This window comes from Schistocerca americana, chromosome 1 (assembly GCF_021461395.2).
Source record: "Schistocerca americana isolate TAMUIC-IGC-003095 chromosome 1, iqSchAmer2.1, whole genome shotgun sequence".
Classification (NCBI taxonomy): Eukaryota; Metazoa; Arthropoda; class Insecta; order Orthoptera; family Acrididae; genus Schistocerca; species Schistocerca americana.
The window spans coordinates 1,120,426,119-1,120,570,297 of NC_060119.1; the positions used below are offsets into that span (position 1 = coordinate 1,120,426,119).

The window sequence follows — 144,179 nt, forward strand, 5'->3', positions numbered from 1 at the left end:
GGAGCAATTGACAGGAATGGGGGAAATAAATACAGTAGAAGAAGAATGGGTAGCTTTGAGGGATGAAGTAGTGAAGGCAGCAGAGGATCAAGTAGGTAAAAAGACTAGGGCTAGTAGAAATCCTTGCGTAACAGAAGAAATATTGAATTTAATTGATGAAAGGAGAAAATATAAAAATGTAGTAAGTGAAACAGGCAAAAAGGAATACAAACGTCTCAAAAATGAGATCGACAGGAAGTGCAAAATGGCTAAGCAGGGATGGCTAGAGGACAAATGTAAGGATGTAGAGGCCTATCTCACTAGGGGTAAGATAGATACCGCCTACAGGAAAATTAAAGAGGCCTTTGGAGATAAGATAACGACTTGTATGAATATCAAGAGCTCAGATGGAAACCCAGTTCTAAGCAAAGAAGGGAAAGCAGAAAGGTGGAAGGAGTATATAGAGGGTCTATACAAGGGCGATGTACTTGAGGACAATATTATGGAAATGGAAGAGGATGTAGATGAAGATGAAATGGGAGATATGATACTGCGTGAAGAGTTTGACAGAGAACTGAAAGACCTGAGTCGAAACAAGGCCCCCGGAGTAGACAATATTCCATTGGAACTACTGACGGCCGTGGGAGAGCCAGTCCTGACAAAACTCTACCATCTGGTGAGCAAGATGTATGAAACAGGCGAAATACCCTCAGACTTCAAGAAGAATATAATAATTCCAATCCCAAAGAAAGCAGGTGTTGACAGATGTGAAAATTACCGAACTATCAGCTTAATAAGTCACAGCTGCAAAATACTAACACGAATTCTTTACAGACGAATGGAAAAACTAGTAGAAGCCAACCTCGGGGAAGATCAGTTTGGATTCCGTAGAAACACTGGAACACGTGAGGCAATACTGACCTTACGACTTATCTTAGAAGAAAGATTAAGGAAAGGCAAACCTACGTTTCTAGCATTTGTAGACTTAGAGAAAGCTTTTGACAATGTTGACTGGAATACTCTCTTTCAAATTCTAAAGGTGGCAGGGGTAAAATACAGGGAGCGAAAGGCTATTTACAATTTGTACAGAAACCAGATGGCAGTTATAAGGGTCGAGGGACATGAAAGGGAAGCAGTGGTTGGGAAGTGTTGTTCAATCTGTATATTGAGCAAGCAGTAAAGGAAACAAAAGAAAAATTCGGAGTAGGTATTAAAATTCATGGAGAAGAAATAAAAACTTTGAGGTTCGCCGATGACATTGTAATTCTGTCAGAGACAGCAAAGGACTTGGAAGAGCAGTTGAATGGAATGGACAGTGTCTTGAAAGGAGGATATAAGATGAACATCAACAAAAGCAAAACAAGGATAATGGAATGTAGTCTAATTAAGTCGGGTGATGCTGAGGGAATTAGATTAGGAAATGAGGCACTTAAAGTAGTAAAGGAGTTTTGCTATTTGGGGAGCAAAATAACTGATGATGGTCGAAGTAGAGAGGATATAAAATGTAGGCTGGCAATGGCAAGGAAAGCGTTTCTGAAGAAGAGAAATTTGTTAACATCGAGTATAGATTTAAGTGTCAGGAAGTCATTTCTGAAAGTATTCGTATGGAGTGTAGCCATGTATGGAAGTGAAACATGGACGATAAATAGTTTGGACAAGAAGGGAATAGAAGCTTTCGAAATGTGGTGCTACAGAAGAATGCTGAAGATTAGATGGGTAGATCACATAACTAATGAGGAAGTATTGAATAGGATTGGGAAGAAGAGAAGTTTGTGGCACAACTTGACCAGAAGAAGGGATCGGTTGGTAGGACATGTTCTGAGGCATGAAGGGATCACCAATTTAGTATTGGAGGGCAGCGTGGAGGGTAAAAATCGTAGAGGGAGACCAAGAGATGAATACACTAAGCAGATTCAGAAGGATGTAGGTTGCAGTAGGTACTGGGAGATGAAAAAGCTTGCACAGGATAGAGTAGCATGGAGAGCTGCATCAAACCAGTCTCAGGACTGAAGACCACAACAACAACAACATAGTTTATCTACATCGTATGTCTATTACTGGCAGAACTAATATGTTTTAAGCAGAAACAGAGGAATTACAAAAAAGTTAATAGGGCACAAATCGAGGTATTACCAAATAGCACTAAATCCCATGGGGAGGAATTAAAACAATTAGACACTATCCTACAAAATTACATTCTTCAAATAGTTAATTTTCCAATATAGACGAAACATTAGTTAGATTACCTAAAGATTTGCGAATTGAAATAGGAAAACAATGCGATTTAGTGATGAAGGAGGAGGTTGTAGAACAGTGATAGGCGCTAAAACAAAACCTCGTCTTACTTATGTAAACAGTCAAATCTTAGAGACGGAAAATCGAGTAGAAGCATTAGAACAAACTAGGGAACTTGTTGAAATAACTAGTGGCCCGAAAAGTGTGACTAATTTGGAGAAGCGTTTGCAGGCATTAGTATAACAAAAGATGCAAGACAACGTATATTCAGCTAGCGCTGGACGTAATTATGTGGACGATGCTGTTGAACATCACAATGAATTTCAGATGTTATGGGAAGCGATTGAAAATACGCAGCAGGAAATAAGATCACAGTATCTGGCTCTGGGTTATCAAATGATCTCATAGAACAAATGAAGACAGGAAATGTGAAGAATTGGTCAAAACAGTTTTCGAAATTTGAACCATACGGTGAGGAACATCCCACATGTTTCTTAAGAGCATTATCTCGATCTCCACGCAAGATGTGCGAAGGTTCTAAGAAAAGAAAATTTACACTGAGTCATTTAGTAGCCGATGCAGCGGAATGGAGAACCGCTCGTTCTGAAGAATTGGGATGACTTCCAGGAGAAATTTAAAAGACAGTGTTGGTCGCCGAGACACAAGAAAAATTAACTCTGGAATTAGTAGATTCCAAGGACAATGGCAGTACATTGGAGCAGCTATAGTGGCGTTTGATTAGATATAAATATTTAAACAACTCATTAGAGGAATGAATTTATTGTAGGTCCTGGTATGATATTACCTTACTTTGTACAAAAAGAAATGTAATAGAGAGGATGGACTAATATAGATGATCCGTTAACTTTTACAGAATGCCTAGATACACAAAATAAAGAGAAAGAGATTTCACTCAAGGAGAGAATCAACATAAAGAAAACAGCGAATATAGTCGCAATCCGCCGAAGTTTCAAAAGAAAGGGGCAAGTACTTTTGTTGTACAGATAAAAGAGACAGCAATAGAGGCAACAAGTCAGAAATAATCAAATAAATAGTAACTTATGGTTCACTGGTTTTTGTACCCGGGTCGACAAATGCTGTTGATACCAGGGAAAGATATAATTTTTCCTAAACTAAGTAATTATCCTACTACAGAAACGAAAAATTGACAACATCCTGGAACATGCGCCAGAATTCACGACGTAACATCACAATCATCGGCCCATATACAGAAAAGTAATTAATTTCACGTCGACTATTTCTACAAGAGAATGGTCATTAGAAGCAGATAAGATGACGAAGGAAGGACAAGCAAAACATACAGCAATAAGAAATGTGCGGGGGAAATGTATTGACATTTACATAGACTCAGGAAGCGAGTTTTACCCCTTGGCATCCCAGGAATTTCTGCAAACAATTAGAAATAAGAATACTTGTTCCATATTACCCGTGACTGGAGTCCATATAGTAGGAATAACTGGAAATAAACTGGAGTTAACTAGAGAAGAAACAAGGTTACGGATACATATAAATAACTTTAAGTTCATGTAAACTCTATTACTAGTCCCAAACATGAATTTACAAAAATTATTAGGCATTGGTTAGTTATTGGCATATAACGTAAAATTAGACTTCGGTTAGTGTACTGTTCTAGAACAGTGGAGGTTTTAAATATGTAGTGCCATTTAAGATAAATCGTTTAGTAAGTAGCTCTAACACACTACCAGATAAAATGCATGTAATTGCTACTGTTCAGGTAGTGAGTAAATAGGAATCAACAATAGATTTTCGCGAATTAGGTGAACAAATAAGGAATAAAGGCTTCGAATATAATCTGCTAACTGAAGAACAGTCACGATTTGTATGAAATATTGCTGAACTGCAGTAGTGTGTTTTCCATTAAACCAGGAGTGATCGGTGAGTACGTCTGTGAATTTAAAATAAAATATAGTGAACCATTATTTTGCTAGCCGTGTCCTACTCCAATAGGTTTAAGGCCTGCAGTAAACCAAGACATAAACAAAATGGTAGAAAATAACCTAATATAAAGAAATTTAAGCGTGTACAACGATTCCTTACTAGGGTTGAAAAAGCTACAGGAGGTGTGTGCTTAGTGTTAGACGCATGAACACTTAATATACATATAGAAACAGAGAGAGATAGACCTATTTATAAAGAATGTTGTCAAATTACTAACTACGTTTGAGCCAGGGAAGTATTTTAGCTAAATGGATCTGACTGCCTGTTATTGGAAGGTAAACTTACATGAAAATTTCCGAAAGTATTCATGCGAGCACTAGATGAAGCTTTAGGTGAAGAGTGATTACAAGAGTTAATTATCTATATAGACAATATCTTACTGATGTCCATGTCACGGGAAGAACATTGTATTTTGTTAACTAAAACTTTACACAAGTGTTATGGAAAAAGTCTTACATTATGTTATCAAAATCTCATTTTGGAAGAGCGGAACTCAAGTTTCAGGACGTTTAGTAGGAATCCCGGGAATAATACCAAACCCAGAAAAATAAGGACGATTAAAGTCTGTCCGGAAACGAAATATGCAAAACATCATTCATATTCACGTGATTCGACGATACTAGTCTTACCGTTCCTATTAACGACAGATGGTGTTGACATGTCAGTGGCACGTTAGGTGGATACGCCGTATTCGGCGAATATTTACTATTTGCACGATATACGAGAGAGAATTGTCAGCCACCTTTTTCACCCTCATTGACCTTCAAAGACCTTAGTGCTACACATCATTGGATACGTCTCGCTAGCCGCTATCAGAAAATAAGTACCAAACTATATCATCCCATTTAAGAAAAAAATAAAAATAAAAAGTTGACGTTCATGTCTCTGACGAGACCGCACCTAGCAACAAAAAACCAACGTCATATTATGTCCCCCGTTGTCCCATGCAACATTTGACCAAGAAACTTTTCAGCTTCTATCATACTTTCGGAGTTCAAAATGGTTCAAAATGGTTCAAATGGCTCTGAGCACTATGGGACTTATCTGAGGTCATCAGTCCCCTAGAACTTAGAACTACTTAAACCTAACTAACCTAAGGACATCTCACACATCCATGCCCGAGGCAGGATTCGAACCTGCGACCGTAGTGGTCGCACGGTTCCTCACTGAAGCGCCTAGAACCGCTCGGCCACACCGGCCGGCGTTTCGGAGTTATTCTAGGTGGCAATAGTTAGTGGCCCTCCCTGTACATGACTGCTTGACAGTTCAAACAGTGAACAGTTTTTAAAAATACGGTTCTAAAACTATTAAAATGAAACTGAATGAAATGTCCAATGGTCCGCTATAGCTGTATATGGTCATGCCACTTATAAACTTGCTCTTCTGGTGCAAATACAAATGCTGTGTCATAGGTTACAGACTGCGGCAAAGTATCTTATAGGGTGACTGGATGAAGTTTTCAGACCTCCTCAGTTGATAAAAAGGCCATCATCAATTATGGTTCAAATGGCTCTGAGCACTATGCGACTTAACTTCTGAGGTCATCAGTCGCCTAGAACTTAGAACTAATTAAACCTAACTAACCTAAGGACATCACACACATCCATGCCCGAGGCAGGATTCGAACCTGCGACCGTAGCGGTCACGCGGTTCCAGACTGAAGCGCCTTTAACCGCACGGCCACACCGGCCGGCCATCATCAATTATGAATATCATGCCTGTGTTAAGTGCGAACTTAACACTTTCCAATTAAAATATGTACTTGTCGCCCTATAGCAAGCAGCATTTTGACTTCAGAACCAAGTACTTACCTGGATGACGGTGGTTACGTGATTTTCGTAAATACACTCCTGGAAATTGAAATAAGAACACCGTGAATTCATTGTCCCAGGAAGGGGAAACTTTATTGACACATTCCTGGGGTCAGATACATCACATGATCACACTGACAGAACCACAGGCACATAGACACAGGCAACAGAGCATGCACAATGTCGGCACTAGTACAGTGTATATCCACCTTTCACAGCAATGCAGGCTGCTATTCTCCCATGGAGACGATCGTAGAGATGCTGGATGTAGTCCTGTGGAACGTCTTGCCATGCCGTTTCCACCTGGCGCCTCAGTTGGACCAGCGTTCGTGCTGGACGTGCAGACCGCGTGAGACGACGCTTCATCCAGTCCCAAACATGCTCAATGGGGGACAGATCCGGAGATCTTGCTGGCCAGGGTAGTTGACTTACACCTTCTAGAGCACGTTGGGTGGCACGGGATACATGCGGACGTGCATTGTCCTGTTGGAACAGCAAGTTCCCTTGCCGGTCTAGGAATGGTAGAACGATGGGTTCTATGACGGTTTGGATGTACCGTGCACTATCCAGTGTCCCCTCGACGATCACCAGTGGTGTACGGCCAGTGTAGGAGATCGCTCCCCACACCATGATGCCGGGTGTTGGCCCTGTGTGCCTCGGTCGTATGCAGTCCTGATTGTGTCGCTCACCTGCACGGCGCCAAACACGCATACGACCATCATTGGCACCAAGGCAGAAGCGACTCTCATCGCTGAAGACGACACGTCTCCATTCGTCCCTCCATTCACGCCTGTCGCGACACCACTGGAGGCGGGCTGCACGATGTTGGGGCGTGAGCGGAAGACGGCCTAACGGTGTGCGGGACCGTAGCCCAGCTTCATGGAGACGGTTGCGAATGGTCCTCGCCGATACCCCAGGAGCAACAGTGTCCCTAATTTGCTGGGAAGTGGCGGTGCGGTCCCCTACGGCACTGTGTAGGATCCTACGGTCTTGGCGTGCATCCGTGCGTCGCTGCGGTCCGGTCCCAGGTCGACGGGCACGTGCACCTTCCGCCGACCACTGGCGACAACATCGATGTACTGTGGAGACCTCACGCCCCACGTGTTGAGCAATTGGGCGGTACGTCCACCCGGCCTCCCGCATGCCCACTATACGCCCTCGCTCAAAGTCCGTCAACTGCACATACGGTTCACGTCCACGCTGTCGCGGCATGCTACCAGTGTTAAAGACTGCGATGGAGTTCCGTATGCCACGGCAAACTGGCTGACACTGACGGCGGCGGTGCACAAATGCTGCGCAGCTAGCGCCATTCGACGGCCAACACCGCGGTTCCTGGTGTGTCCGCTGTGCCGTGCGTGTGATCATTGCTTGTACAGCCCTCTCGCAGTGTCCGGAGCAAGTATGGTGGGTCTGACACACCGGTGTCAATGTGTTCTTTTTTCCATTTCCAGGAGTGTAGTTGGCGTAGATTTGAGCTCTCTTACAGTCTCACAGTACAATTAGTGACACTGTATACCAGGTCCACATCATCAAGAAACTACTAGAAGGCGACAGTAAAAAAATAATCCACGATAAATTGATCACGAAAAACATCAGGGTGAAAGATCGTTGGTGAAGTTGTTGACCCAGTTACAACCCATAACTTGAGACGTAACACTTCAGTATTATTGTTCATTGCAAATAGATCTTCGTTCGTATAGACTGTAATAACTGTCATCACCAGAGCAAATGCCGCGCGGAGTAGCCGCGCGATTTGAGGCGCCATGTCACGGATTGCGCGGCTCCTCCAGCCGGAGGTTCGAGTCCTCCCTCGGGCATGGGTGTGAGTGTTGTTCGTAGCATAAGTTAGTTTAAGTAGTGTGTAACACCAGGGACCGATGACCTCAGCAGTTTGGTCCCTTAGGAATTCACACACATTTTTGAACCAGAGCAAATATTACATAAATGTTAAAACAGCAGGTTCTTAGCGTAACTGAAAAAAGCCGATTCTCTGTTTCTTTCAGTTTAACTCATTTTATGTTGAGTTTACAATATGTATTTACGCACCATGTAAACATGCACAAAACAGAGGAGTTTAATGATAGTTAATTTTTAATACAGTCCAAGAAATTGGATTTCTGGGCTCATGCACATGATGCTCCTTGATGACACGATCTATGGACTACAATGAATGAATGAACGAATGAATTCATGTGTGAACGAATGCAAAAACAAGTTATGCGCATTATGAACACGCCATTATAATGCTGTTTCCGATGTAGAGTCAAAAATATTCAAGTCCCTAGGGTTATACTCAAATGTTTTGATTTAATATTAATGTGGAGCCTTTGCAGAGTAATATTGTATGTAACAAAGACATAGCTTAGAAAGACGTTTCTGTTGTATTAATTTTTTATATCACAGAAAAACTTACACAGCTCTAATAGGCAGTAAACTTATCACAGCTTCTGGAGAGACGCTTCTCAAAACTGAAGCCGAAACTAGCCTTATTAACACAATAAACTTGTCTCAGACTTACAAGCCATAATTATGGACTCCTCTGATCTCTTGGTCTCCATGAAATCGTATCCTTATTCATCAAGATTCTTCAGATAATTTTCATGAATGTCTGACAATACTTCAAGTTAAGTTAGATTAAGTTATAGTTTCACAGTCGCTTCTCTTGTATCGTAACAGTCAACCTTCTTTTGTATGAGTAGTAGTTCATATATACATATATATTATGATTTAAATACTACATTTTAGTTAGAATATATACATTTGGTAGGCCTATCGAATAAAATGGAATTTGTTTCTTCCAAGCGACGTTAGTATGTTATTGAAGCTGCAGAAAAGGCATATGCTTTGCAGAGTTTTGATTTCCTGTGCATTCTTTACGTACAAAGTTTTATGGAGAAGAAACTTGTGTTTCAGTCACGTGTGACGAAGTGTTCTGTATCTCTCACTATATTCCATGTGACTACTGGCGTCACATAAGCTGGCTCACGCAGCAACATTTTCTGTAGTTTCTGGAAAAGGAAAAAAAAAGCGTTTGTTAGTTTCAGTTAACAATATGGTGCACGATTTGAAAAGTGCTTATCATGTATTTCCTGACAACGTCATTTAAATGCAGAGGTCTCAGCACTCAGAAATGCTCCACCGAAGCATTTGCTCCAACACTGAAGTGTCGAAAAATGGAGACCAGCCGTTTTTAGATTTCTTGGTCCGCAGAAAAGGTGACGGTTTCGTGGGTCGCAGTGTGTTGAACCAACTCACACTGACCTACACTGAGTGAAAAAGGCAGATTTCTGACATAGCCAGAAACGTGATCCGTGTAATTGTATTTTTCTATTTTCTCTATTCTATGTATTTATGGAATACGTAGTTCAGCAAATGCCTGGTTTAGTTTTTATTTAAGAAACAAAATGCAGAATGTTACGCTGGGCTGCGAGAATAATACGGAGAGATGGCACATTATCCGCATGGGGATAAATTACACAACTGGCCATTTAAATTGCTGCACCACGAAGATGACGTGCTAAAGACGTGAAATTTAACCGACAGGAAGAAGATTCTGTGATATGCAAATGATTAGCTTTTCAGAGCATTCACACAAGGTTGGCGCCGGTGGCGACACCTGCAACGTGCTGACATGAGGAAAGTTTCCAACCGATTTCTCTTACACAAACAGCAGTTGACCGGCGTTGCCTGGTGAAACGTTGTTCTGATGCCTCGTGTAGGAGGAGAAATGCATACCATCACGTTTCCGACTTTGATAAAGGTCAGATTGTAGCCCATCGCTATTGCGGTTTATCGATTGCGGTCGAGATCCAATGACTGTTAGCAGAATATGGAATCTGTGGGTTCAGAAGGGTAATACGGAACGCCGTGCGGGATCCCAACGGCCTCGTATCACTAGCAGTCGAGATGCCATGCATCTTATCCGCATGGCTGTAACGGATCGTGCAGCCATGTCTCGATCCCTGAGTCAACAGATGGGGACGTTTGCTAGACAACAACCATCTGCACGAACGGTTCGGCGACGTTTGCAGCAGCATGGACTATCAGCTCGGAGACCACGGCTGCGGTTACCCTTGACGCTGCATCACAGACGGGAGAGCCTACGATGGTGTACTCAACGACGAACCTGGGTGCACGAATGGCAAAACGTCATTTTTTCGGATGAACCTAGGTTCTGGGCTGGCTCAAATGGCTCTGAGCACTATGGGACTTAACATCTGAGGTCATCAGTCCCCGAGAACTTAGAACTACTTAAACCTAACTAACCTAAGGACATCACACAACACCCAGTCATCACGAGGCAGAGAAAATCCCTGACCCCGCCGGGAATCGAACCCGGGAACCCGGGCGTGGGAAGCGAGAACGCTACCGCACGACCACGAGCTGCGGACTAGGTTCTGGGGACATCGCGGTGAACGCACATTGGAAACGTGCATTCGTCATCGCCATACTGGCGTATCACCCGGCCTGATGGTATGGGGTGCCATTGTATCGGTCACCTCTTGTTCGCATTGACGGCACTTTCAACAGTGGTTGTTGCATTTCAGATGTGTTACGACCCGTGGCTGTACCCTTCATTCGATGCCTGCAAAATCCTACATTTCAGCAGGATAATGCACGACTGCATGTTGCAGATCCTGTACGGGCCTTTCTGAATACAGAAAATGTTCGGCTGCTGCCCTGTCCAGCACATTCTCCAGATCTCTCACCAACTGAAAACGTCTGGTCAATGGTGCCCGAGCAGCTGGCTCGTCACAATACGACAGTCACTATACTTGATGAACTGTGGTATCGTGTTGAAGCTGCATGGGCTGCTGTAATCCGTACACGCCATCCAAGGTCTGTTTGACTCAATGCCCAGGCGTATCAAGGCCGTTATTACGGCCAGAGGTCTTTGTTCTGGGTACTGATTTCTCAGGATCTATGTACGCAAATTGCGTGAAAATGTAATCGCATGTCATTTCTAGTATAATATATTTGTCCAATGAATACACGTTTATCATCTGCATTTCTTCTTGGTGCAGCTATTTTAATGTATATCTACAATATACGAGCTGCCATTACCCATCACAACGCAGTGGTGTATTACAGACTCTCGTTCACAGGGCTAGAGTTATCTCAGATCCACAGAGCTTATCAGCAGAGTGTATCCACCTTCGCTGTGTATTTGTACAGTACGGGGACTGTGATAAACAGATTCGAAATGCATTTCAATCTGCACTTACTAAACGTCAAGAACTGCCAGAAGAAACGGAGAGCTCGTCGAGGATGGTTTTTCTAAGGGATGCTGGCGGTGTGTTTTAAGACCTGCAGGCTGTTCAAGAAACATCAAATAGAATATGTCTTCAGCCCGACAGCGCGGGTGCAAACGATGCTGGGCTCTGTTAAAGATAACCTAAGTCGAAGGAGACCAGGGATATATAATGACAGTGTGGGAAATTATACATTGGTCAGACATGCTGCACTGGGTCAGCCAGGAAAGTCCGCTGTTGCTGAACACTGTCCTGACATGGGATATAGCTTGAAATACGGAGAGACAAGGATTCTTTCGTCCACCTCCACGAACTGGGACTCTGTCATTAAAGAAGCTGAAACTTCCTGGCAGATTAAAACTGCGTGCCAGATCGAGAATCGAACTAGACACTTTTGCATTTTGCGGCCAAGTGCTCTATCATCTGAGCTACCCAAGCACGACTCACGATCCGTCCTTACAGCCTCAATTCCGCCAGTATCTTGTCCCCTACCTTCCAGACTTCACAGGAGCTCTCCTGCAGACCTTGCAGCTCTAGCACTCCTGGAAGAAAGAATATTGGGGAAACATGGCTTAGCCACAGTCTAGGGGGTGCTTTCACAATGAAATTTTCACTCTGCAGCGGGGTGTGCGCTCACATGAAACCTTCTGACAGATCAAAACTGTGTGCTGGACCGAGACTCGAATTCGGGAAGCCGTCAAAATACGTATGACTAACAAAGACAGGGGATTTCAACTTAGAAAGACACGATAACCAACACCGGTACTCAGGTATCTTCGGCCGTAGAATAACGAATCCAGCGAGTCGCCACAGACGGGGAATCGGGGTCCAGACACCTTAAAGTTGAAGATAATACACTGCCTGAGAGCGTGCTGGGCCGCGATTCGCGACCGAGCTTTTTCCGCGTCGCGCAGGCGAGGACCATGGCCCGTTTCTCCGGTAGGGGGCACTGGATGTCGTCGTACTTTGTGATTCGTCTATGATGACGTTATATCCCCACCCCCTGGCGCCTGTGGTCTTCCAGCGAGCCAGCGCATATATTGGCGAGCCACTGCAGCACCTGAAGATGACGAGCAGTTGTCACGTTGAAATGTGTGCAGCTATCATAACATTGTCCACAGTGCTAGCATTCTCGCTTCCCGAGCACGGGGTCCCAGGTTTGATTCCCGGCAGGGTCAGGGATTTTCCCTGCCTCGAGATGACTGGGGGTTGTTGTGTTGTCTTCATCATCATCATTCATCCCCACTACGGTCGGAAGTAGATTGATTTCGTATGTTCTGGCTCACTAGCTCAATTTTATAAAAAATAAAAAATTGTTCGTTAACACTCACCATCTTTTATCTTTCACAAAACTGACTTAGTTATCCAGAACATACAAAATTAATCTACTATCCCTTTTACCTAATAATAATATAATATAATATAATATAATAATATAAAAATAACTGTAATAAAAAATCAATTCTTTTATATACATTTCCCATAGGTGAATGTAATGTAATTAAATAAATTAGGTAATTAACTATTATTTTTAAAAAACAATTATTAGAAAAGCGTTTTTTAGATCATTTTCTTAGCTCCAAAAATTGTCCTATTTTTGACTTCTGGGAAAAACATGTTTTTTAAAATTATTTTCGAAACAAATTTTAAAAAAAGCATTTTATAGATCATTTTCTTACCCCAAAAAATGTCTTATTTTTGACTTTTGTGAAAAATGTGCTTTTTTAAAATTATTCTAAAGAATAAGTATATAAAATGGAATAAGATTATTATGAGTTGTTGTTTGTAAATATTTTTTAAGGAAGTTTTACCACATTTACAAGTAACATAAATATAAAAAGTAACATAAACATAAAAAACCTATGTTAATGTAGGTTAATATCAAGAACATTAACATATGTGTTTAGATTTACATCTGTTAACATATGTGTTTTATATTTATATATGTTAACATGTTAAAATACTCTTTTTATATTTATTTTATGTCTATGTTAACATAAGTTTTAATGTTTATTTTTATGTTAATGTTATCATTTACCTTACTCCCAAAATTAGTTTAAAGTTTGTTTAACTTTTGTTTAACATTTGGTTGTTTTACAGTCATTTCGAATTTAATTGATCTTTGTTCCAAGTTTAATTAACTTATCTTACTTTAAAGTTTAATTAATTTATCTTTGTTTAAAGTATAATTAATTTATTCAGAAAGTAAATTTTGGTAATATTTTGGTCTTGCAAAACACGACCTCAAAAATTAGTTTAGAGTTTGTTTAACATTTATTTATTTTACCTGCCATTTCAAATTTAATTGCTCTTTGTTCTAAGTTTAATTAATTTATCTTTGTTTTAGGACTACCTAATTTATTGAAAAATAAATAAAATTTTGGTAGCACTAAAACAGCGCTACATAAAAGTATTGTAAAATATATAAAAATTTAAAGCCTTCTTCTGTAAATTCGTCCACCATTGTGTTCTTTTACAACTTCTTTATATGGAAAGTCGTCTTTATAATATTCATCGTTATCTTCTTCTTCGCTTTCTTTGCTAGAATCCAAATCGTTTTCTTCCAAATAACATTTGTTAATTGGTTTAAGAATCTTGTTTATATATTTGTTTCCATTTCGTTTATTTAAATCTTTTAATTCTACAATAGCATCTCTATGTTTGTCATAAACTGTAATTTTTACACAACCATTTTTAAGTAAAACTAAATCTAAACATTCTATTTGGTATTCTTCATCTAACAAACTATTTAATTTTTCTCTTGTATCTTGGTAATGCATTTTATTCTTAAAACTAGGTCTATAATTTTAGCATTTCTGTCTTCTTCCATTTACTATTATAGATTTTAAATAAGTTGGTGGCAGACTGATTTTAAAATTAAAGAGTATAAACTAGTTTCATTATTAAATACAGTGTTTGTTTTTCGTGGTGTGAACCGTCGGTGATTGACCGACGTTTAATTCATCTGTATCTACATTCTTTCTAATTTTATTTGTTTACATAGCTAAGGAAACAGATGTATTTGTTTACATAACTAAGGAAACATGTATTTGTTTACATAACTAGGGAAACATGTATTTGTTTACAAATATAGTTTTTTTTCATTATAAGTTGGACCCTTATGCCATAAGGGTCTAGATAAATATAGATTAAACATCAAACACAAGTCTTTCTTTATGCTTGTTTGGTGGTGTTTTAATTTTATGTAGTTTAAATTTAATCTTGTAATTTAGTTCTATATTTTTATTTTTTATTTCTTCTTCCAACCAATAACAATCTGATATATTTTCTGTTTAATTTATTGTTGTTGTATACAATTATCTTTGTGTTTTATATAACTAAGGAAACAGATATATTTGTTTATATAACTATGTAAATTAATTATTCCTAAAGATGTATTTGTTTATATAACTAAGTAAACAGGTGCATTTGTTTACATAAATAAGGAAACAGATGCATTTGTTTATATAACTACGTAAATTAATTATTTATTTACATAACTAAGGAAACAGATGTATTCGTTTACATAGTTAAGGAAACAGATGAATTTATTTACAAGTATAGTGTCTTTTTACCTTTTTAATACATTTAAATTGGATTGGTTTAAATTTTCTAATAATTTTTTATCATCTTCATCAATATGTTTAAAAGCTTTGTGTGTTTGATTGTATGGAAATGATCTAAAAAATGCTGTTTTAAAAATTTGTTTGGTAAATAATTTTAAAAAACATGTTTTTCCCAGAAGTCAAAAATAGGACAATTTTTGGAGCTAAGAAAATGATCTAGAAAACGCTTTTTAAAAATTGTTTTTTGAAAGTAATAGTAAAGTTCCTAATTTATTTAATTACATTATATTCACCTATGGGAAATGTATGTAAAATAAATGATTTTTACTATAGTTTTTATTATATTATATTATTATTAGGTAAAAGGGTTAGTAGATTGATTTTGTATGTTCTGGATAACTAGGTCAATTTTGTGAAAAATAATAAATTGTGAGTGTTAACAAACAAATTTTTATTTTCTATAAAATTGAGCTAGTGAGCCAGAACATACAAAATCAATCTACTTTCGGAGGAAGCTAATGGCAAACGACCTCCGCTAGAACCTTGTCTAGTCGGCAGTGCGGGTCTCCAGCATCGTTCCCTACGCTCCTCGGCGTATGGGACTTCATCATCACCATCATCATAGCATTATCTGACGCGACGCCCGTGAACCACCCAGGCAGAAATAATTCTGCCTCCTGATGTAAATAAAATGACAGATCGTAATACAAAGTAGGAACAGTCGTGGGTCAATGATCGAAACGTGTGGGAGTCAAATAGTAATTTCTCCCCATTTGGGCGGTGTGCCATCACTCTCTACTACTCTAGCCGCCTACGGTAACTTCCTGAATTCGGTTTCTTAAGTAAGAACGAAACTAGGCATTTGCGCACTACGTATTCCACAAAACCTCTCCAATAGAATAGAGAAAATAGAAGAATACGATTACAGGGATCACATTCCTGGATATTTCGGAGATTTGGTATTTTTACACAATTGCGAGAACATACCGAAAGATTCATTTTTCAATAAGACCGAACATTGTCCTGCTAGCATCTGCATGTAAGACCGTTCTTTAACAATTATGTGTCTTAACTATATATTGTCCGTAACGGACGTTCGGATTCTGGGGGGGGGGGGGGGGGGGGAGTGCATGTGAATCACTTCGTTTATGTTTCCAAGTGTCTAATGTCATACAACTTAGACTGCATTAGTGACTGAAGTAACTCCAAACACGCTTGGAAAAAGTATAAGAAGAGTGTGTTTGACTTACCATCAAGATTTTTATCTTGAGTCCAATGGAGAGGGAACTGAGTATTTGCGAAAGATAAATGAAAACTTTAATGCTAGTCGCAGTTGTAAAAAGAGACCTAAGATTGTACGTGCGTACATGCAGAAGATGGACATTTGTGAAATGGGATGGTTCGTTTCGAAATAACATTGCAGTCTCATCCGTAAGTTAAAAATTTCCAACAGTTTCTATCTCCATTCACGTACAGTGTGTGAAATTTTAGATGGCGGACCTCTCCCTAGTCCTGAATCAGTAGAAGTCGGTAAACGTCGAGAGGCTTCGGTAGGCACGCAGTTTCGACTGCTGCCAACATTACGTAGCTGACTGTGTTGAACAAGGTAGCCGTTGTCTGCTCCGTTATTGTTTTGCGCTGTACTGTTCTGCGTGTTTTTATTGTGCAGTTGTGGTAAACATTATCAAAATGAGTGAAGAGGCAGTTGCTGGCCCAACTCGTGAGTCGCCAACAACCCCTATCGGTAGGCCTACTGTTAGAAGGAAACCAGTATTACGTAGCGATACTCGCAAAATTATATTGCGTGTGATTGAATGCTGCGCGGCACTTTTCACGCATCTCGATGTTTACCACGTCATATCTCCTGAATTATATGTCGTAAAGAGACATAAATTTGCCGGCGCATTTACTGATATATGTGGATACTGTATGTGAAATATGCTGCGATTAGAGTTAATAGTAACGAAATAATACATTAAAACGTCATGCCTACTGCTGCAGATTTACGGTATGTACTGGGAAAATGTAGTAAGCGATAACCTTTTTTCCTTTCATTATTTTGTGGGGGGCGTCAGCGAGAAAAATTTTCGTAAAGGTTTGAAATTGTATGTAACGTTTGTTGCTAGTCGCTAAGTGCTCTCATTCTCAAATAGTGGATGCATAAATCTGGGTATTTTCCCGCGGTGGCATCTCATTGTTTATGACGTCATATCTCCTCAAGAATGTGTCTTATTTCTTTTTTTTCGGCTAGGAACCTTCTTGGGCGTATGGAGAACAACTCACCAAAGTTTCATTGCAATCGTATGAATGGTTTGTGAGTGCATAGTAGATAAACATACATACATTCATTTATATATATATAGTATATAGATTTTAATGCACATGATTATTTCAGTTTCGTTTACGAACAACATTTGAAGCGAGTTTTACTTCCAAGCCTTTCGTCTGCTTTCGTGTGAGCATGACGCGCAATTTGTAGTGCCAGCACTACAACTGGTAGGCGTGCCTTGTCCCCCCCCCCCCCCCCCCCCCCCAACGGCTCCTCTCCCATCGTCAGCCAAGGCTTGCTTCCTCCTCTCCCCACACTCCCCTCACAACTCTGTCGTCTTACAGTTAACACACTGTAGAATGTATAGTCTTGGGAAGTGTGATGGATCTTTTTGAAACACACTGTATTACTGAGTAGCTGTGGCTCTGTCTGGCTAAGTGGAAAAGAAAGAAAAGACGAAGCACAAGTTTCTAATGTGCATGGGAATTGGCTATACGTCCTAATCTCCTCTCCTCTCTCCTATCTCTGTCCATCTCCTCCTCCTCCCCTCCAGCTGTCCATCTCCCTCTTTCTGTTCATCCTCTCCTCCCCCATCTTTTCGCAGGAATACGATTTTGAACAAGTGAACACTTATACTTTTATTTATACGCATGTACGATGTCTGTAATGCAGGGTTTACACGGGCACGTATAGCTAACGCACGTTGACTTACGCAAGTAAAGATGCTCAAGTGACCACCCAAAATCGCATGTCGTGGCAACTGGGCACGCAGAAATTAAAGTTGAAGCTTGCACATGTTAGCTTTCCCCATTCACTTTTTCATAGTCTCCGCGAGATAGCTTTTCTTGCCGAATGGCATACATTCTATTTATTTATTTTGTTTCCGAGGTCTGAAATACAATGGAAATGACAAAAAAGTGTCCGTTATAATGTAATGTGCAATGGCACCCTAAAAACAACAACCGTGTTTGTGGAACATTAATACGGTGCTTATGAAGGCAGAAATATGGAGGAAGAAGCGTTAAGAGACACTGTAAACGGAATGAGGGAAAATTACCACATATCGATGAAAGTGGAGTAAAAGTAAAAATCCGAAATTTTCGAAATGCATACGTGAGAGAGAACAACATAGTTAAGAATTCAGAGAGGAGTGGTTCCTCAGCGAGGGCAGTTCATAAGCCAACAACGCCGTGGTCTTTTATTGCTAGTCGTTTTTGATGAGCATCGTAGCAGCAAAATACTGTGTGGTAGTCCGCCCCCGGTAGCTGAATGGTCAGCGTGACGGATTGTCAATCCTCTGGGCCCGGGTTCGATTCCCTGCTGGGTGGGGGAGTTTTCTCGGCCCAGGGACTGGGTGTTGTGCTGTCCTCATCATCATCCTATCATCCTCATCGACTGCAGGTCACCGAAGTGGCGTCAAATTGAAAGACCGGCACCTGGCGAACGGTCTGCCCGACGGAGGACCCTTGCCATACGATTAAATAAGAACTGTTTGGTAAGCATTCCGCATGAGAGAATTTTTTCACTGTATAGAAGTGATTACGAGTCTCAATAAATGTTTAAAACTAAAACCTTCGTCCTCATTTTCCAGCTCCCGGTTTAGCGTTCTAGACGCTCTCCACTCATTGCTCTTCGCAATCCACTTACGAACCATACAACTGCCTCTTCTCATTTCCCTATCCAAGAGTTCTGTAACTTTCTGAAGTGCAATTAAAGCCACGACTCGAATGTTTCAGCGTAGTAATCCAGTTGACGTTATGTTTAAAAGCCAAACTGGAGGTGATTGGACTGAAAATTTTCAAGCGCGTGTGAACTTCCACTGGCGCAAGTTAAACGTACTTGGCACAGGTAAACATGCCCGCTAAAACCCGCTATACAGATAAATGTTACTAAACATCATGATTCGGCAGCTAATGATAGATATTGTCTCTGTATGAGAATTCATTTACAAATCTGAGAAAGCTTCAAGTAGGATTACTAGTAATAGTACCAACGTATTCAACGAACTCACCTGTTTTCGTTCCTCTCGAATAGTTAGGGTCGTTCCAAGGTTGAACTTCGCCGTCAGCGAAAATAACGAAAACCAGATTGCCCACAAAGAACATTCCGGCTGCTGTGAGGAACACAATTCTCCACTCTTCAATGGTCTGTTTGAATGAATTAAGAAAAGCCCAAAGTTAATGGAAGAAAAGTTCTCACAAGTTGATGATAAAGATTTATAGTCAGTAGCTTACATATTATACTTTAACTAACCAGCTCAGAAGTCACAGCCAAAATTAATGAAACTGGCTTCTCAGAAAATTTATGCAGAAATGCAGCTGTAGTAGTTATGCAAATAGTGAGTTATAGAGAGTTCTGGCACACTTTGGAAATCAAATTGATACATTATTTGATTAAATTGAACAATTAGTTACCCCTCTCCTTAAGCTATTGGTTCAAACGGCTCTGAGCACTATGGGACTTAACATCTATGGTCATCAGTCCCCTAGAACTTATAACTAATTAAACCTAACTAACCTAAGGACATCACACAACACCCAGTCATCACGAGGCAGAGAAAATCCCTGACCCCGCCGGGAATCGAACCCAGGAACCCGGGCGCGGCCTTAAGCTATTGTTCTGCAAATTGATTTGTGACTCCATAGAGAAACCTATTGATTATGACTTCCTAGGAATAATCCATCCTTCTGAAAAACCCACCATCTCTCCCCCTCACCCTCCTCCTCCAAGTCTTCTGGGAAAGGAGACATTTTTCCTCACCCCTATCCAGTTCAGTTGTGAGACACTTTTTCTCCTCCTGGGGATATTCCCCACCCCTCCTCTCTCCTCCCACACTTTCCCTCTCCTCACTCCCATCCGAACTTTGGCAGGAAAAAAGACAAAGTCTATGCTGAGAGAAAGAATCTCACAACACTATATTCCAGTCAGTGTCAATACTATATTGTTGAATTCAGTTTGCATATTCTTTATTTAATCAGTTTGTGGAAGGCATGGCTCCCCCTCTTGGGCAGAGCTTAAATCTGCACCCCCCCCCCCCCCCCCCCCCCCCTTGCCCCCACTTCTAATCATCTAATAATTATAAGCACCGAGGAATGGAATGAAGTGTTGTATATTAACCGCCATTTTCGATACTAAATACCACTGACTGTCGACCAGAAGTTGGCGTCCTTTGACATCCAGTGCCCAGTAAACTACTTTTGCTGTCTCTCATGTGGCTACTTACTATTGTAACACCTGAACCTCAAATCTGTAGGCCAAGGTGACGTGCCTACCCACCCGAGGGACCTAAATTTGTTCTCGTGGCCTCTGAACAATACATTAGTTGGCGGAATTCCTTTGATCAAGAAATTCAATATGCACTACCTGTCTCTGTCGCTCTCGAGTGGTTACTTCCTGCTTGTGTGAAGGCATGCATGAACCAAAGTGCCTAAACAAGCAAACAGAGGTTTTCGTCTGTCCTCAGAATACTGTGTTCATATTGGCTATATCTGGGAAGGACAGGAGAGGTGACACAATAGTGAGACTAAAAATGGTGGGAAATAGTCAATTTGCACTACCCTAAAAAATTAATTATTTAACTGTTTACAAGAGACAAATAGATTGTTTAAAACACTCACCACCTTACGATGATTCTTTTTCATAATAAAACATATCATCAATATTTGAGAATCACACACAAACATTTTACAAATCAAGTAATTAAATTTCTGCGTCAAGTAGAACATAGAGCTAAATATGTCTTGTATACACCAAAATTTGAGTACACAAGAACCCTCCCCCACCACAATCATATCCAGCGAAAACAACCTTCCGATTGCACCAACTCTCAGTTGCGAAGTGCACGCCATTTGCCGACTGCTAGAGAGCCATGGACGCGCCGACTGGGAGACGCTTCCACATGCGTCAACCACACCAGCAGTTGAATCTACGTCTCCAGCCGTACCAGACGCTCACAGGCCAGAGAGGCTGTGAATGTGGCCACCAAGGCGTCAACCGATCAATTTCCATGGGGGCAATAATCATCCAGCGCAAACACTCTCCAGTTGAATCTTCTCATGCAACACAAATGTCCGCTTCTGTCGCCACTCAACAAGCATACTGGTTACTTCGGTATTCAGCCGCCTGTACTTGTCCCTGCAGCTGGGGGCAAGTGCCAACAAGTCGGAGCATTTTTTCTAACGAACTGATCATCACAGGCTCAGCTGCGGCATCTGGTCAGCCATGCCTCGGTGACTGTCCCTGGCACTGGCTGCAGCGTACTATAAGGCAAGCAGGTGTGGCGTTGATCTACAGTTCTAATTGCAATTCAGGCTCAACAAGACACATCACAGTTTAAAAAATTCACTTTACGCAATCCAAAATAGGGATGTTGTTGTCCATACACCTAGAATTTGTTGTTTTCGAAGAAAGAAGAAATGCACACATTTCCACATCGCTAAGGCGTCGTTACATATTGTGAAGATATCATACAACAGTATGGCGTTGGCTGTGTTTCCTCGAAGAATTCTCTAATCAGTTAAAAAATTATGTTCTTATCAACATAATATCTGTTACACCCTGCTATTCAACTCAGTTTTAGCTCACAGGAGCCGACCGGGGCGGCCGAGCGGTTCTAGGCGCTACAGTTTGGAACGGCGCGACCGCTACGGTAGCAGGTTCGAATCCTGCCTCGGGCATGGATGTGTGTGATGTCCTTAGGTTGGTTAGGTTTAAGTAGTTCTAAGTTCAAGGAGACTGATGACCTCAGAAGTTAAGTCCCATAGTGCTCCGAACCATTTGAACCATTTTTTTGAGCTCACAGGATGCCTCCCCACTTTCGAACTTCAGATGGTTAAAATGGCTCTGAGCACTATGGGACTTAACATCTGAGATCATCAGTCCCCTAGAACTTAGAACTACTTAAACCTAACTAACCTAAGGATATCACACTCATCCATGCCCGAGGCGGGATTCGAACCAGCGACCGTAGCAGTCGCCCGGTTCCGGACTGAAGCGCCAAGAACGGCTCGGCCATCGCGGCCGGTCCACTCTCGTACTCTCTTCAGGTAGACAGATTTCTTTTTACCTACGAAGCAGCAGCACAAACGAGCTGTAAATATTAGGTTTTTATTATGTCTCACTTTACAAATTCGGTAATGTAGCTGGTTTTATTACGCTAATCACATCTCCCTGTGTAGGTGGGAGATTGAAATTTCGTTAAAAGATCTCACCGCAATGGGAAAACGCCGGATTACCGCATCAGCTTGCGAATCTTACCCGTAATAATCTCGCCCTCATTTTCACAAGCCCAACACCACGTCATTTATATGAAATTGATAGGATGATTAACTAAATTGAACATAACAGTCCCATTGCATGGTTTTTTTTCTTTCCTGCAGCAAGATTACACTCGCCAGGTAGCTCTATTGGAAATCCCTGGAGAGAAGGTGAAGTTATTTTCGTGGAACACTGCTGAAAAAATTTAGAGAACTGATATCTAAAGTTGACTGCAGAAAGGTTCTACTGCAGCCAACATACATTTCGTGAAAGGACCACGAAGATAAGATAAGAGAAATCAGCACTCATATGGAGCCATATAGACAGTCTTTTTCCCTTACTCTGTTTACGAATGGAATAGGCAAGGGTACCCTTTGCAACACAGTGTATAATGGCTTGAAAAGTAAGCATTTGATGTAAATTTAATTTAGTCTACCTATTAAGATTTCGCTCCGTCCTTTTATAGGCACATATATAAGAATGTTGTCTCTTGTCTACCAATGAAACAAGATCGAACTTCTGCTGCTGACAGTCCGTTAGTAAAAATCTTCATATCAGCCCCTAATTCTCTCAGTCTGCCTAAAGCGTTACCATTCTTAGCAACGCAGCTGCTATAATGTCAGCTCATTCTTTTTTTTTAAAAAAAAAAAGTCACTGAATAAGCATGGACAACCATTTGCTGCATGAAGTATTACTATCGTGTATTCTCCACGTGCGATTATTACGCTTGCTACAACGAAATTTTCTACTGACAGACCTCACCTCACATCATGTAAAAACTGTAGTCTTACACTTTTAAACGAATACTGCGACGATGCAAATAGACGATATACTACTAAAACAATGAAATCTCCAGCTAAATAAGTGTAAACTCATTCTCCGGGTGCGATTCTTAAGGTTACTACAACGAAATATTGTACCGACAGACCTCACCTCACATCGTTTAAGTGACATAGTCCTACACTATTAAAATGAACACTGAGACGGCAACAGTGCTAATTTCGGATATACTACTAAACTCAATGACGTCTAGAGCTAAATAAGTGTAAACTCACACTCATGATATCAACTTACGCATGCTACAATGATTACTGAACTGACAACATTGAATCTCGTATTGAATATACTACAGAATAAGCACTTGACACCATCCACAGTTCAAATGGCTCTGAGCACTTTGGGACTTAACATCTCTGGTCATCAGTCCCCTAGAACTTAGAACTACTTAAACCTAACTAACCTAAGGACAGGATACGACACCCAGTCATCACGAGGCAGAGAAAATCCCTGACCCCGCCGGGAATCGAACCCGGGCGTGGGAAGCGAGAACGCTACCGCACGACCACGAGCTGCGGACTGTCATCCACAGTTCTTGAACATACATTCAGCTAGCAAGTTGCACACACAGGTGAGTAGAACACTTCACCAATAATATAATTCTGGTTGGGCCAAACAACAACATGATCATCAGAATTGAGTGAACATTTCCGAACGGATAGATGTGTTATTCTTGTCAGCGGGACAAGCGTGTATCAGAAGCAGTGAACGTTATCCTCTTATAAGCAAGCAAATATTTAAAAAGATTAAAAACACAGTAGCAATGACTATGTTACACTATCAGCACATCTCCTCCTTCGTTTTGCACGAAGATGAAACACCGTAATGACATCTCACAACTGTCGGACAAAAACCCTTCCACCGGAACACTGCGTATGTCTTCCCTTGATGTGTGCATAGAGACTAAGGAGTTTAGAGCTGGTCTTACTCCCCCTCCTCCTCTTCCCTCCTGCCCTCGTAGGTACGGATACTGGTTTTCCAGCTCTGTTCTGTCCTGTCTCTGACGGTACACAAACAGATCCATCAGATGCTGCTGCTCTGCTTTGGTTGGTGTCAGATATCCTGTTTCATCTCTGTAGGAATCAAACATTTTTCTAGGAAGTGTCGACTCTTGGAACAATAGCGAATTTCTTGACTATTCGTCACGGAACGGCCAACATCAAGCTACGGCCCTTGGCTAGATCTCGCAAGGTGAAGAGGTAGCAGTCGCAAGGAGGGTGCCATGACTGGGCAGGCTCAGTGACCGGCGGCCGTTGAGGCCACTGCAGGGTGTCGCAATTTAATACGCTGGCGCCGACCACTCTGGTGTCGCCGTCCGCTTCCAGCACCCTCTTGTAGGCTGAGCACTCAGATTAGCGTCTGTGGAAGTCATGTAAATAAACTGTGATGCATGTCGGTATTACACTACTGACCATTAAAATTGCTACACCAAGAAGAAATGCAGATGATGAACGGGTATTCATTGGACAAATATATTATACTAGAACTGACATCTGATTATATTTTCACGCAATTTGGGTGCATAGATCCTGAGAAATCAGTACCCAGAACAACCACCTCTGGCCGTAATAACGGCCTTGATACGCCTGGGCATTGAGAGAAACAAAGCTTGGATGGCGTCTACAGGTACAGCTGCCCATGCAGCTTCTACACGATACCATAGTTCATCAAGAGTAGTGACTGGCGTATTGTGACGAGCCAGTTACTCGGCCACCATTGACCAGACGTTATCAATTGGTGAGACATCTGGAGAATGTGCTGGCCAGGGCAACAGTCGAACATTTTCTGTATCCAGAAAGCGCCGTACAGGACCTGCAACATGCGGTCGTGCATTATCCTGCTGAAATGTAGGGTTTCGCAGGGATCGAATGAAGGGTAGAGCCACAGGTCGTAACGCATCTGAAATGTAACGTCCACTGTTCAAAGTGCCGTCAATGCGAACAAGAGGTGACCGAGATGTGTGACCAATGGCACCCCATACCATCACGCCGGGTGATAACCCAGTATGGCGATGACGAATACAGGCTTCCAATGTGTGTTCACCGCGATGTCGCCAAACACGGATGCGACCATCATGATGCTGTAACCAGAACCTGGATTCATCCGAAAAATTGCTCCCAGGTTCGTCGTTAAGTACACCATCGCTGGCGCTCCTGTCTGTGATGCAGCCATGGTCTCTGAGCTGATAGTCCATGCTGCTGGAAACGTCGTCGAACCGTTAGTGCACATGGTTGTTGTCTTGAAAACGTCCCCATCTGTTGACTCCGGGATCGAGACGTGGCTGCACGATCCGTTACAGCCATGCGGATAAGATGCCTGTCATGTCGACTACTAGTGATGCGAGGCCGTTCGGATCCAGCACGGCGTTCCGTATTACCCTCCTGAACCTACCGATTCCATATTCTGCTAACAGTCATTGGATCTCGACCAACGCGAGCAGCAGTGTCGCGATACGATAAACCGCAATCGAGATAGGCTACATTCCGACCTTTATCAAAGTTGGAAACGTGATGGTACGCATTTCTCCTCCGTACACGAGGCATCACAACAACGTTTCACCAGGCAACGCCGGTCGCTGTTTGTGTATGAGAAATCGGTTGGAAACTTTCCTCATGTCAGCACGCTCAAGGTGTCGCTACCGACGCCAACCTTGCGTGAATGCTCTGAAAAACTAATCATTTGCATATCACAGAATTTTTTTCCTGTCGCTTAAATTTCGCGTCTGTAGCACGTCATCTTCGTGGTGTAGCAATTTTGATGGCCAGTAGTGTAGATACATTTCAAACACATTATTATCAATACAGAACAATGCCTTTTACGCTGCCTGTCCACGTTGCAGGAAAAAACAAACCTTTTTAGACCGGAAAGCAAGCTACAGCTTGCATCCCTCCCTCTTCGTTATTTCACAACATCCAAATGAGTAAAACTACGAAATTGGTCTGTGATATTGTTGACAATGACAGAAGAGCGAACTGCCGGGGCTAGAGATCTATGACATCATTTTTGTTGTATTTTTGCTCAATATATTCTATCAATTTCGCAAATTCATCAGGTTCCTCCGTAATTTTAACGCACTTTACCCAATTACACACGTTAAAAACCACTGCTCTCGACGATTTCTCACGTCAACAAAACGTTCCATTGTTTCGATCTAGTGATGCTATCAGCCAGTAACATTGCAGTACGGTTCCCAGTTTCTGTATAATTGCTAAACCTTCACCTCTAATACGCTACATGTGCTGTATAGTGGAGATATCGCGAACCATGTTACGCCGCCTACATCACGTGGGAAAGAGCCGGCACCAGAGAGGCGAAACAGTTCATGAATTCAGTAAGATTGTATTACGATTGACCACCTCTCTCTTTCTATGTGGATGGGAGTCACAAAGTATTCTCACATTCATAGAATAACATTGGAGATTGAAACATCTCACCAATAATGGCTCTGAGCACTATGGGACTTAACTTCTGAGGTCATCAGTCCGCTATAACTTAGAACTACTTAAACCTAACTAACCTAAGGACATCACACACATCCATGCACGAGGCAGGATTCGAACCTGCGACAGTAGCGGTCGTGCGGTTCCACACTGTAGCGCCTAGAACTGCTCGGCCACTCCAGCTGGCTCTCACCAATACCTTTGATGATTAGCATCCCAACAAAATAATTATATCCACAGCAGCACACAGCTGTCTCTTTCAAATCGAGCTGCCCCTTCATTGAACGTAACGGCTAAGATGTCCGAGCAAAACTGTAGGTGGCCTCTATGTACGCATCTTGTAACTCTTCCTCCGTCCTTAACCAACCCTCCCTGGAACATTGTCTCTGATTGAATTTCTAATGAGAAGTAGGAAGACACTATAGTCGCAACATTCAACGTCTCGTGAAGGAACAGAACGAGCTGAGTGCCACGTAATCAGTACACGTTGATATTTTACTTTCGGAAAGAGTATAACATGTGATGCTTACTTGTATAACTGACCGACGCTAGTATATAGACCGTCAAGAAGACGAAGAAACGTATGGTGTATGCATGATGCAGTTCCAAATCGAAGGAGTTTGAAACACGTTAGATACATCACTTCAAATCTGGAGTACTGTTCTACTATTTGGAGCCGATATCAACAAGGTATTTTTATCAGTTAGAAATTCAATCGGAGATAATCGTCCAGGAAGGGCTGGTTAAGGGCACAGAAAGAGTTACAAGATGCATAGAGAGAGAGGCCACCTACAGTTTTGCTTAGATTTCTAAGCCGATACGTTCAATGAAGGGGCAGCTCGATCCAAACGAGACGACAGAGTGCTGCTGTGGATATAATTCGTTTCTTGAGACGATAATCACGAAACTTGTTAAATGCTTCCAACATTATTCTGTGAATGTGAGAATACTTTGTGGCTCCAATCCACGTAGGGAGAGATGGTCAGTCGTAATAAAATCTTACCGAACCCATAAAATGTTTCGCCCACGGAACGTAGTTTTTGCAAACCCTCTCTGCTGCTGGCTATTTCCCACACTAAGAAACAATATTTGCGTCATGTAATGTAGGTAGTGTAACAGGGTTCACGATAGGTGCACGTATACAGGATGGTCCATTGATCGTGACCGGGCCAAATATCTCACGAAATAAACGTCAAACGAAAAAACTACAAAGAATGAAACTTGTCTAGCTTGAATGGGGGAAACCAGATGGCGCTATGGTTTGCCCGCTAGATTCCGCTGCCATAGGTCAAGCTTTGTGATAGATGGCGCTGAAATAGTCACAAACATGGCTCACAATTCTGGACGAACAGTTGGTAACAGGTAGGTTTTTTAAATTAAAATACAGAACGTAGGTACGTTTGAACATTTTATTTCGGTTGTTACAATGTGATACATGTACCCTTCTGAACTTATCATTTCTGAGAACGGATGCTGTTATAGCGTGACTACCTGTAAATACCACATTAATGCCACAAATGCTCAAAATGATGTCCGTCAACCTCAATGCATTTGGCAATACGTGTAACAACATTCCTCTCAACAGCGAGTAGTTCACCTTCCGTAGTGTTCGCACATGCATTGACAATACGCTGACGCATGTTGTCAGGCGTTGTCGGTGGACCACGATGGCAAATATCCTTCAAATTTCCCCACAGAAAGAAATCCGGGGACGTCAGATCCGGTGAACGTGCTTCGACGACCAGTCCACCTGTCATGAGATATGCTATTCAATACCGCTTCAACTGCAAGCGAGCTATGTGCCGGACATCCATCATGTTGAAAGTCCATCGCCATTCCGTCATGTAATGAAACATCTTGCAGTAACATCGGTAGAACATTACGTAGGAAATCCGCATACATTGGACAGTTTAGATTGCCATCGATAAAATGGAGGCCAGTTATCCTTCCTCCCATAATGCCGCAACATACATTCACCCGCCAAGGTCGCTGATGTTCCACTTGTCACAGCCATCGTGTATTTTCCGTTGCCCAACAGTGCATATTATGCCGGTTTACGTTACCGCTGTTGGTGGATGACACTTCGTCGCTAAATAGAACGAGTGCAAAAAATCTGTCATCGTACCGTAATTTCTCTCGTGCCAGTGGCAGAACTGTACAGGACGTTCAAAGTCGTCGCCATGCAATTCCTGGTGCATTCATAGAAATATGGTACGTGTGCAATCGATGTTGATGTAGCATTCTCAACACCGACGTTTTTGGGATTCCCGATTCTCGCGCAATTTGTCTGCTACTGATGTCTGGATTAGCCGCGACAGCAGCTAAAACACCTGCCTGGGCATTATCATTTGTTGCAGGTCGTGGTTGACGTTTCACATGTGGCTGAATACTTCCTGTTTCCTTAAACAACATAACTATCCGGCGAACGGTCCGGACACTTGGATGATGTCGTCCGAGATACCGAGCAGCATACATAGCACACGTCCGTTGGGCATTTAGATCACGATAGCCCTACATCAACACGATATCGACCTTTTCGCAATTGGTAAACGGTCAATTTTAACACGGGCAATGCATCACGAAGCAAATACCGTCCGCACTGGCGGAATGTTACGTGATACCACGTACTTATAGGTTTGTGGTTATTACAGCGCCATCTGTCACAAAGCAAAAAAATTGGTCTAACTAAAACATTCATATTTCTTTACGTACTACACGCATATGTAATAAAAAATGGGGGTTCCTATTTTTAAAAAAAACCCAGTTAATATCCGTTTGACGTATGGCAGCGCCATCTAACGGGCCAACAATATCGCCATCTGGTTTCCCCCTTCAAGCTAGACAAGTTTCGTTCTTTGTAGTTTTTTCGTTTGACGCTTATTTCGTGAGATATTTGGTCCGGTCACGATCAATGGACCACCTTGTGTGCAGTACGCTTAGGGTATAGAGATGGTGGTTTAACGGTGATACAGACTATCCATCCAACAGTGATACAGACATTGAGAATCGTACTGTAATGTCATTGGCTGACAGCATCACGAAGTCGACGTGATTTTGAACTCGCGTAATTGGGTAAATTGAGTTGAAAATACGGAGAAACCTGCTAAAATTACGAAATTTGTAGAATACATATAAAATTGTGGAAAAATATACCAAAAATGATCGTTATACAGTTCCAACCTCGGTAGGTAGATCACCCGTCACTGCCAACAGCATCGTAAACCGGGTTCGTACTTTTACTCAGTTGGATGTTGCGAAATGACAAGGAAGGAGGTATGTGAAGTGTAGTTTGCTGTCGGATGAGAAAATGGCTTTTTTATTTTTCCTGTCATGTGAATAGGTAGCGTAAAAGCCACTGTTCTGTATTGATACTAATGCGTCTGAAAGGTATGTAATACCCACATGCATGACGGTTTATTTACGTGACTTCCACAGACACTAGTTTTGAGTGCTCGGGCTGCGAGAGGTTGCTGGATGTGGATAGCGGCAGCGGGGTGGTCGGCGCCAGCGTATTGAGTTGCGACCTCCTGCAGCGGCCTCAACGGCCACTCCTTCGGCGAGAGCTACCTGGGATGTCACCAAGGGTGATAGCATTCTGTTGGCCATTCCGTGACGAACAGTCAATTACTTTGCTATTGTTCCAGGTGTCGGCATTTCCTAGAAAAATGTTTGATTTTTGCAGACCTGAAACAGAATTTCACTGTCAAATGACACAGACCAAAGCAGAGCATCGCCAGCCACTTGATCCCTCTGTGTACCTTCAGGGAGGGGATAGAAAAGGCCTGCGGAAGCAGGTGAAGTATTGTCGCACTATCCGTAGAAAATTTGGCGCTACCCTGTCGTGTGTAAACCATAGTTCGTCTGTCCACAAGCGTAACGGTGTCCAGTATCTCTGGGAATTCATGTCGTACATAAATCGTTTGTATACCGCACTTAATAATCTGGAAATTGTAGTAACCCTCTGCGTCTTCATCGACAATTCCTGCCCATACGCTAATACGGAAGCTACCCTGACACTTCACCTCCATGATTCCTCGAGTTGTTCGTGTTGTGGTGGTTTACTGTGCCATCTCTTGTGAATCTTTCCTCATACTGCAGTATTACTCGTAACAACTAAAATGGCCCATATCTCACTAGGTATTTATTGATTTCCGGGCATAACTTTATGGGGAACTTTCTTCTACACTACTGGCCACTAAAATTGCTACACCAAGAAGAAATTCAGATGATAAACGGGTATTCATTGGACAAATACATTACACTAGAACTGATGTGTGATTACATTTTCACGCAGTTTGGGTGCATAGATCCTGAGAAATCAGTACCCAGAACAACCACCTCCGGCCGTAATAACGGCCTCGATACGCCTGGGCATTGAGTCAGAGCTTGGATGGCGTGTACAGGTACAGCTGCCCATGCAGGTTCAACAGCCAGTTGTTCGGCCACCATTGACCAGACGTTTTCAATTGGTGAGAGATCTGGAGAATGTGCTGGCCAGGGCAGCAGTCGAACAATTTCTGCATCCAGAAAGGCCCGTACAGGACCTGCAACATGCGGTCGGGCATTATCCTGCTGAAATGTAGTGTTTCGCAGGGATCGAATGAAGGGTAGAGCCACGGGTCGTAGACACATCTGAAATGTAACGTCCACTGTTCGAAGTGCCGTCAGGGCATTGAGTCAGAGCTTGGATGGCGTGTACAGGTACAGCTGCCCATGCAGGTTCAACAGCCAGTTGTTCGGCCACCATTGACCAGACGTTTTCAATTGGTGAGAGATCTGGAGAACGTGCTGGCCAGGGCAGCAGTCGAACAATTTCTGCATCCAGAAAGGCCCGTACAGGACCTGCAACATGCGGTCGGGCATTATCCTGCTGAAATGTAGTGTTTCGCAGGGATCGAATGAAGGGTAGAGCCACGGGTCGTAGACACATCTGAAATGTAACGTCCACTGTTCGAAGTGCCGTCAGGGCATTGAGTCAGAGCTTGGATGGCGTGTACAGGTACAGCTGCCCATGCAGGTTCAACAGCCAGTTGTTCGGCCACCATTGACCAGACGTTTTCAATTGGTGAGAGATCTGGAGAATGTGCTGGCCAGGGCAGCAGTCGAACAATTTCTGCATCCAGAAAGGCCCGTACAGGACCTGCAACATGCGGTCGGGCATTATCCTGCTGAAATGTAGTGTTTCGCAGGGATCGAATGAAGGGTAGAGCCACGGGTCGTAGACACATCTGAAATGTAACGTCCACTGTTCGAAGTGCCGTCAGGGCGAACAACAGGTGACCGAGACGTGTATCCAATGGCACCCCATACCATCACGCCGGGTGATACGCCAGTATGGTGATGACGAATACACGCTTCCAATGTGCGTTCACCGCGATGTCGCCAAACACGGATGCGACCATTACGATGCTGTAAACAGAACCAGGATTCATCCAAAAAAATGACTTTTTGCCATTCGTGCACCCAGGTTCGTCGTTGAGAACACCATCGCAGGCACTCCTGTCTGTGATGCAGCGTCGAGGGTAACCGCAGCCATGGTCTCCGAGCTGATAGTCCATGCTGTTGCAAACGTCGTCGAACTGTTCGTACAGATGGTTGTTGTCCTGCAAACGTCCCCATCTGTTGACTCAGGGATCGAGACGTGGCTGCACGATCAGTTACAACCATGCGGATAAGATGCCTGTCATCTCGACTGCTAGTGATACGAGGCCGTTGGGATGCAGCACGGCGTTCCATATTACGCTCCTGAACCCACAGATTCCATATTCTGCTAACAGCCATTGGATCCGGACCAACGCGACCAGCAATGTTACGATACGATAAACCGCAATTGCGATAGGCTACAATCCGACCTTTATCAAAGTCGGAAGCGTGATGTTACGCATTTCTCCTCCTTACACGAGGCATCACAACAACGTTTCACCAGGCAACGCCGGTCAGCTGCTGAGAAATCGGTTGGGAACTTTCCTCATGTCACCACGTTGTAGGTGTCGCCACCGGCGCCAAACTTGTGTGAATGCTCTGAAAAGCTAATCATTTGCATATCACAGCATCTTCTTCCTGTTGGTTAAATTTCCCGTCTGTAGCACGTCATCTTCGTGGTGTAGCAATTTTAATGGCCAGTAGTGTACTTTTGACCTATGCCACGACCTGATCTATGCGCTAAGCATACAACAGCTACCACCGTCACACCTTAGCAAAAGATCTGGCAGAGCACCCGAGAAAATTTTTGTCCTACGTAAAATCGCTAATTGGGTCTGAGACTTCCATTCAGTCCATTGTGCCCAGTCTGGCGCGACAGTTGAAGATGGCAGAACGTAAGATGAAGTTTTAAATTTCACGTTCAAGTAATCGGTCACACAGGAGAAGCGCATAAAGATTCCGTCTCTTGACCATCGTACAGACTCCATATGGACGACATTGTGATAAGCATACCTGGCGTAGAGAAACGACTGAAGGGTTTGAAAACAAAAGTCTGAATAGAATCCAAATTCTATTTTACAAAGAGTACTCTACGGCACTGGCCCCTTACCTAGCTTGCATTTATCGCCCAGTGCGAAGTCGCAAGCGACTGGGAAAAAGCGCAGGCCACTCCAGCATATAAGAAGGAACGAACCTGCAAAGTTACAGACCTATATACCTAACATCTGCTTGCTGCAGAATCCTTGAACATGTTCTCAGTTCAAATATAATAAACCTTCTTGAGAGTGAGAAGCTTATGTGCACGAATCAGCGTGCTTTTAGAAATCATCGCTCGTGCGAAACCCAGCTTGCTCTTCTCTTACATGATTTACTGAGTACTATGGATGAAGGACAACAGGCAGATTCCATATTCCGGAGAGCATGTGATACGGTGCCCCATTGCAGGCTGTAAACAAAGGTAAGAGCACATGGAATAAGTTCACATATATGTGAGTGGCTCGAAGACTTCTTCAATAGTATAAAACATAACGTTCTCCTCGGCGGCGAGTGTTCATCACAGACAAGAATATCGTCAGGATTGCCCCAGCGAAGTGTGATGCGATCGCTTTTGTTCTCTATACACATAAATGATTTGTCTAACAGGGCACTGCTAAAATATTACTTTACCTACATACAAATCACAGTAAAAGTATCTACATGTTGTTGTTGTGGTCTTAAGTCCAGAGACTGGTTTGATGCAGCTCTCCATGCTACTTTATCCTGTGCAAGGTTCTTCATCTCCCAGTACCTACTGCAACCTACATCCTTTGAATCTCATCTCTTGGTCTTCCTATGCGGTTTTTACCCTCCATGCTGTCCTCCATTACTGAACTGGCGATCCCTTGATGCCTCAGGATATTCCAACCAACCGATCACTTCTACTAGTCAAGTTGTGCCACAAATTTATCTTCTCTCCAATTCTATCCAATACCTCCTCATTAGTTATATGATCTACCCACCTAATCTTCAGCATTCTTCTGTAGCGCCACATTCCGAAAGCTTCTATTCTCTTCTTGTCCAAACTATTTATCGTCCATGTTTCACTTCCTTACATGGCTACACTCCATACAAATACTTTCAAAACGACTTCCTGACACTTAAATCTATACTCGATGTTAACGAATTTCTCTCCTTCAGAAACGCTTTCCTTGCCATTGCCAGTCTACATTTTATATCCTCTCTACTTTGACCATCATCAGTTATTTTGCTCCCCAAATAGCAAAACTCATCTACTACTTTAAGCGTCTCATTTCCTAATCTAATTCCCGCAGCATCACCCAATTTAATTCGACTAAATTCCATGATTCTCGCTTTGCTTTTTGTGATGTTCATCTTATATCCTCCTTACAAGACCATGTCCATTCCCTTCAGCTGCCCTTCCAGGTCCTTTGCTGTCTCTGACAGAATTACAGTGTCATCGGCGAACCTCAGAGTTTTTATTTCTTCTCCATCGATTTTAATACCTACTCCGAAATTTCTTTTGTTTCCTTTACTGCTTGCACAGTATACAGATTGAATAACATCGGAGATAGGGTACAACCCTGTCTCACTCCCTTCCCAACCACTGCTTCCCTTTCATACCCTTCGACTCTTATAACTGCCGTCTGGTTTCTGTACAAATTGTAAATAGCCTTTCGGTCCCTGTATTTTACCCCTGCCACCTTCAGAATTTGAAAGAGCGTATTCCAGTCAACATTGTCAAAAGCTTTCTCTAAGTCTACAAATGCTAGAAACGTAGGTTTGCCTTTCCTTAATCTATACCGAGCGAGGTGGCGCAGTGGTTAGCACACTGGACTCGCATTCGGGAGGAGGACGGTTCAATCCCGTCTCCAGCCATCCTGATTTAGGTTTTCCGTGATTTCCCTAAATCGTTTCAGGCAAATGCCCGGATGGTTCCTTTGAAAGGGCACGGCCGATTTCCTTCCCAATCCTTCCCTAACCCGAGCTTGCGCTCCGTCTCTAATGACCTCGTTGTCGACGGGACGTTAAACACTAACCACCACCACCTTAATCTATTTTCGAAGATAAGTCGTAGGGTCTGTATTGCCTCACCTGTTCCAACAATTCTACAGAATCCAAACTGATCTTCCCCGAGGTCGGCTTCTACCAGATTTTTCATTCGTCTGTGAAGAATTCGCGTTAGTATTTTGCAGCTGTGAATTTTTAAACTGATAGTTCGGTAATTTTCACATCTGTCAATACCTGCTTTCTTTGGGATTGGAATTATTATATTCTTCTTGAAGTCTGAGGGTATTTCGCCTGTCTCATACATCTTGCTCACCAGATGGTAGAGTTTTGTTAGACCTGGCTCTCCTAAGGCTGTCAGTAGTTCTAATGGAATGTTGTCTACTCCCGGGGCCTTGTTTCGACTCAGGTCTTTCAGTGCTCTGTCAAACTATTCAGGCAGTATCATATCTCCCACTTCATCTTCATCTACATTCTCTACCATTTCTATAATATTGTCCCCAAGAACATCGCCCTTGTATAGCCCTCTATATACTCCTTCCACCTTTCTGCTTTCCCTTCTTTGCTTAGATCTGGGTTTCCATCTGAGTTCTTGATATTCATGCAAGTGGTTGTTTTTTCTCCAAATGTGTTTTTAATTTTCCTGTAGGCAGTATCTATCTTACCTCTAGTGAGATAAGCCTCTACATCCTTACATATGTCCTCTAACCATCCCTGCTTAGCCATTTTGCACTTCCTGTCAATCTCATTTGTATTCCTTTTTGCCTGCTTCATTTACTGCATTTTTATATTTTCTCCTTTCGTCTATATATGCTCTATAAAAGTTAACTGAGAAAGATTGCATGAAAGTTACCCCTCGCTCGCGGTCAAACCAGAAAAAATGCACGTGGCATCCAGCATCTCTCAGTTCTCTTGCAACCTGCCGTATAATTGCCATCTTGTGACGATATGCCCCACTACCAATAAGAGAGCAGCTGCCAACTGTGCCAAGCTAACGGATGACTGATAGTACAATGTCATTTTAAATACGTTGGGACTTCTAGCACTCCTACAATAGCTGATGGAAACCGGGGTTGCCCGTGGACTATATTGTTGATTATAGGGTTAAAAATATTTGAACTGAGAAACTGATTCCGAAATGGAGCCGAAATTGAATTTTACTCTGGGAGGCCCTTTGTACTTACGTTCTCCTTGACTATAGCACCCACGTAGAGTGGTGCAGCGATGGACGTCAGTGTCCCGATACAGTCAGTAACACCCATCATGAGGCCAGAGAAGTTCGGTGCGATGTCGATAAGGTTCATCGTGAAACCCATGACAGCGACACCATTGACACCGATGGTGACAGTCAGCAAGATCACAGCTGCTGTTGGGTCCCCCACTGGGATGAAGCCGAGGGCTACTAAAGTCACGGCTGGAAACCAGTAACCTGGAACATACACCGAATACTATTTTACAATTTCAGAAAAGATAAATGTGACCTTATTAAAGAAATAAGCGGTGGCTCTTACGGAAAGCAATAAGTGGTTTACATGAGATGTAACTTCTCGAAGTAGAGTTCTTGATTTACGTTAGTGCTGACTTCCTGGTCGGTGAAATAATACAATACAATATTTCACGGATATTGGAAAATTGGAACTGTTTCAATTTGAGATTAAAAAAAAAAAGGTTCAAATGGCTCTGAGCACTATGGGACTTAACATCTGAGGTCATCAGTCCCCTAGAAGTAGAAATACTTAAAACTAACTAAGCTAAGGACATCACACACATCCATGCCCGAGGCAGGATTCGAACCTGTAGCAGCGGCGCGGTTCCGGACTGAGCACCTAGAGCCGCTCGACCACCGCGGCCGGCTCTATTTGAGATTCGAACACTATATTTATTGAGCATTATCTTGAATCACCTGTTGATGTTTTTAAATAATTCACTTAATATTTTTATTGTTTTACTTGTGTCATCTACCTCTACATTTGGAGGTGTCAATGTTTTAAACTTTATTTCGCATTTTTGTTTACAGCAAACTCATAACATCTCACATAAAACGAATTCATAGGGGAGTATGTTCTACTGTGGGTCACATTTCTGACTTTTGCTTCTAGCCAACCCTATAATAGAAGTTTATTATGTTTTCTTATTCAATTTCAAAAGAAAGCATTCACTTTGTACGCGCTCCAGTCTTTTTTCTGAAATTACAAAAATTACTTCGGAAAATTAAGGTTTTTCCAAATGTGAAAATATATTCCAAGGTACTACATGGCTATGAACAAATAATCGGTGGAATTTTAAAAGCACAACACTCGAGAAAATTTATTCAGTTCTGCATTTAATACTCTATCTGTTGTATTATTACTCTGCTACACACCAATAATCACTCAATTAAATCAAATTAAGTTTGAGTATTACCAAATACGAGATACAGCTTAAAAGTAGGTAAATTTTGAAATAGAAGCTATTGGAAACCATAACCAATTTCCATTTTCAAGACAGGTAAAATCATTAAGGTATTAAAAATGTTCAGTTCATTTGCAAGTACTGCATATTCCATGGTAAAAGGCAATCTGTTTCAAGGTGCAAGATGGTTCATGATCGACGAAGTATGGCTTAGCTGGCAGAATGTTACATTAATAACTCTAAAGTTATATATCATTTTACTCACAATAAAATTCTGTAACTGAAAAATTAACAATATATTCCAAGGAGCTTAAATATATTGTCTAACACTTAAATGAGTATAATAAGAAATATTTACAAAAGCTATGCAAAAGACAATCTCATGTCCAGCAACAACAGGAACTGCAGAAAATGGCAAAAACTGCTTATGGCGGTCTATAGCATCCATTCCTTTATGTGATTCTAAAATCCGTCCCAAAACTGAAGTATCGAATAAAAAACGTCGCGTTACCCTATTTACACTATCCTTCCAGTGCAGTGCTCTCAACCACTGATTTGCGTTTACCCACTGGGCATTACAACTGCAGCATCATGGAGAAGGCGCACAACATATTTAAAATGAACAGAAAGCATACTGCATGCTTGGATGTGTAAATGATAACGTCTCAGCGCTACTGCGTGAAGTAGGTAGGAATAACGTCATCTACACCCTAAAAATAAGTAAAGATTACATATCAGGTTTCTAACTCCATTTACATGTTGGTTGTTTACGAGAACATGGCTTATGTCGGAATTAGCATAAAATCGGTTTATCGTTATGCGATATTGCTTCTCGTGTAGTTGCGATGCTGCGATTGTCATGCAAAAATGGAAATTATGGATTCAGGTGGACCATGCTCAGTGTCATGCAGGATCTCAGCGACCCCACGCAACCAGCGACCGTGAAGATAGACATCTTGTACACTTGGCCCTGAAGGACATACAGACACTTCAGGTACTCGTACTTTGTTTTGCAAGCAAGACAAGTATCCTTTCAGACATTCAACTGCATCCCCTTAGGGAATGGCACTTCATCATCAAAAAGTCAGCTATGAGTCAGCTGACTGTCATACAGTAGATAGCCCGTATTTGTTGCTTCTGATAGTATCAGTATGAAATGACTCCACTTATCTAGTTCCACCACGAACGGTAGGTCAGGGCTCGGAAAAACTAATCTCACTCCTTGGGGTTCAGACTGTGGATTGAGGAGTGCGTGTTACCACGCAGAGGCTTTTAGAACAACACGCACGAGTGCCGATGATGACGGGGCGTCATGTAGGCGATCACTCAGGTTCGGTATCTGTACTGTGGCCAACGTGATTGAATCTGTAGCCTGTGGAAAGCTGAATCCACAGTTGGTCAGGCCTACTCACTGTCGAGAGCAGGCACCCTCAGGGTCAATAGTTTTATCCAGCTATGCCTAACTCAACCACAGGCTCTAGTCATGGCACGATGCCCCGGACGGGCCTGACTTGGAACTGAGTCTATTACTACTCGTGTCAGTGTTTTGTCCCACCACATTTGACAAGTAGCCGCCAAGCACATTTTGATTCAGATCCTCCACTGCACATCTCATAGTGACTGAGAATGCTCGTTACGCGGAAACCAGTCATAGGGAAGTCTCAGGCAGTTCTATGGTAACTGCCATGTAGACTGCAAAGGCGCTCACTGCATTTCTCATAGAAAACTCAGACACTACACACACGTTCAGAGAAAACGGAATACCTTGAAAGCCTAGAGACCGGACTTACATATTCACTAGACATGTACATTAGTACACTATGCAGAAATGAATAGTATTTGAACAATGACGTCCCGCGGGTTTAGGTTCAACACCAAGATCGCGTCCATCAGCACCTATCGGTAAATTGTGCCTACGGCTCTAGTTGTCGCTATAAAACGAAGGTAATGGATCAATGTGCCTTGAAGAGACATGAAGGATGCGCTGCAGACGAATGCGCGACCCGTACCGTCAAATCAGTGAATTTGAAAGAGCATGCATTATTGGCGTGAGAGAATGTGGTACATCCATCTGGGAAGTTGCTGCTCGTGTGGGTTGAATGTTTCGGCAGTACAACGGGTGTGTGCAGAATGATTCACGGAAGGCGCTAGAACATGATGAGATGGGTCAGGTCATATCACCCACACCAACCCCTGAGATGATCGACACGTCATGCGAATGGCATTGCAGGACAGATCCGCGTCCTCCTTGGCTCTGGTGCAACAGTGGAACACATCGTACACTATCAGTTGTGACAGTCCGTCGCCGTTTATTACGGCATGGGGTACGTGCGATTCGTTCATTTCTCCACCTACCTCTGACGAATGTGCAGAAACATGCTAGACGACAACGGTGTATGGAACGACGTCACTGAAGACAGGTATGGTATCAGACAGTGGTTTTGGACGAATACAGGTTCTGGTTATTTGAAAATGATGGCCGCATTTTGGTTTGCCGCAGAAAGGGAGAGAGGTATCACAGCGACTGCATTCCCCCAAGACATACAGTGCCAAGATCTTATGGTGTGCTGTGCCATTGGTACAACCACAAATCGCAGTTAGTGCATGTCCAGGGCACTATGATCAGTGTGACGTACTTGAAAGACATCCTGCGACCCATAGCCATACCCTCTGTGCACAACACCCAGACGCCATTTTTCAGTAACACAATGTATTACAGCGTGCTGCTGCACGAACTCGCGCCTTCTTGGTGTCACGGGATGTCAGCCTTTTGCCCTGGACCGCCAGATCAAGCGAAAATCTGTGGGATATGGTGAAATTGTAGGTGCAGTGCTGTGACCCAGATGCGAACCACCACAGATCAACTTTCGAAGCAGGTGAATGCAGCATGGATGGTTATACCATAGGATGCTATACGCACCTTATAGGCGTCGGTGCCTTGATGCATGGAACAAGTTGCCAGGGCCCATGGCGGACGCTAACCCTACTATGCAACAGGACACGTGCTGACCAAGGTGACTGAAATGAGAACCATTTCTGTATAATGTACTGATGTACATGTCCTGTGAATGTGAACGTCCTATCTACAGTTATTCAAGCTGTTCTGTTTTTCCTGGATATGAGAGCAGTACACCACATGTAGACCAATACCTCAGACAACTACCCCAGCAGTTACCACATGACTCCCTGGCCAGAGACAAATTCTGTACCTGAAGAGTTAATAATATATATTAGACAGCCATTAAATGTGGATAACGCAAATTAATTATGAATACTGCGCAAAAGCAAAGGATCTGGGTTTTGGTTCACGCCACCTCATGAACCGACAACTCTAACAGATATTCCACTTGCTCGTATGGTGTTTACCAACCACACTATTCAAGTTCTCATTGTGTGTGATCAGTAACTGCCAAGGTCTTCAACATGAGTCTCTACTGCAATGATATCTCTATCGAGACCACCTTTTATTCCAGTAATCTGACGATTGAGTGCATAAGAGACGGTTTTAAGGGTAATCGCCGCACAGTTGAAGAGGTGACATTGTGGCATTTCATTACTAGTGACTCCCACGTTAATGTGGCCCAGCATCTCAAACTATGGCCCTGGTCCCCAACCCTGGTCCCACCTGATGGGGGGGGGGGGGGGGGGGAGGTTACTGGGTAAAATACTTATTCATCCATAACCTCAGGCAGTGCACCTGATGATTTCCTCGCCCAGCTACACCTCCCCAGCCACAACCATGCTCAAGATCTGAAGTCAGTTACCTGGCGGTGCAATAAAACCAGGTTCCTGGGGAGACTGCATGGATGATGAAAGGTTGATGCCAGCCTTGTCCAGCGGGAGCTTATTGAGACATCTGAGCACCCTTCTTCACCCAGTCCCTAAGGTACACTCTGAGAGGACGCGCCATTATCTGCCTTCTACAGACCCAATTGTTGGCGCGACGTAGCACCTTCCCACTTGCACGTCTTGTCAGTCACCAGACCAGGGCCAAACCCAGCCATCAGCTACACCCACTCCAGTAAGCAAGAAGGCGCCCATGGCGAATATCCTCACTGACAGCGTGACGACCTTTGGAACACCACAGACTGACAGCAAGGTCACCATTGTTGTAGTTTCCCTTGATTCGACAGCAGTGAAATGTGCGCTGGCATTGATGGCGCCATGTCTTAAGAAGAACCCAACTTCATTGCGCAGCATCACGATAGACGTACCGTTTGTGGAAGTTTTATGGAGACCTAAGTTTCCTAGATTGCTCGCGTCGTCGTCATACAGGTCTTGGACCTAACGCGATCGTATCTGAATATCACTGGGTACGCTTCGCGATCGCCCCTGGTTGCAGGTAAAAAAAAAAAAAATTGGGCCAGACCCGCAGATTTTATTCGACTCTTTCCCGAGCTAAGAACTGTTCCAGATCTCCCGCCCATTGAAAACATCTGGTCGTGGGTTTGCGAGAGATAGGCTCACCATCGCTCGCCAGCCACTGATTGAAGCGGCAAGCAGTGACGTAACCATATCTGTCACCCAAGCTCACTTCGACGTGATGTCCAGCTGGGTTGGAGACGTAGCTGTTAAGGCAGTTCCGAGTATTAAGTTGCGCACCCTTTCTACCCTAAATATCACCTACAAATTGAATCATGTATTCATCTTACTGTACTGCATACACGCATTAAGAAAAATTTTCATTATTTGCTATGCTTTCTGGTGTTGCACCTCCTAATGTATTTTGAAATGTTTCCTTAGCTACCATTTCATTTATTTTTTACACCTTTCCTTATAACATCATCTGTGTATGCGTTAGGTAGAACCAACTTTTTCTCGTACTGTCACTGCAGACACACAAATCATTTTAATATGTTTCTGAGTTTCCCCCGGTGTATACAGTGTTCAAATAACTTTAGGGGAATGCAGCCGGCTGATGCGTCGACAACCGCCAGTATTTCGACTGGAGCGCACTCTACCATTTTCAAGGCATAACTGCAGCAAATAAGCTTTGTGCAAGGGAATTTAAAGCCTCGGTCTCCATATAGATAACGCACACGCACATGCTGTAAACACTAGCGGCATTACAAAATCCAAAGATTACCGACGTTAGAAGTTATCGATAGTGAAATTAATCAGCAACGGGTGAGATAGCATTAACTCAGGCCCTCACTCTTTTTGGTAACGGAGAGGACAGGGTTCCAATAGAATTGAAAGAAAAACTACCACCTCCATTTATAAGTTTACATGCTAATTTGATTTCAACTGCATCCCTAAAAACACTTTCCTAACAGCTGGAAGTGCGTGCCAGAATCTCAGTGTTGTTCCTTAGGATGAAATGAGTCACGACAGTGTTCTGCAAGAGCGGATTGTTTTGGCTGTTGTAAGAGTAACAAAAATTCGGAGTAGGTATTAAAGTCCATGGAGAAGAAATAAAAACGTTGAAGTTCACCGATGACATTGTAATTCTGTCAGAGACAGCAAAGGACTTGGAAGAGCAGTTGAACGGAATGGACAGTGTCCTGAAAGGAAGATATAAGATGAACATCAACAAAAGCAAAACGAGGATAATGCAATGTAGTCGAATTAAATCGGGTGATGCTGAGGGAATTAGATTAGGAAATGAGTCACTTAAAGTAGTAAAGGAGTTTTGCTATTTGGGGAGCAAAATAACTGAGGATGGTCGAAGTAGAGAGGATATAAAATGTAGACTGGCAATGGCAAGGAAAGCGTTTCTGAAGAAGAGAAATTTTTTAACATCGAGTATAGATTTAAGTGTCAGGAAGTCGTTTATGAAAGTATTTGTATGGAGCGTAGCCATGTATGGAAGTGAAACATGGACGATAAATAGTTTAGACAAAAAGAGAATAGAAGCTATAGAAATGTGGTGCTACAGAAGAATGCTGAAGATTAGATAGGTAGACCACATAACTAATGAGGAGGTATTGAATAGAATTGGGGACAAGAGAAGTTTGTGGCACAACTTGACAAGAAGAAGGGACCTGTTAGTAGGACATGTTCTGAGGCATCAAGGGATCACAAATTTAGCGTTGGAGGGCAGCGTGGAGGGTAAAAATCGTAGTGGGAGACCAAGAGATGAATACACTAAGCAGATTCAGAAGGATATAGGTTGCAGTAAGTACTGGGAGATGAAGAAGCTTGCACATGATAGAGTAGCATGGAGAGCTGCATCAAACCAGTCTCAGGACTGAAGACAACAACAACAACAAGGGTATGTGCCGCTTATGTTCAGTATACCGGTTCTCCATAGTTCTGATACTCTGACCAATACATGACATGCCAAAACGCCATGGAATACGGTAGACACCAGTATTACGTAAAGCAAGAACATTCTTTACGGAACCTAAAAGGACTCTGGTTTTAGATGGTGGTCGAATAACACATTTCACATCATAATTTCCGAAAATACGACAAGTCCTGTTCGAAATACTCTTGCTTAAGGTGCCACCTCGGTATTATCATCACTCACCCGGTGAACAGTTGGTCGACATCGCAACATACGTCTGATCTGTCTTTCACTCAAACCATTCTGACGAAAGGTGACCTTAAGATGAGCTAACTCAGCTGACAATGCTCGGGGTCCGAGATGGCATGATCCCTGTGAACCAAGGTACGAAGCACCCCTTCATGCTACGACCTCTGTGGCCGAACGGTTCTGGGCGCTTCAGTCCGGAACCGCGCTGTTGCTACGGTCGCAGGTTCGAATCCTGTCTCGGTCATAGATGTGTGTGATGTCCTTAGGTTAGTTAGGTTTAGGAAGTTCTAAGTGTAGGGGACGGATGACCTCAGATATTAAGTCCCGTAGTGCTTAGAGCCATTTGAACCATTTTGAACCCCTTCACGCTGAGCCGGATAGTGTCAGCTGTGAGTCTGTAGATACAAGTCAGTGTGAGTAGGCTTCCTATTTAGGGAATGAACTAACGTACAATCAGCCTTACTCCTGATCAACACGTCAAAGAAGGGAAAGCAGTCATTCTATTCCACCTCGATCGCCAAAGAAATATTCTGCCAGATAGAATTAAGGTGTGCTAAAAAGTCGTTGAAATTCTCACTGTTATGAGACCAAACAACGAGAGTATCGTCCAATATCTGAAAAAAAGAGCAGGTTTCAAAGTTTCGACTCCAAGACACGTTCCTCTATAAAGAAATTGGCAATAATAGGAGACAACAAGCTTTCCATTTGTAGGCTCACATTACTGGTCATTCAACAAAAAGTGAATGGAATGGAACTCAACACATGTCGAAGCTAACCTCAGTCCCCCGTAGCGAATCACAGAGAGGAATGCGAGTGAAGAGAGAGAGAGACCACGTCCAAACTTACTATAATATCACATTCATTTAATCACATTTTCTCTAATCGACGTAAGAGATCAATCGAGTTCTTAATGTGATGCTCCACCGACCTGCTATAGAGCTCAACGGAGTAACAAGGTGCTTTACTATACAACATGTCGAAGCACCAACATTACTCACAACCCGACAAAAAGTGTCAAGATTCCCCTACGTATCGCTTGCTTGGTAGAGTTATGGCTTGAAAATGGCAGGGTGTGCTCTATTCGAAATATCGGTGGTTCTCGACGACCACCTGACTGCATACATCTAAGTTAATGGAACATTTTCATACTATTTGTCGTAACTGTAATTGTTACATCTTAGGTAACTATGATGTAAAAAAGGTACTGTATATGTGAAACCCTGGTCCGATGTAAGACAGGGCCTGATGGTCCTAATCAGAGCGGGTTAATAAATAAATAAACTTTTCGAGTTTGTTGATAATTTCTGTTTCCTGTAAATTAATGACTTCTTGTGCGGACAGCAATACATAGTTATCTGCATATACTTTCTTACCAATGGAGTTGATCACCTTTCTTAAGGCCCCCCTGCTGAGGATTTGCTTCTTCTCTACGCTGTTGACGATCCAGCTGCAGGCAACACTCAGGACAATGTTAGCGATGTACGGCAGTGCAGAAAGTAACCCGTTCTGCGAGAACACATATCATAAAATTTCAGCTGCAAAATGGGAAAATTCTTTTTGCATTGCACAGAGTACCTCATAAGTCAAAACCTGTTGATAGCGCCATACAAAACCTTAAGGACTGAGTACTTCCGCAACATATCACACTGAAAGAAAGGACATACTTTATTATTATTATTATTATTATTATTACACTAATGGCCATTAAATTTGTTACACCAAGAAGAAATGCAGATGATAAACGGGTTTTCATTTCACAAATATATTATACTAGAACTGACATTAGATTACATTTACACACAATTTGGGTGTATAGATCCTGAGAAATCAGTACGCAGAACAACGACCTCTGGGCGTAATAAGGCCCTTGATACGCCTGGGCATTGAGTCAAACAGAGCTTAGATATCACAGATCATCAAGAATAGTGACTGGGGTATTGTGACGAGCCAGTTGCTCGGCCACCATTGACCAGATGTTTTCAATTGGTGAGAGATCTGAAGAATGCGCTGGCCAGGGCAGCAGTCGAACATTTTCTGTATCCAGAAAGGCCCGTACAGGACCTGCAACATGCGGTCGTGCATTATCCTGCTGAAATGTAGGGTTTCGCAGGGATCGAATGAAGGGTCGAGCCCTGGGTCGTAGCACGTCTGAAATGTAACGTCCACTGTCCAAAGTGCAGTCAATGAGAACAAGAGGTGACCGAGACGTGTAACCAATGGCACCCCATACCATCACGCCGGGTGATACGTCAGTATGGCGATGACAAATACACGCTTGCAATGTGCGTTCACCGCGATGTCGCCAAACACGGATGTGACCATCATGATGCTGTATACAGAACCTGGGATCGTCCGAAACCAGGTTCGTCGTTGAGTACACCATAGCAGGCGCTCCTGTCTGTGATGCAGCGTCAAGGGTAACCGCAGCCATGGTCTCCGAGCTGATAGTCCATGATGCTGCAAACGTCGTCGAACTGTTCGTGCAGATGGTTGTCGTCTTGCAAACGTCCCCATCTGTTGACTGAGGGATCGAGACGTGGCTGCACGATCTGTTACAGCCATGCGGCTAAAATGCCTGTCATCTCGACTGCTAGTGATACGAGGCCATTGGGATCCAGCACGGCGTTCCGTATTACCCTCCTGAACCCACCGATTCCATATTCTGCTAACAGTCATTTGATCTCGACCAACGCGAGCGGCAATGGTGCGATATGATAAACCGCAATCGCGATAGGCTACAATCATACCTTCATCAAAGTCGGAAACGTGATGGTACGCATTTCTCCTCCTTACACGAGGCATCACAACAACGTTTCACCAGGAAACGCCGGTCACTGCTGTTTGTGTATGAGAAATCGGTTGGAAACTTTCCTCATGTCAGCACGTTGTAGGTGTCGCCACCGGCGCCAACCTTGAGTGAATGGTCTGAAAAGCTAATCACTTGTATATCACAGCATCTTCTTCCTGTCGGTTAAATTTCGCGTCTGTAGCACGTCATCTTCGTGGTCTTGCAATTTTAATGGCCAGTGGTGTATTATTATTACTGTAGCAGATAATCCATATTTTCGGCACTGATGAGTGTTGAAGAACGCGGAAAAATTGTCGCAAAGCACAAAGTAATGCAGTCCATTGTTGGTGTTTAACGTTTATGGAGCCTCAAAGAGATGTCAAGCCACTCAGTCATCTTGTAAGATCTCTATAAATGAATGGGAATCAGCTCTGTCTTGTGTTTATAAAACTCTAGTTTACATTCGACACTCTTTCATTTTTTTTATTTGCATTGGTCCTTAGTTCGTGCAAGCAGTGTCTAGAGACTAAACAATTCGCAGTGAAAAGCATATTTCATCTGTCGTCCGTGAACCAGTCTACTGTAGCTAAATGTAGGAGTACCCACCAATAGTTCCAAGCAGCGTCCGAAAAATTAGTCAAGAATAATTACTCTATTTGTGGCTCGTCACTCTCTAGAGTAGTACCTTGAGGCAAGAGCCAGCAGTAGCAACATCGCTGACCTGTTAGCAAGGGGAACCACATAGGGATAGAACTGCTGACGCATCTGTGCAATGAGTGCGCACGTGTGATCCCTGTTGGCCGAACTATTCACTTCAGAGGTAAGGTTACATCAGTTTCTGAACCAATATCTAAGAAAATTCACACGTCCGTACTTAATGTACTCATTACGGCGAGATTTATCTCACCAGGGTAGACAACTTATCTTAGAGAGCGCTTACACGTTACCTCTGCTATACATTCCTGTTGCTCACCTGTGGGGGATGACGTAGTACTCATCCTCATCAGTGTTTTAGACTTGGCCCCGAACGCCTCTTGCATACTGGATAAACCCGTAATGTAAGTGGCTCTACATCCCGCATAATTAATCCTGTGTTTATCATGGAGCTACATATCTTCGACATCTTGATCTGCAGGTTATATCCGTGAAAATATTGAAAGAAGTTCTAAAATTACCATCCGTTGGTCATTTAGACTATGCTGGATGCCGTCCCTGGAAACTTTGTTCTTCCTCTGAGCTTTCCTTCAAGGTTTGTAATCAGTGTATGAACTCTCAGACACTGTTACGAAGGAAAGAATGTAATCCTGATCTGTGAATAATATGTTATACTCTCATGAGAGAGTGCTTCATTGGTAGACGGAGGTGAAGTACTGTTCACGAACGTAACTGCATTATAATTGAAGTACTTCTCTTTCAAAAAAAATTGGAGTCGCGTCCAAAAGCTACAATACATTACAACAATTTTGTTTAGCTTGAAACGATAATAATTGTATGCCTATCAAAAGTTTACTCTATAAGCTTTTTGTTGAGGATGTGTTTAGCACATCCCAGTACAAACACTAATATAGTGTACCAATCGCAAGTCACCAGAGAAAAGTTTCATCTTTCTCCCAAAGCGATCAGACCGTAGAATGACTACTACCAGGGTTAGAGACCTCAAACTCGTACCAGTATTACATAATTCACCAGACATTGTTTATCTGTAATTAATTTTATATCTGATGGATTTGTTCAGAAACATAACTTCGTATTTCCCTTCTTTTTAAAAAAAATTAAGAAACCGTAGATCAGTTGCTAAATCCACCATCTTCTGCGGTTTCTTCATTTTTCAAAATGGACTTGTACGGTTCCGGCTGCCCCACAAGAATAACTATTTCCCTTTATCCGCCAGTTAGTAAACGGTTTATAAACAGTCGCAAAAGTGTTGAGAAACATGTACACTCAACATCAAAGAATATTCAGACCATTTGGCAACAGCAGCAGAAAATCCAGTCTGCAGCGTGACGTCAGAGAGAGAGAGGAAATGCGTCTTGATGTAGGAAATGTGAGGCACCCGACACTCATTCTGTAACTGCCTAGACCCCTTGTGTAAGTGTAGCGACTTGTTGTTCACGCACATCTATAGTGTGAGAGGTCGACTAGAATGATTTAGAGTGTGTGTTACCTGCAAAAGAAAAAGTTCAAAGAAAGGCAGCACGTTTTGTATTATCGCGAAATATGGGAGAGAGTGTCACAAAAATGATACAAGATTTGAGATGGACATCATTAAAAGAAAGGCGTTTTTCGTTGCGACGGAACTTCGCCGGCCGTGTGGCCGAGCGGTTCTAGGCACTTCAGTCTGGAACCGTACGACCGCTACGGTCGCAGGTTCGAATCCTGCCTCGGGCATGGATGTGTGTGATGTTCTTAGGTTAGTTAGGTTTAAGTAGTTCTAAGTTCTAGGGGACCGATGACCTCAGATGTTGAGTCCCATAGTGCTCAGAGCCATTTGAACCATTGAACGGAATCTTCTCAAGAAATTCCAATCACCAACTTTCTCCTCCGAATGCGAAAATATTTTGTTGACACGGACTTACATAGGGAGGAATGATCACAAAGATAAAATAAGGGAAATCAGAGCTCGTACGGAAAGATATAGGTGTCCAAAAAATGGTCCAAATGGCTCAGAGCACCATGGGACTTAACATCTATGGTCATTTGTCCCCTAGATTTTAGAACTACTTAAACCTAACTAACCTAAGTACATCACACACATCCATACCCGAGGCAGGATTCGAACCTGTGACCGTAGCAGTCACGCGGTTCCAGACTGAAGCGCCTAGAACCGCACGGCCTCACCGGCCGCCAGATATAGGTGTTCATTCTTTCCGCGCGCTATACGAGATTGGAATAATAGAGAATTGTGAAGGTGGTTCGATGAACCCTCTGCCAGGCACTTGAACGTGATTTGCAGAGTATCCACGTAGATGTAGATGTAGAAGAGCATTGCAAAAACAAGCATTTTGTGAGTCAATGTATCTCTCATGTGTCCTGTAAGTTCCAATAAAAGCCATTAGTTGTTACTGATTATCTGTCACTTATAGTAAGGTAAAAGTGAGTAGTACTACAGTGGTGACCCTATTTTGTAAAAATTAGTTCTTCTGCACCGCGTAACTACCACGCCGCCTGGAAAATGGAGAAGCAACACTCACAACCATACTAGCTTTCCTGTAAACAAGAAAAAACCCAACATCCACATAATCACACTTCAGCGGTTTTTCCAACAATTTCGTCGCTACTGGACAGTCCAGATGCAACGTCACCAACTACAACAGCTTCAGTACGGCTGCCGACTTTCTCGCAGCTCATCCGACAGAATACTTCGTCATCTTCCAACAAAGTGGCGTGTGTAACAACGAAGACAAATTGAACCCAATCATCGCCAACATTGATGACTAATTGGTTAAAATGGTACGAGACACAGTACTGCAGCGCACCTCGGAGCAGTCGTACCAAAATTTTAGAGACATAGTAATGAAGCGCCAGTCAGTACCTAAGGGACAACGTATGCAACTAATCCTGAAAGAAGAGACCATCGGAAACAGAAGCGTGACGGCAGGTGTGTCAGAAGCTGTTCTCAGAACCATTACGCACGATTTGACATCAACACAAAGTGTGGTTTGGCAGCACATGATAAGTTACCATTATCCGTATTAATAGAGGAGGCCGACGCAATTTTCCACTCTTTCCCTGTGGCACTTAATCACTATATGTGCGCTAAAAGAGGAATAGTGCCGGACACTCCGGTTTATGGCGTTGTTACATAAAGCAACAAACCGCAATTTGACATTGACACTACTGGTGCTAAAAGAGTGAGACAAAATTGAGAAAGGGAAAACAGTGAGGAAGAGGGGGGGGGGGGGGGGCGGGGGCAGAGGGGAAGGACGAAGGGTATGCATCACTCAAGGACACACGAAAGAATTCGTCTTCGTCTGCACATGTATCGGCAGATTCGGTGTTCTGGTAACAGTAACTACAGATCACGTTTGTCAGTTTGACTGCTCACTATTTACCGAGCTCATAAAGTTATCTGACATCTCCTAACTAAAAAGTACTAGCTACCAGCCAGCGAGTAACAGGATCGTGAAACGACTGTATCGAACACTCTAAGCAGCACTCATGGGCCAAGAAAGTACCTGGACCGACACAAAACCTGTTTATTACTGGAGTTAAAGACAACTGTAAAAACAGATACAGGTACAACGAAAAACCAGTCCAAAGCTGCAAATTTCATTTTTTTGTTATTCACTCATTGACTAGTTTAGAACCAGGACCCATTTTCGATCCATCGCAACATAGTCAAAAATGGTATTTTCGAAAATGCAAAAACCATGCTAAGAATGTGCAAACGAACAGTACAGCGCATACAGATACAGAGCTACCTGTATGCGATTTGAAAATGGGTCCCAGTCACAAATTAGTCACTGAGAGAATAAAAAAAAATGAAATTGCAACTTTGGACTGGTTTTTCGTTGTACTGATTGACAGAAATCGCTGCCTCACAGCTATTCCAGCATTCTGGAAGTTCGTGAAAATAGATATTTACTTAGTCCCGAGTCATTTAGTGTATGAACAACAAATTCGCGTCCCGCCGACCTAATAAAGAACCAAGAAGGGACGACACTCTCCGCCCGCGTCTTGCAAGAATTCGCATAAACACTGCGGTGCTCAATGCAACAGTTCATTCCGTCACGCCATCAAGTAAACAGTTTTACACAAGGACCTCTACAGTTGTTGCACATATGCTTACGTGTTGACGCTGTTCCACCCTACACTGGACCATATCGCGTATTACACCTCAGCTCGCACACTTTTAGTACTTCAAAACAGTAAAACTACAACAATGTAGAGAGAGTGAAGCCCGCATACGTTACAGACGGAGAGCCTTCAGAAAAGCCACACACAGCTCTCCCAACTTAAACCCCACCGGGCGAGCAGCTTTCAGAGAACACCACCACCACAACTTCATCGAATCAAGATGTGGACGATACAGTTTCATCAGCAACACCTGCTAGAAGCAATTTACTGAAACCTGCAGTGTCGCCTCCATCAGGTTTTATTACATGAGCATGGCCATATCATTCGATCGAATTGTCCAGAATGTTCTACAAATTGATTGCGAATATGAAGTCCATGAACGGCTGCAATTGGTCTCCAAGTAGCCGAACATAACCATTTCCAGTCAATGATCGTATCAGTTGGGCTAGAAGATCCAGTCCATTCCAAGTAAACACAGCCTACACCATTATGGAACCACCACCAGCTTACACAGTGCTGGACGACAACTTGAGTCCATGGCTTCATGGGGTCTGCGCCACACTCGAACACAACCATAATTTCTGACCAACTGAAATCGAGACTCATCTGACTAGGCCACGGTTCTCCAGTCGTCTAGGATCCAACCGACACGGTCACGAGTCCAGGAGAGTCGCTGCAGGTGACGTCATACTGTTAGCAAAGGCACACGCAGTCGGCCGCTGTGGCCGAGCGGTTCTAGTCGCTTAAGTCCGGAACCGCGCGGCTGCTACGGTCGCAGGTTCGAATCCTGCCTCGGCATTGGTGTGTGTGATGTCCTTAGGTTAGTTAGGTTTAAGGGGGGTAGGACGTCGGACGGGCCAACAGTAGGGGGACAAGGGGCGCGTCACCCCACTCTCCATTGTTGCCAAATTTATTCAAGATGGCGGCGATGACGTCATCCAATATGGCGGCATGTAGACCTGGCAACAGTGCATGACGACATCCAAGACGGCGAATTTTGGCGGGAAAATAGGCCAATTGTGCTACGTCCACTAACCTAACCTTCAGAAAAAAATTGAGGGAAGTTTGAATTTTGGTGGGAAAATAGCCCAATTGCGCTATGTCCACTAACCTAAGCCTCCAGAAGAAAAAAAAAAATGGCGGGCAGTTTGAATTCCAACAGGATAATGCATGCAATGACCATTGGGTTGGAGTGTTATTAGATGGGATGTAGATTGTTCCGTTGACTACTTCTGCACATTTGCTTCCTTTATTTAACTGAGTGAAGATCGATTGTGGTGTGTTGTATACATGCTTGCCTGTTGTCTAGACCTGGGACAAACCTTAGTTGACATGTAAATTATAGCCAAGATCTCGAAAATGTTACATGACTGAGACCGGTATTTGAGAGTGGAAATATCATTTTGCGTATGTTAGTTTCTAGTTAGTCAGTGGTTTACAGCATGCTGCACATAGATAAAGTTCGGCGTTTGTAGAGAATTAATTTGAAGTCTATATCTTGGGAATTATGATGAACTAGTGATCGGTAGGGTGTAGCCTAGTGCATGATATTGAGAAGTACAGCTAAAATGGTGTAATATTATGGAGAAACTACATGTGTTCTTGCAGTCTATGAGTCTGAGGATGTCTGAAGAAAAGCGAACAGATAAGGAAGGAGAGACAGTAAGGCGTTTGTGCTGAGGAGGGGACGATACCGAATTTGTAAAAAACAGTTCTGAGGGTGACTTAGATCCGCTGATGTAAGAGGGAAGATTAGCTCTGAGTGTTGGGTCTGTAGAGAGAACAGGTTGACGGGCACTTTCCTAGGATTGGGGAGCATTGCTGTATATAGACGCTGTAGGGGTAGAATATTTTTTTCGCATGCTGTAGAGATATACTGGATAAGTGCACTGTTTTGTGTCAAATGTGTATATACTGTATTGTGAAGTTAATGTGGTTTACATTGTGTAGCGTTTGTATCTACTGCACTCTAAAGTTAATATTGATTATGTTATGTGACGAGTAGAGAGGAAGTCGTAAGGACGGTAGAGATATTTCCAGAGCAACAGCGGTCAAGAGAGTGTGTTTCCGATACTTAGCTCATTGTGGAATGCCAATCAAATGAGACCGCGATCGTAAGATTTAACTGTATAAGTATAATGAGATCAACGACTTCGGTATTCGAGAGTGCGAATATAATATTTTGGTCTGTTTGTTTCTAGTTATTGAGTGGTTTAAAGGATGCTGTACTTAGAAAAAAAAAGGTGTGTTCTTGTAGTCTATGAGTCTGGATAAGTTTGTAGAAAAAAAGCGAGAAGGCAAGGAAGAAGAAGAGAGAGTAACGCATTTGTGTTGAGGGGAAGCGATCGCCGAATTTGTGGAACAGTTCTGAGAGGGACTTCCGTCCGTTGATGCAGAAGGGCTGATTACCGCTGAGTGTGGCGTGTGTAGAAAGAAAGAGCAGGTTCATACTGCTTCCTTAGGAATTGAGAGAATTGGGACATGTAGTGGGTATTGTAAAGTTAATGTGGTTTACATTGTGTAGGATTTGTATATAATGGATTGTAAAGTTACTAATGCTTATGTTATGGGATGAGGAGAGACGATGACCGTCTGTGTGTGTGTGTGTGTGTAGATTGAGGGGGGATGTGGAGGTAATTTAGCGATCTCTGTAAAAGTATGGACAGGAAGCATCAGAAAGAAAAGCAGGATGGTACTTTGATAACGAGTCCTTCGAAAATTAGACCAGTAAATTCGATAAGAAGGAATAAGAATGATTAATCGGTTGTGCTGGGATATAGGAGAGTTGAGAACATTTGCGTATGTTGAGAGCTGGAAAGGTAGGAGGAGCGCATTCAGTATTACACTGCTGGCCACCGTAAATGCAACACCCTGAAGGAAGCATCCGAATCAAGTGAAATTTACACCATGGGTTTGCAGCGATGAGATATGCAACTGATTAGAATTTCAGCGCAGACGCACATCACGCGCGCCTGTGGCGCCACCTCATAGCGCCATTTAAGGCTTGGCGATTTCGACGAGTGTACGTTCGGCACGTGTTTTTACCTTGTGGTTGTTTCACAAGACGATCAGTTATGCCTCGTAGACAACAGCGAACATCGTTTGATCAAGTATCCGAGTTCGACAGAGGAAGGATAGTGGCTTACCGAGATGGTGGATTATCATACAGAGAAATCGCTAGTCGTGTTGGACGAAACCAAACAACGGTAATGCGGATATGTGACCGTTGGATGCAGGAGGGTACGACGGACCGACGTGGTCGATCGCATTCACCTCGGTGCACCACTGCACGTGCTGATAGGCAAATTGTGTGCATGGCAGTGACGGATCGCTCAGTGACATCCCGAACCATAGCACAGCACATTGCGTCTGTAACGCATCATCCAGTGTCTGCGCGTACCATTCGACGCCGTTTACAGCAGAGTGGTCTGTCCTCAAGACGTCCATTGCTTCGTCTACCATTGACGCAGAACCACAGACGACTCGGTCGCCAATGGTGTGATGGCAGACGGATGTGGACGGCAGAATGGAATGACGTTGTCTTTACTGACGAGGCACGCTTCCGTCTGCAGCACCACGATGGTCGGATTCGAGTGTGGAGACACCATGGAGAGAGGATGCTGGACAGCTGCATTATCCACCGCCACACTGGTCTTGCACCGGGTATTATGGTATGGGGCGGTATTGGATATTACTCTCGCACGCCTCTAGTACGCATTGCCGGTACTTTAAATAGCCGGCGCTACATATCCGAGGTGCTGGGAGCCAGTTGTCCTTCCTTACCTTCAGGGCTCGGCTACAGCCATATTTCAACAGGATAATGCGCGACCACACGTGGCACGCATTGTCCAAAGGTTCTTCGTCAATAACCAGATTGAATTGTTTCCCTGGCCTGCTCGCTCTCCGGATCTTTCGCCGATAGAAAACATGTGGTCCATGGTTGCTCAACGAGCGACCCAGATTACATCCCCAGCTGCCACACCAGATGATCTTTGGCAACGTGTGGAAGCTGCTTGGGCTGCTGTACCCCAGGAACACACCCAACGTCTCTTTGACTCAATGCCGAGACGTGTGGCAGCGGCGATCTCCAACAATGGCGGCTACTGTCTGTAAACGTAATCATTTGATACTTGGTCAACATGTTATCTACAAAATAAATTTTGTTGTGCTACCTCTTGTCTTTCTTGGTGTTGCATTTACGGTGGCCAGCAGTGTATTTTGGTGAACAAGTTCTGTTAGGGTAAGAATTTGAATTTACAAATAAGCTTAGAAAACACGAAAGCGAGCGTTAACTATTTTTGGGGGCACTATACAATTTCGGAGAGGTTGACTGGGCTCTTATTTTTTTATTTTTTTTTATTTTCAAATGATCGTGTTAGATTGAGAGGGGAGAGAAGCGCTGGGATGTGTGCGGACGGTGTGTGTGTGAACTCGCTCTCGGCTATTCTGACAACAGACGTGAAGGTGGAAATGTGTCGCACATAGGCCGGCGAGCAATGGAATGTGGCCTTAACATCTGTGTTGGACCGCACTGAGTTAGGACGGTGACAGATGACTCGCGTGGCCTGGCTTGGATAGTCATGTTCCGCGTGTAGGTGATATGAATTTCTCAGGTGTTCGGTGTGAATGGGGCTGTCATCAAGTCATGTTTGAAGGGTCGAACAGAGGCCTTTGAGCGAATTGAGAGCTGTCGGACGTGTGACTTAATGTGTGATAGGTTGGTTGCGCGCATCTATTGAGTTACTTTGCTGTGCGTTATTTGGACAGATTACGAGTACTGATGGTGTTTACAGTTATGTGTACTGCATTATTTAGGAGCAGTTTGATATTGTGCACTGAAATTAGGAGCTGTTTGCGTGTCTGGCGACTGTGCAACATGACACCAGGTATATCAGGATGAGTGTTTTTTGTATGAGAGTGATAGGTATACTCGATGCGTAAATAAAATGTACGTAAAGTATTTGTGGGACGATATAGAATATGAGAGAGTTCGAGTTGGTTGTTATTTTTTCTACTTGGAGGGATTGTTAGATCGAATTGCTGAGGTGAGTAGCTACGAGAGCGCGAGGGATGTGATTGCAGCATATCTCCATCTCTCAGCGGTTAACTAACGATAGAGCGAGCAATGTTCTCAGCTTAGCTACTGGGGGTGTGCTCTGGCCATGTGCTAGACCGTGTGGATTGAACAACAGTATTAGGTTCATAGTTTAGCTAGAATATCTATACATGGATATGTCCGACGCTAGTATAAAGGTGCAGACTGTGATGTGGGCGGTCTCGCGCTCGTGGTGAGTGAGAGAGCAAAGCAGACGATTTTGAGTCATCACAGGTGACTTAGGTTAGTGGCTTTGTTTGCCACAATTTTCTTGTGTTTGGTAGCGAAACACGAACTGACCATCAGAATTGAAGCTTGGCTTATTTATATATATAGAATGTGATATAAGTTAATGTGAGTTAGTACATGTTAGTGCACGTTAGTAAACGGAAGCAAGCATTAGTACATGTTAGCCAATAAACATGGGTCGGTAAAAGGACGTGGTGGTCGGTAGGGACTTAAACTATTTCATTTCAAGTCCAGGTGGGTGTGGCAGTGGCGAAAATTGATTCCAAGTCTAGGTGGACGTGTCAGTTTTCCGCATCATAAAGGTTAATTAATTGATCAGACTAATTAAATAGTCATGTGGAATTAGTTACATTAACTTGCGGAGGTACTAAGCTAGGTGCGTGCGATGGCTCATGTGTACGGACGTGTGTTTTCGCCAAGATCCTGGATTAGATAATCGAGGCATGTGGGCTGAATAATGAGAATCAGGTGATCAGTTAACTTAGTGAGAGCGTTCTTTGTCTGACAGAACTACGTGGTCGATCGCGCGCTGTGACGTCAAGGAAGTTTCCAACTCGGTAGAAAAATCATTCCGTTTACCAGAAACGAGTAGGCAGAGGTTGAGTGCTGGTGGCTTAGTTTGAAGCAATTTTCTTAGGTTGGTGGCGGAAGCGAAAGTGAGCTTTGTTTACTGGCAGATTGGCGCTGGTTCTTAGGAGGAGGCGGAGGTGGCGTTCTGGTTCTTGAAAAGTAGTTGATATTAGGCAGTTGAACACGTTTGAATATGTATATGAAATTGTAAATGGAATTATTTAATATAGTGGGGTGGTGAGAGTGAATTAGCGAGCGTTCTCGCAACGAGCAAACGCACTGTTATATTGTCATGGTGGATTCCACTGTCAGTCAAACTCTGGCGCCAAACGTATCCTTTGTACGGTTCACGGTCGACAGGAAACATCGTGTCCGGTGTTAAGTGCTCGCGGGTGCGACTGACCGTTTGTGGCGGTGCTGTCTACTTGGCGCGCTGGCTGTGGGGGCTGGACGGGCACCGTAAATCGCTTGACATCAGCCGGCCAGGGAGCGGGCTCAGCCGGCCGCGCGCACGTCAGCTGCGGTCTGGAGTTTCACTGTGTGAGCATGGAGAAGTCATTTGGAATACACCTGCATGACCGTAATGTCTGAAATAAAGAGTCATTTTCCAGGTATTTACAGAAGGCTATATCCGCTGCGTGCATGGAGGGTGTGTGACGTAAGAGGGGGAGTGGCGCAGCGATTGTAGAGTTATTATGCGCGCGCGAGAGTGAGTCAATTAGCGGGCGTTCTAGTGCGGTCCAAACGTGCTCTTATATAGTCATAGCGGATTCCACTGTCGAGCAAACTTTGCCGCCAAAAGTGTAGCACTGCGTTCTCGCTCGCACAGAGACACGTGGCGAATGGCTGTGTGAGGTCGGCATCGACAGGTTTGAACGTGGTGCCGGAAGTGTTGCAGGGAAACGGCCGACCGTTGTGTGATTCAGCTCCGAGGGAGTCAATTTTGGCGGGAAACGTGTGGAGGCGACGAATGCATGTGGTGAGCGGACAAGGGGCCGCTGTGACGTCAAACTCGACAAGTTCCAACGTGTCCAGCGAAAACATGTTTACGACGTGGGAGCGATTGCTGGGCTCGCCCCTCTCGCTAGTGGCCGGCCGCCTCACGTGACAGGTGTAGACAGTGTCTCAACATGCTGACCAGGGGTGGCGAGGATTTGAACTAATTCAGTTGGACCGCAGACGTCGTGGTGACTGCACTGCGATATCAAAGATGTGTGTGCCGACTGTGTTGGAGAACAAGTGATGACTGTACTGCTTGAAATAAAGTCTTCAGTCCCTTCCCCCCTGGAAAATCAAAGGACGTGAATTAAGTTACTATAAGTGCAGTTTATTATTTGATGCGATTATGATAGGCTACCAGTGAGAAAAAAGATAAGTAACGGAGAAAGCTCGTACATGTGATCAATTATGGTGTTGGGGATTAGAACTTGTGATAGATTTCTGTTATGGATGTAAGGAGAATGGCTTTCTCACCGAGAAAATCGGACATCCTGAATAAATAATAAGTGATAATAATACATAGAAGTACAGTTTCTGAGAGAATATCGTGTTGGAATTTGAATTTGGCGCATTTTTCTAGTGGAGGTAGGCCTATAATAATAAATGATAATGAATGATAATAAATGATAATCAATGATAATGAATGATAATGAAAGTTAATAAATGATAATGAATGATAATGAATGATAATACATGATAATGAATGACAATGAATGATAATGAATGTTAATGAATGATAATGAACAAAAGTAAGGTTTTGCAGCCATTATCGTGTAGGAATTTGAATTTGGAGGGAATTTTCTAGTGGAGGCAGGTAAATAATAATAAATAATAATAAATTATAATAAATTATAATAAATGATAATGAATGATAATGAATGACAATGAATTATAATGAATGACAATGAATGATAATGAATGACAATGATAATTAATGTTAATAAATGATAATGATTGATGATGAATGATAATGAATGTTAATTAATGATAATCAATAATAATAATAAAGACAAGTATGGTCTTTGCATGCATTATCCTGTTGGAATTCAAACTTCCTGCCATTTTTTTTTCTTCTGGAGGCTTAGGTTAGTGGACATAGCGCAATTGGACTATTTTCCCGCCAAAATCCGCCATCTTGGATGACGTCAGGCACTGTTGCCAAGTCTACATGCCGCAATATTGGATGACGTCATCGCCACCATCTTGAATAAATTTGGCAACAATGGAGAGTGGGGTGACACGCCCCTTGTCCCCCTACTGCCGACTTGGAGCAGGAGCGGCATCACAGGACATTTTAATTTCCAGTGTCTATACTTTTACAAATAAATTCATAAATCTTTGTCAGCATCACCAGGACGGATTCACGATTCATACTCATAGCAGTGGAAGTTCGAAAACATAACAAAACAATTTTTTTCGTGTGAAATTTTCATCATTTTTTCACTTACTAATAGCTGCATTTGTTGCTATAGGTACACTTTTCTTCATAAGTAAGAGAGATTCTTCGATGAATTTTGCACAGCATACATATCATACTTACAGGTGCATGAAACTCTATACTTTATTTAATTTCTGAAAAGACGAATGAGCTGTTGTATTTTAAACTTCATGTTTAGAAAAAACACAAATTTTGTATTTAATTACATCTATTCTTACCACAGTTTTAATAGATGAGGAAAATTCTAGAGTTTCGTACACCTTTAAGTATGGTTTGTATGATATGCAAAATTCATCGAACTATCTCTCTTACTTATGAAGAAAAGTGTACCTATAGCAACAAATGCTGCCATTAGTTAGTGAAAAAAATGATGAAATTTCACACGTAAAAAAAATTACTTCGCTATGTTTTCGAACTTCCACTGCTATGAGTGTGAATTCTGAATCCTTGCTGGTCATGCTGACAAAGTTTTATGAGTTTATTTGTAAAAGTATAGACAGTGGAAATTAAAATGTCCTGTGGTGCCTCTCCTGCTCCATGTCGGCCCGTTTGACGCCCTACCGCACCCCCCCCCCCCTTTCCCTTAAGTAGTTCTAAGTCTAGGGGACTGATGACCTCAGATGTTAAATCCCATAGTGCTCATAGCAATTTGAACCGTATGAAAGGCATACGCGTCGGTCGTCTTCTCCCATGGCCCATTACCGCCAAATTTCGCTGCACTGTCCTAAAGGATACATTCGTCGTAAGTCCCATATTGATATCTACCGTTATTTCAAGCAGCATTGACTGTTTGTTAGCACTAACAAATCTACGCAAACACCGCTGCTCTCGGTCCTTAAGTGAAGGCAAACACCCACCGCGTTGTCTGTGGTGACAGGTAATGCCTGGAATGCAATGCGGACCTCAGAAAATTAAATTCCTTAACGTTTTCCGAAATGGAATATGCCATGCGTCTAGCTATAAATAACAATCCCTTCTTGCGGCCGTAATCACCACGAAGACCTTTTCACATCAATCACCTGAAGTACAAATGACAGCTCCGCCAACCCATTGCCCTTCCATACCTTGTGACCGCGATACTACCGCCATTAGTGTGGGTGCGTATCGCTATCCGTCTCAGAGTACATCTCCTTTCGAGCCGTTTAACACAACTGACGCAATTCTGACAAACTTTAGCTAGTAATTAATCGTTCTTGCCGTATATTCTATAGTATTTACGTGCATTAGTGTCAGATAGACGTGATAAATTGCAGGTTTCAGTTTTTATTTGCGTCTAAATAAGATAAGCGAAGTTTCTGTTTAGGGCAGTTTCGCGTGTACGCAAAAGTTTGTTTACATTCTTAACTGAAGTTAATGAAGCGGGATTACCAATTACGTCAGTGCACAATACGCAGTATTTATGTTTAATAGTGTCATTTAGACTCGATACATTGAAGGTAGCTGTTTTTATACGTTTTATTAGGTCATTTTTCGCGTGTATGTAAACTTTTGTTTACATTACAAATATGAGGGTTAATCAGTTTACGTTAGTGTACAATACTCAGTATTGACGTTTATTAGTGTCATTTATACTCGATACATTGAAGGTAGAAATTTTTATACGGTTTTTTTAGGGAACGTGATACTGACAGTGAGATCTAGCCTCACTTGTATACGTTTGACCAGCGCAACCTGCGACCGTTAACAGTTAAGCAAACGTAAAATACTTAATAAATTAGCGTTAAAAAATAAAACTACAATATCTGAGTAAATCAGTGTTACAATACAACTTCTGAACCCATCGTACATACGGTTTAGTGAGCAGTAAACTAAAACTCACCTCGCCACTTGCTGTGGGCATTAGTGATCGCAAGTACTGTAAGCCCATCGATTTATGTAAATTAGATTTCGTATTTGTGCTTTACACTCTGAACTCTTACTGCTAGCTAAAAGTTTTGTTTTGTACCTGCATCTGTCAGTGTCAGTGTCATTTAGACTCGGTACATTTCAGGTAGCAGTTTTTATAGTTTTATTAGTTCATATTATCGTGTACGTAAACGCTTGTTTAATTTATAAATACGTGGGATAATCAATAGCTTTAACTTACCGTAGGTTACTGTTTAATTCGTTAATAATATTCACTACCTAGCCCATAGCATTTTACTGTAGGACACTCTCTCATTCTTTAGTATTCACTAGATAGTCTCTAGCAGGAAAATAAGCATCAGATCTAGCTTCTATCATACATTTTTATTATTTTTCACTGTTGAGTGTCCTTTGTGCCAGCTAGAGTGTAGCTGTAAACCTTGTGTGGCAGTTAGTTACCTTAAGTTTCTTATAGTAAATAAGTTATTAGCTAGATGGATAGGGACTGTGTCTTTTGTGTGAGGATGCAGAAGGAATTGGCCACAGTCCAAACGCAGCTGGTAGCTTTGTTGGCCACAGTCAACAAGCTCCAGAGTGCCACCTTAAGGTGCGGTGGGGATGGGGTGCCTGGGGCAGCCTCTGCTGTACTAGGTGTGCAGGGCGGGGGGGATGTCACAGCTCTCTGTCACTGAGCCGACCTCAGGTGCGGACTGTGTCGAGGTATCGAGCTTCCAGGCGAAGGCTGCATGGAGGACGCAGGCGCCTTCCAAATCCCAAGCACTTTGCTAATAGATTCAGTGTGCTATCTGATGCTGGGGGGGGGGGGGGGGGGGGGGGAGGGGGAGACGCTGAGCTGGCTCAGAATGCACCTTCTGTCAGGATAGTGGCCGCTCCTTCAGCAAGGTCCGGACAGGCACGAGGGGTAGGGGTTTGTTAGTTATTGGGAGCTCCAATGTCAGGCGGGTCATGGAGCCCCTCAGGAACATAGCGGCTAGGACGGGGAAGACGTCCAACGTTCACTCGGTGTGCTTGCTGGGGCGCCTTGTCTGGGATGTGGAAGAGGCTCCTCCAGCGGATATGGAGAGTGCGGGGAGTAGCCTGTTGCAGATTGTTGCACATGTCGGCACCAACGATGCCTGTCGTTGGGGTTCCGAGGAGATCCTTGGGTCCTTTCGACGGATGTCTCCATTGGCGAAGGCGCCCTCCATCTCTCGAGGAGTGGAAGCCAAGCTGACGATCTGCAGCATCATACCCAGGGTGGACTGGTGTCCTCTGGTTTGGAGTCGAGTGGAGAATCTAAACCAGAGGCTACGTCGACTCTGTGACGAAAATGGTTGTACATTCCTCGACCTACGCTATAAAGTGGGAGGTTGTAGGACGCCCCTCGATAGTTCAGGGGTGCACTACACACCGGAAGCAACTACATGGGTAGCACGGTACTTGTGGCGTGCACATGTAGGGTTTTTAGTTTAGATTCCTCCCCACGGGAAACAAACCCTTGGCCTGAAAAATTACCAATTCATGACACCGATGTGGGTGTGCCAACTGTAAAAATTGTTAGTTAACCTAAACAGCTCATTCCAAAGAATTTAAATATGCTAAATCTCAGGTTAGTAAATTGTCGAAGTGTCTGTAGCTACTCTCCGAAATAAACAGTAGCAATGCCAACATTGTATTAGGTACCGAAAGCTGGTTGAAACCAGACATAAATAGCAGTGAAATTTTGAACTCGGATTGGATAATGTTTAGGAAGGATAGGACTGATGCTATGGGAGGAGGTGTGTTCATTGCAGTTAAAAGCTGTTTAAACGCAGTTGAGATCGATACTGGGTCGCACTGTGAATTAGGATGATTTTATAGACCACCAGCATCCGCAACAAACGTCGCAGAACGTTTCAGGGTAAGTCTTGAGTACATAGGAAATAAATATCCGAATTATCTATTAGTTATAGGTGGAGACTTTAATTTGGCATCCATTGACTGGGAAAATTACACGTTTATCACAGGGAACAGAAGCAAAAACTCGTGTAAAGTTATTCTAGGAGCGTTCTCAACATACAAACTTGAGCAGTTGGTTGGAAAACCAACTCGAGGGGGAACGTATTAGATATCTTGACGACAAACAGACCTGATCTTTTTGACGAAGTTAATCTAGAAGAAGGTATTAGCGACCATAATGTCGTTAAGGCTTCTATGTCAGTGGAAGTTAAAAAAAAAAATCATAGAAACGTGCGTAGAGTTTTCTTGTTTTGGAAAGCAAATAAATTTGTCATTAATGAATAACTTCATAGTCAGCTCCAAGCATTCACCGCGGGACACACAGATATTGAGCATCTTTGGTTGGAATTTAAAGGTATTTTCCACCAAGTGCTAGAGAAGTATTTTCGAACAAACACAAGGATGGCTGACATAGTGGTTAGAGTATCTGGAATTGTAAAACAGTTAAGATCCTTAGACGCCAGGAAGGCATCTGGTCCTGACGGTATCCCCGTATGATTATATGTTGACTGTGCTACAAATATAGCACCATTCTTATCCATTATCTGTCAGAGATCATTGGAACAGCGCAAAGTTCCACGGGACTGGAAGAAGACCCAGGTCATAGCAGTTTATAAAAGGTGTAGAAAATCGGATGCACTTAATTACCGCCCAATTTCACTGACATCGATTTGTTGTAGAATCATCGAACGTATTTTGTGTTCAGACATAATGACCTCTCTAGGGTCTAAGAAGCTCATCTGTACGGTTTTAGGAAACAGCAGTCATGCGAGGCACAGATGGCCCTCTTTGTGTATGATATACAACAGATTCTAGATACCGGCTCCCAGGTTGATGCCATATTTCTCGACTTTCGAAAGGCGTTCCGCACTGTAACTTGCTCTAAAAAGTGCACGCTTACGGTATATCCGATGACATTTACGGTTGGATAGAAAGTTTTCTAACAGACAGAGAGCAGTTCGAGCGAGGTGGCGCAGTGGTTAGACACTGGACTCGCATTCGGGAGGACGACGGTTCAATCCCGCGTCCGGCCATCCTGATTTGGGTTTTCCGTGATTTCCCTAAATCACTCCAGGCAAATGCCGGGATGGTTCCTCTGAAAGGGCACGGCCGACGTCCTTCCCCATCCTTCGCTAATCCGATGAGACCGATGACCACGCTGTCTGGTCTCCTTCCCCAAACAACCAACCAACCAACCAACCAGCAGTATGTCGTCCTGAATGGGGTGACTTCAACAGAAACAACTGTAACTTCAGGTGTACCCCAGGGCAGCGTAATGGGTCCGCTGCTTTTTTCGATTTGGTTGATGTTAATGACAGCGGCATCAGACTGATTACCGATGATGCTTTAGTCTACAGGAAAGAAGTATCACAAGGAAGTTGTAAACAAACCAATGAGGATTTGCAGAAAATAAATGCGTGGTGTAATGACTGGCAGTTATCTCTCCATATTAAAAGTGTAACCTACTGGGTATAACAAGGCGAAAATTCCCATTAATATACGAGTACAAAATAAATGCCCAGTCTTTGAAGCGGTGACATCCGTCAAGTATCTGGTGTGAGTGTTCGAAATGATCTCAAATGGAATGATCAGCTAACACAAGTAACGGTCAAGGTGAACTCTAGATTGCGGTTTATTGGTAGAATCCTGAAGCGATGCAGTCCTTCAACAAAGGAAATTACTTACAATACGTTAGTTTATCCAGTCTTAGAGTATTGTTCAACTGAATGGGACCCTTACCAGTTGGGTCTCGTTCAAGAGCTTGAGAAGGTCGAAAGAAGAGCAGCAAGATTAGTGACTGGTACATTTAGCTATCGCGAGAGCGTCACAAATCTCATAGGAAGTTTGAAGTGGGATTCATTTGCAGATAGCCGGCGCGTTAAACGGAAGGGGCTGCTCACTAAATTCCGGAATCCGATCTTCGCCGAGGATGTAAAGCATATATTATTACCACCAATTTTCAAGTCGCGCAATGATGACCACTAAAAGATAAGAGAAATTAGAGCTCGTACTGAGGCGTTCAGACAGTCGTTTTTTCTTCGAGCGATACGTGAGTGGAACCGGGGGGGAGTGGAATATGACTTTGGCGTGAATTGTGCCCTCCACCACACACCGCTTGGTGGTCAGCGGAGTATATATGTAGTTGTAGACGTAGAAACAGTATAACATATTTATCATCTCTGGGTACTTGGAGTATGACTCTGGGAAACTCTGATATTCGACTGGAATGCTGAGGACTTTGCGTAATTACCGTGCGATACATCCACAAACATATAAACTACCCTAGAATTAGAAATTATAACTTTTTGAAATTTCTCAAACTGGCTTTATCTCTCAAAAAGGCGTGCAAATTTGTTTATATCTAGGACATGTTTATGTCACTGCATCGTTAGACGAACATCTGTGATATGGGCTGCCAAACGCTGAAGGGCCGGATTGGCTTCACAATGATTCATTCTTTGATTATCTGTAACAGTTTCGATAATCGACACAACATCTATAATTTTTCCAGACTCATTTATAAAGTTACCAGCAAAGTCGAAAGCACGTCAGCATATTGATATCTGCAATGGATCAGAGTGGAGGAAAGCACTCTACAATTATTTTCTCAGTTAATAACCTCAGCCACACATTTTACACCCAAATGCAGTTAATGACGTAAGCCGCTTTACTTACAGATGCAATGTCAAATCCAAGAAAATTACTGAAATACGTTGGTGATTCTGTGAAGAGCGTGTCGAATCCCCAGTTCTGTGTTATAGTGGCAACTATGAGAGCGAATACGGGTAGTGATGTGAAAATCGATACCCACGGCGTTGGAAACTTCTGTAAACAACATACGTAAAACCGTCTCAGTAAGAACATCTACAACAAAAATACGTTTTTTTTAGGAAACAACTTGTATCTTACCTTTTGTTCACGTGAGACATCCTTGCAAGATTCTTCAATATAAGTAAGTTCCGCTCCAGATATGTGCTTGTGTTCAGATGGGGTATTCCATCCAAACCAGAATAAGATCACTCCCCAAAGGATGGAAAGTCCACCAAAGAAATAGAAGATAAATGGCCACCCAACGGCGCTCTCAGCTAATGCTCCTGATGTCATCATTGCTATTACTGTGCCCAGCTGATCGCCTACAGTAACATTGAGAAAACAATGTCGTTATAGCTTCATTTTTAAAGAGGAAAGCCGATCGTTTCTCAAAGTTCCATGAACAAAACTAAATAAATTAAACAGATTAATATTTATTCAAATAATGATGCCGTTGTAACCAAGTGGTTGCAAAGTTATATTATTTTCAACCACAAACAATCCTATTGGCAGAACATCAGCAACTGAGCATTATAGCAGAGGTTGAAAATACCACTTCAGTTGCAGATTACTTTATTTTCACACGACCGTTCTGGGACTGTTACCCATATAAGTCCATCCTCAGGTGTCGTACTGGAAACAGCGATTCAATTGTGAACAGCCGGGCTAGTGGCCCCGTGTTCTTCTCTCTGTCAATAGATGCGAGCACTTTTGCCACTCTGGTTTACCAATTTGCCTCCTCGTTCGCATCCGCCACTTCCTGTTCTGCGCTCATAGGCAGCACACCGCGGCTGGTACTCGCAGGGCTCGGGGACCTCAGCACAGCGTAAGTATCGTGATGTCATTTGTATACGAGGGTATTTCGGAAAGTAAAGATACACCGTACGCCAGAGGAACAGAAGAGTTTTGCCGAGCAAGTTGGCAACACTGGTGTTAACCTTGAACCGTTAGCTATCTTCTCACGGTCGTTCGGCAGTTGAACGTTGCTTCTGTTTGGAGTAGGTCGTGTTTAAAATGGCTGCGCCGATTCAGAATCCCGCCAAATGCGAAGTGCTCTCCGTCATACGTTTTCTTCATGCAAACAGTCAGCGACCAGCGAATATTCACAAAGAAATTGTTTCTGTTTATGGGAACATTATGAATCGACGAAATGTAACGAAATGGTGTCGTCATTTCTCTGAAGGTAGGACCGATGTTTATGACGAACGAAGAACAGGTCGGCCATCTGTGATCTCTGATGCCCTTCTTCGGTGAACATAGGAAGCAATTCGTGCGAATAGACGTCTCACATTGAAAGAATTGCATCAGATCATACTGGACGTGTCAATGACAACTCTTTATGACGTTGTGACTGTCAAGTTAGGGTACAGGAAATTGTGTGCGCCCTGGGTTCCAAAACTGTTAACGGAAGAACACAAAAAGAAAAAGATGGGCTTTGCACTCGACTTCCTCACAAACTGTGCTGAAGCAGGTGATGAGTTCCTTGATCACATTGTGACAGGTGACGAGATGTGGGTTTACCACCATACACCTGAATCCAAGCAACAATCAATCCAATGGCGCCATTCGAATTCACCAAAAGCCAACAAATGCAAAACGTCGACTTCAGCAAAGAAAATCATGGCTTCTGTTTTTCGGGACAGACAAGCATTCTTCTGTCGGAATTTATGCCTCCTCGAACGACAATTAATGCTGCTCCATATTGCCAGACTTTGAAACGTCTTCGAAGGGCAATTCAAAACAAACGCAGGGAATTGCTGACAAGTGGAGTCCGCTTGCTTCATGACAATGCTCGGCCTCACACTGCACTTGTAACCAAAGCGCAACTTAAACAATTCAAATGGAATGTATTGGACCATCCGTCATACAGCCCAGACCAAGCGCCCACCGTCTTCCATATCTTCCGTTGCCTGAGGTCACATCTTGGTGGAAAATCATTCCACGATGATGAAGAGATCAAAGATGAAGTTGAAATGTGGTTCCGACAACAGGCGGCAACCTTCTATGACTGTGGGATACAAAAGCTTGTGCACCGACTTAACAAATGTTTGGATAACGGGGATGATTATGTCGAGAGATAACAAATAATCCAGTTAATAAGATGTTACTGACATTTTCTAAATAAATGTTCTATTTAAGGACTGCAAGCCATTGTGCCTTTACTTTTCGAAATGCCCTCATATATTTCCTACCCAGTGTGTCTGGTGCCACTTGCCCATTGACATAGGTTTCATAGCACCTAACCTGACGGCGGTTTCGAAATATTTTTTAAAAGTTTTGAAAACTTTTTAGAAAAAAATTGATTTTTCTTTTTTATGTGTGTTGCGGCGTGTGAAAATTATCTCCCGTTTTTTGCCACTTCCGGTACGTTTCTTGAGGATGGGCTTATAACGGTCCGAAACTGGTCGTGTGAAAATAAAGTAACTGGTATTGTCAACCTCTGCTATCTTCATCCAGTTTTGATTCTCAACAGTTTCTTATTCGCAAAGCATACCATGCTTCCCAAGATTAAGAATACAATGCTTGAGACATTCAAGAAAATATAACTCTATAATTTTGCAACTGCATAATAGTGGAATGTTTCTCAAAGTTTTCTCTGAACTAATAAGAGGTTTCTCAGAACTATCCATACATCTTTCAGTTGCATTGAAACTATATACACATAAAGCCATTACAAGCAAACTAGAAGGCTGTACTGAACATAAGTCACCTGAGTAAACAGCAGTTCCCAAAACAGCATTTTCTTTGGGTGGGATCCATTTTGCCAGCAAGGAATGTGTGCATGGGAATACGAAACCCTAAAATAGCAAGGAAACTTATGGTAATCCAAAATTTAGGAAAGAAAACGAGGCAGCGGTACTGTCATTACCAGAGATGAAACGGATAGCTGTTTGACTGGATACCAAATGTCCAGATAGCTGAATGGCTGGCTACTCATCGGTCCGATATACGGCTGAACATTTCCACAGAGCATGTCGTAAAGAGTAGTGTGAGCGAGCTCACAGAGGTCAGGAGCGGACGATCGGGCAGATTCCGCTGAATCTGGGCATCATCATTCATGAGTGAAGCGAAAGATTGACACATTGATTGTGTGACTTAACTATTCGATTTCTTGCGAAATGTGACCTATTTAACTTCTCGTTGTTGTTGTTGTGGTCTTCAGTCCTGAGACTGGTTTGATGCAGCTCTCCATGCTACTCTATCCTGTGCAAGCTTCTTCATCTCCCAGTACCTACTGCAACCTACATCCTTCTGAATCTGCTTAGTGTATTCATCTCTTGGTCTCCCTCTACGATTTTTACCCTCCACGGTGCCCTCCAATGCTAAATTTGTGATCCCTTGATGCCTCAAAACATGTCCTACCAACCGATCCCTTCTTTTAGTCAAGTTGTGCCACAAACTTCTCTTCTCCCCAATCTTATTCAATACCTCCTCATTAGTTACGTGATCTACCCACCTTATCTTCAGCATTCTTCTATAGCACCACATTTCGAAAGCTTCTATTCTTTTCTTGTCCAAACTAGTTATCGTCCATGTTTCACTTCCATACATGGCTACACTGCATACAAATACTTTCAGAAACGACTTCCGGATACTTAAATCTATACTTGATGTTAACAAATTTCTCTTCTTGAGAAACGCTTTCCTTACCATTGCCAGTCTACATTTTATATCCTCTCTACTTTGACCATCATCAGTTATTTTATTCCCTAAATAGCAAAACTCCTTTACTACTTTAAGTGTCTCATTTCCTAATCTAATTCCCTCAGCATCACCCGACTTAATTTGACTACACTCCATTATCCTCGTTTTGCTTTTGTTGATGTTCATCTTATATCCTCCTTTCAAGACACTGTCCATTCCGTTCAACTGCTCTTCCAAGTCCTTTGCTCTCTCTGACAGAATTACAATGTCATCGCCGAATCTCAAAGTTTTTACTTCTTGTCCATGAATTTTAATACCTACCCCGAATTTTTCTTTTTTTGCTTTACATCAGGGAGAGGCTACAACCCTGTCTCACTCCTTTCCCAACCACTGCTTCCCTTTCATGTCCCTCGACTCTTATAACTGCCATCTGGTTTCTGTACAAATTGTAAATAGCCTTTCGCTCCATGTATTTTACCCCTGCCACCTTCAGAATTTGAAAGAGAGTATTCCAGTTAACATTGTCAAAAGATTTCTCTAAGTCTATAAATGCTAGAAACGTAGGTTTGCCTTTTCTTAATCTTTCTTCTAAGATAAGTCGTAAGGTCAGGATTGCCTCACGTGTTCCAACATTTCTACGGAACCCAAACTGATCTTCCCCGAGGTCGGCTTCTAACAGTTTTTCCATTCGTCTATAAAGAATTCGCGTTAGTATTTTGCAGCTGTGACTTATTAAACTGATAGTTCGGTAATTTTCACGTCTGTCAACACCTGCTTTCTTTGGGATTGGAATTATTATATTCTTCTTGAAGTCTGAGGGTATTTCGCCTGTCTCATACATCGTGCTCACCAGATGGTAGTTTTTTGTTAGACCTGGCTCTCCTAAGGCCATCAGTAGTTCTAATGGAATGTTGTCTACTCCCGGGGCCTTGTTTCGACTCAGGTCTTTCAGTGCTCTGTCAAACTCTTCACGCAGTAACTTATCTCCCATTTCGTCTTCATCTACATCCTCTTCCATTTCCATAATATTGTCCTCAAGTACATCGCCCTTGTATAAACCCTCTATATACTCCTTCCACCTTTCTGCCTTCCCTTCTTTGCTTAGAACTGGGTTGCCATCTGAGCTCTTGATATTCATACAAGTGGTTCTCTTCTCTCCAAAGGTCTCTTTAATTTTCCTGTAGGCCGTATCTATCTTACCCCTAGTGAGACAAGCCTCTACATCCTTACATTTGTCCTCTAGCCATCCCTGCTTAGCCATTTTGCACTTCCTGTCGATGTCATTTTTGAGACGTTTGTATTCCTTTTTGCCTGCTTCATTTACTTCATTTTTGTATTTTCTCCTTTCATCAATTAAATTCAATATTTCTTCTGTTACCCAAGGATTTCTATTAGCCCTCGTCTTTTTACCTACTTGATCGTCTGCTGCCTTCACTACTTCATCCCTCAGAGCTACCCATTGTTCTTCTACTGTATTTCTTTCCCCCATTCCTGTCAATTGTTCCCTTATGCTCTCCCTGAAACTCTGTACAACCTCTGGTTTAGTCAGTTTGTCCAGGTCCCATCTCCTTAATTCCCACCTTTTTGCAGTTTCTTCAGTTTCAATCTGCAGTTCATAACCATTAGATTGTGGTCACAATCCACATCTGCCCCAGGAAATGTCTTACAATTTAAAACCTCGTTATTTGATGTTATATCTGAAAATAATTTGTTCATTTGCAAATGAAATTACAAAAAGTATCATCAGTAAATATGAGATCTCTGTAGTTTTTGATATAAACAGTGGCAATAAAAAGTTTAATTGTTTGTTGTTGGGCGAAATTGAAATTTTTCATAGTGTGGAACTAAAAACAGCTGATATGTACCAATACCCTAGTTTGTTTTCTATTCTTTTGTTTTGATTTGTTTTATTACACTGATCAACAAGATGTTTGTCCATAAATATGATTACTGATACCATTGAGTAGTTACCCATTTATCGAATATTTATTTAAACTTGTTTGAGATACATTGATGATTTTGCAAAATGTAGTTATAATAAGCCATTTAAACTAATAGAAGATATCTAGTGTACCTTAACCCTAATGACATATTTCTTCTCTGATTAGTACTTCAACTATGAAAACACATTTGACAACGAAACATCAAAATAAATCTCAGGCTATTAATGAAGTTATAGGCGCCCGTGGAGCTCCATCATCTTCAGCTGCCCCCAAGACAAATCCGTCTTCAACACAGAAAAAATAAAGTTGAATAGCGAATTGCTTTGGGGCATACACGACGTATGAGGGAAAATTTTTATTATTTAATAGCAGATTTGACTGCACTAGACAATGAGCCATTATCTATCAGAAACGACTGGACTTACAACAGTCCTAGAACAAGTTTTACAACTCAGCTGGAACACGGAGCTCTTGCAGTGAGATCTTATCATAGTTGTCATGATGATGAAAATATAGCAAAGAAGCTTACATAACGCCATTGTGCTGGGTATAGTGGGAAGAAACTCATTTTTAAATTGTGATGCAAAAAAAGACAACAGAGTTGCAACTAAAATGGGTGTTTATTTAGTCGGTGACTGGATCTCAAACCAACCAAGGTTTGCCAAATAAAATGTGTAAATAGCAGTGACCGAGGTGTGTACATAAACTTATAATCCCAAATAACGTTAGTTAAAGTTAACATTTGTTAACGAACGTTATTTGCGACCATAAGCATATCTGCTCACTTTCTTTACTTCCTTTTTGATGGACATTTTACTAGGAAAACATTGGTTGATTTGAGAACGCCGCATCCCGAAACCGGTCACCGACTTAATAAACATCCCTCTGGTTGCAACTCTGGCTGTCTCCTTTTGCATCACAAAGAGACTTAATTCCGTCGCAGTTTGCAGGGATATTTTCCAAAGCAAACGCATTTACTCATTAATGACACAGGCGCTAACATGGAGAAAGCTGTTCCTGAGATTGAGTATAATTCATCTAGATGTTCCATTTGCTGCAGATGATTATAACTGAGCCATTCAAGGTCCAGGTTGAAGTAGAAGGAATAATCGCTTCTGGTATATGTCTCATACACGCTTCAATGATTCGAGCTTAGCTCACAAAAAAAAGTCCAGAAGGAACTAAATTTACCAAAGCATCATTTGGTGCAACTTATCAGCATGAGACAGATTTCCACCTTTTATATGGTACAACGCTTCTGGAAACAAAAACCGGCAATGTCTGCATGTGGCTGTTCATGATAAGCTTAGCAATTTGATGTCACATCAGTGGTGTTTGATGGAGAAGTGGGTAAAGCTTTTGAAGTCCTTCAAGAAATTGAGAAAATAAGTTCTCGTCTCTCCTGCATATCCAAAGTAAAATTACATGTTGTGGTATAAAATAAGTATTAAGATAAGGTAGAAACAGCAGAAAGGGCCTCTGAGTTACAACAGGGCCTTATTGGAAGCTGGATTAGAAAGTCGTTTCAGCTTCTTAAATGAAGATCCAAATTACTCGACTGCCAACTTTTTAGACCCAAGATTCGACACAGATTGTTTGGAGATTGTTGAGACTGAAAGAACTCAACAGAAGATCTCATAGGAATTTTGCGAATAATTTTCCACCTGTAGCAGGTCGTCTCGAATGCCAGCTGAAAAACTCACGACACGTTTTGGGGATTGCTTTCACGAGTTGGTAAATAAAAATAATAATAGTCAGTGTGATGTGCAAGAAACAAGCATGATTACAAGTGGTATTAGGTATTACTTGAAAACAGCCGAATCATTTGCAGCTCGACTCAATGCCAAAATCTCATGGAGCTTCCATAATTTATCTTTGAGTATCTAGAAACACTATCAGTATCATTAATAGTATGAATACTAATTTATTCTTTTGTTAAATTAATTTGTTTCTCAATGTTTTATGTCAAGTAATTCCAATTTTTGGTGTTAAGTATCTTATATATGAATTAAATAAAGTTGATTTTGTGACTTTTCCATAATTTATTGAAAATCTAGTATCCTCCAGATTTTGGCCTACTATCTGGACCCAGTCAGATAGTAAACTGTGTCAGATAGGGCTGATAATGGCTAGCTGTAGCATATCCGTTTCATCTCTTGTCATTGTCATTGACCCTAAAGATAATGATTCCTCCTTCTTGTAGTACTAATATAAATAATTATCTATCACATAAAATGATTTACTGTGAAATGCTCACACTGTATCACACAAACTTTAAGTCCTACATCTTTGAATTAGGTCATCAACAAAAGTTGCATTTTGATTTGGTAGTAGGCCTACATACGAATTAAATGTTTAAATGAATGGAGGTAGCTTTCATGTAATATAAATATTATTATGTAAAGAATCATACAATATAATATAATTATTAAGGAATAATGTATGAATGTTTTTAATTTTTATTAATTATTGGACAAAGAAGTTGAGGTAATGACATTGAATTTCAACTGACATTTAATTTTTTCTAACAACACAAGTTTCAGAATTCTTGCAGATGCACCAACAAATTGAAATTTATATGAATAATTTTAAGAAGTGTAATGTATGGGATTTTTCTAATTTTTTCTCACATTTGATTTTACTGTGGACCAGTAAAACTGTATGAATGTTCTACAGATTTTTGGTAAGTAACTGAATGAAGTCCAAATGATCAGATATCTTTGATCTCATTTTCCTAACAATCTCTTTCTGTCACATCCGCTCTTTCTACTCAATTGCAGTAAATTTATGATTTCTTATGTAACTAAAAGAAGAAGTATATATGACGGTAGTATCTGTTCCCGAAAGAACAGTTACCGTCGATGACCATGCAGCTTTGCTAGAAATGAAATGATAATTAAATAGACACCCTAGCTGCAAGCAGGCGTTGATACACTTCATTGGGGACATGTTGAAAATGTGTGCCCCGACCGGCACTCGAACCCGGGATCTCCTGCTTACATGGCAGACGCTCTATCCATCTGAGCCACCGCGGGCACAGAGGAGAGTGCGTCAGCAGGGACTTATCCCTTGCACGCTCCCCGTGAGATTCACATTCCAAACATGTCCACAACACTACATTCGTAGTGCGCCTAATAGATGTTTGCCCATCGTACGGGACTTGGTAGATTAATCTGCCATGAGTAATGAGTAATGTAGTGTTGTGGACATGTTGGGAATGTGGATATCACGGGGAGCGTGCAAGAGATAAGTCCCTGCAGACGCACTATCCTCTGTGCCCGCGGTGGCTCAGATGGATAGAGCGTCTGCCATGTAAGCAGGAGATCCCGGGTTCGAGTGCCGGTCGGGGCACACATTTTCAACATGTCCCCAATGAAGTGTATCAACGCCTGCTTGCAGCTAGGGTGTCTATTTAATTATCATTTCATAAAAGAAAAAGGTTAGTTTGTAACTGAAGATAACTTAGGATACAAATTTGCAATGGTATGTTCTATTAATTGTGTTACTTTTAGAAAGAGGTTTGTAAGAACTGCAGAAAGTTTGACACATGAACATAAAATTAATCACGTTACTCTAAATAATGATGATGTTTCTTTATCTTTAGTTGGATGTGTAGATGATACCTTTGTTGAATTTGGTAATACCAGAATTGTTGTGAACATTTGAATGAAGACATTTTGCATTTTGGGTTGAGCATATCTGTGTGAATAAAAACCAACTGCTGCGTGTATGAAAGAGCATCACTTGAAAACAACTCGAGCGATGTGGCTGATATTTTTGTTGTGTTCATAATTGTTGGGACAAGGTTTGTATGAAAGAAAATTTGTGGAAAATCCAATGGAAAAGTCGGAAATTGGGATGGTCCTTTTGTATGAAAGTCCTTGTGAAAGAAAAGTGACGGTCGATTTGACAGTTCTGCTGTCACATGATTTCATAAATAAAAAAATAAAAAAAATATTTTGATGTCACTTCTTGGTAATCTGGTGTTCTGGAAACATTTCGTTTCAGTCTGTGTTTTATTCCTCTGGAAAAAGTGCCCCCAGTGAGGCGTTGAAATATCGATTGTCGCCCACACAGGAGAATCAATTACGTGATTGTCGACTCAGTGAGACAGACGAACAGCGTAGACAGTGCTTGGAGGCAGACCGTATACGAATCTCTCGAGCGCGATCCATTATGACTCCTGAACAAAGTATACAGTCGAGTTTGACTCCCTCAGTTAGAGCTTACACACTAAGTAATTTTGTAAGTATACAAAACAGACGGCCAAACGTGACAGTTCGAATTGAGCCTTTGGCGTTCAGGTACGATCCAACAGTCGATAACACGTAGAGGTACTGGTGAACTGCGTAACAATGTTTGTCAACATTGCAATTCTTTGAGACTTCAGAATGAGCCACCAAGATTATGTTGTACGATCGGAAAGCTCAAATTACCGGAATTGACACGGCCACCAGAGCCACTGGCGTCATTGCTCTCTGGCCAAGAACCTCCATCGAAGAATGAGTTACAGAATATACACTGATCGGCCGAAACATTACGACCATCTACCTAGTAGCCAGTACGTCCATCTTTGACACGGGTAACAGCGGTGCAGCAGAAGGGCTTGGAAGCAGTGAGGCCTTGGTAAGTCGCTGGATGGAGCTGGCATCACATTTGCACCTAAAAATCACTTAATTTTAATAAATTTCGGGAAGTGGGGCGATGAACTCTGACGCCACATACAGTCACATCGCCGAAGTATTCGATCGGGGTCGGATCTGGGGAGCTGAGGGGGTCGGGGCGAGAGGGGGTGGGGGATGGGCATCACGCTCCTTGTCTTGTGACATGACGCATTATCCTGTTGAAAAATTCCACTGCTGCGGGAAACATGATCGTCATGAAGGGGCGTACGTGGTCTTTAACAATGTGCGATACTCCTTGGCCGACATGGTGGCTCCCATGAGCTCCACTGGACCCTTAGATGACCACATGATTGTTCCCCAGAGCATAATGGAGTCTCCACCTGCTTTTCTCCGTCCCACAGTACAGATGTCAAGGAGCTGTTCCCCCGGAAGATGACGTATTTGCGCATTCCCATCACCATGATGAAGAAGGTATCGGGATACATCAGTTCATGTAATACACTGCCACTGTGCCAACGTCCAGTGCTGATAGACAAATCGCCATTTCAGTCGCAGTTGCCGATGTCGTGGTGTTATTATTGGCACAAGCCTTGACGTCTGATGTTAGTTCCGCAACAGTTAGCCTACTGTGTTGTTTTACCAGTCTGCCCAGCCTAGGACGTCCGACATAAGTAATGAGGGGCGGTCGCCCAACCCCACGACCCATGGATGTGGTTTCGCCACTTGTTGAATACACTCACCACAGCACTCCTCGAACACCGGCAATTCCTGCAGTTTCCGAAATGTTTGTGCCGAGACTCCGGGCGAACACAATCTGCCCTCGGTCAAACTGCCCATTCCACACATGGACAGCACGCTTACTGATACTACATGCATTGGGCGCGTGTAAACAATGAAATACTCGTAATAAGCAACCAGTTGCTCATAAAAAAATTAATTTATTGACTGGTTTCGGGCACTTACTGCCCTTCTCCAAAAGGTTATGGCTTCTGAAGAAGGGCACTAATTGCCCGAAATCAGTAAAGAAATTAAGTTTCTTATATGCAACTGGTTGCTTATTATTTTTTTATATACGAGTATAGTTGCTGAAGACGGAAAAATACTAAATCTTGCGTGTGTCTGACTAGCAGTCATTCCTCGCCAGGTGATGCTTCTATCGCCTGGAAGGGTTTATATCAATAGTACGTAGGTTTTCATTAAGTTCTGGCTGATCAGAGTACAAAAGTACAACAGTTCAATCCAAATCACATCATCTCGGGTGAATATTATCGAAGAATGAGGTTTTACCCGAATTTTAAGGGAAGTTCTTTTTCGACTGAATTACAGTTCAAGTACACAGACAGATCACAGAAACATCAACGATTCACAAAGTTTCACCGAGGCTCATAAATTAATAATTTCTCTTCATACTAACAGATGCAAGAACAAATTCATCATCGTGCAGGAGCATTATTGCCGTCAGTGAATGCCGATCAAATTTTCCTGAGATTCATTTCCTCAGAAATCCTTATGATGAAATCAGTCAGGATTGTTCCATCAGCCTTACGGTAAAGCGAAGCATTATTACGCAATTACAACTCTTACATGAACACAATAAATTGGTCAAATTGTTCAATGCTGGACTAGAAAGGTTTCCTTTGGATGATCACAAAATAGTGATCAGACCTTGAAGAGAATTTGGTGTCTCACGACATATTGGTTCAACGACATGATGGTGATAACCTTCAGCGTATCTGCAAAATCCATTGTTCGTATGATTCATTACAATACCCACCGATATTTTGCCGAGGAGAGGATGGATATTATTTTTTGGTTAAGATGGTGAATCCATGATTCATCCACTAACTAGTACATAGCAATGATATTACTCATGTTTAAATTCGATACCCAACAAAAATTCATTATTCGCTTACAGTTAAAAAAGCAAACAAAAAGGTCACCTGTATGATTTTTTACGCCCACGTTTGATGATTCGTGGAAACGAAAACAAGCATATGAAGGTTTATTTCAATAGTGGTACATGTCCATTTTTGTTCATTTTGAGATACAGAGTCCTAAAGTTAAATGAACTCTGAAAAATCTGCAGTTGAGATACCAGAAATATTCAAGCATATGGCTTCTTGCTAGAGATGAACTTTTCTTTCTGTTTGTTTGGATCATTAATTTCAGAAGTATTATAGGCAGAATAGTGTGGGTAATGGACTAGTACCACTATTGAAATAAGCCCTTCATATATTGAAATGCCGCAGATTGTTTCATCGGTTTACCGTTGATGTGTGTGTCAAAATCGAAAGGGGGCGTCTGACATATAAAGTTTAAATAAGCAAAAATTGCGTACCGAAGAATATATTCATCCCCTTGGTATCATGAATGGAGTTGGAAATGCAAGCAATGCTGGCCGACTTACCATATTGTCAGCGACGTGTGTTAGAAGCGCCAATACAGTCGACCACATTTATTCATCATTTTCACTTGCGACGCAAAATGGATCGAAATCACGCAGCTGCTACTACCTAGTCACTCATCTAGGGATCGCCACGATATTACACCACCAGTATTCAAACAGAAACGCAAGGGCCATTGGATTTCATTACGAAACACTATTATGTCTTCGGACACGTGTGATATTGGACGTAATTTATGGTGTGTCAGAGAATAGGACTGCACTTATTCTCCTGTGGTTGGTCGAGAAAATAGGAACGGATGAACTAGGCGCCATCATTTGAGCAGAAATTTCTGATCCCCAAAAGGGATCCAGAGTTGTACGAGGTAGTGACTACGAATACTATTCATGGACAGTGTGGCGATGACAACTGGGATTCAACGTGCTTGATCGAAAACAAATGCCCCAAATGTCACCCACGTGCTTTATTGGTTGTCACGATCACAGGCAGTGGCGGTTACCCCCTGTACCGTAGTGGCTACGTGGAGGATAACAGCATAACTATAATGCCCAAAGTCAGAAATAAGGACGTTGTAGTTGGCAGTAGCTGGATTGTTCCGTATTTGTCGCTGCTTTCCAAAACACTCAAAGCACACTGCTATGTTCAGTATTGCAATTCTAAGTTCATCAAATACGTTTGAAACCACGTCAAATAAAGAAGCGACATGGTTGTATTTGGTATAGCAGCTCCTGACGCCAACGATGAAGTTTCACAATTTCAGATGGGTACATATGGCACAGCAATGAGGCTTGGAGAATCTATTCATTCTCCATACGTGATCTTCATCCTGCTATGGGCCATTTAGGTGTGCACCTGGACAATGGACAACGAGTTTATTTCACGTCAGCAAAGAGAGCTGAACGACCATTAGCGACAGCGCTGATAAGCTTCTACACGACATGCGCAAGTGATCCATTTGCAAGAACACTGCTTTACTCGGAGACGCCGCGATATTTCACATGGAACGCATCACCAAGAAAATTCCAACGTCGGAAACACGAAGCACTTTACTGGATACGTCAATGTATATTCAACCGATGCCTTGGGGCGCATTTACTCGATTCATTCGAGCAATGCCGAATGTTTTTATATGCGTTTATTATTGGTTAATATTCGCGAACCGAGTCAATTTGGAATTTTAAGAACTGTCAATGGTGAGTTGTGCGCAATATATCGACAAGTCTGTCAATGTTTGCATTTGCTCGAAAATGAGATTCATTTGGGTAACACATCCGCTGATGCTGTTATTTCGTCTTCTGCGCATCAAATTCGATCACTTTTTGCCGTCATCATTCAACGTCTTTTTCATCGAACTCACTTCATTTGTGGAACAAATACAAAGACAATATGGCCGAAGACATACTGCGTCGAGTGCGTACGACAATACCGAATCACGGAGTTGAATTGTACGCGGAGACGCACAACGAGGCGTCGACTTCTATGACGCCTCTGTGGCCGAGCGGTTCTAGCCACTTCAGTTTGGAACCGCGCGACCGCTACGGTCGCAAGTTCGAATCCTGCCTCGGGCACGGATGTATGTGATGTCCTTATGTTAGTTAGGTTTAAGTACTTCTAAGTTCTAGGGGACTGATGGCCACAGATGTTAAGTCCCATAGTGCTCAGAGCCATGTGAACCAGTTGTGCCGGCAAGATATTGAACGAATTAGGAATACCAGCATTGATTCGACCCAAGCACGATGCATTCAACTGAAAATATTAACGAAACAGCAATACGATGGAGATGCTTTGAGTCAGTCAGTGTAACGATGATCATGATTTATGGCGGAGGGCGCTCAACTGCTAGGTCATCAGCGCCCTTGTATTAATGTTATACTGAAGAAGTTTATCATAATCTATGGAAGGTGATCAATAAACTGGAAAACTACGTTCGATCCCAGCACAGGAAACGTAAAGCAACACCAGGAACGTGAGGTTCGGAAAAGCAGTAATAAGACCTCAGCGAGACATAGCGGGATAACTAAATGAAATCATGGAGAAAATACCTCTAAAGATGCTGTCAACAAAGGGACAAATAAGCGTGGCTGGGTGACGACTTAGAAATAATACGTGACACATTAGGATTGCACACCAAGTATTTTGGGAAGAATTCCGAACAGGTAATTCTCATGATGCTAAATGTAAATAAATAATGTACTGTCTTACTTATACAGCAGTAAAAAAAAAATCATCTTTGTAATTAATGTAACAGTATTCGCCCTAAAGCTCACAAAATCAATGTCTCTCTGTAGTAGTGTAAAAGGCGTTTCAGTTCCATAAGTGAATTTATGATCTTTTTCCAAACATGGGACATCTTCATGATGTTACGATATATCACAGCATCTTTGTCACTCTTATGTTTGTAAGCACTTTGTATTGTATCAAAACACGTGGTGTGTGACAAATCTAATGTGTTTAGCGAGAAAAATTTACGTATGCGACGATAAGAATGCAGTGGGCATGTATTCACATCTGTTGGACGAATATGATGAAAACCACTCGAAACGGACATTTCACATAAGTCACATCCAATGAAAATCAGTAACGCGATCATCTGTGTGGCGTGCTTATAATTATGTATTATTGATATATTAGAACAATTAATCTGTAAAAAACGTTGTAATGAAAGCATGAAAACCGTCTGAAGATGAATCACAACGATTCGAAACCGGTAACAGTACCCTTCGAATAAAGGAACTGAAAATAAATTTGTGGCTGGTTGCTGTCTCAACACCATCAACATTTGTCAAGAAATTTCTTTATTAAATAAAAAAAAACTTCGAGCCCAGAATGATTAAGTCTTCGTTCAAACCCTCAATTACGGCTCTGAAGCAACTTTAAGAAAACATTAAGAATGTACATATTTGAATAGTGGAAGACACAAAAGCGAATATTATTTTTTTTTCTTGTTTCCAAATGTACTCGTAGTATGCGCTTGGTTTACAATGTTTGATTCATAGTAAATGATTTCACATGCAAATCAGGTCTTGGAAGATATGACACAAAAATCTTTAACACCTAAGGAAAAGCACCAATCTTTATTTTAGACTGGTACAATTAATGTGTGCTTACATATTCTAGTATTTGGGTCTAAAAAGAATAATTAGCTGGCCAGAAGGGTTCGAACAATTTGAAAATAGTTATAATCTTACCTGAGATAATTTGCATAGCTGTAATAGCATCTAAAAACTTGAGTATTCTCATAGATGAAGCTATGAGTCTAGATCTCGAAAGAAAAGAAATGAAAATTCATCATTGCTGAACCTGTAAAGAAGTTTATTAATTTAGACATAGAAGTTAAGATAGGTATTCCTCAAAAACATGCTGGACATAATGTATGCATCTGTTTCAGGTGTGTCTCTGAAAGGTTTTACAGGGTCATCCAATAGCAAGTTTCCCTAATTTACTTCTCTGCGAAATAAAAAACCCAAGACATGCGGGAACTGGCGAGTTTGACTGAAATGTGTTGCCACCGCTCACATTGGCTTACCACGATCATAGCAGTATCTTGCCAGTATGCCGACAGTTAGCATGGAGTTACCACCACAAAGTCTGTCCACTTGTGATCTGCGCTCTGTTATTCAATTTTCCCCAGCAAAACAACAAACCACTGTCGACACATATCGTGGCTTAAGCTTTATTTGTGGACAAAGCTGCGTGAGCATTCGCATGGCGGTGAGACCTGAGTCCATCTTTCGACAACAGGGGGGAAATGTCAGAGCACGATGTGGATGAAAGGTGGCGAAGTTCCCAAAAAAGGCGAAGGTCGTACATTCCACAGGAAGAGTAGTGTCAGCCCTCTTTTGGTGCTATCAGAGGTTCTTACTACCTGCTTCGCAACATCACAGTTTATACTGAGAAGCAATGTCTTGAGAAATTATGAGATGTCATCAAAAGAAAACGTCGTGGATTTTTGTCTCACAAAGTTCTCTCCTTTCATTACAATGGTATGCATCATACAGCTCGAATGACCTAGGCGGAGCTTGGAAGATTCAAATGGGAAGTGTTCCTGCATCCTCCATATTCTCCAGATTTTGCCTCAAGTTAGTTTCATATGCAATCTCAACTCAAACGTCGTCTTGAAGATAAGCGCTTCAACACCCATGATGAAGTGACATTGACAGTGAAGAGTAGGTCAGGAGCACAGGACCCAACCTGGTTACAACACCGGCTTTGAAAAATTTCCGTCACGTTACCAAAAATGCTTCGAAAAACATCTCACTATCTAGAAAATAACAGAAGTATTGTATAAAGTCCATAAAACTATTTCAACATAATAAATTGAGCGTATTTTTTTATAAAATAGGGAAACTTGCTTATTGGACCCACTTCGTACTTTTTAATTAAGGATTTCAGGTTTATTCATTGGAATGTTTCTGTTGTAAATATTTCTATAAATCATGAGAGCGATGTAATTATCCATGTAACAATGGGTGCATCACGAAGATCAAATTTATGGTAGTACCCACGTTTCACGTCTATTCACAAAGAACAATTTTTCTGCAAACCAACTTGGGTAGAATGCTAAGCACTCTGCGTGCTCCCTAGACTTATGACGTGAGGTACTTGTGTTTCTCTATGCCCAACGATTGCTACCACACTTATGTGTTACTGACGTCTACAGCGTGCTTCTGCAACAATCTCACGCAGCGCTGGTTAGCTTGACCTGTTGTACGAAAAATAGTTCTGCATCGTGTATATCTATTGTCTATATTGATACTGTGTATGCTGCAGGCATACTGTAACTGCCACACACGCCCATGTCCAGATTTACAACATGAAATGTGTCTGTACATATATATTATGTGTCACAACGATGCTAAGGGACGTCTTAGTCCACAACTTAGCTTTGTGCCTCAAGTTGTTACATGGATCTCTTATCATGTTGGCATGAGTGAGAGTCAGTTTGGCTGGAAAAAGTGAAGGTGTGAAGTGTGTTAATCTATTTATTCTGTGTGCTGAAAGCGGGACAAGTACTACACGAATAATGTGTTCCTGTTAAGGATGTGACAGCCACGTACCTGAGAGAGGCCCATGACTACTCTGAACGCACAGACGAGCACCACACCGCCAGTGTCTGCAGCCACCTCTGTGAGCATGGTGAGGATACCGGAGAGGATGAGAGAGGCCGACAACAAATTCTTCGAATTGAACCTGTCCGCTGCCCACCCGGCTGGCGCCAGCGTCACCACATAGCCCCAGTAGAAGGCGCTCAGGATGGTGCTCGTCTCAGATTGGCTCCAGCCGTAGTCCTTAGGGTAAAATAAGCAAAGCCATTCACAAGTCTTTGAGCGTTGAGTATTATCCCTACATGTGATAAGTGGAAGATGAATGGTTTTATGGTGTTGACTTACTAGATGTAACGGGATAATCGTCAGCATACCTTCAAGCTGAGAGGGTAAACAAGACGAGCGAGACAGTATTAAAGACTATACACCAATGACGAAACCGCTATGGGGCCATTAAGATCTCTGTAATTTATTTTAGTTGAATGTGTGAAAGGGACCTAAGCTGTGATCAAGTATCATGCGGGACAGAAGGAGGTACTTACTGTAATATTGAGAGAAGCACATCTGGACAGTTGATACAACCAAGCCCTTGTTTGAGAACTAAGGTAATCTATAGACATCATTTCCGAACCCAGTTTTCTCAGCATCGCTTAATTTAATTCGACTATATTACTCACGTTTTATTTAACATGTTTTCAAAAAAGGATCCATTTGCTTCATCTGGTGGTCCAAGTAGCAGTGCATTGATGCAAGAGTAACTTGACATGCGTCATGACCTGAAACAACTGTCTGTGTTCTTCCAGACATTCCGGAAAACCTTTATCCCAGCAAGTTGTATTTGGCAGTATGGGTTTGGACAAAGCGCATCTAGTCACTACATGTTCCAGCTGCCAACTATTATATTCCACACATTTATCGGAGAACTACATTCCATTTTCAGATAGAATTTTACAATCGATTTTTGAAAACTGAAGCAAGGTCGATTGCGACAAGTAGCGACAGACTATTTTGACAGTAATCTAAACTGTCATCATGTAAATTCAATTTTTTATACGTAAGACAGATATATAAGAGCAGCAAAATATTGTTGAGCTCTTTCTGATTCTGCCGATACCATACAATCCTTCCGAAATTTCGTTATAGGGTACAAGTAAAAAAACATATTTCTAATGTTGTAATTAGTTAAATTCATCACGCCATGTTCTATTAACACGAATTGAGAAACTGTAACAACTAGAGATAATAATAGGATAATAGGTTTCATGAGGTATCTACTCATTTGGCTACTTCGAAAACTTTTTTCCTTACGTTTTTACATAGCCTGTGCCACAGCAATAAATTTATTAAAAGAATTGGGGTTTTCCGCTTTTGCTGCACTAATTTTATATGTTCGCAACCAGTTTCATCCTCCTAGTTCATTCTCAAGTGATATTGTGTTTCTGTATAAAACGGAAAATATTATATTACCTTCATGCACAGAAATCTAACAATGTGACTGTGAATGTGTTTTAAATACATTTACCTGCAGTAGAAAACTATGCCTTATAACTGAAATGAGAGTGTCTTTAAATTTTTTCTATTCATTTCAGTCCACAAATGCTGTCTTCTCGGTTTGACAACTTGTCATCTACAAAGGTATTATACTGATCAAATGGTAATGTCAAGCATGGAGTAACTGAAACAATGATTTCAAATACAAAGACTGTACGATTGTGTGTGTGGAATAACTGGAACAATGATTTCAAATACGAAGACTGTACATTTATGTGTGTATATGATAAAAGTTAAAACATATTAAGGAATTAAGTAATATGAAAAATGGCAAAAATGAAATAAGAATAAATATTAAAGAGTATGGTGAAGTAAGATTTTATTTTAAATTTCATTTTATTTTATAGATGATCTCTGAATGTTGACTACAGAATGAGACGGAAATTATCCAGGAATTTTTTGTTCTGAAGTTCTGTTTACTGATTAAGAAGTTATCAGGTTGACATATGAATGACTGGAAATTTTGATTTCTTAAGATATTCATTTGCTTCTGGTTCTTATCATAATGTAAAATCTGGAGCTTCTCACTAATATTTTAAATATATGTTTGTTGCTTCAGAGATGTAATGCAAAGGCACTTGTACTGTCATCATTACATTTTATGTGCTCTCTCAAATATATATAAAAGTTTCTACCAATATGTCCAATGTATACCCTGTCGCAACCATCACATCAAATTATGTGAATCTAAATGGGTCTGTTGTACTGGTGGAATGTCTTACATTACCAATATTGTTACAGTACGGAACCTAACTTTGATATTTGTATTTTTAAAAGTTTTTGTTTTCCATTTGAAAATTTTTTTTAAAATTGCAGAACAACAAACTTAGCTTTTTGTTTAGCTTCCTCCATTTCTAGAGTAATTTCATTTTCTTTTGGGCTTTGTTTAATTTTTTTCTACCTATACTTTTATTATCTGTACTTTGAAATAATGTACTTCATATAAATTATCTAGTAGTGCTAATTCTTCGTTCAACTTATCTTCTTCAAGCTGAAAAATTTATCTCTGACCCATTGAGTGAAAATATGTCTTTAAGGGGTCCTGTGTGGCATGATTAATTATTGATTAGTGGATATGTAACTGGTGATTTTCAAAGAGTTCCAACTCTATACAATGTTATTTTCTTTTTTCACTGTGAAATGTAGAAAGTGAATACAGTTATTTATTTCAATTTCATGAGTGAATTTGACTTTGTCATGCAGACTATTTAGTTGTGAATGGATGATGCCAATGTCTTCTTCTTTACCATGTAGTAGGATTTATGTTTCTTGGACATAATGTTTGTACTAAAAGATTTTGTCTGCTGCGTGCTTAAATTTCTCAAAATTTCTTGCTTTAATATGTTTAATGAATGTTAACTAGTATCCCTGCCATGCAACTACCCGGGGCTGAACTGTCTGGTTGACGATATATATTATCTTGAAACCAAAAATAGTTACATAAAAGAGTGATTCATGATAGTTAAATGAACTTGTGGATTTCAGCTGGAATTAGTTACTTGTACACAATTACATTATTTTCAATTATATTAATTTTTCTTTAATAGGAATATTTGACTAAAGAAGAAACCAGTTTATTGTTATCAGGAACAACTTTTTTATTTGGTTAATTAATTTATGTGTATTTTTGTTGTTGAAGAATTGGAAAGTTGTGGTAAGGACTACAGTACCAGACTGCTGAGGTTATCAATCCATAGGCTTACATGCTATTTAATCTAACCTAAACTAACTTATGTCAAGCACAACACACACACCCATACCCAAGGGACAGCTCAAACCTCCAACAGGGGGAGCCACATGAACTATTATCGGGTGCCCTAGACCATGTGGGTACCCTGTGCAGCTCTTATTGTGTATTTCTTTTGATATGTGTAGAGCTTGTTGTTGGTTGCTGTTGTTCAAAAAAATGGTTCAAATGGCTCTGAGCACTATGGGACTTAACATCTGTGGTCATCAGTCCCCTAGAACTTAGAACTACTTAAACCTAACTAACCTAAGGACATCACACACATCCATGCCCGAGGCAGGATTCGAACCTGCGACCGTAGCGGTCGCGCGGTTCCGGACTGAGCGCCTAGAACCGCGAGACCACCGCGGCCGGCTGTTGCTGTTGTGGTCTTCAGTCAAGAGACTGGTTTGATGCAGCTCTCCATGATACCCTATCTTGTGCAAGCTTCCTCATCTCCCAGTACCTACTGCAGCCTACATCCTTCTGAATCTGTTTAGTGTATTCATCTCTTGGTCGCCCTCTACGATTTTTACCCTCCACGTTGCCCTCCAATACTAAACTAGTGATCCCTTGATGCCTCAGAAAATGCCCTACCAACCGATCCCTCCTTCTAGTCAAGTTGCACCACAAATTTCTCTTCTCTCCATTTCTATTCAGTACCTCCTCATTAGTTATGTGATCTACCCATCTAATCTTCAGCATTCTTCTGTAGCAAAACATTTCGAAAGATTCTATTGTCTTCTTGTCTAAACTATTTATCGTCCATGTTTCACTTCCATACATTGCTACACTCCATACAAGTATTTTCAGAAACGACTTCCTGACACTTAAATCTATGCTCGATGTTAACAAATTACTCTTTTTCAGAAATGCTTTCCTTGCCATTGCCAATCTACATTTTATATCCTCTCTACTTCGACCATCATCAGTTATTTTGCTCCCCAAATAGCAAAACTCATTTACGACTTTAAGCGTCTCATTTCCTAATCTAATTCGACTATGCCTGTTTTGCTTTTGTTGATGTTCATCTTATATGCTCCTTTCAAGACACTGTCCATTCCGTTCAGCTGTTCTTCCAGGTCCTTTGCTGTCTCTGACAGAATTACAATGTCATCGGCGAACTTGAAGTTTTTATTTCTTTTCCATGGATTTTAATTCCTACTCCGAATTTTTCTTTTGTTTCCTTTACTGCTTGCTCAGTATACAGATTGAATAACATCGGGGATAGCCTACAACCCTGTCTCACTCCCTTCCCAACCACTGTTTCCTTTCATGTCCCTCGACTCTTATAACTGCCATCTGGTTTCCGTACAAATTGAAATAGCCTTTCGCTCCCTGTATTTTACCCCTGCCACCTTCAGAATTTGAAAGAGAGTATTCCGCTCAACATTGTTAGAAGCTTTCTCTGAGTCTACAAATGCTAGAAATGTAGGTTTGCCTTTCCTTAATCTATTTTCTAAGATAAGACGTAGGGTCAGTATTGCCTCACGTGTTCCAACATTTCTACGGAATCCAAACTGATCTTCCCTGAGGTCGGCTTCTACCAGTTTTTCCATTTGTCTGTAAAGAATTCGCGTTAGTATTTTGCAGCCGTGACTTATTAAACTGATAGTTCGGTAATTTTCACATCTGTCAACACCTGCTTTCTTTGGGATTGGAATTATTATATTCTTCTTAAAGTCTGAGGGTATTTCGCCTGTCTCATACATCTTGCGCACCAGATGGTAGAGTTTTGTTAGGCCTGGCTCTCCCAAGGTTGTCAATAGTTCTAAGGGAAGGTTGTCTAGCCCTGGGGCCTTGTTTCGACTTAGGTCTTTCAGTGCTCTATCAAATTCATCTTCATCCACATCCTCTTCCATTTCCATAATATTGTCCTCAAGAGCATAGCCCTTGTATAGACCCTCTATATACTCCTTCCACCTTTCTGCTTTGCCTTCTTTGCTGAGAACTTGATATTCATGCAAGTGGTTCTCTTTTCTCCAATGGTCTCTTTAATTTTCCTGTAGGCAGTATCTATCTGACCCCTAGTGAGATAAGACTCTACATCCTTTCATTTGTCCTCTAGCCATTCCTGCTTAGCCATTTTGCACTTCCTGTCGATCTAATTTTTGAGACGTTTGTATTCCTTTTTGCCTGGTTCATTTACTGCAGTTTTATATCTCCTCCTTTGATCAATTAAATTCAATATTTCTTCTGTTATCCAAGGGCTTCTATTAGCCCTCGTCTTTTTTCCTACTTGATCCTCTGCTACCTTCACTATTTCATCTCTCAAAGCTACCCATTCTTCTTCTACTGCATTTCTTTCCCCCGTTCTTGTCAATCGTTCCCTAATGCTCTCCCTGAATTCTCTAAAACCTCTGGTTCTTTCAGTTTATCCAGGTCCGATCTCCTCAAATTCCTACCTTTTTGCAGTTTCTTCAGTTTTAATCTGCAGTTCATAACCAATAGATTGTGGTCAGAGTCCACATCTGCCCCTGGAAATGTCTTCTTCCATGTATACAACATCCTTTTATGATTCTTGAACCAAGTGTTAACTATGTTGTTTAAATAACTTGTTGTTTGAACAACTTAATTTTTTTCACAAAAATGGGAGGGCCTGGCAACACCATTGGCAATAGGGTGGATAGATATGTCCTTTTTATGGATTTTTGTTTGTGCTCTTAATGTTGGGTTTTAGAGGTTCAGAACTATGCATTCCTTTATCTCTTTATCTGTGAAGAGATAATTGCAAGTTTAAGGATTTTCTTCATTTGTGCATTAAATCTGTTGATTCATGTTTTAACTTATATCATTCTTTACGAAAAACTCATGAACCTTATTGAGAAATTCATCTTTTGATATTATTACCAATGTGTTGCCTTTATGCCTAATGTACCATGTTTATTTAATTTCTTGTTAATATGTCACACTGTATTTTGGTTGGCCCTAATCTGGTAACTGTCTTCATCGCTGTGTTTTATTTGCTTTGAAACCATTTCAGAGATTTTAGAAGTAATTTTGTTTTCGCCTACAGTTGGGAGATGTGCCATATCTAACGGTATTTTTGTATGAACTATGAGATTTTTTGTCATACTACTTTGTAGTTTGTAAGGTAGATTAAGTTTTAATGCTTTATTCAGGAGATCCAACTCTACTTCTGTAAACTGAATATTTGTCAAACTCTCAATGTGTAGGAAAAAATGTTAAGTTATTGGATGCTGCTCATTCACATTCTCAAGTTCCCTTCATCTGAGCATGAACTATGACATCGTTAATTTGTTTATATGTATTTCCCTAATTTATTTAGTCACAAGATGTACTTACTCGTTAACTACTCTGATTATTAAATTAGACTGCAATAGAGTGAACGTTTTTCCTAGTTGTAGGTGTGCTACACATAATTGACGATTGAACCAGATCTTCTGTTTAAATTTAGCATGAATTTCATATTTCATCTGGATGATATCACTCCACATTTTCACTTTCTTAGCGACTTGTGTTAGAAGATTAATAATAACATTCACAAAGTTTGTAATTGCTTTTAAGTGTTCACTAAATCTGATGCTTCAATAGTCATCAACAGTTTAATTTTGATGTGCTGATAACATTGGATTTTACCCTTATCTTTATGTGCTAATATGAGACACATTTTCGTCACAGCAGATACCAAAACAATGTATTTATTAAAATATGATGGAGTTTTCCACTTTTGCTGCATTAATTTTATTTGTACTTAACTAGTTTCAGCCTTCTAGGCTGTTATCAAGTGAATTGGTGGTGCTGTATGAAATAGAATATCTATAAAGAAACAGTTTCAGTTGCAAAGTTATTTTTATTACAAATAACGCATTTCACCTGGATAAGTCTTGATCAGATTCTATGTAAAGTTATCAAGAGAATGTCATGTCAGCGGCTGGAAAGACGCTTGGTCAGCAAATGGTGATGAAGGAACCATTAAAGGATATTTCTATCGGACTAGATACAATTGTAAATCATGGAAACCCCGAAACAAAGCGCAATCTAGAGCTACAGATACATCGTATAAACAGAAAAATGGAGATAAAAACGCTGGAACTGGATAGTTCCATTGTAGTTGCCTTGCACGAGATTTATTTACCCAGTTTTCAGGTCTATAAGACATACGTTTGGCTCTTTCGGTGGTGTTCACGATTTGTAAGTGGGTCTAGTCCAACAGAAATATCTTCTAGAGTGTTTATTCACTATCAGTTCTGACCCGCCATCTTCCAAGCTGGTGATTTGAAATGCTCCTGACAGGTTTTCATAAAATCTGATGAAGTCTTAATCAGATGAAAAATGCTGTTTGTAATAAAAATAACTTCCCAACTGAGACTATTTCTTTATACAATCTAGGAAAACGATTGCTGTACCGTTCAGCGTATAGTGGAGTGAATAACTTTACAAAACAAAAAATAATTTCTCCACACATTAACAAAGGACGTTGTGGTGCAATAACAAAATTCAGTTAAACAACTGTTTCAAAAATAATGTTCATTCATGCTGGAGGACAAAACATCATGTTTTACAGAAAGATATCAGCTGGATTAGTTTCAATAAAATATTATTCATAATATTAAATTCTCCATAACTTCTGAAATATTGTGGACTCGCAAAATCTAAAACTAATTTTGGAATCAGCACAAAAAATTTCTTTAAGATGATAGATTTCACACATCAGTTCTCAGTCGTTTTAAATTTCGTAAATATAACATTTAGTTTTGCTAATATGACCGAATGGCTTGATTAAAGAACAGCTGGCTCAAACACCACATTAATATACATTCCAATTAATTTAATATAAGAAGAAAATTTCCTTTGAATTAAGACTAATATGAGTTGAAATATTACTGACCTTCAAGCAGCTTCATTCTGCTACAAAGTATGTATTTATATTTCGTTTTTGTGATCTCACCTCTCGTAGACTGGTAGGGAGGGGCAAGTCTATAAATAGATTTTAGAGAGACGACAAAAGTGGGTTCAGAGCGACGTTGTGGTAGGTCATAGGGACCTACAACACTCTTGTTGCTGTGTAGTCCATCCAATAATAGGTTGGCAACAATGGGAAAGTATGACCAGTGTCTGCTATTATTGTGAAGTACTATTATGAGTTGTCTTTATGTAATAAACATTGTGATATAGAGATATGTTATGACTTATTAGTAGTCACATGGCACATAGCTCTTATCACAAGTGAACTCTGAGGCCAGACTCTTGGAAAGGCCTGCAGCCTGTTTATTAAGTCATATGTTTTTAATGAGGTCCATAAGGTGAATATGTGGCAGCGTTTAGTCGGGAGCCAGAATTTGGTTTCACTGAATCTACATATATAGAAAGCGTTACAACTTTTACCAGAGACAAGTCTCTCTTTTCAGAGAGATCATACAGTTGTGTGTGGAATGATAAACCAATTGGACTAGAATCCTACCACATACAGAATGAGGGCATTACTGTGAAGTCAAGATGTTGAACCATTGAGCACAATCGCTAAACTCAACATACGTAAGCTTATTACAAAGGGCATGAGTAATACGAAAACTACGTATCAGTCCTATTTATAGGAATTACCAATTGTGTGCACTAGGTGAGTGTTGTGATGGCCCAGCAGTTCGGCCAGCAGGTACCCACCTTGATGTTAGGGTTTCCACCAGTGTTGTTGGCCATAACAACGACCCCCATCGACATGTCGGTGCGCAAGCTGAAGATCAGCAGGTGGGTGACGCATAGCAGCAGTGCCTGAAGGTGCCTCACGCCCAACACGGGGAGTCCTAAAACAAAAGCGTATGGACTATTGTTGTGTCTACGTGCGCCCTTGATTAGAAGGTCAAGGTATGTCCAGATTTCTGTCTGCATTAGTTTCTGCCCAGCCAAGTTCCTTTAATTGGTTTATGAGATCGCCAAAGTCACTGTTCAGTGTCGAAAGGGATTTAGAGAAGATCAGTAAATCCTTAGTACGCTCTGGCAGGTATATTCAATTATAATGTGTGCAAATATCCTCATAGTTGTAGGAGTGTGCTTGTCAGGGAGCAAATAGCGCAAAGATGGCAATCAGTGTAGCGTGAAACTTGTTTAGCTTGGTTCAACAAACTACAATGTGGCCATGCTTGAGAACACGAATGCATATTCAGCACTAGGAACTACGAGAAGTTTTCCATACGATATTCTTAAAGCAATTCATGTTTATATTAGGATGATTACAACTCAGTGCTATGTACGATCTGGGTCAACTCTGGACAAAATGACAGACGTCTAGCCACTCACAGTTGACGAATTAACTTGGTCAGCTTTCTGCATTGGACCATAGATCGTCATCTCTACTTTCGGTCATTTGACATCATTGGTTGGATGGAAGCTATTCAAGATTTCCGCCAATATTGTGGTCTTCAGCTATCAGCATCTATATCTACATCCATACTCCGCAAGCCACCTATCGGTGTGTGGCGGACGGTACCTTGAGTACCTCTATAGGTTCCCCCTTCTATTCCAGTCTCGTATTGTTCGTGGAAAGAAAGATTGTCGGTATGCTTCTGTGTGGGCTCTAATCTCTCTGATTTTGTCCTCATGGCCTCTTCGCGAGATATACTTAGGAGGGAGCAATATACTGGTTGACTCCTCGGTGAAGGTATGTTATCGAAACTTCAACAAAAATCCGCACCGAGCTACTGAGCGTCTCTCTTGCAGAGTCTTCCACTGGAGTTTATTTATCATCTCCGTAACGCTTTCACGATTACTAAATGATCCTGTAACGAAGCGCGCTGCTCTCCGTTGGATCTTCTCTATCTCCTCTATGAACTCTACTCCCGTGTAGTTCCTTTCTAATGCCAAATACTTGCCTTCTAACAGGTCGTAGTCTCGTGCTTTTATCTATTGGAATGCAGTTAACACCTGTTTTGGTCTATATTCATGATTTGGTGGCTCAGTCGTTAAGTGATAGACTAGAAATACAATAGTTTGGGTTCGATCCAGGTCCAGTCCCATAGCTTTTATCTGTCACTCGCCACTTCTTTTACCTCTGGCATTGATATTTAATGTGAGAAACGTCAAGCTGCGGCACGCTGCTGAGTCCGCATTAAACAGTACGTCCTCCTTTATAATTAGCTGTATAAGTCAGTTCACAGACCGGAGGAATGCAATTACCTACCGCTTTCAGTAGAGCCATGCTCATAAAAGTGCTGTGACGTTGAAACCCACTTTAGGGTCGATCGCAGGTTTCCATTTCCATATCACATCCACTTGCCCTGCTGCGTGAACTGTCCATCTCAATTTCATTTTCATTACGGTCGTATATAAAGGGTGTTTCACAACTCATATTACGCACTTCGAGAGGTTGTAGCGGGGACTCAGTAGATCAAGTTTTACGTAGGAACCCAAGTTCAGAAACGTCCTCCAACGACGCTACGGGTCTTGAAAGCTATAAGCGCCGGCGCTTGTAAAGGTATGTACACTGGTGTCCTAAATTAAAGCAGCAAATCACTATGCGTCTTCTGCGTAATTCACGATATCACGATATAATCATACAAACTGTCAACAGATGTCCTTAAGACCGTGTCCTGCATCGAATATGGCATTGTGGACAAGTGCCAACCACGCCAGCGAAGACGTCAGCGCACCTGTCAAACGGGATAATATTTGCCGGGTAGTCCCGCATGCACAATCGCTGTGTACACAGCTACAGACGGTGCGGTATGGCTCAGGGCAGACGCCTACCAGGCTCTCTGTGGTGGAGGGCCATAGGAAGAATGGAAGCAGGACAGTTGCAAATTGATGTGGCCCGATGGCTTGATGTAAATCGTTTTGTTGTTTTTCGGATGTGGTGACGGTTTGTAGAGACCGAAACTGCATCCCGAAGACCAGGGCGGGGCCGAACACGTGAAGCATCAGAAAAAAAGAACCTTTATTTGGCTGTAAGGGCACGACAGTACCGCTTTTATACAGCGTGGGAACAAGCATCTGACCTCGCAGCATCCATTGAACGTGTTGTAGCGAGGTAAACGGTGTGCAGAAGGTTTCGGAAGAGTGACATTTATTGTCGGAGACGCACCGTACATGTAGCTCTGACGCGTCTTCACAGAAGGAAACGTCTAGACGGGAGCCGTCAACATGCCACCTGGATGCTCGTACAGTGGACCAATGCTCTTCTCACAGACGAGTCCCGACCTGGTCTAGACAGCGATCCCCTACGGATTCTCATCTGGAGGGAACGTTGAACACAATTTCGGGACCCAACCATTGTGGAAATAGACTGATATCGAGGATGATCCATAATGGTGTGTTCGGGGATTATGGTGACCACAAGAACATCGAGCACGGGTGGTTGATGGATTCCAGGAAACGGAAGATATTGCAGGCATGGCGTTCCCTGCTTGCTCTGTCTATTTGAATCCTACAGAGCACGTCTGGCATGCACTAGGGACACGGGTTACATCACGTCAGTATCCACCAACCACTCTCTAAGACTTGCGAGCAGCGTTGCTGGAAAAATGGGCGTTATTGCCTCAACATGAGACTGGTATATCATTTACAGAACGGCCCGTCGTTTGTCTGGCCTGTATTGCTGCCAGAGTTCGTCGCAGACCGTACTGAGTTCCTTAACCATTTGTCGGAATGTGTATGCAAATACGTTAAGTTAAAAAAAAAGCAAGAAAATTTTTCTCTACCGTTTACTTCTGTATCTTTTATATTGTATTCTTTATATTCCTATTTAACTATCACTTAATTATACTGTTTTGTGGCAAAATAAAGGCAACCTTGCAAAATTTTAGTTTGATGCTTTAATTTGGGACACCAGTGTATACAAAGGATAATTCCGTGATAACGTTACATACTTTGAAGGACCATGGAGACAGATAAAAGTAACAATTTCATGTAAGAGTCCTGATTAGGAGAAAAACTAGTCGCAAGTTACAAGCGAAAATCATTTTGATATATCTGACAGAGGAATATATTTTCCGCTACTTTTGTTACTAAGACTGTAAGGTAGGCAACTTTCAGTGGTGGTAGCATGGACCAAAACATGTAGGAAGTCGAGGAAATATGGGATCTAAAATGCATACCTTACGAGGTATCAGCACTTGTGTCTCACACTAACGAAGATGAACGAGTGATCATAGACCTCGGGTATGCAGTTTAGAGCCCATGTTTATTAGAGACTTTTTCATGTTTTGGTGCATACTACCAATTCTGAAAGTTGCCTACCCTACAATCTTAGCAACAACAGTGCCGATGCTATTTCAAAGGTATCAGAATGATGTTCGCTTGTAACTTTCGACACGTTCGTTTCCGAACCAGGGACCCTTTCCTCAGATTGATACATTTATCCTTCTCCATCATCCATGAACCTTTGGAACATCATCACGGTTATCACCCTGTACATACGTACATTTACTGACGTCGACTCCTATAACTTTGAAGCTCTGTAGCGTCGTTAGATGGCGTTTCCGGACATGGGTTTATGCGTAAAACTTGATCTATGAAGTCTCCTTTGCAACCCCTAGAAGTGTGTAACATGAACTGTGAAACTCCCGGTATGTCTTCGTTCTCAGTCTGTTGCCTTACACACTGTTTTGTTTTCCTGTCCCTCCCAGTAATTCCCAAGTTGCAACTGTTGCTTGACGAGCAACTTGCAAGTTTTGAATGGCTATAGCAATGAAAAACTGTCTGACTGCCATGAATCAAAGTGGTATTTCACACTGATTATATACTTTCCTTTTCTGACCAACTGGAAGCTTAGTTTTGAAAACTCTACAGGAATTTTATTGTTCTGTTCATTTCATTTCCTGAGAATTCATATCTTGTCTTCAACTGCGTGAATACGAAAACTCTGCAGCTAGTTTTAATAATTCATCGTTAAGTTGTAGTGCTTTAGTATCTACGTATTGTTTGTATGTTACTCTTATTGCAATTAGTTTTTGGGCCTATTTCCAAACTTTTCTAATATAAATATTTATCTCCATTCTTTGTTGAAGTTTTTCTGCATTAGATACAAACAGCACTTGTCATCAGTAAAACAAAGAAGGTGCACATGTATTTCATTATTCTTATGTCCCTGATTTAAGGATCTAAAAAGTGTTCTAGACCCTACTCAGATTAGTTTTAATTTACTGTTTTCTAGCCTGATTTCTCTTTCAAGTCTAAATTTCTCACTGTCGTAATGAAGTCTACTGAAAGCTGTAGCATTGACGTACGTGTGTACTAGCAGAGGCTGAATCTGTACCTGCTTCGTAAGGTCTGTCGTACTTGATTAAAATTTGTGAATTTGTAGTACATTACTAACAGAAGGTTGAGGAGAAGGAGATTAGTGTTTAACGTCCGTCGACAACGAGGTCATTAGAGACGGAGCGCAAGCTCGGGGGAAGGAAGGATGGGGAAGGAAATCGGCCGTGCCCTTTCAAAGGAACCATCCCGGCATTTGCCTGAAGCGATTTAGGGAAATCACGGAAAACCTAAATCAGGATGGCCGGAGACGGGATTGAACCGTCGTCCTCCCGAATGCGAGTCCAGTGTGCTAACCACTGCGCCACCTCGCTCGGTTAGAAGGTTAACAAGCTTACTACATTGCCTGACAACACAAAGTGAAGCATTCAGAAGACATGATCGGATCTCAATGTAACTTCGTACATATGCACATCATCCCCGAGTACGTAAATGATTAGAGTTACAGGTAGAATGGCCACTAGAGAGGATTAGCATTATCCGTGTTTAATGTTATCATCAGATCTAGTAGGCTATATAAGGGGCCTGAACAGTGTCAGATATTGAGGGATCACTATGAAGGATAGGAGACGCTGTATTTGCGGAATGTTTCCAGAGGAACATAATTCGCCAAAACGTGGAAAATGCTGCAGTCGATCTCCTACCAAAGAACTGAGTCAGTTACTAGCTTTCCAGCATGGCCAAAAGTCACGGGAAAGGTTACGCCATTTGAATATCTGTCGTGCATGACGCCCGAATGTTGTGTTTATATGCGCTGCATGGGGCGATTGGTGAGACATTATCTGGCCAGTCTAGTACAACCGCTGTCGGATAGCGGCAGGTGCAGAGTTATGCAGGATTAACGGCCAACGTATATAGGACGCCGACAAGAGCAGAGAGCAGCCACCTACAGATGGCAACTAGTTTCTTTGCTGAAATAACGTGGAGAACGTGCGACGTCACCCGTGCGTACATACAAAATTCCACACGTTATAAATATAGCAGGAAAACATCTGACGGAAATAATTTATATTCACTGCAGGCCTGTACTTCACTTATTGTATGTCGTCTAAGATCCGACAAAAAAGTCGTGGCGGATTTTACAGTGTCGTCTAGAGCTGTCAGCTATAATGTGTTGATCAGTAACCGTTCATTAACTACGGTATCTTGGTGTTCGTAATACTTTCTTCTGCTTTTATTCATATTCTTCTTTCATTTACTTTTCTTAAAGGGCAACCAGATTAAGGCCTACGTCACGCCATCTTACGATACAACGACGCCATCAATACAGCTTTCGGAATATTCAGCTCACGCAGTTTCGAAGTCTGGTATCTGAATTGCGCCAACATGATAATATTTGCTCAAGTATGTGGTAAATCAGAAGGCCAGTGACCATTACTGATAATGAGTTCGATAACGAGCATACTTTTGAAAGACTTGTTTGGGAAGGAAGTTCTGTCGTCTAGTCGCTGCTACTTACAGTACTGTCTTGATAGTTAGTATCACCCCTCACCATCGGCTATCGAAACGAAGAGTATTATTCGTATCATTGCCTCTGTCATTTCTTTCATGTATATCTTTCAAGAGCAGTTTGCTTCGGTATTCAGCTTCAGGATACCTCAGAAAGGTTAATTCCACAAGACTAATTCTTCTACTTGAAATCATTTCCTAACAATGAGCTGCCTTTATGATGTACCGATCGTAAGGGACCTACGAAACTCGAGTTGCACCATTAACCTCCAAGGTCGCTTGATCTCACGGCATATGGGTTATTTTTTCCTGCACGTTTGTCAAAGATTCCGTATGTGGGCCACGCCTTCCAACAAATTTCGGTGTAGTTCGACGACACGTACTAACAGCAGCGACACCAGACAAGCACGCACAATTATGTAAATAGTCTGGATGATTGTGGTGCGTCCAGTGGAGGGAATATTTGAACACTCGTGGAAGGTAAATGAGGTCCTTGATCCTAAACGTAACTGTAAAAATGAACCCCAAGGTTGTCTATGCAAGCATGTAAAAGAAATACCCTTGTAAAATTGTGTGATTGTTTTGATAAACAAAAACTCTACGCGTAAACTAAAATTTACCGTTTGTTTGTACCGTCATTCATGTAGAAGGTATAGTCTTCTCAAAGAGGTTGAACGTTTTTTTAATCAACCTATACTATATCGTTTCGTTTATAAGACTTCCTTAGAAAAGTGTGCTTTTGAGTCGCTTTCATCGAATGGAAGCTGCCTCTGATACAGAAGATTTGGCACGAGAACTGAGCCACCTAGCAGAAGACTTCCGTCACAACCACCAACAAATATCCCACGTGTATCTGCAAGCAGTACATCACCGAGGTGGAAAGTACCATCTTTCCGTTCTATGGTCCAGCGCTCCTGAAGAAAAAACATCAAGTCGTCTTCGGTCTCCCAAGTAAAGTATACCGAGAGGCCTGTGACAGATGAGGTCGACCTCGGAGCTCTCAGCGTTAGCAAAATATCGTCTGAGTGTGGACGCTGTTACGTCGTACAAGGCTTGCACAGGAGACACCACAGTTGGTATAAGGTGAGAGGTGTCTGTTACTACACTACACGGTGGGTATAAGGTGAGAGGTGTCTGTTACTACACTACCCGTAGAAATCAGCGATAGCTAAACCTTCTGTGAGAAATGGACATAAAATTGCATTTGACAAAATCGCCATTGCAAGGAGGTCTAACACGATCTGGGATAGGATAATTAAGTAAACTATGGAGATCAAAATACCTGACAACAACCTCAATGTACCTGGTGGCTGTGCGGTGTACCGAAAGCTGCAATGCGGGCTGTATACATCACAGGACGCTGAAGTATTGTATATATATATATATATATATATATATATATATATATATATATATATATATATATATACTAGCGGACCCGACAGACGTTGTCCGCCATGGAATTTCAAGCGATTAGGATATTAAACAAAGTATGAAATGAAAGACAAATAATATAATAATTTCTTAATCTTTATTTTCAAATAACATCAATTTTTGCTTTGTAGATTTTACACAGCAATGGTGAATACGGAACCACCTAGTGATTGTCAATGTCAACTGTTGTACCGTTTGACATGCGTAATTTGTGTGATTGACCACCATGGTCAGTGTCTCTACGACGATACAATGGATAGCCATCGATATTAGTGATTGTATCGTTTATATAATTTTTTGGAAAACGTTTCGTACATTTTCATTGCCCATGCACGGCGCCGTCATGCTTATAGCACCGCATGGACCATGGATCATGTTAGCGGTAACAATCTCATACAAATTTTGATCGATATTCCGATCCCGAATTTCTGCTGAGATAATTTTATCAATTTCTTCAGACTGTATTTTGTCGACCAACCAAATCAAAATATGCGCGTGTGGCAAACCTCGTTTTTGCCATTCAACAGAATACAGCCAGCAACGTGTTTTGCTAAATGCAGAGTTATAAAGTATAATAAAGTTCATCAACTATTTTAACTATTGTCTGAAGACACGTTCAGTGATATAGTGCCGATCTGTTGCAGTTTGACCTGTCAATAACACAATTTTAATTTCATCCCATTTTGGATTACACGTAAATGTCATGAACAAATCTGGTCGTCCGTACGCGCTCATAAAGTCATGGCGTCGTGAATATATTCTTGCATATGACGTGGGCTACCAATATATGATAATGGAAGAATATATCAAGTACCGATGTCGTTGATATTAGTTATTCCATCTACGTTACCAACAATAGCATCACGCAAATGAATGTATTCATCAGCTCGAAGTTTCGCTTGATTATACCTGATGTATCGTAATCGCTCGCTTTCAATTTTCGTATACATGTCAACGATATATTGATGAAACAGCTGGCGGCATCGGAGAATATTATTGTCTTCATTGGCCCGAATCATCAACCGATGTGCGTAGAAGTTCATCGTACTCACTTTCTCGCTGGTTTCTGTACAAGCAAAGTAAAAATATAATTAAGACAAAAAGAAATTAATCGTGCATAAAATTAAAATAGTAGGTAATGACGTGTGTAGATTGTACCTGTTGCTGGATTTCTTTGTTTGATATTTAAATGGTATCCATCTTCTTTTTCCCAAAATATCAATGGATATTGCAAAGCGTCGTAAGAGCGATGACTGTCTTCAGTCGTATGCACTGTGTTATCTCTGCGTTGGATTCGTATATCTCGACGTTCAAATACGTCGCCAACCATAAAAACTGCAACTTCATTAATGGTCGGTGCATTATATCGGGCCGCGTGCTGCCCAGATGGTACTTTGTCTGCTTTGATGACGATCGTATAGTTGTCGTTTTGCAGTCTGTTTGAAACGGTATTGAACAACTGGACCAACTGCTTGTGATTCTCTAAAAACGGCTCTAAAATACTCACAATTTCCCGCTCCTCCATCTGCTCGATATGGTTGTACCGGCAGCGTGCGTTTATTTGCTGCTCCTCATCACTCATGAAGTAGATTTGCAGAAATTTTGTATCGGTATCAGGCATCGGCATTAAAGAACCAATTTGATGATACACTTGGCCATGAATCTTAAACGTTGATTGAAAATTGCGACCATCCTCATTCTGAACGATTTTTGTTGCTCCAAATGATGTCATTCGAAAGCACGAATTTAATTTGCGAATTTTACGCAAAAACAATTTAGATTGAGATGTAGCTCCAGCCAATAGCGTTTTCAATGGTTCTGGCGGCGAACTCAATGGTGGCAATACAACTTTTCCAGACGCGCAGCAAAAACCTGCCGATTCACCTTTGTATTTGAGTGCATGACAGTGTTGGCATTGTTTGTTAATAGCACCGATTACAGTTTGTGAATGTGACGAATAGTCAATGTCCGACTCATATTCAAACGCAAGGCGAAGAAGCGATGCACGTGTCAATGCGCGATACACTTGCAAACGCTGTTGTTCACGTGTTCTGAATGTGTCGGTGACTCGTTGACGGGCCAGTCTTTGTCTCAATGCTTTAGCTCGAAGGTGTTCGTTGCGTTGCTCTTGACTTTCATTAGCACATCTGATTGCAGCCTGGTTTCTTAAATTTTCATTGGTGAATTACGTCGTGCAGCAGGGAAGGGGAGGAGGCCCTTTCCCATGGCAATTGCTGGAGTTGCTGTAACTACATCCACTGCACAGCACAAGACTCAAGACTCAAGTGCTCTAGCTGTGTCACGGGAGCTCATTCTCACCTAGTTAACAATTCAAAACATTTTTCGGAGCATTTTACTCTTGCATCCCTGCAACATTCAGAATGTGGATCAAATGAAGTCCCAAAATAAGCTATAATGTTGTGGCTTTGCCCTTCGTTTTTTTTTTTTTGGACGCATGGAAATCTATGATATGTGTCCAGCGAATATTCTCTGGATGTAAACGGCACGCTTTACTTGCACGGAGCCATGAATGCATGGAAATGTAGCATAGGAGATTCTCCTCCGCCACATCTTGTGCAGGAACATCGAATGCACTCAGCTTTTGTGACTGCATGGTGTGGTTTCACACGCTCCTTCATTCTTGGTGCATTTTTCTTCGAGGGGATGTCACCTCACGACCTTGTTTGCTGTATTGTGACATCTGCACGTGATAAGACGCTTCCTGTGAGACACCTATGCAAGAAAGAAAATATGTCCTCACCACTATTTTCTTTCGAGATGGTGCGACACCACATGTCGCTTGCCAGATGAAAGATTTGCTTAAAGAAAACTTTGGTAGCGATAGCATCTCCTCTAGGTAATTTAAGGACTTGTGGCCTTCCAGATTCCCCAACCTGAATCTATGAGACACCTTGCTTGTGGGGATATCTGAAAGATGTACCCGAACTCTTCCTGATCTGGAGGTTAGCATAAGACAACATATCGCCCTAATTACACCGGATATGCTGCGATTCTGGCCATGCAGTGTAATGGATACAACATGTTGATGAGTCGGGAGGCCGCATTGAACACATTTTGTAACGATATCCTAATGAACGTTCCAGAACCGCAGATATCAAGTATTTGATCATTGCTCTCATTTTCTGCATCCACACAACTTTCTGGGTGGCAAAAGTGAAAATATTATTTTTGCAGATTACTCTGTGAATGCACCAACTAATGAACATTCATACGATATTTCAGCGTCCTGCGATGTATACAGCGCACTCGCAGCGCTCGGAACACTGCCAGTTTAATTACACTATTGGCCATTAAAATTGCTACGCCACGAAGATGACGTGCTACAGACGCGATATTTAACCGACAGGAAGAAGATGCTATGGTATGCAAATGATTAGCTTTTCAGAGCATTCACACAAAGTTGGCACCGGTGGCGACACTTACAACGTGCTGACATGAGAAAAGTTTCCAACCGATCTCTCATACACAAACAGCAGTTGACCGGCTTTTCCTGGCGAAACGTTGTTGTGATGACTCGTGTAAGAAGGAGAAATGCGTACCATCACGTTTCCGACTTTGATAAAGGTCGGATTGTAGCTTATCGCGATTGTGGTTTACCGTATAGCGACATTGCTGCTCGCGTTGGTCGAGATCCAGTGACTGTTAACAGAATATGGAATTGGTGGGTTCAGGAGGGTAATACGGAACGCCGTGCTGGATCCCAACGGCCTCGTATCACTAGCAGTCGAGATGACAGGAATCTTATCCTCATGGCTGTAACGTATCCTGCAGCAACGTCTCGATACCTGAATCAACAGACGTGGACGTTTGCATGAAAAGAACCATATGCATGAACAGTTCGACGACGTTTGCAGCAGCATGGACTATGAGCTCGGAGACCATGGCTGCGGCTACCCTTGACGCTGCATCACTGACAGGAGCGCCTGCGATGGTGTACTCAACGACGAATCTGGGTGCACGAATGGCAAAACCTCATTTTTTTCGGATGAATCCAGGTTCTGTTTACAGCATCGTGATGGTCGCATCCGTGTTTGGCGACATCGCGGTGAACGCACATTGCAAACGTGTATTCGTCATCGCCATACTGGCGTATCACCCGGCGTGATGGTGTGGGGTGCCATTGGTTACACGTCTCGGTCACCTCTTGTTCGCATTGATGGCACTTTGAACAGTGGACGTTACATTTCAGACCCGTGGCTCTACCCTTCTTTCGACCCCTGCGAAACCCTACACTTCAGCAGGATAAAGCACGACCGCATGTTGTAGGTCCTGTGCGGGGCTTTCTGGATACAGAAAATGTTCGACTGCTGCCCTGGCCAGCACATTCTCCAGATCTCTCACCAACTGAAAACGTCTGGTCAATGGTGGCCGAGCAACTGGCTCGTCACAATACGCCAGTCACTACTCTTGATGAACTGTGGTATCGTGTTGAAGCTGCATGGGCAGCTGTACCTGTACACGACATTCAAGATCTGTTTGACTCAATGCTCAGGCGATTCAAGGACGTTATTACGGCCAGGGGTGGTTGTTCTGGGTAATGATTTCTCGGGATCTATGCACCCAAACTGCGTGAAAATGTAATCACATGTCAGTTCTAGTGTAATACATTTGTCCAATGAATACCCGTTTATCATTTGCATTTCCTCTTGGTGTAGCAATTTTAATGGCCAGTAGTGTATATGTGAAGTGATTTCGTGGATTGAGCGAGAAAGTGGACCAAACCAAACTGAGTTGTTGCATCTAATAAGCATAAAATATGCATTACAGAAACTGTGAGAAATGATCATTCAAAGACAGCTAGCTGACTTCTTTAAAGACATAGAATAATGGCATACTGTAGCTTTCAGACAGTGTTGTAAATTATCATACCGTATTTGACAGAAACATGTTATCGTTTCGTCAACATTTAAATAATTTGTCTAATTGCTGTACCCTATTTTGTAAATTATAGAAATTTTTTAACTTATAATGTTCTTTAAATTTAACTGCAGTGTAGTACACTACGGTATGTATGCTACAGCGTTATGAAGTCTTCTTACATTTCCGTGCCTAGTATGTCATTACAATCTGCCACTGATAGAGGATGACACGACGGTCGGTTGGTCCCGACTGGCCCGTCTGGGCCAGAACACGAAGATCTGCTTGCTGGACTGCAGGGTGGGTGCTCGAGTATCTCCACTTGATATAGCGTAACTTCTGCCTTACGGCATTTGCGGCAAGAGGACGTGCGTTATCATGAAGCAGGGGAACGCAAGTTGGCGCTCCATTCCACAACGTTGGTTTTCGCCATACAAGCAACATATATTTTTGTAATTCCGATCGACGACTAACGTTGTTTATCCTTCGGCAGCGAAGAAAAGAATAACAGCCCGTTGGTCACGTTTGGACGCATTTGGTAATATCGTCGCCGTAGTTCAAGTTACCGCATTCACAGCACGCACGTTGGAAAGACACAAATGCCACTCTAACCCCTTATCGATGCTTATGTGCATATATATTTATACAGGGTGGTCCATTGATCGTGACCGGCCCAAGTATCTCACCAAATAAGCGTCAAACGAAAAAACTACAAAGAACGAAACTTGTCTAGCTTCGTGGGGGAAACCAGATGGCGATATGGTTGGCCCGCTAGATGGTGCTGCCATAGGTCAAACGGATATCAACTGCGTTTTTTTAAAATAGGAACCCCCATTTAATATTACATATTCGTATAATACGAAAAGAAATGTTTTAGTTGGACCACTTTTTTCGCTTTGTGATAGATGGCACTGTAATAGTCACAGGCATATCGCTCACAATTTTAGACGAACAGTGGGTAACAGGTAGGTTTTTTACATTAAAATACAGAACGTCGGTACGCTTGAACATTTTATTTCGATTGTTCCAATGTGATACATGTACCTTTGTGAACTTATGATTTCTGAGAACGCAGCGTGATTACCTGTAAATACCACATTAATGCAATAAATGCTCAAAATGATGTCCGTCAACCTCAGTGCATTTGGCAATAGATGTAACGACATTCCTCTCAACAGCGAGTAGTTCGCCTTCCGTAATGTTCGCACATGCATTGACAATGCCCTGACGCATGTTGTCAGGCGTTGTCGGTGGATCACGACAGCAAATATCCTTCAACTTTCCCCACAGAAAGAAATCCTGGGACGTCATATCTGGTGAACGTGCGGACCATGGTATGCTGCTTCGACGACCAATCCACCTATCATGAAATGTGCTATTCAATACAGCTTCAACCGCACGCGAGCTATGTGCCGGACATCGATCATGTTGGAAGTATATCGCCATTCTGTCATGCAGTGAAACATATTGTAGTAACATCGGTAGAACATTACGTAGGAAATCAGCATACATGGCACCATTTAGATTGCCATCCATAAAATGGGGTGCAATTATCCTTCCTCCCATAATGCCGCACCATACATTAACCCGTCAAGGTCGCTGATGTTCCACATGTCGCAGCCATCGTAGATTTTCCGTTGTCCAATAGTGCATATTATGCCGGTTTACGTTACCGCTGTTGGTGGATGACGCTTCGTCGCTAAATAGAATGCGTGCAAAAAATCTGTCATCGTCCCGTAATTTCTCTTGTTCCCAGTGGCAGAACTGTACACGACGTTCAAAGTCGTCGCCATGCAGTTGATGGTGCATAGAAATATGGTACGGGTGAAAACGATGTTGATGTAGCATTCTCAACACCGACGTTTTTGAGATTCCCGATTCTCGCACAATTTGTCTGCTACTGATGTGCGGATTAGCCGCGACAGCAGCTAAAAAACCTACCTGGGGATCATCATATGTTGCAGGTCGTGGTTGACGTTTCACATGTGGCTGAACACTTCCTGTTTCCTTAGGTAACGTAACTATCCGGCGAACGATCCGGACACTTGGATGATGACGTCCAGGATACCGAGCAGTATACATAGCACACGCCCCTTGGGCATTTTCATCACAATAGTCATACATCAACACGATATCGACCTTTTCCAGAATAGGTAAACGGTCCATTTGAACACGGGTAATGTATCACGAAGAAGATACCGTCAGCACTGGCGGAATGTTACGTGATACCACGTACTTATACGTTTGTGACTATTACAGCGCCAGCTACCACAAAGCGAAAAAAGTGGTGCAACTAAAACATTCATATTTCTTTTCGTATTACACGAATATGTAATATTAAATGGGGGTTCCTATTTTAAAAAATGCAGTTGATATCCGTTTGACCTATGGCAGCACAATCTAGCGTGCCAACGATAGCGCCATCTGGTTTCCCCCTTCAAGCTAGACGAGTTTCGTACTTTGTAGTTTTTTCGTTTGATGCTTGTTTGGTGAGATATTTGGCCCAGTCACTATCAATGGACCGCCCTATATATACATACTCAGATCGAGACGCGCTACATTGTATATAAGCTGCAACAACGCTGTCGAACGGAAAACTTTTGATCGCCCCGTTTTACTTGCCGTCCAGTACAACGCACCTAAGTCTGTTAGCCACATACAGCGGAGATAGTCCGTACGACTAAATCTTTGTTATTAGTTGATGATGTGGTAGAGAGTCTACACCTGCATACATGCTCCCAAAGCCACCATTCGGTGCATGGTGGACGGTATCTTGTACCACTGCTACCCATTTCAATTTTTAAATCTCTCACGAAAAAAAAGTGATTACCTATACGCCTCATTACAAGCACCAATTTCTCTTAATTTTTCTTCTCGGTCCTTACGCGAAATTTACGTTGTCGGCCGTAAAATCGATTTCAAATAAGGCACAAGAGCCAGTTCCCAAAATTTTCTCAATAGCGGCTCCTAAAAGGAACGTCATCTTCCCTCCGAGGATTCCCATTTGAGTTCACGAAACAACTTCGTAATACTCGCCTACTGATCGAACTTACTTGTAACAGATGGTGACTGGTTTCGACCATCATCTTGTCATCATTAGATCGTGCTTGTTATATCTAAAAGAAAACTTCGAATAAATCAATGACAGGTTACCTGCGTACTTTAATTTTCCTGGACTTAGTAGCTAGCATGTCGTGGAGACACAAATTAAACAGAGTGGGAGCAAAGGTTGATCTTTAAGGAAGGCCATTCTTGCTCAAACATTGATGAATAAATTTGCTAGCTTCTAACATGAAATTACGTCAACGAACTTGAACATCGGGTCTTCTCTCCATACTGTATTGTAAACTGCCACGAAAGCTGTAGTCGACTTTAGGCCTCTCTGAAATACAGACTGAACCAATACTGTAAGCTTTCTGTTGAACATTCACCATTGGGGATAAGGTACTGAAATCTCTAATCAAAAGCGCTTTGAGCCAACTGCATAGCTCTTAAGATACTTCACATGACTGTATTATAGTTATGTCAGTTATTTTAAACGCCTTTTGGAAATCTAGAAAGATGAAATCTACCTGCGTATCTGTATTTAATATTAAAGATATTGCATGTGATGTAACTTGCTGTTTTCCACAGGCTAACTTTTCTTCCAGAATTATGAATAAATATTGTCGTGAACAAATACATTCTTGGATCAAATCATTGATCGACTTAATGGACACAGGCCTGTAAGGCCGTGTATCCGTTCTTTTACTCCTATAGCCGGGAGTGACCTTTCCACCACATAAAAATTTGATTGATTGCTAGGAATCGAACCCAGGACTTCGCATCATTAGTTAACTGACTGAACATGGAGTAGGGCTGTGCTTTCGATGTTAACGTAGGGCAAAGTAAGAGTTGGGACAGTGTGGATGCTCCAGTAAAATATATATTTAGCGATGTCAACATACTGATTACACATGAACATACAGGAAGATTACGAAGCCAGAAGCAACCTTTACATAGAATATGCAAGTGCATGACATGTATCAGTAAATTATTTTTTCGGTTTTACATTTTCAGGGAAAAGCTGTTATTTTTATTTTTAGGTGTCATCCATAGTCTTTGTCTGTCAAAAATAAATAAATCAGATAATTGTAAACAGTGATTCCAAACAAAGAGAATTGGCAATGTGTGATGGACATCATTCAAAGTCGTACTCTGCTTGTTCATATTTGAATCTGGTATGTTGTCAGAAACACGTGAAGCCTCATTTCTCAGAGAAATGTAGAGAACGTAGCATGAGTGGAAATTAACTATTGTAAAATGGATATGGAACAAAGCACTATAAGATCACGGCCTTCATTTCCATACTAGGTCCCCTAGCCTGTAAATGTGTGTGTATGTGAATGCTTTATTTTTGTTGTCCTTAAACTGTATTAACAAGACATGTTCAACATCCTTGTAAAAGCACTATAAGATCATGGCCTTCATTTCCATACTAGGTCCACGAGCCTGTAAATGTGTGTGTATGTGAATGCTTTATTTTTGTTGTCCTTAAACTGTATTAACAAGACATGTTCAACATGCTTGTAAAAGACATCTACGGTTGAATGAAACTGCTACTCCACTACTACTGCTACAGCTTGTATTTAAACTGCTATTAAGTGTTTAATTATTAATTCATGTAAATCGACATATTAATTTCGTGGTAGCTGAAAGGATTACAAATCGGCAAGCCACATCAGTATGCTCACGAGGAACTAGAGAACAATCATAAGAGTTTCTGTTCAGTTATGATCTAACAAGGGGAGGCCGCCAATTGTGAAATTCAGATTCGATTCATACTGCGCATAATAAAAGTTCATGGCCAGAGGTGTAATGTGGCAAAGCACCAAGATGCACTTCTCAGCCGTTGTCGAGAAAATCGACAGTTAAAAGAAACCGTTGCCATGAAATACTTTCTTCGAGTAAGACTCTTTCTACAGCGTTGTGGCGCAGCGGTAAGCGCTCGGGTTCGTAATCCAAAGGTCGCCGGATCGAATCTCGCGCCGTGCAACCGTTTTTTTTTTTTGTAATTCAAATGTATACACACGTACACACACACACACACACACACACACACACACACACACACACACACACACACATATATATATATATATATATATATATATATATATATATATATATATAATTCCCAGCAATCAGTTGCAACAATTATGCATATTATAAGTTGTTGAAAGTCGTTTGTCGTGGAAAAACTGACGACTTCGAACATCATTATGTTTTCCGCAAACAAAGTTGTATTTCACAAATGTTATTAATTGTCCTCATAATGTTAACCACGTATAATAAACGGAAGACGTAGAAACGATATCCCGAAACGAATACGTATAGCGTAAGTCAAACGTTCCAATTAGAATAGAGACCCCACGAACACAAATTTCTGTGGCAGGTATGAAATATAAACTCCGTTACTCGCTCGTTACACTTGAAGGACAGATGTTGAATGGGCCGAAACGAGCCGCCGCATAACAGCGTAGTTGCCTGCTAACTTCGAAAGAAGGTAGATGCGGTCCCTAGCGCAACTTATAACATCGTCGAAAATTAGTGCGGACGTGAAAACTTTGGTACACCCTGTTAAACGAACGGAAAAATGGAGGCGGTACAATTGGAGAGCGATCCGCCTTCACCAACATGCATAAGCAATTCATTAATAGTATATATATATATATATATATATATATATATATATATATTTGAATTACAAAAAACTAATAATAAAAAAAATTGCATGTTGCGAGATTCGATACGGTGACCTTCCCATTACGAACCCCAGCGCTTACCGCTGCGCCACGACGCTGTTGAAAATCATTAATCGTAGAGAGTATTTCACCACAACGGTTTCTTTTAACTGTCGATTTTCTCGACAACGGCTGAGAAGTGCATCTTGGTGCTTTGCCACATTACACCTCTGGCCATGAGCTTTTATTATGCGCAGTATGAATCGAATCTGAATTTCACAATTGGCAGCCTCCCCTTGTAAGTTTAAATTATTACACAGTTTAATTGGGATGGCAGACAGTTCATTTCAAAATATTTGTTTTTCTTTGGCACGCCAGAAGGACCGTTGCGCTCTGGGATCTCCTGGCAGATTTCCATTAAAGAGAAGTGACATGAGTCCCCTAACAAATAAGCCCCCAAGGCCATAGGGTCTATATTTTGCGCTGTGTACCAACTTTAGAAACCAAATGCACCCCAGTTACCCCCACAGGATATACAAGTGTTATCGCATACTGATCGGCAGTTGCGATGGGACCTAGACACTGTGGAGTACAGAGATGATAAAAGGAAGAATTTTCTTTGATTCCCTCTTATTTTTTATGCTATCCAACTGACATTAGGTCTGTCCCGACCATGTACGTTCTCCCATCGTGGTAGGAGCGTCTAGAAACTATCATAGGCATTAAGGCAAAATGATTTCCGATTTATCATGCACGTGACTGTCTGGACACTGCTCCAGAGAGTGCATGCCAGGCTTTATCCACTACATTCGAAGCCTTACCGACAGAATTTTCGCGAGGTAATATGACCACCGCTCACTAGCTTCCTCTTCCATCTTAATTATGTCTGCGCAAGCTTCAGGCAAAGATAATTCCCTTACCCTTGTGGCTAGTCGATGGTTTTTCCGACAACTGTTTCAATTATTCAGCACATGTACCTAATCTACCAAACTCAATCAATATTCAGGATTCATATCTGCTATAATATGTGTAACTCATAAATACTTTTCTCAGTTCCTAAAGAATATAGCGTATCAAAATTAGAGGTAGTAATTTAACTGTCTTCTCACAACCTTTTGTAAACTAGACAACAATAAAAACTGCATCCAAAGCAACAAAGAGTTAGTGGTGATTGGTTGACTGTAGAGGTGTAGTTTCCCTCGTTTATCCATAAATAATAAATTAATTTATTACGGGCTAGCAGAACGGTAACCTGCTGGTCAGACGCGGTCTATTTTTGCTGTTGTATCAATTTCCTCACTGACTGACAAGATTAATGAGAAATCCCCTCCTTTCTGTAACATTAAAATCGATCCAAGAAGGGTCATGTTTTCTTGCTCTCGAGACACAGGAAGGAACCACACAGAAAAATTGCCCCATAAGTTTTATTTGTGAGATTGTCTATTGAATCACTCTTACTGACGAAGGTATCACTGTCTTTAAACAGAAACTCTTCAGGGGGAAGTTTCGGTGGTCCCTGAGCTTTCTTACAAACAAAATGTGATGATGATGATGTTGTTTGGTTTGTAGGGCGCTCAACTGCGCGGTTATCAGCGCCCATACAAAAAAATGGTTCAAATGGCTCTGAGCACTATGGGACTTAACATCTGTGCTCATCAGTCCCCTAGGACTTAGAACTACTTAAACCTAATTAACCTAAGGACATCACACACATCCATGCCCGAGGCAGGATTCGAACCTGCGACCGTAGCGGTCACGCGGTTCCAGACTGAAGCGCCTAGAACCACTTGGCCACACTGGCCGGCCAGCGCCCATACAAATTACCGACATTGACTCAGCCCAATCTCGCCACTTTCGTGAATGATGATGAAATGATGAAAACAAGGCAAATACCCAGTCATCTCGAGTCAGGTGAAAATCCCTGACCCGTCGGGAATCGCACCCGGGACCCCGTGCTCGGGAAGCGAGAACGCGATTGCGAGACAACGAGCTGCGGACATACTGTGTTTGTGCTATCGCAGTCTGTTAGAAAATTTTTCACAACAAATGTAGATTGCGAACTTGGCTTCTGCTACAAGTGTAATGTTCGTTTGGAAATAAACAAGTTCTACATGTCAAGAGGAACTATACCACGATAAGCGGAACACATGGTAAGGAAATAATAACTGGTGTGGTAATTTCAACACTTTTAGGTGTCCATACTAATGAGAACTTAAAGTGAAAGTAAGACCCATTTTGGAACTCCTAAACCAACTTGGTTCAGCCACATTTTCCCTTCGAATGATTGCAAATCTTTGGGAGAAACAAATCAGTAATTTGACACATTTTGCTTATTTTCATTCGTAATACCGTATGGGATAATGGTCTGTCGTAACTCACCCTTACGAAAGAAAATTCACTGCTGGAAAAATATATTATAATAATATGAGGTGCTCGTCCGCGCTCATCTTGTAGACATCTATTTAAGGACCCAAAGGAACTACAGACACTGCTGTGAGTGGGAACTGGTTTATATCAATTGGGAAAGAACAGACACCACATCCATATTTGTTAAAGGAGTTTGACATTTTGACTACTGCTTCACAACTATTCCAGAAGAAAGAATGACATTAATTACTCCATTTAAGGTTGTCTTTCGTACAAAAAGGGGTGCTCAATGCTGCCACCAAAATTTTCGACCACCAAAATTTTAAAACAAACTCATAGAGTTTCTCCTTGACAATCCGGTACTGTTTGGTAGCTGAATTTCTGTTTTTGTAATATGTAAAAGTTGTTTAGTAGGAACTACAAATAATTTCTATATGATCACATAGTAGTCATATTTACATATGGGTGTCTAATGCGAAAGTGAAATGACTCATTACACATCACAACCATTAATCGTACTAAACATCCAAAGATCAATAAACTAGCAAACTATCAAGCAAGAATTCGACAGTGTTTTTATGTAGCGTAATTAAAATCCAACTAACATGTAATTCTCAAACAGCGAACTTGTAGACTTTGAACCAATGATTACGATAACGAATACGAGAGCAATATTTTGAATAACATGCACGTGGAGATTCCAGCACTTGTGGCAAGTGACAGGAATATTTTCACATAAATACTTCTCGAAAAGATTAAACGATAACCGTTTATCGGCTACGTGAAGCTACAATATGCAAGTGCATAACGTAGTCTAACAGTAGTGGCAAGTTAACTATCTAAAAGCGGCCACAGTTTTCCAAAGCTGACAGTAGCAATAACTGCGTAATGGAAAGTTTTAAAATGATATCGGCTTTCAGAATTCACATTCAGTCCTAATTTCGTTTACATAGGAGACGCACGTGCTTTTTCAGTAACTCTTTATCTTTTTACGACAGAGAGAAGTGGAATAGCGCCTCGGACAATTTCACATTTAAAATGCGTGCATGCTTGAAGATACTGTCATGCCAGGGTTTGAATTTAATACTACTCCGGTACTGAAAAAGAATTAAGACTACATAAAACGGAGAAAGAATCACACTTTAACGGAATTCCAATTCCAATTGATATGAAATACGCTGCAAAATTATCTTCTTTTTTAGTTCCCATGTATCGAGAATTTCTCGCATACTGAAAAGTTGAGTGAGACAGGAAAAGTGCAGTGGTCATTATTTTCTACAAAAATAAAACAAGGTTAACAGATCGGATTTACAGAACTCCACAACAATATCCCTGACGTCCGTCTGTTATAGGATCCTAGAGGATATTCTGAGCTCAAACATTATGACATTCCAGGATGGAAACAAGCTTCCCTTAAAATATGAACTCGCAGCTCAGAAAAAAAACCGCTAGTGTGAAACACAGCTTGCTTTATTCACACACATCTTCCAAATAATAGATCCAAGAGAACAGGTAGATTCAACATTCCTAGATTTACGAATAGGTTTCGGCTCTAAATGCAGGGAAATGTAAGTTGATGCAGTATGTTGGAAAAATAAATCTGTGATATCAAATACAGTTCTAGTGGTGTGTTTATTGACATAGCCACGTCGATTAAATATCTAGGCGGCAGCGTGGCAAAGCGGTGTGAGGTTGGTTTGGGTTGATTTGGGTGGAAGAGCCCAAACAGTGAGGTCATCGAACTCATCGGATTAGGTAAGGAAGTCGGCAGTGTTTTGTCAGAGAAACCATCCCAGCATTAGCCTGAGGCGATTTAGAGAAATCACGGAAAGCCTAAATCAGGATGGCCGGATGCGGGATTGAACCGTCGTCCTCCCGAATGCGAGTCCAGTGTGCTAGCCACTGTTGCCACCCCGTTCGGTAAAGCGGTGTGAGGTGGAAGGTCGGTGTTAGGTAAAACAAAATATCGAATTCCCTTTAACGGAAGAATCGCAGACCACGTACGGAACTGTAGCGTGAATCTTTCTTGAGTACTGCTCGCGTGTTTGGGTGCGATTTGCATTCTCACTAGATCGGGTTAAAGGAAGACGTCGGAGAAATTCAGATGCGTGCTGTTTGATCTGTTACCAACTGAAGTTACAATAATCTTACTGACTATTTGAATCTCATGATGTTCTACGTCTTTCGCCATAGGGCACCACATTATCCAGCACGCTAACTATCTGTGCAACAATACAAAAATATTTCTATAATTGTTTAAAAAAATTAGTTATGAGGGAATATCAGTTTGCATCCCGGAGGAATGCAAGAACAGGCGTGGCAATAGTGACACCACAACTTATCTTAGGAAACAGGTTAACGAAAGGCAAATCTGCGTTCATAGCATTTGTAGACTTAGAGAAAGCTTTTGACAGTGTTGATAGGAGAACTCTTTGAAAATGTGAAGGTAGCAGGTGTAAACCACAGGAGAAAAAGGCTATTTACAACATACAGAAATCAGACAGCAATTATAAGACTCGAGGGACATAAAACGTAATCAGTGGTTGAGAAGGGAGTGAGACAGGGCTGTAGCCTATCCTCTACGTTATTCAATCCGTACATTGAGCAACCAGTAAAGGAAACCATAGAAAAGTTCTGAGAAGGAATTATAAATCAGAGAGAAGAAATAAAAAAACTTTGAGGTTTCCCACTGACGTTGTGATTCTGTCTGAGACACCAAAAGACTTGGGAGAGCGGAATGGACAGTACCTTGAAAAGAGGCTATAAGATAAACATCAGCAAAAGCAATACAAGAATAATGGAATTTAGTCGAATGAAATCACGTCTTGCTCAGGGAATTAGATTAATAAACGAGACACTTAAAGTAGTAGATGAGTTTCGTATTTGGCAGCAAAATAACTGACGATGGGCGAAATAGAGAGGATATAAAATGTAGACTGGCAACGGACAAAAAGCATTTCTGAAGAAGATAAATTTGTTAACATCGAATAAAGAGTTAAGTATTAGGAAGTCCTTTCTGAAGGAATTTCTCTGGATTGTAGCCATGTCTGAGAGTAAAACAGGGACAGTAAATAGTTTACACAAAAAGAGAATAGAAGATTTCGAAATATGATGGTACAGAAGAATGCTGAAGATTAGATGGGTTGATCACGTAACTAACCAGGAGGTATTGAAGAGAAGTGGAGAGACAAGAAATTTGTGGCGCAAATTGACCAAAAGAAGGGAACGTTTGATAGTATTCATTCTGAGACATCATGGGATCACCAGTCTAGTACTGGAGAGAAGTGTGGCGGGGCGTGGGTTGAAAATCGTAGAGACCCAGAGATGAATACGGTAAGCAGATTCAGAAGGATGTAGGTTGGGGTAGTTATTCGAAGATGAAGAAGTTTGCACAAGGGTGGAGTACCATTGAGAGCTACATCAAACCAGTCTTCGGACTGAAGACCACAACAACACTTATGAATGTCAATCTCTATCTTGACGCAGAAAATCGCCGGATATCTGTTTTCGTCTGACTCTGACCATGTAGCAAGTGTTTGTAGAGTTCACCTAATACTGAACCGCATCCAATATTAGGTTTAATGTCAGATTTTTCGCAAATGATGGAGCTATCGAAGAGAGAAATCTTTCCCGGAATAATTACAGTACCATTCCAGCCAGGTGTCGATAAAATATCAGTAACGATGCAAAGACTATCAACTAGCTCTTAATTTTCAGAAATTAAAAAGGTGCGCACATCACAAAATGTAAATGCTGGATATCCTTTGCCTTCAAGATTAGTAAGTCGCAACTAGTGTTAGTCACACAGTACAAAATTTGGAAGTAACGATGTGCAGGGAGGCGAAGAACAAGGAGATGATACTGTAGACTCAGTTGTAGCTAGAGGAGACGGCAGTCCGCCATTCACTGGAAGGATACTGGGAAAATAGAAACTTTGTACAAAAGAAATGCATATGAATCACTTGTACAACCGATACCTTAATATTCAAGCTACAATACAGTCGAGAGTAAAAACAGTGATCCAGGAAGTGTAGAATTAGTTTCATTTATTCCAGTCTATGATTACTAAACTTGTGTCCTCAGACCTTCAATTTCGGTCAGTAGTGACCATCTTAAGATCTGCAGACAAAGAGGAAACCAAACACAACTACTAGACAGCCGACATCTTGTAACTAATTAATATGACATAATGGTGAGTGTTAGTTTCATAAGTACGGAATACATGCGTTTGTAATGTGATAAGGCACATTTGTTTAAAGTACGTCCAAATACAATAAGTAAGAGTGGCGTCACCAAGAAACACATTATTATTGTAGTGTGTAAGACCAATATCAGATCATACGAAAATGGGACATCGGGCGGATACAAAGAATTGTGGCGGGAAATTGTTTGAGTGGCTACATAGTGTAAAGAAATGTCACACAACCTTTCAAACCTTCTCTGCACACACAAAAACTATTTACCTAAAGTTCGTGCATATTAAATCAAGAATGTAACAGGATTCCTTGTTCCCACACTCCTTCCGTGAATGGAACGAGGAGAAACCTTAATATATGCTCAAATAAAAGATGCCATCTGCCATGCAGTTCACAGTGATTGACAGAGCGTAGACGTAGATCTGAATTGCGTGCTGAAGGTAGATCTCCACGATATTAGACGACTGCTCATGATCGGTTATGATGTCTCAAAAAAATCAGTGTCTTTTCATCTAGTTTGGTGTGATTTCAGAGTCAAATTGCAATCCACTCTTCAGCAGTGTTTTCTAATTTTATTAAGACACCTCGTATGATAGGAGCGGGCTCTGATGGATGCTGCAGTACTCACGGTGTTCGGCTGGATCGGGCTGGTGTTCCGCCGTAGCCATGGCAGCTGACTGATCCGCGTGTGGTTGATCTGACCGCAATCGTCCGCACCTCCCCACCACACAACTACTCCTGCCGCTATCTCCTACACAGCTCCACTTGTTCCGTGCCTACTGGAGTACTGGACATCAACGGGTACAGCGTGGCTACTAAAGCGCTTGCTGATATGAGCTGTAATGATGTGTCCATGATATTCGGAAGTCATTCTAAAAGGGCTATTTCGCTAAATGGCGACTAACTCCAGGAAACGATACCTGAGAAGTTAAAGTGAAAAAAAAACACGTATATACGGTCGATAATACGTTACAATGGAGGTACAGCCACATAAAGAGGGAAATAAAAGATATTTGGCAGTGTAGTTCCTCTCCGCCTCCCTGCATATTGTTAGTCTTAAATTTTTTTTTTTGTATGACTAGATTTAGTAGCGGTTCACTAGGCAAGGGATATCTAACATTACCTTTTGTGACGAGCGCATGGTCTTTTTGTTTAGTGTTTTACCTCCACTCACAGTAGGGCATGCAAAGTGGTTACGCCAAAGGGTTACCACAGCTAGCCCTTTGGTAACAAGGCCGGCACGTTTTGCAAGAAATACGGATAGTGACAGTTGTCGTGAATAACATTATTACCGTACTGAGTGTGGAGCTAAAACACTAATTGGAACAGATCATTCCCTTGTTCTTGCTGCAGTTTCATATGTGCTTTCAGTCGCTGAAACCACCGCTGTCAAAGAAATTGTTACGGGATTCGTGGCCACTTCTTGACAAATATCTTGTTGGCTTCTGTCAAGAAGAAATACTTGTAAAAAGCCAAGATTTTTTGTTATTAAACATGCAAAGGACGTCGGCACGGCACACACGAGTGGAAATTTTCCGTCTTTTTTTATCTAAGGAAAGAGAGCATTTCCATTGTTATGGAAGGTAGACCGACTTACAACCGAATGAAGCCCGCTCTTCGTAATCGAGTGTATGATGTCACATTTTGTAAAGAGAATATGATGAGCCCTACAATATTATTTCAGTGGCACAGGGTCCCCCTCTTGGTGCTTTCCATCTTCAGTCACCTATGCTACTGATTTTCAGTTTTTCATAAGAACCATACACCAAGCACAATGAACGGTGAAGGACTAAAAATGAACGGTTCCCAAATAAGAGCGATCACCAGTGAACTTGTTCCCAAAGATGAACGACTTTGCCCATCTCTAGTGCAGTCGTTGTCGTAAAGCAGAAACGGAGCGATTTACCAGACGTCCAAGAGGGCATGATCATTGGCTTTCGGGCGAAGGATGGAAGCTTTTCCGGAATGGCTAAGGTTCTAAACTGTTCGCATACTTCCTTGGTTAAAGTATGCTGTACACAGCAAAAGGCCGTTATCCAAACTGTGGCGGTGGAGCAGCTGTGGTGCACCACGGGCCATACATAACAGGGCAATCGACGGATGCGGATACGTGTGCGGGCGAACAGACCAATATATGTGCAACTGTTGAGCAACTGACCATACAGATGAACCAAGAGGCTACCTCAGTGACTCCTGCTCAACGACTGCTTGTGAACATTTCTTGGCCACAAATGCTAGAAACTGCACGCCAATACCGCAAATGGACCTCCACTGAGTGCCGATAGGTTGCATCTTAAGATAACTTCCATTTTATGCTCCACCGGACAAATGGTCGTTGGCGAGTATGGCGTGAAGTGTCTCAAAACAGCGGAGGAGGAAGTGTTATAGTCTGGGGAACTTTTTCGTGGCACTCCCTTGATGATGTAGTCATTCTGGAAGGCATAGTGGATGAACACAAGTATGCATTTATCCTTGGAGACCATGTCCACCCCATATCCAGTTGGTTCCTCGGCACTAGGGCATCTACCAGCAGGACAATGCAATGTGTCTCCCCTCTCGCGGTGAACGTGAGTGATCTGAAGACATCAGGACGAGTTTACCGTATGCCCTGGTCACCAAATTCCACAGATTTAAGTCGAATAGAGAATTTGTGGGATCAGTTCGATCGGGTTGTATGTGCCACTGATTCTCAGCCGAGAAACTGTGATGACCTCAACCCACAGGAAAAATAATTATCAAAATCTGAACTGTGAAGTCATCCAAAATTCTAGTTGGAAAACCCCACTCTTTGTAATACTTCTCAATTGGTCACGATCTCACTTTGTTTATGAACTGAAAACTCTAATATTCACGAGAAACTGCTCTGAAATTAACCTGAACCGACAAAACTGTGTATATATTCTCTGAAACTTCAAAGACATCTAAGACAATATCTGAAAGGAATTAGAAAAGTGACAAAATTTCGTGAATCACACACAATATTGTTAATAATTGTATGAATACTAAGGGGGGGGGGGTTCACCATACATCTACCCACTTTTGAGTATAACCAGTGTCTCTTAATACTACGACTCGTAGCAATACAATATCAAAAACTTTTGTTACTGTGTAAACAGTTCCTACGTGATTTGACAGCTGACATATGGAATTCACGCTCACGTCAGGATATGCACCAATACGGGAATAGCAGCTTTTACGTTATTGGTCAGAACGCAAGTAATTATGGCGGTCGCCGTAATTTTCGCGTGACTCCATATTTCGCGACAAAATACTCTTATTAGTCACTGTCATATATCTAGTCTCATAACAATACATAAAACTACATAAAATAGCCACAATAATGTTGACATGAAAGGAGACTTAGTTCTAATGAGGCGAAGAAGTTTATATTTACTGGTGTTTCAACAATGACTAACAGGCAACTTTTAATTCACTGATTGTAATTTTTTATTTTCGTTAGCAGAAAGCAAACATAAACTAAAGAAAGAATTTGTTTGAATAGAGTCTGTAATTCTTATACTTTAAACGGAGAAAGAAAGTTTCTAGGTCAGGGGATAGCGTTCGGCGAAATCTCTTAACTTTTTGTTGCATACGGAGCGTTGCATTGGGCAGCACAATGTCGGCGGGTTACGATGATGAGAGCAGGATACAGGCAGTTCGCTGGTTAATTTTCTCCGGCAAAACGCAAATAAAGTTCCGGCAGAGCTGTATCATTAAACCCGTGGTAATTAACAAACCACAAGACGCCAGTATACGACCGTTGTTGACATGTCATCTCTTTCAAAGTACATGACGTAGTCATCGCTCGTTTTTACACTTTATGCACTGTACGTGGCGCTATCGTCCATAATTACACAGTTCGTCACATTCATATAGTCTTAGCCACAAATACACAGTTCATAGAATTGTTCTTGTGTGTGAAGTACACTGTAAACAATGTCCATTCTGTTCTCGCAATTCAAACTTCGACAACGTCACTGGAAGTGACGCAGTTAATTAAAGTCTTCACTTTCACGGCTTGATAGAAAGTGATAGACAACAGTTCCACCACCCAAAACCAATACCAGCAAAGTTCATTCGCATAAAAGTACTGTTCGTGTCGGCCACAACAAAGTATTGTTAGCGGCACTTTCACAGTAAGGTTTATTTGCTCTTAAAGTTCGCTGGCGATGGCATTACATATCGCAGTGGTAAAGAGAATTAACAATCTGATAGTTCGGTGTCACTGTCCATACAATTTCTTATGCTTTTCATAAAACACAGTATTATTTTTACGCGCACGCTTCACAGATACACCATCCACCATCCCCTCTACTACACAACAACCTTTCGACTATCGATATCACTATCTCAGTCCCCTGTCTATAGATGTTATATCGTTATCGTAAATTACATAAATCTTTATAAATATTATTGACTGCATTTTTCACAATTAATAATATTCCAAAAGAGAACTTTACAAACTTTACCACAGATACAAAGCAAGAAACATATTTATCCATTGGCAAACGAAATAATCAGAATTACATCTTTACATTTAAAAACCACAGTAGAATGTTACATAATCACAATTAGAAATGCCCATATGAACAAAAGAAAAAGAATAGAAATCTAAAGCAAATCACGAAAAAATGTTTTTATATGCTTAATTAGCAATGCAATTACAAAACATAGCGCAGCTGGCTGTATGTGCCACGGATTCGCAGCCTAGAAAGATAGCGTAGCTGCCCACAGCACTAGAGTCAGCATGGCTCCACATCGCCGGCTGTACTTTCGACAACCTCATTGACAATCTTTCTGCGTATCTCGTAGTGGTTCGCGCTGCAAGAGTTGGTTGTTCAGGCTTTTCACAAGTGGTCACATTAATGCGACTGGACAGTGTATACACACCTGGCGCTATGGCTATCTCCTTGCTACCTGCTTCGGTAGTTCGCTGCAGCACGCTGAACGGATCCTGGATTTCTGTGCCGTCCAACAAAAACGAGGAAATCTTTACGCGTCAGTTCAGAGTAAAGCCTCCAGCTTTCGGCGATTTCCACCATTAACAACGTCAACTGTCAAATTCGCTGCTGTGGTGACCTTTTATAGCCCATGAACGGCTTCTGATTGGTCGGTAGTTATGTCACGCAGTCGCAGATGGTGTCAACGTCTGCACTGGTGGCGACACCGTTCCCGCCGTAGCGTAAACATTGCGACGGAAATCTGTGGTTCTTCTCTGCATCGAGAGCTCGCTTCCATGCACCTTAAGATTATATCCGCCGTCAGAGTTGAAGGTTTTCTCACACTTTCATATTTCTACAGCCTACTTACTTATAGAGTACCAGTATACGGGAGCTTGGGAAAAAACTTTTGTTTCATCAGACGGTATTTTACGTTTATTTGTGAGGCTGTGCTCAGCAACTACGCATTTCTCCAGCTCACGATTTTTAATATGCCATTGATGTTCTGCACAGCAGTCGGAAACGGTGCGGATGGACTGTCCACATTCAGGTGGGATGTTGGAAATTCCAGGAATCCTGAAGCCGAGACCGTCTTTAACAGGGCGTAGCATCTGCGTTAATTTCTTAGAAGGTCGGTAAACACATCTGATACCTCGTCTTCGCAGAACTCTGCCTATTTTGCTGTATGTAGTGCCGCAGAAGGAAAGAAATGTAATCGGTGGCACATGACGTGAATGTTCAACATTTTCACGTTTCCTTCTCTTTGTGAATTCTGGCTTGAAATCACGTGATCCATAGACGTTATTTCGGAACACATACTTCAAGTGAATGGTTTCTGAATCGAAGTGGTCTTCGGAAACGGTTTTTGCTCTGTGTACCAGCGTTTTTGAAGCCGTTCCCTTCTTTACTGGATGGAGATAACTCTGCGTACTTGGATATAAATCAGTGTGCGTCAGCTTGCGGTACACTGAGTGGCCGAGGCGTCCATCCGACCTTCGTTTAGCAGAACATCTAAAAGCGGCAGCCTTCCCTCTTTCTGTGTCTCGACGGTGAACTAAATGTTTGCTGTTCATATGTTCCTGGAAGTGCTCAAGAGCTTCTACACCGTATGTCCAGATCATAAATGTGTCGTCAGCATAAAGATAAAATGAAGGTGAATGAAGGGGAGCTGAATCTAATGTACGTTTCTCAAAATGTCCCACAAAATGTTGGCCATTGCTAGAGACGGAGAACCTATAGCCATTCCGCCGGTAATTTCATAAAATTTACAGCAGTATAGGAATTAGGTGGTCGTCATAACATATCGAAACAACTTTATCGTTTCTAGAGGAAAATTCTCTACTAACAGTTTCAATGAGTCCTCCTCAGAAACTTTTGTAAATAGTGAGACCTCATCCAGGCTGTCTAAAATATCGTTTGTACAAACTCTGTTGAATTTCTCAATGAACATCTGAGACTTTTGATGCGATATTCACAGTCGCCAACTATCGGACTGGCCAACTTAATCAAAAATTTGCCCAGCCTGTAGATAGGAGAACCAATGGTGCTAATAATTGACCTCAATGGAATACCTTTCTTATGGACTTTAGATAATCCGTTCAGCCTAGGTGGTCTAAGAGCTCGTGCTCTAAAATGTTTGATGACGTCCTCTGGTAGTCCAGAATTCTTCAGCAGCTCCACCGGTTCTCTACTGTGTGACAGAGTTGGGTCACGTTTTAGGCATAAAGGAAGAAAGCCTCAAGGTGAACAGATCCTGGATTCCTGTGCGGCAGCGAACGACCATTGCAGGTAAGAAGGGGGGAAACATACCAGTAATGACCACGAGAAAGCCCTCGTACGTTCGCGCACCAGGTACGTACAGTATAATTTACAACTTCTGTCCGCCACCAGCAATCGAAAGTGAAGCTTTGACGATGTCAGCCACTCGTGCTGGCGAAACGTTAGAAAAATCGTTAAACAAATTTCGGCCGAGGGACATTTGGCAGAAGTCAGCAGGCAATTTGTCAATGTCAAAGATCTTTTATCTCCATCTTCAAGTCGGAGTACCTCTATTGGAACGGGTTTCTGCCGTATGTCTGTGAGAAACTTTTGCCCCTTATCCTCTAGGGACCGTTCCCTTCAGTACGGCCCCATTCAGCAAAATCACCGTGTATATAGTTCCACACTGGCACTCACAAGACGAGGGTCTGGCATGTGAGTCACCGAGTTTGATCAAGTTTTCCAAGAACCTTCTGTACTGATAATAAAGAGACACTTGTTTCAGCTTTTTGCTACACTCCCTTATTTTTGAAAAATTGAGGTCAAAGTTGACGACGGAAAATCGTATTTTCAATGTGATAAACCTAAAGATCGTATAAAAACAAAATTTTTTCATTAATATAATATGGGGTCCAACGTTAATAATGCTAGACTTATTACGTTTTTGCGTTTTCATGCCGTAAAGTGGTTACCAGTCATGCAGTGTGTCTAGCAGAGCAAGGTCGGTGCGTGAGAGCTGGATCACTACCAACCACTCACCATTCTTAGTGGTGACTGTAAGATTTTTGCGCGACTGATGGCGCCACGGCTCAAGACAGTATTTCCACACAAATTTCCCCAGATCAAACAATTCCTGCAGTACATTTTTTTTTGTTTTTGGGTCATCAGACTTCTGACTGGTTTGATGCGGCCCGCCACGAATTCCTTTAGTGTGCCAACCTCATCTGAGAGAAGCACTTGCAACGTACGTCGTCAACCATCTGCTGTATGTACTTTCAATCTCTGTATTCCTCTTCCTCTACAGTTGTTACCCTCTACAGTTCCCTCTAGTACCCCCGAAAGTCATTCTCTGAAGTCTTAATAGATTTACTATTATCCTGTCCCTTCTCCTTGCCAGTGTTTTCCACATATTCCTTTCCTCTCCGATTCTGAGCAGAACCTCCTCATTCCTTACCTAATCAGTCCACCTAATTTTCAAACGTTCCGGTTTTCCCACAGTCCATGTTTCAGTACCGTACAATGCTGTACTCCAGACGTACGTACTCAGAAATTGCCTTAAATTAAGGCCAATGTTTGATACTAGTAGACTTCTTTTGGCCAGAAATGCCCTTTTTGACAGGCCTAGTCTGTTTTTGATGTCCTCCTTGTGTACTGCTACCGCCCAGTTCCGGACACCGTCTCAAGAATACTTACGGCGCCCTCAACGAATGTGACGAAAAGAGCGTAAGAAAAATTTAACGCATAGCTTTATTTATATTTAACCCTGCAAGGGCTGGAATAGCACACTGATTTGGCGGAGCGGACACAAGAAAGAATGATGATCGTATGGGAACCGGAATCTATACTTTCTAAAATAGTTCTCTGAGCTCTGATTATTTAACAGCAAGCGACTCACCACCTTGTTAATATAGGATTGACTGAGGGGCTTTTAGAATCCGTTAAAATTGATGTCTACGTGGAGCGTTTATAGAGAGAAAAACGTAAACGTAATCTCAGGTATTATATTTCGTATCATCAAATTAAAATGATGCTGCAGGATATCTTTACCGTAGCGAAATTAAATTAAAGAAACCTTTGAATTAAAGAAAGTATTTACTTTTTTAAACAGAATAATCTTTGTTTTGCCGAGAAGCGGCCAATGTTTTTATTGAAATGAATATTCTTAGTTTTTACTTTAATACGAAATAAATTAATTTATGCACTTTCATTCCTTGACTAATTGTGATGCTTGTATTTCAAAGCGCCCGTTGATGACGGAACGCAATGAAATTATAATGAAATTATTCCTACGGAAGATGTCTGCGAAGAATGGTCGATTGTTCGGACGTTCTTGGTGTTTATCCAGTGTACTGAAAACTTTGAAAAGAATATTTTTACTTCTGCATGAAGGTCACTATACCCGTGAAAGAAAATTGTATAATTAGTATAAATTACCATATATTATTTAAAATTCACAACTTGCAATCCCAGATGACCGCCGTAGCGTGCGTTTTCTTCAAGGCTAGAATACAGAGTGTCTGCAATAATGCTGGTCTTGTTGGTTTCTTGCACCAGCGAGTAGAAGAACAATTACGTTGCTACATAGATTCTATACAGTTATCTTATAGAGTCTTTTACTTCGTTATCATTTCATTTCATTACGAATTACCGTTCTGACAGTTAATTACATGCTCATTTTCAGAATCCGCGAGTGATATTTTCAATAATTTAAAGTTTTACAATTTCCATTTTACTTTGTTTTGTGTCCGACTTGACGCACGATTTAATATTTTGTACCGCGTATCGGTAGACTAGCTCCGTCCGTCAGTGGTTATTTTGCTGCCCAGGTAACAGAATTCCTTAACTTCATCTACTTCGTGACCAATCCTGATGCTAAGTTTTTCGCTGTTCTCATTTCTGGAACTTTTCATTACTTTCGTCTTTCTTCGATTTATTCTCAATCCATATTCTGTGCTCATTAGATTGTTCATTCCATTCAGCACACCCTGTAATTCTTCTTCACACTCCCCCAGGATAGCAATGTCATGAGCGAATCATTGATATCCTTTCTACTTGAATTTTAATTCTACTCCTAGACCTTTTTTAATTTCCATTATTGCTTCTTCGATGTTCATATTGAACAGAAGGGGGAAAGACTACATCCCTGTGTTACACATTTTTAAGCCGAGCACTTCGTTCTTGGTCAACTCTTCTTATTGCTTCTTGGCTGTTACCCATATTGTGGATTACCCGTCTCTCCCTGTAGCTTACCCCAATTTTTCTCAGAATTTCTAACATCTTGCACCGTTTTACATTGTCGAACACTTTTTCCAGGTCAAAAAATTCTATGCACGTATCTTGATTTTTCTTTAGTCTTGCTTCCATTACCAACCGCAACGCGAGAATTGCGTCTCTGGTGCCTTTACCTCTCCTAAACCAAACTGATCGTGATCTAACACTTCTTCAATTATCTTTTCTATTATTTTGTATATTATTCTTTTCAGCACCTTGGATGCATGAGCTGTTAAGCTGATTGTGCAGTAATTCTCGCACTTGTCAGCTCTTGCTACTTCGGAATTGTGTGGATGGTGCTTTTCTTAAAGTCAGATGGTGTGTAACGAGACTCAAACTTTTACGCACCAACGTGAATAGTGGTTGTGTTACCACCTCTCCCAGTGATTTTATATTTCTGATGGAGTGGTATCCACCCCTTCTGCTGTATTTGATCTTAAGTCTTCCAAAACTTTCTTAAATTCTGATTCTAATACTGGATCCCTTATCTCTTCTAAATAGACTCCTGTTTCTTCTTCTATCACGTGACAGATCTTCCCCTCATAGAGGCCCTACAATGTACTCTTTCCACCTATCCGATCTCTCCTCAGCATTTGTCAGTGGAATTCCCGTTGCACTCCTAATGTTACCATTCTTGCTTATTGTGTCACCGAAGGTTGTTTTGACTTTCCTGTATGCTGAGTCAGTCCTTCCAGCAGCATTTCTTTTTCGAGTTGTTCACATTTTTCATGCAGCCATGTCGTTTTAGCTTCAGTGAACGGCAGAGATGCAGGTCCTATACCGATTATAAGTAAGTGAAAGCTCTCCGCTTCAATGGTCGTCTCTGTGGTAGCACTTGAACCACTCATGAACGTGCTGGATCGGACGGTCAGTGGCTTGGAGTTGAGGGGCGATACCTTCATCTGTCGAGTGCATGCGGATGACCTGCTATTCCTCGTGCGATCGGTAGAAGGGGTGTGAAGGTCCCTCGAATGCTTCACACAGTATGGAGACGCGGTGGGCAGAGCTGAAAAAGGCAAAATCGGGGTAATGCTCATTGGACGAGCACTGGATGGGGACCTCGGCCCATTACGAGTAGTAGAAATGTTGAGATGTTTGGGGATTCCATTCACCCTAATCTACGGACGACAGCGACAGTGAATTTTATCCACCTGCTCCTGATGATTCGCGCTAAGTTGCTTGCGAGATAGTTCCTTACGAGTCCTGGACATGGTACAGTGTTTGTAATATGTCAACGTACATCTTACGTCACGATTACCATGTACAGTACAGATGTTTCCGCTGCCGACGAGAACTGTGGATAGTCTGATGGCGGATTTCGGATATTTTGTCAGCCACGGGATGGTACTCAAGATTCGTTACGCCACACTAACCCTCTGCATGTGGGACAGTGGCGTTGACAGTACGAATGTCCCACTTAAATCTTTTACCTTATTCTTGCGGGCTATGCTCACCATCGAACGCATACAGTAAAATCGGCATTGACTGACCAAATAATGCCATGCTCTTATGCGCTACCTGTTCCAGTCGGCAACATTTCGTCGATACTTTCACACATTGCATTGTTTCTTGTAGACGGTAGCTAGGTCCGTCATGCGCTGTTGTCGTCCAGGGAACCGACTGTGAGAGATATTTATCGTCTCTTAATGTGGTGTCATGGTAGGAACGTGGTGAAATGGCGATACCCGATATGCGAGTCTGGCCCATCCTCTGGTTCGTGCAACCGCCCCCCCCCCCTCCAACCCCTATTTGAACCTCATGGTATGTTCTAGTTAATCACTAGTATATGATAGGGGTCGGTCTGCAGTAATAAACATGCTTGATTGCACATGATGCGACCTGACGGACGGGGATCAACGCTGTTTAGTGTGTGGAAAGGTGATGGACTCTGACATATCATATCACAGCCTTTCCTAGCCGTACCACTTAGACAGAAATCACACCAGCGGTAATTCTTTACCTGCATGTGGCGTACTTCATCAGACAAAATACCAGTGCGATCAGCTGGTTTCCATGAATGGCGGTTAGTTCCATCTTTGACGACAATGGAATGGCTGTGCTGCGATTTTGGTATTCGAATCACACAAAAAGATTAATCGCCATACGAGATATGAAACACATTATGCCAATTTCTTAAAAAAGGTATTCATATATTTTTCCAAAAGTTGGGACGTCCCAGTTCTGAGGAGTTTCATTGAGTTGTTACTTCTGATTAGATAAACGAACCTTACGGACAGTGGATTCTGAGAATTCCTCTACCCTGTGTTCGAAAGTTGGAGATTCAGATGTTCCTTTATTTGGCGTAAAGATGCAAGACAATTACTTTCATTTATTGCCGGAGCGTGTAGCTAATTATTTTCTTGCAGTTTTCTGCAGGTTCCTTGTGAAGAGTGTGGAATAAGATTCAGATATTTTCTGCTTTCTGTTTGTAAAACATGGAACAATCAAATTTGTCTTACAAATTTGTGCCCTTACAGTATTTTTAATGTTTTGTTGTGTGGTTCCTTGTTAAAGTGTGGAATAAACTTCAGACATGTTCGGTTTTCTGTTTGTGAAAAAACTAACAAAAATATCATATTTGTCTTATAATTTTCTGCCTTTTATTGTATTACGTAATGTTCTTTATTTGGTTCCTTGTGAGAAGTATGTAAAAAACTAGTACTGATTAAGAATTAAAAAAGTGATCAGCGTAGTTGGAGGAAGAAAAAAGTGTACAAGTACTTAGGTTTCCAAACCGATGGACCGTGTGTGATTCTTGGTTGTGTTTTTTTTCATTCGATATCTTTTCATTGTATCTTATAAATTTTGATACTGGGAATACCTTTCTTTCGTTTTTGAAATAAAACAATGGAAGATGTAACTAATAATCAAATAATTACATATAAGTTATTTTCATCGTAACATATGACATGCTAGGTGGGACTTTCGTAGACGATGATGCTCAACCGACCTGCACCGTGCAAGTGGTACCTCGGAAATGTATCTCTGTTTGACAGCCGTGTGGCGTTTACGTTTTCCAATAGGTAAGAACGTTCATCACATGATTTAAGAGTCATGCAACATCACAACATGGCAGAGAATTACACCATAGTGAACATAGCGCGGTTGCTATCAAAATTAATGTGTTGATCCATATCCACTTGGGCACACCTGTCTTTCATGATGTGCTTTTATGCGCTTGGTTCGCATCCGAATTAATATCTCATAGATCATAGAGAGGCAGATTGTGCACACTGTAACACTGATGATGGCAAAATTTATCATTTGCTTGATGCTAACACTCCCACTTAAGAAAAGATTGATATCGTGTTAATTCTCCCTATAGTGTCATACTTAATTACCATACCGTAGAACTCGGACCTTATATCTAAATTATTTAGGGCGATTTACATGCACAGTCCCATTATACAGATATTCCTAACCAATCCGATCATGCGAATAATCCAACTGAACCCTAACAAGCGAATACACCTAATAAATCTTAACATGCAAATACACTAAACCGAATGCATAAGTATTTCTGAAATCTCGGGTACCCATAAGCCTGACAGAGGCGCTTTCTCTATCACGAATTTCTCGCATCTCCTATGGGCAAAAAGCATTCACGCACCACTTTAGTATACGCACATTCATTTTCTTTGCATTGAGTAATTTGCAAAGCTGAATGCAGAATTTATAATTACTTTCTGTCCACCACTCTTTCAAACCATCGTACCCAACATGTTCGATCATCCTCTTTATTATTAAATGCATCACTTCCTCCTTGGTTGTCCGTTGCTACATGGAATCTCCATTCTCCTGAATGCTGTTGACAGATATATGAATTAAGAACAGCACAACTTCCTCATTATCAAATACTGTTACTGGCTATGGGATAGCTGCTGATCGCTCATCAGTCGGAAGGTCTGCATTGTACTGCGTGTTCCTGTCGTCATTCTTATCCAAGTTATACTTCAGTCAACTAACAACATTGCCTGTCATACCAAAATGGCGCTACCTGCTTCTACAAAATACAAAAACATTGAACATACAGCGCCCTTGAACATTCTCTGACGTCAAATCAATATAGGACACTAATCTCCTCAAACAGTCCATTCACTTCACTAGTAAGGATAACAATAAGTCAAATAATCATCGTCTACGACGCGGGTCTGTGTCGACGGAATAAACACGAGCACAAATACCAACCACAAATTCCCCCCAAAAAATTGATAACTACACAGTGTCAACGACAATAGAGAAATGTGTGCATGACTAGAGGAACAGTCCCCGTATTTTCGTCCCTTACTAAAGCTATCCGACATTGTAATCTCAACATTTATAATATATTTCGTGACTGGTCGCTCCTTTTGTAATGTATACTGTTAGTGTGCTTTATTGGCCGCTATTTCCAACATGCACCAATTCCTACGGACTTCCTTTTCCATGCTCTTTGTTGATGTTTTGTAAGTAGTTCTTCTTCTTGTATGCATGCACACTGCTTATATAACATGATCTTCTGTTCCCGGTCCGTATTAAGTTACTCCATCTTTTCTCACTTTTGCTGCAACGTTCTTGCCTGTTTATTCAACAAAGGGTTAGATGTGGCAGATACGATGCCCATCGCCTGGCTTCTCAGATTTTGTGGTCTCCAGCTCATATGTATTTGCGTGTGTGATGCTGTGCATATGTATGTCTGCGTTGTAGACAGAAAAGAAGTTGTGATACAGTTTCTTTTGTTTATCCGGCAGTTGGAAAGACTTGACCAGAACCATCTGTGCTACATGGTACTCCCTCACTCAGCCCTTCTTTTCTGCCGGTCCTCGCTGTTCCTTCCAGCGTCATGGATCCTGCCCATTTCCGATTTTATTATTGAACTGATTTGTCTAGAGTCCAATACCAGGCGTACAGATCTGCCTTTCTTCCCAACAACGCCTGACAGACTTCGACGTCACATGTTCTATTATGTGCTCTCGTGACATGCACCCAATTTCCTGTCCCATTCTGTACCAATAAATCAGTGGGATAGTATATGGAGGCACAAAGATTTTCTTGCATTCTCTCACTTTGAAGTTGTCAAATGCATCTGTTTTCATCAGGAACATATCACGGTTTTCTTCAGGAGTCTGTGTAATTCTCTGTGTTCTGCTCCCACATTCTTGGATGGCTGCTTCGATTGCCCTTCTCCTTTCCACTTCCTTGCCTCTTGGCTCATCATCATCATCTTCCTCCCCATTGTATTCTCGATCTCCCTCTTTACATCATACACATGGAGTCGCAAACAGTTCCCCAGTATCTGCACCTGAGGTGTTTGATCCTGCATCTTTCGTTTGTTTTGCATGATGACTTCACCTTTTTCCAGGTCTAATAAGGCGCCATAATCACTCAGCACGTCCATCCCTATTATAGTCTCAGTACTTGGAAGTACCAAAAGGTTCACTGTCAACAAGTATCCCTGAGACGTTAATTCATGTCTCGTTTGTCTACGCACCTCAATGCTTTTTCCTATTGATATCTCCAGCCAACTATGAGTCTTCTCACATCTGTCCAACGTCATTTCTCCTATCGCCGAAATCTTGCTTCTACTATACAAAATTCCGAATGTTTCCCCGTCACCTATGGTCACGTTTAGTACCAGATGGTAAGTAAGACTTCTGAAATGTCATACTGAATAACATATATGAGGCTAGGTCTGATTGATGACGGAGGTCTCATGTTTGTCTCCACCTCACTTTTGCGAAAGTCGATGCCTGGGAGCGGCCACACAGAGGGACTTCACCGCCCCCCCCCCCCCCCCCTTGTTAGCTCCGACACGTTTTCCGTAATTAATACTTTCCGAATTGTGACATACGTCACTTTGTGGTAATTTGTTTTCACGTTATATCCACTGTTTCTACGTCTGTTAGTATTTCTCCTTTCTTCTTTCCAGTCTCCATTATTCGGTTTTTTGGTTCCAAAGCCTGCTCCTCGAGATGTATTCGGCGAATGGTGCCCCTTACCTGAACGTCCGTTTCTGACGCAAGTGTCGTGCTTTTGATGACGTAGCAATCCGCTAAAGCGTCCTTGGTATTCACGCCTGCGGCTATGCCTCACATTAAATGCAGTTTGTGCAGCGTGTATTGGAAAATACTGATCTCCATTTCTCATATCCCTGCTAATACTGAGTCCGGCCAACCTGATTTAGGTTTTCCGTGATTTCCCTAAATCGCTCCAGGCAAATGCCGGGATGGTTCCTTTGAAAGGGCACGGCCGACTTCCTTCCCCGTCCTTCCCTAACCCGATGAGACCGATGACCTCGCTGTCTGATCTCCTCCCGCACAACAACTCAACCTGCTAATACTTGCAGGTAGTGAGACGGAATTTTCGTATATCTCCCCTGGCGTGCTTGGATCGTCCAGAAACTGATTTTTCTTGATCGTGTTTTCTAAAGCTAATAATAAAGTTTATACCGTAGCTGCCAAACGCTAAGTTAAACAAGGAAATCGACTATTTCGGGTGAAGTGAATTCCCCTCGTCCTTGCACTTCTGGAAATTTCTGACCCGCAGAAAATGTTTGAGATCGAACGGTATTTCTGATGTCACAGTCGGTCAGACCCTCACCTCTACCTTTTTCAGGTCTTACTGCCTCTCTCCTACTTCTGAGCTTCGCCTGTTGACAATGCTGAAGCTGAATTCACTAATAGTCTAATCATGGCTCCTACTCAGTGGTACACAGTTGCGTGAATCGTTGGATACTTCGTCCGCAGTAACCATCGTACTTCTCCATGCTGTTGGATCTTCTTCATGAACGCTTCTTCTATCGTCTTCTTCATCTTCGAATCGATTTTCTCTTGTTGTTTTTTAAACGTTAGTAGTGCACGCATTTCCTCTGTTTCTGTTAGTTGTGTCGGATTTGTGGTGTCTAATCCCGCTCTTAGTACCTGAACCGTGCTGTTCATTCCGCCCCATATTTCATTTGCAAGGAAGTTCGCAGCTTCTTCTACGCTGCTCAGTGTTCTCGACTGTTTGGTGTCTTTCAGATATGGCCTTACTACCATTCTTGTCGGTTTGTTTACTTTCTGTTATCACCTCATCTGCCACCCTTTTTGCTTCCTCGGTTTTGTCTATCGCCTTATCAGCCTTTCCTGAGAAATCTCTGCCAATCTGATAAATTCCTTAGTCTCGCTCCGTATCTCTCGAATTTCGTTCGGTAAACTCTCCGCCACGATCGTGTATTTTCCTGTCCGATCATCTCCCCTACGTCTTTGTTTTCTTTCCTCATTGCTTTTAAAAATACAATTATGTTCAATTTACTTTCTCCTGACTCACTAACTTTATCTCGCGACGCTGCTTTGGAACGTAATAGGTCAATCTCTCGAGCATCCTGGTTCGATCCTCGTCTCTCCTCCGAATTATGGATGATTACCACTGACTCTTGTTGTGGTCTGACGTTTGCTGTTTCTATCGAGTACTGCTGCTCGCTGAACTGAGTTTATTCGCAAAATGCCTGTTATTCGCTACTTTACCGTCTTGATAGTCACCTATCGGGATTTATTGCTCCGCAGTAGACACTGTCTGTTCGTCTTATGACTGACAAGAACCCACCGAGTCGTGCAGCTCCAGAACACAGTGAAATTCAGCACTACTCCAACCTAATTCACGTCGTGCTTTGCTCTCTGTTAATATTCAACTTTTAAGTAACCAGAGCCAACACGTGATACATACGCGTAAATTAACATACCTATCTCACTTTCTCAAGGAAAACGGAGTTTATCACAATCTACACTTACTGCCACTAGACATGGTTTGAGCATTCAGGCAGTATGTGTATAACTGATGTCTTCATTGATGATGTGAACAATGAATCTTGGGATTTCCCCATCCACCATAGCCCTCCCTCCCCTAACAAAGGTTAATTGCCCTATGATAAACTGGCAGTAAATTCAACTTCTGGCAGGAAATTATAAATTAAAAACCCCAATTGTGTTACTGCGTCTGGAAGGAGTATTCGGACAGGCTCTATGATGTCACATTCCCACACTTGGAATGCAAGCACCAGTCGATGATGTCAGAATCCAAGATGGCCGACCTGGAATACAAGATGGCGATCGAACATGGTGACCGATTCATTTAGGTGCAGCTCTACGATGTCTCAATACAGCTCATACACCTGTAGCGATATTTATAATAGTGCAAATTTCCGACATATGATCCGAGACTGAGGTACTGACCAAGGCTCTGTGAGGTCAAAATCCAGCTGTGACCACCTGGGCTATACTACAAGAGTTTTTCCACCGTGTACAAACTCTGGGGACTGATCGACGATAGGATTTTTTTTTTTTTTTTTTGGTCATCAGTCTACTGACTGGTTTGATGCAGCCCGCCACGAATTCCTTTCCTGTGTTAACCTCTTCATCTCAGAATAGCACTTGCAACGTACGTCCTCAATTATTTGCTTGACGTATTCCAATCTCTGTCTTCCTCTACAGTTTTTGCCCTCTACAGCTCCCTCTAGTACCATGGTAGTCATTCCCTCATGTCTTAGCAGATGTCCTATCATCCTGTCCCTTCTCCTTATCAGTGTTTTCCACATATTCCTTTCCTCTCCGATTCTGCGTAGAACCTCCTCATTCCTTACCTTATCAGTCCACCTAATTTTCAACATTCGTCTATAGCACCACATCTCAAATGCTTCGATTCTCTTGTGTTCCGGTTTTCCCACAGTCCGTGTTTCACTACCATACAATGCTGTACTCCAGACGTACATCCTCAGAAATTTCTTCCCCAAATTAAGGCCGGTATTTGATATTAGTAGACTTCTCTTGGCCAGAAATGCCTTTTTTGCCATAGCGAGTCTGCTTTTGATGTCCTCCTTGTTCCGTCCGTCATTGGTTATTTTACTGCCTAGGTAGCAGAATTCCTTAACTTCATTGACTTCCTGATGTTAAGTTTCTCGCTGTTCTCATTTCTACTACTTCTCATTACCTTCGTCTTTCTCCGATTTACTCTCAAACAATACTGTGTACTCATTAGACTGTTCATTCCGTTCAGCAGATCATTTAATTCTTCTTCACTTTCACTCAGGATACCAATGTTATCAGCGAATCGTATCATTGATATCCTTTCACCTTGTATTTTAATTCCACTCCTGAACCTTTCTTTTATTTCCATCATTGCTTCCTCGATGTACAGATTGGAGAGTAGGGGCGAAAGGCTACAGCCTTGTCTTACACCCTTCTTAATACGAGCACTTCGTTCTTGATCGTCCACTCTTATTATTCCCTCTTGGTTGTTGTACGTATTGTATATGACCCGTCTCTCCCTATAGCTTACCCCTACTTTTTTCAGAATCTCGAACAGCTTGTACCATTTTATATTATCGAACGCTTTTTCTAGGTCGACAAATCCTATGAAAGTGTCTTGATTTTTCTTTAGCCTTGCTTCCATTATTAGCCGTAACGTCAGAATTATCTCTCTCGTCCCTTTACTTTTCCTAAAGCCAAACTGATCGTCACCTAGCGCATTCTCAATTTTCTTTTCCATTCTTCTGTATATTATTCTTGTAAGCAGCTTCGATGCATGAGCTGTTAAGCTGATTGTGCGATAATTCTCGCACTTGTCAGCTCTTGCCGTCTTCGGAATTGTGTGGATGATGCTTTTCCGAAAGTCAGATGGTATGTCGCCAGACTCATATATTCTACACACCAACGTGAATAGTAGTTTTGTTGCCACTTCCCCCAATGATTTTAGAAATTCTGATGGAATGTTATCTATCCCTTCTGCCTTATTTGACCGTAAGTGCTCCAAAGATCTTTTAAATTTCGATTCTAATACTGGATCCTCTATCTCTTCTAAATCCACTCCTGTTTCTTCTTCTATCACATCAGACAAATCTTCACCCTCATAGAGGCTTTCAATGTATTCTTTCCACCTACCTGCTCTCTCCTCTGCATTTAACTGTGGATTTCCCGTTGCACTCTTAATGTTACCACCGTTGCTTGTAATGTCACCAAAGGTTGTTTTGACTTTCCTGTATGCTGAGTCTGTCCTTCCGACAATCATATCTTCTTCGATGTCTTCACATTTTTCCTGCAGCCATTTCGTCTTAGCTTCCCAGCACTTCCTATTTATTTCATTCCTCAGCGACTTGTATTTCTGTATTCCTGATTTTCCCGGAACATGTTTGTACTTCTTCCTTTCATCAATCAACTGAAATATTTCTTTTTTTACCCATGGTTTCTTCGCAGCTACCTTCTTTGTACCTATGTTTTCCTTCCCAACTTCTGTGATGACACTTTTTAGAGATGTCCATTCCTCTTCAACTGTACTGCCTACTGCGCTATTCCTTATTGCTGTATCTACAGCGTTAGAGAACTTCAAACGTATCTCGTCATTCCTTAGTACTTCCGTATCCCAACTTCTTTGCGTATTGATTCTTCTTGACTAATGTCTTGAACTTCAGCCTACTCTTCATCACTACTATATTGTGATCTGAGTCTATATCTGCTCCTGGGTACGCCTTACAATCCAGTATCTGATTTCGGAATCTCTGTCTGACCATGATGTAATCTAATTGAAATCTTCTCTTATCTCCAGGCCTTTTCCAATTATACCTCCTCCTCTTGTGATTCTTGAACAGGGTATTCGCTATTACTAGCTGAAACTTGTTACAGAACTCAATTAGTCTTTCTCCTCTTTCAATCTTTGTCCCAAGCCCATACTCTCCCGTAACTTTTCTTCTACTCCTTCCCCTACAACTGCATTCCAGTCGCCCATGACTATTAGATTTTCGTCCCCCTTTTCATACTGCATTACCCTTTCAATATCCTCATGCACTCTCTCTATCTGTTCATCTTCAGCTTGCGACGTCGGCATGTATACCTGAACTATCGTTGTCGGTGTTGGTCTGCTGTCGATTCTGATTAGAACAACCCGGTCACTGAACTGTTCACAGTAACACACCCTCTGCTCTACCTTCCTATTCATAACGAATCCTTGTCTTCCTTCCACTTCACTTCACTGACCCCTACTATATCTAGATTGAGCCTTTGCATTTCCCTTTTCAGATTTTCTAGTTTCCCTACCACGTTCAAGCTTCTGACATTCCACTCCCCGACTCGTAGAATGTTATCCTTTCGTTGATTAGTCAATCTTTTTCTCATGGTAACCTCCCCCTTGGCAGTCCCCTCCCGGAGATCCGAATGGGGGACTATTCCGGAATCTTTTGCCAATGGAGAGATCATCATGACACTTCTTCAATTACAGGCCACATGTCCTGTGGATACACGTTACGTGTCTTTAATGCAGTGGTTTCCATTGCCTTCTGCATCCTCATGTCGTTGATCATTGCTGATTCTTCCGCCTTTAGGGGCAATTTCCCACTCCTAGGACAAGAGAGTGCCCTGAACCTCTATCCGCTCCTCCGCCCTCTTTGACAAGGCCGTTGGCAGAATGAGGCTGACTTCTTATGCCGGAAGTCTTCGGCCGCCAATACTGATTATTTATCAAAATTCAGGCAGTGGCGGGGATCGAATCCGGGACCGAAGACGTTTTGATTATGAATCAAAGAAGTTACCTCTAAACCACGGTATAGGATACGAAACGTAAAAGTCTAATGAACTTACGTCTGAAAATGCATGGTTTCCATGCTACAGATCATTTATTCAGTAGTACTTTGTTTGTGAGACTGCGGTCTATTATGCATTGTACGATGCAGCCACAGATACAGCATTCCTGGTTTCCTCCTAGAGGATGGCACTGTTCCTCATACGTCATGCCCTTGCACCCTCTCCTTCTACAATTATTGGTAGTGTTGTGTACGATGCACTTCTCTTGTTGACGTATTTTACTTCTAGAGAACTGATGTGCGGTGTGGGATCCGCATCAGGTGGGACTGACGGATTACATCGAAAAAGTACAAAGAAGGGCAGCTCCTTTTGTATTATCGTGAAATAGGGGAGATAGTGTCACAAACATGATACGTGAATTGGAGTGGCAATCATTAAAACGAAGGCGTTTCTCGTTGCGACGGTATTTTCTCATGAAATTTTAATCACCAGTTTTCTCCTCCGATTGCGAAAACCTTCTGTTGGCACCCACCCACATAGGGAGAAATGATCATCACGATAAAATAAGAGAAATCAGGGCTCGCACGGAAAAAATTAAGTGCTCGTTTTTCCCGCATGCCGTTCGAGAGTGGAACGGTAGAGAGACAGCATGAAGGCGGTTCGTTGAACCCTCTGCCAGGCACTTTATTGTGAATAGCAGCGTAATCACGTAGATGTAGATGGATGTGATACAGTGTTGTACACAGTGGTTTTGTATTCGAATTGAGAGCTTGTCGATATGGTGTTTCTTTAAAGAACGGCAAATGACAAAGTGCGGCGGGCAGCAATGTTTGTAGGATAGTATGCAGAATCCCCATAGATTGGTGACGGTGAATTACCAGCATAGGTGTAGCCGGCACGTGTGGGCCGAGATAATTGACAATCATACTCTGGGAACAGTCTTCCTTCCATCTCGCCTAACAGGCCGCAAGTATCGGCGTTTCTTGTGGGTGACTTTGCCTCCCCTGCTGTAAGAAGTCCCACTGATGACTCGAAGGGTTATGTGTCTGCTACATTATGCTGTGATGCTGCTCCAGCACACTTCGCCGTAAACGTTCGGACGCACCTCAATCGTATCTTCCCTTATTGATGCATCGGACGAGGGGGTCCAGTTGCATGGCCTGCTCGTTCACCGGTTATCAATCTGTGCGATTTCTGGTTATGGGGCCATCTGAAAAGCATCGTGTATGCAGAGCAAATTTGGAGACAATGGAGCAGAGTATTCATGCTACCGTTGACACTGTTCGATTGCAGTCTGGCCGATGTGAACGTGTGAGACAGAACAGGCTACGGCGCAAACAAGCATTCGTTGAGGCACATGGAAACTATTTTCAACACATGCTGTAACTGTGGCTGCAAAGTGTAAAGCGTATTACACGCAGTCTCTGTAACGATGTATGATTGAATAAATGGTCTTTAGCATTTCCACACATAAGTTCATTAGACCTTTCTTGTTCCGAATCCTCTCATCGATCAATCCCTAGAGTTTGTACACGGTGGAAGAAATCACTCTGTATATAACAGTGTAGAATTCCGGAATACTGGCCCGGCCTTGCGATACTGGCTCGGTCCTGCAATAACCTATCATTCTCTCAGAGGTGTATGATCCCTGCTTTTCCTTCTCCAAAATTTAAAATTGAATAGCCCACTAATGCAGTCTGTAAGGTTCTCAAACACTTATCACTGTCAAATGCAGTTGCGGGAAACGAATAGGAGCGGCATTAACCTGCAACTTAATTTAAACACCGCTTCATACGTACCGTACCAAAAGCCAGTTGTAGTCACAGTGCTAGCTCACGTCACCTATGCCACATTTCCTTCCGTATGCCAGTAATTTGATATGTCTTTAAGCAAAGCTTAATGGCACAAAAAGGTTAGTCGCCGACTGTACTAAGATGAGCCACGACATCTAAGACCGTTGGTTAGTATGTTGTAAGATAGAATAGGGCATGCACCTTATTTATCCAAACAAACACTGTGTGTTGAGATCACCTCACAACTTATCCCTATTTAACATCAACAAGAAGTCAGGAAAGCTAACTTAATCTTCCAACAAATACTTGACACCATACTCGAACAGTATTCTAAGATATGTCCACTACAGATTGACTCTCACCATATTGCGGAGTATAAGACACACAGATTCGCTACACTTGAATGCTTAAAGTTACAGAGGTACATATTTATCCTCCCATTGCTCCACGTGCAAGTGGGATGGCAGAAGCTAGCGACTAGTAGTGATACTAAACTAGACGACCAGAAAAATGTTGAAAAAAGAAATAATAACCAACTTGGTTCAAAGAAAATATTAAAAAGAAATAATCATTTATACTTTTTCTTATAATATTCGTGCGACATAGTAATGAACAGTACAAAACCCAACTTTGTACTCGTCAGACTAACGTCGCGAGAGACGTTATAACAAGTTCTCAGACCACTGCGAGTATCTTGGTATGCGAACTTGTACACTTTTTCTATCAACTAACATGAAGAACTATATTTCTGTAATGCAAAAACGTACATTCGAGCACTCTAGAAAGATGTATTAGCCGTAGTGATATGAACGTATTTTTGGAACTGAATGACAATAAATAAAAAAAAATGTTTCTAATGGACTAGATTCGTTACTTTAACAACCGGCGTAATACAGATTCTGTCCCGTTACCCAATGTTCACATTCCTTTTTTTCCGTAGAATTTCATTGAAACCATCAGCAAGAGTGATATTAGTGCACTCCCCTTTGTAGTAGTTTTCTAATATCGTTAAACGAGTTACAGCTAAGCTTAGAGAAATACATACTTACTCGTACATCAAAATCTGGCTGCATAAAGTTATGAAAAATTTTCTCGTTATTATTTTGCTTGCCTTCGAGTTATTTTACCATGATATTGGATATTTCAAAATTACACAGATGAACGGAAAATATAAAGTGATGGTGAGGCCGAAACAGGTTATAAGGCAGAAGAAGGAAAGAAGAATGCAGACTCACTTGTATAAGCTCATCCATTCCTAGTCTACTCGTACAACACATGCCTGTGTATTAACTGTATGTAAGTACAAAAAACTGTGTCGATTCTGTATTTAAATAATACTTTATTCCCAAAAACGAGTTTTTGAGCCTTTTCGGACTCATCTTCATATGGGACACTGAGAAGTTATAACTTTATTTTCGGAGTGTATTTAAATAATACTTTATTCCCAAAAACGAGTTTTTGAGCCTTTTCGGACTCATCTTCATATGGGACACTGAGAAGTTATAACTTTATTTTCGGAGCGTGACGCTAGTTCCTTTCTCTATACCAAGAACATGTGAGAGCTGTACGTCAAGTTTTGTCGAAAAACGGATTCCTTTACCTACTGTGGCAGTGTGGGCTGCATTGTAGTTAGTATCCACCTGCCAGCTTTAATTGTAATTGCTCTTTGGCCCACGCACTGCGCAACTCACGTATATTACAAAGATTTTCACTCAGAGATATACCGCTTTTCTTTAGGAAGCAGTTATTTGGTTTTGGTCAATGTTATACAATTGCATTGGTAAATGCATTAATCTAAATTGATGCTACCATAGATGCTGAAAAATAGTCTTACAGTAATAACAGGTTCAGAAAACTGCAGCTATTTATGTATATTATTTTAAGTTTACTGGAGGAAGCTTCAACATGAATAGCTGTTTTGTTTGTTCAAACGTTCAAATGTGTGTGAAATCTTATGGGACTTAACTGCCAAGGTCATCAGTCCCTAAGCTTACACACCACTTAACCTAAATTATCCTATGGACAAACACACACACAGCCATGCTCGAGGGAGGACTCGAACCTCAACCGGGACCAGCCGCACAGTCCATGACTGCAGCTCCTTAAACCGCTCGGCTAATCCGCGCGCGGCAGCTGTTTTGTTTCTATTTTTACATTAGCACTGCTTCGAGTTACTGGCTGAGGGTACATACCAGTTCACTTTATTTACGGTATTATGATTATATGTGTATCAGTATTATGTGAGTGGGCACCATTTATGTAATAAACTGTTCTACAGTTTAAATTTTTTCATTGAGAGCGCATCTCGCTATTATGTCATCAGTTTATTAAAAGCATTTAAACTACAGTAGACTGAGTTACTTAAATACATAGCACAACAATTATCCTTTGGTAACTGACTGATGACAACATAGATACAAGTGGAAGTGAGAAGAGGAGGGAAGGAGAGACAGAGAGGGGTGGGTGTAATTGGCTAATTAGCTGCTCTGAGATAGTAAATCTTGGGGGTTCTGTACGAGCAATTCGCTTACCACTTCAATCTGGCTATTGAGAAGGTGGTACGGTGCTATATGTGTGTTGATAAAATTTCAATTTGTTCAAGAAGGTCGAGGTTTATGCTTTTTGTTAGCAAGAGGGATTGTGTTAAGTTTCTGCCCGACATTGTGATGTGCAGGATGTGAGGTACAGATGCATTTGTTCAGATTATTAAGCCGAAGTGCATCCTTGTGCTCTTTGAATCTTGTTGTGAAGCTTCTACAAGTCTATCCAAAGTAGAGGCTTGGACATGAGGAACGATTGAGTTTGCATGCACTTGAATTTTGACATTGTTGCTTAGTAGGTTGAGTACCCTGGATGAAATTATTCTGTGTTTTATTGTAGATAAAAAAAAGTTTATTCTTATGTCGTATGTCATGCGTCATAAAGAGTTAAGAAGCCTCTGGCAGAATGTAATTTCGTCATCAAAAATGTTTATCTCATCTCCGCGAACGTTACTCACTTTCTAAATATCTCCTTGGTTTCGTTCAGAGCTTGCTCAACGTCCAGTGTGAATTATGTCTGATAATGGCTACAAACCTCTTCACAACATTTTCAACTACTGCTACACTTTCATACAGGGTGGTGCATGAAATGTGTTACCATTTTGTTTTTCAATATAAATTTTATTGTCAATACAATCTGAAAGGAACATATACTACAATGAAGAGCCGTCCATGGAGATTTGTTCTATCTCAGCACATGCTCAATATGTCCACCATTCCGTTTCCCAACTTCCTTCAAACGAACACTGAAGTTAGTGATTACCCTACGGCACATATCTTCCGTAATTTCACTGCAAGCTTGAAGAATAAGTCTTCTGAGCTCTATTAAATCACGTGGACGTTTCGAGAAAATTTCTTGCCTTTAGGTACCCCCAAAGAAAAAAGTCACATGGACTGAGGTCTGGACTATTGGGGGGCCAATTTT

General features: G+C 41.8%; 1 protein-coding gene across 1 annotated transcript; it reads right to left on the reverse strand.

The window, feature by feature from the left end:
* Positions 1 to 36,209: 36,209 nt before the first annotated feature.
* On the reverse strand, positions 36,210 to 93,133 carry LOC124596845 (putative inorganic phosphate cotransporter). The gene is made up of 7 exons (XM_047135899.1): positions 93,077 to 93,133; positions 84,187 to 84,417; positions 69,222 to 69,309; positions 66,611 to 66,834; positions 66,377 to 66,526; positions 45,295 to 45,427; positions 36,210 to 36,481 (listed from the first exon to the last, which is right to left on the reverse strand). The coding sequence occupies exons 1-7, from the start codon at positions 93,131 to 93,133 to the stop codon at positions 36,210 to 36,212; spliced, it is 1,155 nt and encodes a 384-aa protein (XP_046991855.1).
* Between the last annotated feature and the right edge of the window lie 51,046 nt (positions 93,134 to 144,179).

Bases quoted from the DNA above. Each gene is read 5' to 3' on its own strand.
- LOC124596845 (XM_047135899.1), bottom strand. From the start codon at position 93,133: ATGTCGATGGGGGTCGTTGTTATGGCCAACAACACTGGTGGAAACCCT. The intron at 66,835-69,221 runs GTGACTTATGTT...ATGTTACTGTAG, and splicing joins GGGAACTGCTGTTTACTCAG to GCGATCAGCTGGGCACAGTA. The intron at 66,527-66,610 runs GTAAGATACAAG...TGTTGTTTACAG, and splicing joins ATGTCTCACGTGAACAAAAG to AAGTTTCCAACGCCGTGGGT.